The 134,882-nt window shown below is 66.2% G+C and overlaps 5 protein-coding genes and 2 long non-coding RNA genes across 19 annotated transcripts in view; 2 read left to right on the top strand and 5 right to left on the bottom strand.

Moving 5' to 3' along the window:
- The window catches only part of TEDC1 (tubulin epsilon and delta complex 1), a 7,854-nt gene extending 2,232 nt beyond the window's left edge, over positions 1-5,622 (bottom strand). The window contains exons 1-7 of the mRNA XM_072840219.1: positions 5,446-5,622; positions 5,276-5,372; positions 4,718-4,920; positions 4,339-4,494; positions 3,110-3,208; positions 625-711; positions 106-273 (exon numbers count right to left, since the gene is read on the bottom strand). Of these exons, the coding sequence (XP_072696320.1) occupies positions 106-273; positions 625-711; positions 3,110-3,208; positions 4,339-4,494; positions 4,718-4,920; positions 5,276-5,372; positions 5,446-5,589 (954 nt within the window). The 5' untranslated portion in view covers positions 5,590-5,622. The remainder of the gene's footprint in view (positions 1-105; positions 274-624; positions 712-3,109; positions 3,209-4,338; positions 4,495-4,717; positions 4,921-5,275; positions 5,373-5,445) is intronic.
- A 1,627-nt stretch (positions 5,623-7,249) lies between these two features.
- Positions 7,250-8,660, bottom strand: CRIP1 (cysteine rich protein 1). The gene is made up of 5 exons (XM_072840217.1): positions 8,489-8,660; positions 7,754-7,848; positions 7,606-7,663; positions 7,483-7,529; positions 7,250-7,377 (listed from the first exon to the last, which is right to left on the bottom strand). Exons 1-4 carry the CDS (start codon positions 8,526-8,528, stop codon positions 7,489-7,491), a joined length of 234 nt encoding a protein of 77 aa, XP_072696318.1. The 5' UTR covers positions 8,529-8,660; the 3' UTR covers positions 7,250-7,377; positions 7,483-7,488.
- A 745-nt stretch (positions 8,661-9,405) lies between these two features.
- On the top strand, positions 9,406-12,590 carry LOC140640579 (uncharacterized). The gene is made up of 3 exons (XR_012037318.1): positions 9,406-9,788; positions 10,050-10,256; positions 10,640-12,590. It is a non-coding gene; the product is annotated as an uncharacterized lncRNA (long non-coding RNA).
- A 1,730-nt stretch (positions 12,591-14,320) lies between these two features.
- CRIP2 (cysteine rich protein 2) lies at positions 14,321-18,817 on the bottom strand. Its single transcript, XM_072840216.1, has 8 exons — positions 18,682-18,817; positions 16,116-16,210; positions 15,941-15,998; positions 15,566-15,706; positions 15,424-15,492; positions 15,250-15,344; positions 14,958-15,015; positions 14,321-14,872 (listed from the first exon to the last, which is right to left on the bottom strand). Exons 1-8 carry the CDS (start codon positions 18,809-18,811, stop codon positions 14,805-14,807), a joined length of 714 nt encoding a protein of 237 aa, XP_072696317.1. The 5' UTR covers positions 18,812-18,817; the 3' UTR covers positions 14,321-14,804.
- Positions 18,818-21,076: 2,259 nt separating this feature from the next.
- Positions 21,077-50,187, bottom strand: MTA1 (metastasis associated 1). Of its 7 annotated transcripts, XM_072840208.1 has the most exons (22): positions 48,948-49,593; positions 48,305-48,401; positions 38,909-38,976; positions 36,762-36,855; positions 33,971-34,021; positions 33,699-33,825; positions 33,567-33,630; positions 32,438-32,555; positions 29,745-29,847; positions 29,017-29,116; positions 28,569-28,757; positions 27,506-27,580; positions 27,272-27,330; positions 26,851-26,966; positions 26,455-26,606; positions 26,173-26,362; positions 25,961-26,050; positions 24,762-24,914; positions 24,573-24,608; positions 22,046-22,077; positions 21,806-21,957; positions 21,077-21,695 (listed from the first exon to the last, which is right to left on the bottom strand). In XM_072840208.1, the coding sequence occupies exons 1-22, from the start codon at positions 49,518-49,520 to the stop codon at positions 21,545-21,547; spliced, it is 2,790 nt and encodes a 929-aa protein (XP_072696309.1). In that variant the 5' UTR covers positions 49,521-49,593; the 3' UTR covers positions 21,077-21,544. The 7 variants fall into 7 exon arrangements, with proteins under 7 accessions (XP_072696309.1, XP_072696313.1, XP_072696310.1 ...); XM_072840212.1 differs by lacking the exons at positions 48,305-48,401; positions 48,948-49,593 and adding an exon at positions 50,106-50,187; XM_072840209.1 differs by lacking the exon at positions 24,573-24,608.
- A 21,351-nt stretch (positions 50,188-71,538) lies between these two features.
- Positions 71,539-128,992, bottom strand: PACS2 (phosphofurin acidic cluster sorting protein 2). 7 transcript variants are annotated; one of them, XM_072840207.1, is made up of 27 exons: positions 120,375-120,451; positions 119,666-119,780; positions 119,209-119,281; positions 95,716-95,803; positions 93,312-93,401; positions 91,742-91,867; positions 90,246-90,408; positions 89,649-89,722; positions 89,305-89,385; positions 88,199-88,258; positions 85,641-85,798; positions 83,868-83,958; positions 83,533-83,607; positions 82,753-82,895; positions 81,758-81,890; positions 81,411-81,515; positions 81,174-81,280; positions 80,612-80,766; positions 80,168-80,278; positions 79,750-79,858; positions 79,030-79,062; positions 75,845-75,887; positions 74,614-74,656; positions 74,365-74,500; positions 73,427-73,653; positions 73,084-73,197; positions 71,539-72,207 (listed from the first exon to the last, which is right to left on the bottom strand). In XM_072840207.1, exons 4-27 carry the CDS (start codon positions 95,719-95,721, stop codon positions 72,089-72,091), a joined length of 2,502 nt encoding a protein of 833 aa, XP_072696308.1. In that variant the 5' UTR covers positions 95,722-95,803; positions 119,209-119,281; positions 119,666-119,780; positions 120,375-120,451; the 3' UTR covers positions 71,539-72,088. The 7 variants fall into 7 exon arrangements, 5 of the variants coding, with proteins under 5 accessions (XP_072696308.1, XP_072696305.1, XP_072696304.1 ...); XR_012037316.1 differs by lacking the exons at positions 119,209-119,281; positions 119,666-119,780; positions 120,375-120,451 and adding an exon at positions 128,840-128,992 and having other exon boundaries at positions 73,427-73,511; XM_072840204.1 differs by lacking the exons at positions 119,209-119,281; positions 119,666-119,780; positions 120,375-120,451 and adding an exon at positions 128,840-128,992 and having other exon boundaries at positions 89,329-89,385.
- Positions 128,993-130,793: 1,801 nt separating this feature from the next.
- LOC140639585 (uncharacterized) lies at positions 130,794-132,940 on the top strand. Its single transcript, XR_012036246.1, has 3 exons — positions 130,794-131,695; positions 131,888-132,004; positions 132,262-132,940. It is a non-coding gene; the product is annotated as an uncharacterized lncRNA (long non-coding RNA).
- The last annotated feature ends 1,942 nt before the right edge of the window (positions 132,941-134,882 follow it).

Here is a 134,882-nt window from a genome sequence, read left to right as displayed (position 1 = left end):
AAAGGCGAGGCAACTGGGGTGGCTCCCGGGGAGCAGGGCGGGGCTGGGGGGCTGGGAGGGGCTACGTGGGGACAGAGCGCAGTCCCTGCGTCAGCGCCCCCTCACCCTGGCCTCCCAGGCCGCCCGCCGGGGCTCCACGGCTCCCTGCAGCTCCTCGTGCAGGGCCTGCAGCTGCTGAGCCACCATCTCCAACTGGTCAGCCCCCGACTCGGGGATCCTGGGCAGAAACGGGGGCTGTGCAGCCTCCAGGGGGCAGGCCCCCAGGACGGTGTCCTGCAGAGAGAGACCCCACCCTGTAAGAGGCAGGCAGCGAGCCCAGGGCTCCTAACCACAGGCCCAGCCCCTCAGCCCATGGGGCCGGCGCCCACCGCCGTGGGTGGACAGCTACCTGTCACCCCAGCAGGCCAGAGGCCAGGGCAGGCTGGATGCTGAGAAGTTGGGGCTCCCGGGGAGCTGGGCAGCAACGGGGACGGGACAGAGTCCTGGAGAGGGCCCCGGGTCTGAAGCTGGCTTCATGGCCGGGTGTGTATGCGCCCCCCACCCCCGACGCCCCTTCCCGTCTGGGCAGTAGGGAGGTGCCCCCAGGGCTGCTGGCTGCACTCAAGGCTGGGGGGCCCGTCGTACCATCCACTGCCAGAAGACCAGCTCCCGGCGCCGCCACGCCAGGGCAGCCTCCAGGCGCGCGTTCTCACTTTCCAGCCTCCGGAGCAGCTGCAAGGCAAAGCACACAGCGTGGCCAGGTCAGAGCCCCACCTGCCCACCGGGGAGCCCCAGCGCCGATGCCCGTCCCTCTGGCCCGCAAGCCCGTCACCGCCGCCACCGCCGGCCTGGCCATCTCCGGGCAGGCAAGGCAGGGCAGCCCCACCTCCAGACGCGACCGGGCCAACACGCCCACGGTCCCCACGGAGTCAGGAGCGGACATCAAGTCCAAGCACCTTGGACTCAGGACCTCTGCCCCACAACCCTCACTGGGGGCCGCAGTACGAGACGGCGGGCAGGTGAGGGAGCCCAGAACGGGGAGCCTGCCGGGCTCTCGGGGGAGGGAACCCCTCCTGGGCAACCTGGGAACCCCAGCGGCAGGGAGGCCGGGTCGCACACCCCGAACCTGCGCCCCCCACACAAACAGGTGGACCCACAGACGGCCATGGGCCCCAGGGCTGCTGCCGCTCGCAGAGTGCCTGCCCCGGCCTCGGCCTCCAGGAGCTTGGCGGGGGCCAGGAGTCCCACACTGGGGGGCCCACTGGTCACTGGGGAGGCGCAGTCAGGCCTCCTCGAGCCCCGTCCGGGCCCCAGCACGCCCCGCCACCCCCACCAGGAAGCCACAGGCCTGCACCTGCTGTGGCTCCTCTGAACACAGCACACCCGCCGGGCGGCGCCCACGGCTCCTTCTAGAAGGCAGACCTGCCGGGCTTCCTGGGAACCCAGCGGCGCGCTGTGCGGCCAGGACGAGGGGCCAGAGCACAGCAGCCAGCGAAGAGCTCTGCCACGCCGCCGGCGGGAAGGTTCGGGGCACACGCCCTACACACCGGCCCGGGGTGGGGCCCGGGTCTCCCCACCCGGAGGGGCCCCTGCTCTGCCCCCGCTCCGCAGCAGACGGCCAGCAGGCAACCAGGAGTCCACTTCCTACAGCCGGAACCTGGGGCTCCAGGGGCCAGATGGGGACAGCCTCGCCCCCTGCCCCTCCAGCGGGGGGGCCTAGCGGAGCACAGCCCCGGAGGCTGAGAGGAGCGCCCTGCAGACCACGTGCGCGCAGGCGAGCTCAGTTCTGTGGTTTCCGAGAACAGTCCGCGGGGGCTCCCCACCTCCCAGGCTAGGGAAAGGGGGGCAGGCACAACAGGAAGGCGCAATGAGTCCCCGCTGCCCCCCACCTCCGGCCCGGTGCTGGAGTCCCCCCCTCCCCCCGCTGCAGCCCGCTGCTGTGGCCAGGCACAGGGACGCGAGAGGCCTGCAGGCCCAGCCCGGAGCCAAGCACGCGTGCTGCCCAGCTGCTCCGCGGCACGCCTGGCCACCCACAGCAACCACAGATCTCTCCAGAAGCTTCTGGGACCCATCCCAGGAGTGCAGGTCCTTTGGGTACACTGGCCCAGGTTTCTGCCACTCGCCCTCCAGAGACGCTGGGAAGGAAACCGATCGTGACCCCCATCCACCCCACGCCACCTGCGGTCCTGCAGCTGCAACACGCCCCAGCGTCAGACAGGAGGGGGGGCATGCAGGCCGGGGCCCCCAGGGGCAGGAGGCCCGGCCTCGCTGAGTCACCCGTAAAAGGGCACCTCGGGTCGCCGAGATACTACTGCCTCCGCACGGCCAGGGACAAGTGCAGCCCTGCCTGAACGGGGCCAGCCAGGTATTGGCCAGGGATGCGGGCCTGGCAGGCACCCCCAGGTGGCCACCCCAACCCCACTAACGGGATACAGGACCTTCTGGGAGCACGTGACTCCAAGGCTGGGATCTGCTGGGCCTGGAAAGAGCGGCCGCACCAGCCCTGAGCCTCAGCCCTCCTGCCTGGCCAAGTGCCCCCCAGGCTGCATGGTGCCAGCCTCACACTCTGGACGAGCCAGAGTCCAGCCCTCAAGTGACAGCCAGCCCTGGGCCTGGCCCAGGACACCCTGGCCGTGCCAGCCCAAGGGAAGGAAACAATCATGACAGATCGGGGGCCACCGAAACGAAAGTCAGCAAAGTCGGGCCATGCTAGACCAGCCCTCTGCCCACCACCTCCATCGCCAGATGACCCCTGCTCGGGCTCCAGGCACCCCCATCGTGACCTTGACCCTCAAGCAGTCTTCCTTAATTCCAAAGGGCCCCCTCCCCCAGCTGCCAGTCCAGCCTAGACACCTGTGCCCCTGGGGCCCTAACCATGCCCAGCCACAGGCACACACAACAGCCGGTCTGCATCCTGGTCTAGGGTGCCAGGGGAGGCCCTCTGGACGTGCCTGTCCCCCACATCAGCAAGATGGTGAGTTGGGCAATCACTCAGAGATCAAAGCGGGTCGGCTGGGTCCTCCTTCGCAGCCCCCCGCCCACCTCAACCCCACTACCTCTGGTCTCTGCAGTCCTACGGCACCGACACACACCTGGCTCAGACAGGAGGGGGACCCACACCAGCCCTCACCTGCCGGCCTCCCTCCGGGTCCCTGAGCATCTCGGTCTCAGCAACAGACAGGTGGCCGAGGCTTCGGTCACTGTGGCAGCCACGGGTATACGAGTGGATCTGAAACAGGCAGTGCCAACCCCAGGCTGAGCAGGAGGAAGCAAGGAAACGGGCCTCGCCTTGCCAAGGTGGTCCAGGGCAGGCCAGGGTCAGGCTCAGAGAGCAGTCAGCACTGCGGGGGTGCTGGCCCAGGGCCCTCCCAGAGACCCCTGCAGTGGGAGGGGCGCTGGACAGTCCCCCTGTAGCCTCCCTGTCCCACCCAGTTCCCAGGGGCATGGTGGGAATCGAATGGGGCACCCCTGCTTCTCCCTAAGTTCACTGAGTGCCAGGTCTACGTGGGGGGAGAAACAGCCTCTGGACAGGCTACATGGTCCGGTGGAGCCAACAGCAGGGACACAGAGTGACCATTTGGGTCTGGGAGGCAGGGAAGCTTCTCGGCAAGGTGAGGCCTGAAGGCATCACGGAGGTTAATGAGTGGCCATGGCCCACGCAGGAGGAGCAACTGGAGCCCAGGCCAAGCAAGAGACAGGTTCTAAGAAGGGCTGAGGGAGCAAAAGGCTCTCTGCAGGGGTGCAGGGTGCAGGGGCACAGGAGTGCAGGGATATAGGGGTTTAAGGGTGCAGGGGTGCAGGGTGCATGCATACAAAGATGCAGGGATACAGGGGTGTGGGGTGCAAGGGTACAGAGGTGCAGGGATACAGGGGTGCAGGGATGCTGGGTGGCGGGGCCCACAGTGGTGGGAGTGGGAGTCTGAGCATCCCTGCCCAGTGTCCTCTGAGCCTAGCTGCAGTGGGCCTGTAAGGGTGACCTGTGCCCCCATCACGGAGCCTTACCAGCCTCTAGGAACCCTACAGAAGCTGCCCACTGCCCACGAGCACCCAGGATGTGGTAGGAGGGGGTACCTTCCTCCCGGAAAAACACCAAGGCAGCTGCGGCTCCCCCAGGGCCCAGAGATCATTCTGCTCAGAGACGGAGCCTGAGGCCCCTGACGACTTCCAGGAACAGGCTCCCCAACCCATGGCTCCCTGTCCCAGCGATGCCCAGGTCCACCTGCCCTGGACTCCCCTGGACCACCTGGAGCCCGGGGCTCAGGATCCGGGCCACTGCAGGGCACACCCGGGCTCCTGGGTGGACAGGCCTCGGGCAGAGAGAGGCCGCGGGCCCCGGGGACAACCCTCAAGCCCCAATACCTTGCCCAGGAGGGCACACTGCTCCTGCTGACTGGTCATCAGGTTTCGCCACTGCAGCCGCAGCTTTCCCATCAACCACTGCAAGTGGCGTATGTCCACAGGGCCATCTGCACCCCCGCAGGCCGCGGGCGGGCCAGGACTGGCCGGGGCTTCGCCCTGGAGAGGGAACGGGGGTCACGCCCTGCTCCCCCACCCCCTGCGGAGACCCCGAGGGAGAGAGAGAAAAGACGCCCCCCCACCCCGAGTGAAAGCCGTGGGCCCCCGGGGCTGCCCGGAAGGGGGGAGGGCAGGAGGCCGGCGCAGGGGTGGCCCCGCCGACGCCCAGGGCGGCCCCGAGGGCTGGCCCAGGCCGCCCGATGCCCGCTCACCCCACACGCACCTGGCACAGGGCTACCTCGTCGCCCAGCCGCACGCGTGTCCGGCCCAGCAGCCGCTCGAGCAGGGGCCCGCGGGCCAGGAGCCAGGCGAGGGCCAGCAGGAGCTCGCGGCTGCCCCGGGCGCCGTCCTCGGGGAGCTGTGCCAGCGCCCGCCGGGGGTAGCCCTGGGAGCGCAGCGCCCTCTTCACCAGGCGGACTTGGGCCTCTGGGAAGGGGCCCGGCTGCTCAGGGGGCGCCCAGTGGGCACCGCCCCGCCCGGGCCTCCGGGGCCCCGCACGGCCACCAAGCGGAGGCCCGGGTCGCAGGGGTCAGCAGGGCACTGGGGGCGGGGCAGAGGGGCGCCGGGGCTCGGGGGCGGGGCTCACGAGGGGGCGGGGCCTCGCCGAGCGGGGCCGTGGCCGGGTGGGCGGGGCCAGAGCCGCGGGGCGGGGCTTACCGGGGGGCGGGGCCACAGGAGCCGGAGGCCCCCGCGGCGAGTGGGCAGGGCCAGGGCTGCGGGGCGCGGCTTCCTGCGGGGGCGGGGCTCGCGGTGGGCGGGGCTCGCGGTGGGCGGGGCTTACCCAGGGCCGGGGGCGCCGGCGGGGCCCGGGGCGCAGGGGCGCAGTCGCCCGGCAGCGGCGAGAGCGCGAGGAAGAGCATCCGCCAGAGCGGCGGGGCCTGAGCGATCAGAGGGCGGCGGTCAGCGTGGCCGCCGCCGCCCCGCCTCCCCCAGCCCCGCCGCGGGCCTCACCGCCTCCGGACGGTCGAACTTGGCGCGGCGGAAGGTCTCGGGGCTGGGCCCGGCGGGCAGCGTCCGGCTGAGCGCGGCGATGGCGTCCGGCAGGGCCCCGGCCGCGCCCGCCCGCTCCTGCTCCGCCCGGCGCCGCCGCCCCATGTCGCCCTCGCGGTCCCGGCGTCCGAGGCGGGCGGTGCGGCGCGGCCCGGACACGCCCCCAGCGCCCGCGGCCCCCGGCGGACGCGCTTCCTGCGCCGCAGCGGCCAATGCGCGTCGGCGGCTCCGCGGGGCCCGCCCCCTGCAGCCCGGAGGCGGCCACGGCCCCGCCCGCCCCAAGCGGCGCCCGCAGGGCCAGCGCCCGGGAGCGCAGCGCGGCGGGGCCGGGCCCCGAGGCCCCCGAGGCCCCCGCGCACCCCGGCCGCCCTGCTCGCCCGCCCCGCCCCGCCCCGCCCCTGCCCCTGCCCGGGTCCGGCCGTGCGCACCGACGCCGCGGGGCGGGGCGGGGCGGGGGGCAGCCGCGTCTCCGGTGTCTCGGACGGCGCCCGGGCCTGGGGAGCCGGCGGGCTGCCTGCGGTACGCGTGGGCACGGGCGTGACCCCCCGCGCCCCTCCCCGCGCCCGCCCCGCCCGCGCCCCCCTCCGGCTGGCCGCCCTGCCCACGGGCGGGGGTGCAGCGCCCTGCGGCCGTCGGGACAACGAGCACACCCTGGCCCCGCCGCGCGGCTCCGCGGCTCCTCTCTGCGGCTTCCCGTGGGAGGCTCTTCCCCCCCACCCGTGTCCTGCGCTGCTGGGCCGCCCTCCGGCCACAGGCGTGGAGGCTCAGCCCTCATCCTGCATCCGCCCCACCTGGCTGTGAGCCCCTGAACCCGCAGGAGGCGGGAGCCACCGCTGAATCTCCAAGTCCCCCGCCCCGGCCCCTGCCCCGCTGTCCCCTGAGAAACCCTGCCTCGCCTTAGCACCGTCTGTTCCCTCCTACCCCGTCCCCCCAGACGTGCTCTGGCTCCACCGCCTAGGCTCTGTGAGCCACCCTACAGCTGGCCCTTGAAACCTCCCGACACTGTCCAGCTCAGGCCTCCACGGCCACGGGCAAAACCCTAGGGTAGGGCCAAGGCCCAGGAGGGGTGGCCCTCTGCCAGGGCCCGAGTCCGACTGGCTGGGAGGGGGCGGGGAATGGGGAGGCTCCAGTGTGGCCCAGCCTGCAGGTGCCCCCAGAACTGACAGGGGAGTTTCCAGAAATCCCCCAACTACGCACTGCCCAGCCAGTCCTCAAATTCCCCATCTGGTGGCCGGCGGCCGCTTGGGCCTCGGAGTGGAGAGCTGTGGGGGACAGCGGTGGTAGTGTCCAGGCGATACCCCCACGGGTACGTGGCCCGCCTGGCACACGGGGCGGGTGGGTAATGGGGACAGGGTGCGGCAGGAAGCGGGGAGAGCACGCAGGGACTCCCCAGCCCAACTCCCCCAGAGCTTCTCAAAAACCGGAACTGTGTGAGCACAGCAGATGCACCCTGTGGCCACCGCCCACCGGCTGGAGGCCTCATGTTGCCACTGAAGTGTGGGCGCTCCCTCGGCCCCATCCCAGAAGCTCTGCGGGTCCGGGCGCTGGACAGCCGAGCCGCCGTGGGGCCTTCCAGGCACACAGCCGCCTGCCCCGTGGAGGAAGCTTCGGCCTGCGGCGGTCCCCAGCACAGCAGCCACCAGGGCAGGGGGCAGCAAGGCTGGCCGCAGCAGGAAGAGCTAGTGTCCCTGGCAGGGCCTGGGGTCACAGGGGCCAGCTGCAGCCTCCCCCCCACACACACCTCCTCAGCACACACAGGCAGGGCTTCTGAGCGTTCAGCTTTATTGAGGGCACGAGAGTCTACAGGGTAGCCCCGGGTGCCAGGGGATGAGGCCTGCCATCAGCCTGGAAGGGTGTGGCCCGGTGGGCAGCCAGGGATGGCCTTTCCATGACCTGTGCAGAGAGACACGGAGACAGGTGAGAGCGGGCCCAGCGAGCCTCGGAGCTCGCTTAGGAGCGGGGGCCGCATCCGCCAGGCTGGGGGACGTGGGGGTGTACCTGGGTTTACTTGAAAGTGTGACTCTCGGCTCCACCCCGCCCAAAGCCTGCAGAAAAAAAGAGTAGGCAGGTTAGGGGGAGCCAGGGGCTGGGGGGGCAGGTCAGGGGCCCCGAGAAGCGTACCTTTAGGCCCGAACATGGCGGAGTAGCAGGGGTGGTTGCAGTAGGGCTTGCCTTCATGCTGCAAAGAGAAGGGCCATGAGGGGCTGTGGGCCCTCGCCCAGCCCTGAGCCCCTGCCGCCCTGCACGCCCACCTGCGCGCCCCACCTACCTCGGCGTGGCCCCCTGACGTCAGCGTCTTTCCACATTTCTCACACTTCAGGCAAGGCCGATGCCAGTCCTTCCCCAGAGAGGTCACCCGCTCAGCTGCAGAGGCACAGACACCCCCCAGGGTGAGGCCCTGCTACGGGGTCACAGGGCACACCAGCCTCCTCCACCTGCCCTGCTCCCACCCACGGCCGCCCAGGGTCCCAGCTCGCCCTTGTGCCCAGGAGTAGGGAGGGGCACCTCCAGTCCCCAGGGCAAGCTAAGAGGGGGCGCTGGGGGGCCAGGGCTGGGGGCCTGGCTGAGCTGCAGGCCCGAGGGGTGGGGCCTGCGGGGCGCCCTTCTCTGGGGCGGAGGCGGGGAAGACACTTCCCACTTCCTCCCTCCGGGGTGGACCCCGGGGCGCGGGGCGGGGAGGCGGCACCCGGGATCGCGCCCCGAGCGCCGGTTTCCGCGTCTGCTTCTACTTAGCGATGGGAGGGGCGGCTCGAGCGCGGTCCCCACCCAGGGCGCGCCGCGGGGGGACGGCAGGGAACGGGGTGACCAGGGCCAGGGAGGAGCAGCAGGACAGAGGGGGGACACAGCGGGGCGGGGGCAGGGGGGCTCCGACGCCGGGTCCCCCCGCACAGCCCGGCGGCCGGCGGCTCGCTGCCCCAGGGTCCCGGGCGCGCCCGCCCTCCAGGGAGACCCGCCCGCTCGGCCCTGGAGGGGCCCGGGCTGGGAGGGGGCGGGGGGCGCTCACCGAAGTACACCTCCTTGTCGCACTTGGGGCACTTAGGCATAGCGGCTCGGGTCCGGCGCGCACGTCAGGGCAGGAGCGGACGGGAGAGCGGGACTGGGTGGGTGCGGCCGGGTGCGCGCCTTTCAGCGACCCCAAGGCCCCGCCCCTTCGAGACCCGCCCCCTCGCGCCCCGCCCCCGAGTCGAGGACCTGGACCCGAGGGCCTGGTTCCAGGCCAAGCAGCTAGGAAAGGTCATCGGTCCACCCCCGCCTCCGGGCAGCACCCGGGCCAGCCGACGGGGGGCGGGGGGGGCGCCCGGGGGCGCGCGGGGGTCCTTGGGGATGCACCGAGGGGGCGGCTCCTCCGGGGGCTGCAGGGGTCTAGGGAGAGGGCTCCCCAGGTCGGGAAGGCGCTCCCAGCCCGAGCCCCCGGATGCTTGGGAGCCAGGGAGGGGCCGAGTCACCGCTAAAATGCAAATCCCTGCAAACCGGCGTGGGCTCGCTCCTCCGCACCGCACCGACCGTGTCCCGCAGAGGGTCGGGGACAAGCTGCCGGGGCATCTCAGCCTGGTGCCGCCGCTCCAAGACCTCGCCTCCGGCCTCCTCACTCCTGGAGCCTGGACCCCCCCCCCTGCCCCGCCGCTGCCCGCGAGACCACAGGACAGCAGCCCGGGGGACCTGGACGAGGGGGCTCCAAGTCGGGGCGTCCCCTGCGTCGGTGTCACCGCGATCTGTGCGGCCCGGCTTTGTCAGGGAAGGCGCGACCAGCCGTGCCCAGGGCATCTCGTCCAGGGAGGGGCTCCTTATCTCTGTGGGAAGCGCACGAGTGAGCACGGCGGGGGCAGTGCAGGGCCGCCGCCCAGGGAAAGTGGGGGCTGGCGCCGGGTGGAGCCGGCAGCCTCCACGCACCCGGGGTGGGAGCGCCCAGGGGCGCGGGCTCCTGTCCGCCTTGTAGCCCCGGCCTGGGCGGGGGCCTGGCCTGCGGGAATCCCTGCCCTGTCCTCCCTCCGGGTCACTGGCAGCCTCTCCACCTCCCTCTCTAGCTGCTGGGGAGCGGCGCCCTCCCTCGGGGGCTCTGTGGACCCTTCACCTCCGGCCGCAGCAGCACCATCCGGGGCTTCGGGGTCACTCTCTGCCCGGACCCCAGCCAGTCTGCCCCTCCTGCCCTTCCTCCACGGGTCCCTCCCTCTGGCTACCCTGGACACACCCGTCTCTCAAAACAAAACAGGCCCTGGGCCTCTCCAGGCCGCATCTTCATGGAAGGTGCTGGAGACCATCCTCGAACAGGACCCAGGGGCGCCTGCCTCCCCACAGAGCACACGGTGACTGCGGCTTTGCCCACTGACCCATCATAGGCCCCTTGGCTGTCACTGGGGGACGGGAGGGAAACCATGGGCGCCCCCACCCCCGGCCCCCACCCGCCTGGCCTCTGCCCCCCCAAGCCTGGCTTGGGGTGGGGGTGGCAGCTTCTGTGGTTCAAGGGCCACGGAGACCACCTCCAGGGCCAGCCCCCCATGAGGATGGCACCCTAGACCCCACAGCCTCACTTCCTGCTCCTCACTCTGCCCTCTACTCACCCCCAGCTCCGCCCCCCCGCCCCCGACTCCCTTCCTGAAGCCACAGCTGGACTCTGCACGCCTGGCACCACATCCGGGAACCCCTCAGTGGCTGGCTGGCTGTCGCCCTCAGGAGCAGGGGTGCACACCACACACTGGCGGAGCCCCCAGACTCCCACCCACGGACACTGCCCCTGTGGCCGGCGCTGGGGCACCTCGGCACGGTTTCTGCAGGTAAGCCCACCAGCCCGCCCTCCCCCACGGCCCCACCCGTCCCTTGGTGTCTCCCCGGCCTGGCCTGTTGCTGCTGCAGACAGGCAGGGTGACGGGGTGGGGGTGTGGGGGGCTGACTTCCCCGTCTCCCGGCTCCAGGAGCTGGAGAGAGGCCGAGATGGGGAAGAGCAGGACGTGGAGGGCGGGAAGATGGACACTCAGAAACAGACACAGCAGAGGACAGCAGTGTAGACATGGGGGTGCAGCATCGGGGCAGGGGCTGCAGCAGAAGGGCCCTAGGCCCCAGACCACTGCTGACACGGTGTGGGGGGTTCTCTCGTAGTGGATCACGGGGCTCCAGCCACGTGCGTACTCCCACTCATGTCACGTGTACCCCCTTGCAGCTTCCTGAGAAGGCTGCCCTGCACGGGGGTGCTGGCTGCAGGCCTGGGGCTCCAGGGCAGGGCTGCCTCCACCCCGCCCCGATGATGGGCCACGCACAGGGTGTCAGGCTGTGCCCACGTGTGTCCCGGTGCCATGGACACAGCCGTGTATGAGTGCGTCTGTCTGGGTACCCCAGCTGCCTCCCCATGTTTCCACCCAGCCTGCACCCCCAGCCCACCTTAAGGCTCCAGGCGGGGGCGGGGGGAGGCCATGAGCCAGCCTTGTCCGCTTCTCCACCCACCGCGCCCCGGGGTTGCCTCCCCCACTGCGACTCCAACCGCGCCCACCATGGGGGAGGCCCCCCTTTGAAAACGGTTGATGAGGTTCTTGCTAGCTTGCCTTGCTGTTATTCCCCGTTGCCATGGTCACGGGACTGCAGAGTGACGGGAGGATGCCAGAGGGGGCCAAGGGCCGTGCGCCTGGCCCTCCAGTTGGTATACAGCACAGTTTTTCCAGACACTCAGACACACACACACACACACACACACACTCCCTGGAACCCTCGAAAATCATCAGCCACAGACTGGCATGCTCCTCAAGTCCCCGGAGCTTCCCACCTACCTTGCTGGGCCACGGGGCCTGGAACCCCTCAGCAGCTGCGGTCCCCATCACCCCCCAGACTCTATGTCCGGGAGCACCCCCATCTTGGGCTCGGCTGGGTACCAGTCCGGGCCCTGACGGCCTCCCCTGGAGATCTGCCCCCCTCCCCAGGTGCAAGGCCTCCTACTCCCATCAGCTCACCTGGCTCAGGACGCACCTGTGGGGGGTCAGAGCGCTGACCTGGCTCAGGGGACCAGTTCAAGACCCAAATCTGCCCTGCCCAGACACCCACCCCCTGGCCCCGCTCCTTGGAGGGCGCTATGGCATTTGGTGCCTGAACAATGGAGGACACCATGGGCCTCCCCACCTTGCGCCCTGGTGCTACCAGCAGGCACAGGGGCCGTGTCCGAGCGGGAGGCACAAAGCGGCCAGGACGCAGACGCCTGCTGGCCCCAGGCTGCCTCTGTGCCCAGAATGCCCCGCCTTGTTCCAGGACAGCATGGGGGTACCCCAGGACCCCCGAGACCTGGGGGAGGCAGCTGCGGGGTTCTGGTGCACCAAGCAAGACCTCAGTCCGCTTGCCCTTCCCTCCACACACACCCCCGCCCCACCCTTGCCTTGCCCAGGTTGCTCCCTCCTAAGGCTCAAGGGCCAAGTGCCCCGGGGCAGCTGCTGGCTCCCTCCCCAGTGTGCACTCCTCTGCCCTCCCCAGGCCCAGCTGAGTCATGGACGCTCAGACATTCCCAGGGCCTATTTTCAGCAGCTTGTCCCCCGGGACCCCCGGCCTGCTCTGAGGTTCTGCCCCAGAGCGGGTCTGCTGGGCCCTCCGTGGCCGCTCCTTGGCCCTGAGGCAGGAGAAGGGTTGGGGCGCTGCACCTTCGCAGGAGGACTCTGCTCCTGACCACCTGGGCCTCACCCGGGCCACGTGAGAGGGCCGCCCCGCTCCTCCTGTCCTGGAGGCGGGAGTGGCACAGAGGATGGCACCGCCAGCCCTGAGCTCCCTCAGTCAGCCCCGCATGGGCGCCAGTCTGGCCAGTTGGGGTGACCCTCGTCCCCCACGGAAGCTAAGCCTCGTTCCAAGGATCCATGTCCTGGAGACAAAGCCCAAGCAGAACTGCCTCAAATTCTGGCCTCACGAGTCCAGCAGCTGAGCCTTTCGGTGGGCCCGAGCCCGAGCCTCCCACCCCCGGCAGCCGGCCAGGCCCGGGAAGTGTGCTGCCTACACCTGCGGCCCTGGTGCCCTGCCAGTCTTCACCTGGCCCAGCCCCCGGCAGCCCAGAGCCAGGGTCACCGGCGCTTGCTGACTTCTTGACACCGATCCCGGGGACCACGGCTAGGGGCTGTGACCCGGGGTCCTTAGGCAGGTCCTAAAGAAATGTCGGGAGGGGGCCTCAGCTGGGTGGGGTCCTCAGGGAGCCTCGGGCAGGGGAAAGGGGGATGTGATGCTACGGGGGCGGCGGGGGGACCGTGGGGAACCTGGAGGGGGACGTGCCGGGGTCTAGGCCCTCAGGGGGGCGGGGCCGAGGGAGGTGCAGACAGCTGACTGCACAGCAGACTGGGGACAGCAGCCAGGGCCACACGGGCCGGGCCTCCCCAAGCTGCAGAGCCCCGCCGGTTGGCACGGGGAGGCGGCTGTGCGCTGGCCTCTGCGGGCGCCCCGCTGGCTGGCGGCCGTCGGAGGGGCTGCGGCCTCGGGGGGCCCGACTCGCCCGAGCTTCCTGGAGCGGGTGCCACCGAGGCGCCGGCGAGCAGCGCAGGGGCTCGGGCGTCCTCCCGACACGCCTAGCGACGCGCCAGGCCGAGGGTGGCGCCGCCCCGGTCTCCGTGACAACCGCTGGGAAACAAACAGGGCGCGCGTCATCGTCGCCCGCAGGAAGTGGGACGCGCCTTCCCTGCCGGGGCTGGGGCGCGCGGTGTCCCGGGCAGGCCTGGGGCCCGTCTCCCCCGGGGCCGTCCCCGCCGCCCACCCCGTCTGTCCCCGCATAGTTTCCACTGGAGGCTCCCGAGGGAGGCCCGGGCCGTGCCCTCAGCAGCTCCGCTCAGGGAGGGGCAGGCACTTCCCATCCGACCCGGCAGCCAGGGCGGGCGGGCGGGCGGGGCTCAGGACGCCTCCCCCAGCCGGTAGGTGGGGGCCTTCCACGGAGCTCCCCGAGGGCCCTGTGGCCGCCCGAGCCTCCCTGGCTGCCCTGGGGGTACCTGTTCCAGCGTGTCCCCCCCGCCCCCCGCGGGCCACCTGCCCTGCACATTCTGGCTGCACTCCCAGGCTGGCCAGGTGGGAGGAGACACTGCGGCCCACGGTGGGCCCCGGATTGGACAGCCTGGGAGGAGGGCGGCCTGGCATCGCTGGACACCGGATCCCGCCGATCCACCCCCAGGGACACGGCTGGCTGCCCCCAGGACAATGGCCACCGCAGCCAGGCTCAGCTACGTGGAGCCTGGGGCCCGGAGGGTGGGCCAGGGCTGGGACGCGGGGAGCTGGTCCTGGGGTGCAGGACACAGGGGCCCAGCAGGGCTGGCGCCGCCCGCCCGCTTTCGGCTCCAGCCCAGCCCGGTTGCGGAGCCAAGGACAAGCTGCGCCCTCTGCTGGGCACCAGACAGGAGGAGCCGGCGGGCGAGGGGTCCTCAAAGCCGCAGGTGGGACTGCGTGGGGAGCGGGGGTGACTGCAGTTTCCCTGCCGACCCAGACACAGGAACGCTGCTTGGGCAGGAGCACCTGAGCAGGGCACTCAAGGCCCCGGGTCCTAGCCCCACGCTGCCTGCCTTCTGTCCCCCACGAATGACCACCCCCCTTCCCCATCCAGGCCCGCTGTCCCCTCCCCAGCTCCCTCACACCCATGGACGGCCCCTCCTCTGGCCACCTGCCCCCCTTCCTCCGCGTGCCAGGCCCTGGGCTCTTTCCCACGCTAACCCCTCCCGGGCCCGGGGTCCGAGGGAACCAGGCGTCTCCCGGCCCCGGTGCCCACGGCTGGCATTCCCGGGGAGCGGGACCCCAGCGCCAGCAGAAGCCCGCCCGCAGGTGCCGGGAGCACCCGTGGATGGGACACAGAGATGCCGTCCTGGGTTCACGTCCAACCCACAGCCAGACACACAGCACTAGGTCCCCCGATCCTCAAACCTTTTATTGACAGCAAATCTCAGCGGTAAGTGTGAGCCGCGTGTCAGACAAGCGTTTGCAAGGCGGTGCGGGAGGTGGGCGGAGGGCTCCTGACGGACGCCCTCGGTGCCCCCCTGGGAACACCGTGAAGAGCGTGGCTGTGGCCGTCACTGGCAAGGGAAGCAGAAGTAATACTGTGGGGCAGGCCTGGGGCCGCGAGAGGGGGAGTGTGGGGTGGCCACCCCAGGGAGACCCACCGGGGCCACGGGCACACAGGGACACGAGACACACAGAGGAGGGGCACAGACCATGAGGACACAAGAGGGCGAGGGGCGGCCAGAGCAACAGGCGTGGGCAGGCAGGCCGCCACCCGCGGCACCGGGCCCTGGGCCTGCAGGCAGGACGTGCCGGGCCGGGCTGGGCAGCGGCTGCCCCCGGGGCCGAGCAGCGGGCTCCGGAGCAGGCCGGCGGGAGGCGGACGGGCCCTCGCCCTAGGGCTGAGCTTTGCCCTCGGGGTCTCTGTCGTAGATGTAGCTGCCCACGGCTCCAGTGTTCACTCCTGCGGGGAGAGGCGGCAAGGTGGCGGGGAGCCGGGCGGGGCGGGGCACCCCAACCCCAACCCCAACCCTCCTGGCGACACTCACCCTTGGGCCCAAACAGTATTCCGTAGCAGGGCTTGTGGCAGTAGGGCTGGCCGTCGTGCTGCGGGCGGAACGGGGGTGGGCGGCGAGTCCCGCACCTGCCCCCTCCACACACCCCTCGGCCGGCCGCGGCCTTCAAGATCTCAAAGCCGCGACCTGCAGCCCGCTGGGTGGAGGCCCAGGCGCCTCGGGCCTCGGTGGAGGCCCATGCTCTGCAGCGGCATGCCTCCCCTCTGGCCGCCGGGGGGCAGCACCCGCCCGCCGTCCCGCCCCACACCCCTGCCCGGGCCCTCACCTCCGCGTGCCCGCCTGGAGTAAGCGTCTTCCCACAGCGCTCACAGCGCAGGCACGGGCGGTGCCAGTCCTTGCCCAGGGACGTCACCTTCTCGGCTGGGAAGGGGGGAGACGGTGATGCCGGGGACCCTCCTGGGGAGACCCCCACCCCCTGGCGGTAGGCGAGGTCACTCACCAAAGTAGACCCTCTTGTTACAGCGAGGACACATGTTGGGCTCCCCCGTGAACGTGGTAACGCTGGAGGCTGGGGGGGGACGAGCGGTGAGGGCAGGGCAGCCCCCCAGGACCCCCCGCCCCCCACACGGAACCCAGCCCACCTTTGCTGGGCCCCTTGGGCGGACCGCTCGCCTTGCGCTCCTCAGCCCGGACCACAGGCACCTCGATGGGGCCGGTGACCTGCGGCCCCTCAGCAGAGGGCTTGTCATAGATGTAGGAGCCGGCACCCCCGATGTTCACACCTGCGGGCGGCGGGCGCTGTGGGGTGAGTGGCGGGCGGCCTCGCGCACCCCACTGACCCGCTCAGGAAAGGGCCCTCGCGGCCTCGCTGTGGGGTCAGGACTCGGCACCCAGGGGGTGCCGAGGGCCGGGTTAGATTCCTGGGAAGGGCGCGGAGGATGGGGGGGACTGTGGGGAGGGGCCAGGCCTCCCGGAGCCAGAGGCTTCGCAGGCTGAGGAGGGTGACCCAAGCTCACCTTTAGGTCCAAACAGCGTGGCGTAGCAGGGCTTGTGGCAGAACGGCTTTCCGTCGTGCTAGGCAGGGGGGCACCGGGTGAGGGCTGGGACCCCGCAGCCACAGACCCGGCCTGAGGGTGGGGGAGCCCGGGATTCCCCGCCCTGCTCCCCGCAGCCCCAGGGCAGGGGGCTCACCTCCGCATGGCCCCCGGGAGTCAGCGTCTTGTTGCAGCGCTCACACTTGAGACAGAACTTGTGCCAGTCCTTGCCCAGGGAGCTCACCTTCTCCGCTGGGGGCAGGGGGGGCCGGGGGAGGTGTCAGGGCCAGGGCTGCAGCGCCCTCATCCTGCCCCGCCCCCCGCCAGAACCGCCTTCTGCTCCTCGGAGTCCCTGCTCCCCTGCTGGGTCTTGGTCACCCTCGCTGCCCGTGCGGGGTCCCAGCCCTAGCACCTTAGGTTTTGAGATGACCCGGGTTTGAGGTTTTGCCTCAAACACCTGCCTCACACTCACACACCTGCCCCCCCCCCGCAGGTCCCCGAACCCTTCCAGCTGGGCCTTAACTTGCCAGAGGCCCCCTGCCCCGGCCCGCAAGCAGGGGGCATGGAGGGTTACGGAGCCTCTGGTCGCTCCACCCCGGGGGGCAGGATGCCCACCTGTCTAGATGGGGAGAACCCTCGCCCCACTGCGTCCAGCTGCTGGCTGATGTTCAGGGTCAGCCTGGCCACTAAGGGCTCAGTCACCCCCCATCTCCCCACCCCGCCCGCTGGGCCACCTCCCAATGCGCGGAAGCGTGGGGCCCCCCCAGGAGAGCGGGGCAGGAAGGGCGGTGGAGGAGAGGGCAGGAAGAAAGGCCGGAGCCAAGCCGGAATTCCGAAGGGAAGGGGTCTGAGCAGAAACCTCAGGGCGGAGGAGGTGAGGCGGCCTGGGCCCTCCAGCAGGAGGCCGAGGCCCCACAGATGCCTCCTGGGCCCCCCTTGCGCACGCTGCCAGCGGCTTCCCCGAGGGTGGGCAGCGACGGCCTGGCCGGCTCACTCCCTGCTCCCAGATGCCCATGGGTGCTGCTGCTGGCGCCCCAGGCTCGGGGCCCCAGGTGCTAGCTCCCCACGGCCCTGGCAGGACCTGCTGGGCCCAGCCAGGCCAGGGCCAGCCTCGGGGACCCCGTCCGCCCCACCCCTTTCCCCGAGGCCGCTCTGCCCACGGGGTCCTGTGTCCTGGGTCCCTTGCCAGCCCCACTCCCTCTCCCAGGGCTCCTGCTGGCCAGCGATGGCCGTGGCAGCTGCAGCCCAGGGCCGCCAGGGCCAGGCCACACTGGCCAGCTTGAGCACAGGGCCACACGGGGGCAGGGGACGACCCTGAGAGCCACCGGGTGGGTAGGGGGCCGCACAGTAGCAGCCCAGTTGCCAGGATGGAGTGGACTGGGTCCAGTGGCATGGAAGGGACCGGCTCCCCACCGGGCTGCTGCACATTGTTCGGGACACAAAGGCGAGGCATTCGGTCAGTCTGGGTGTCCTGGCCCAGGTTCCACTCAGCATAAGGGTGTTGGTGCTGGGGGGGCGGTGACTGGGGGATGGGCAGGATCCCAGCCCAAAGGCCCCCCTCCCTCTGCCAGCGCCTCCCGCCCAGGACAGAAGCCAGCCGGGTCTAAGCTGCCTTTGTTTCCTGCTGGGAGCCGGCGACCGCCCAAGCAGGCAGAAGCGCTTTCCGGGCTTTCCGGGCTGTCCACACGGCCGTCCTGTCCACACGGCTGTCCGCCAGCCCTGGGGGGCCCCGAGCTGGCCCTGGCCTGGCGGGGGGCAGGCTCGGGGGCAGGCTCGCAGGCAGTGCGGCTGGCAGGAGGACCCTGGGGCCGCCCCCCACCCCGACCCCCAGGGATGAGCCCCCTCGGGGATGGGGATGGGGATGGGGACGGGGACGGGGACGGGGATGGGGACGGAGGGCTGGGCCAGCTCCCGGGGAGGCAGCCGGAAGCCCCTAGGCTCCCAGCCAGGGCAGAAGCACTCGCGGCCAAATCCGGTCCCTCCCCTCTGGGAACAGCAAACAACCCTCCACCTCCTTCTCCCGCCCGGGGGCAGGGAGGCCAAGTGGCTTCCTCCACCTTGTCCAGCCCCCACTGCAGACCCGCTGTCCCCGCAGCGACCAGGGAAGGGTCCCCTGCCTGCCCCCCCCACCGCTAGTCCCTCTGGGGCCGGGTTGGTGGGAGGCTCAGGGGCAGGACTTCGCCGCCCAGGCCACGTCGGGAGGGAGGGAATCAGCCCGGAGAGTGGCTGCGCGGCGGGCCGGGCACCGGGGGTGGGTGGGCGCCAGGTGCCCGGGGCTGCGGGCGGGAGCCGGGCCGCTGTGGCCCCGCGGAGGTGGGGGCGGCTGGGCGGGCGGGGAGCGCGCTGGGACTCGCAGCGCCTGCAGCCGAGGTCGCCCCCGCACGGACGGGCCCCGGCGCAGCGCGTCTGGCCCGGCCCGGGGCGGCGGTCGCGGTCGCGGTCGGGGTCGGGGTCGGGGTCGCGGGCGGGGTCGCGGGCGGGGCGGGGCGGGGCGGGGCGCGGCGGGGCCACGTGTCCGCGCGGAGGCCGAGGAGAGCCGCAGCGCAGGGGCTCCCGGGGCGCCCCCCGCCCCCCGCCCCCCGCCCCCCGCCCCGGCCTGACCCCGCGCGCCCCGGGCCGGGAGCCCCGCGCGCCCCGCCCCGCCCGCCCCCGCCTGGGCGCCCGCGCTCGGGGCCGCGGCTCCGGGCGGGCGGCGAAGGGCTCCGCGGCGGCGCGGGACTCACCGAAGTACACGGTCTTGTCGCACTTGGGGCACTTGGAGGCCATGGTCCCTGCGCCCGCCCGCGCCCGCCGCCCGCGCCCGTCTCCGCGCCGCCGCGCCGCCCCGCCCGCCGCCCGCCGCCCGCGCCCCATTGGCTCCGCGGCCGGGGCGGGGCCTCGGGAGCCCGCGGCGCCGGGCGGGGGGCGGGGGGACGGGGGCGCACCTGCCGCGCCGCGAGGGGCCGCCCCGCCCCGCGCCCCGAGGCCCGCGCGGCGCCGTGTCCATGGCAACGGGCGGGCCCGCGGCCCCCGGCTCCGGGCCCTGCGCGCGGTGGCCTCGGCCCGAGCCCGCCCCGGGACGCGCTCCGGACCCCGCGCGGGACCCGCCCCCCCCGCCCCGCGTCCCTTTGTTGCTCGGTTTCCATAGCGACGCGCGCGGCGGGCGGGAGCGGCGGGAGCCGGATTCCGGGCGGGCGCGGCCGGCGGGTGCGGGTCGGAGGGACCCGGCGGGGACCCGCGGCAGGCGCTGCCCCCAAGCGCTCACCCGCCGCAGACGCGGGAGGACGGGGTGCGCGGGTCTCAGGGCCCCCGCGGGGCTCCGGCCGCCCCGCCGCGCCGACCCCACCCAGCCCGGGCAGCCCAGCCCAGCCCAGCCCAGCCCAGCCCAGCACCCCCGCACTCACGCCCTCTGGCCACTGCCATTCCCGTGAGGACAACAGCCCAGAAACATGTGGTCCCCTCAAGCCTGACTGACCAGCCTGACCAGCCCCCCTTCGCGGCCGCACCCTGACTCCGGCCCGTGCCAGACAAGGCGGGAGATGGGGGTGGGGAGGCCTCAGCGGTCCTCCCGGGGAGGGCGGCCAGCCACGGGCCCCTCCTCGCTGAGGCTGGGCGTCGGGGGGCTCCTGTAGGGAATGTGTGCAACAGGCCCAGGGCCCAGCCCTGCCCGGGGAGCGATGGGGCACAGCTCGGCAGGGACAGCCCTGGGACAGGTGCCCCGCCCCCAGCCGCAGTCCCAGGGCACGACCAGAGCCTCCCTGGTGTGACAGGGCCATTCTGGACCAATGGACACCGAGGGCCGCAGCAAGGGCAGGGCCAGGGCAGACAGGCTCCCAGCGAGCAGGATGGAGGGCAGCGGGTGCAGAGCAGCGGGCAGGGCCCACAGAGACCCCCAGGGTCCCCCCCCTCCCGGGGCCACAGTGGCTCGGCATCCTGGCAACACTGGTGGTAAACAGCACACAGGACCGGCTAGGCTCTGCTGCAGGGACCCCGGGCTGGGCTCGACGGCGGGTGGGGGCTCTGGAGGTTCTGCGGGTCTGTGTGCAGGAGGGGAGAGGGCCCGAGGGATCCCTACCCCATCCTCAGACCCCAGGGGTTTGGAAGAGGTGCCCAGGAAGCTCGTCTTTGTCAGCTCAGCTCCTGGCTGAGCTGTCCCAGGGCAGCTGTCCCAGGGCAGGGTGGGAGTACCCGGGCTACAGACGACCCGGCCAGTGGGCCATCTTCAACATCTTCAACACCCCGGCCTGTCACCTTACAGGGCCCCATCACGGGCTCCAGGGAGGCCAGGGCTCCCTTATCTGTCTCCAGCGGGGGAGCACAAGTAGTTTCTATTTTAATTTCGTGGCTGAGATGTGCACGCATCAGGGGTGGGACTGGGGGAGGAGGAGGCAGAGCTCAGGGAGGAAGGTGGAGGGGGCCCCACCCCAGGAGGGCCCGGCCCAGCCTCCTCCAGGCCAGCTGGCATGGCACAGAGTGAGAGGTGTCCCCCCCAGACCCTTCTCTCCGGTGGCTAGACAGCTTGCCCCTGTCTTGCCGGCCTGCAGGGGTGGGTGCAGAGGTATGGCCAGAGGTAGAATTTCTGAGAACAACGTATTTGCTGAAATCTGAGCAAATTCTCACTTTGGAAACTCCACACCTGCTGGGGGTTGGTTGGCCCTGTGGCTCTGGGCAGAAATCCTCGGACAGCTGGGGCAGGGCTGTGCCAGGAGCAGGGTGGGGGGCCGGCCTGACCCAGCTATGCTGGCCGCCCTGGTGGGAGAGGAGCCACAGGGCCACCGGAGCCAGGCACCTGCCCGCCTGGGTCCCAGGCCAGGTCCAGGCCACCCCCCGACTCCACCAGACACAGGGGGTCTCAGCTCCGCTGTGTGAGGGCCCCGAGCTCTGCACCCTACCTTCACGGGAGACAGGGGGTCACTGGGCCAGGTCCCACAGAGGGCCGGTGTGGGGGGGCAGGGGCCAAGGGGCCAGCAGAAGCCCCAGCCCGGCCTGGAGGCCAGGAGAGCCGCGGGGCACGCGGTGTTCACGTGTGTTCCTGTCTGAGGACCCGATCTCGGCCCCTGCGGTGCTGGGGGTCAGGGACAGCCTGGACGCCCGAGGCAAGGCGGGGGACGAGGGGACACAAGACACGGGAGGGGCTAGTTGGCTTTTTCTTTTTATGAGTTTTTTTTTCTTTGTTTTTTTTAATATGAAAATTACTTGAAAAGACCAGGGGCCAACCCCACCAGGCAGCTCGGCCGGCCGCTGGCCATGCCGATCCTAACATTCCAGATGTAAGTTACAGAGCTTAAGTTCATCTACAAAAAAAGTAATAAAAATAAAATTTAAAATGGCACCTTCAACAGAACACAACAAAACTTCCGGCCGGCCCGCGAGCCCGCAGCGCGGTGCGGGCCCGCAGGGCGGCTCCTCGGCTCCGCTCCGGCCAAAAAGTAAACACAAAGCTAAAAACGACTCCTGGGCGTCCTGGGAATCGGCGCGCCTCTTCCCGACGTCCCGGAGGAGCAGTTTCTGTGCGGTGGGGCGGGAGGGGGACGCTACCAAAACCGGGCGGGCGCGGGCGGGCGGCGGGCGGGGGCGCGGGCTGTGGTCGGCGGCGCGGCGCGGGCGCTAGTCCTCGATGACGATGGGCTCGTCGTTGACGGGCGCCGGCGGGGGCGGCCGCAGCGGCAGGGCCTGGCTCTGGCGCAGGGCGATGGGCTTGTAGGGCCGGCGCGCGGCTCGCTTGGTCTCCGAGGACGATAGCAGCTTGCGGATCTTCCTGCGAACAGAGCGGCGTGGGGTGCCGGGGGTGCCGGGGGAGCCCGAAGAGCCCGGGGAGCCCGGGGAGCTGCCCCCGCCCGCCCCCGCCCGCCCCGGGGAGGCCCCCACCTGGTCTCCTCGGTGGCCATGTAAAACACATCATCGGGGGCGTCGATCCAGTTCATCCTCCGCCGCTTGACGGGGGGCAGGGAGCCCCCCCGAATCAGGCGCACTTTGGTGGGGTAGGACTTCCCGTTGAGCAGGAGGTTCCGGCTTGGTCCCTGCGGCAAGGGGCGGCGTGAGGGGGACGCCCGCACCCCCCCACCCCGGGCTCTGCCGCGCAGCCCCGTGGCCGCCTCGACCTCTTACCATGTGCCTGGTCTGTCCGTGGTTCGCCAGACCTGACAAGAGGGGGAACAGGGCGTGAGGCCTGCAGCTGAGGGCGGGGGCTGCGTCCCCTCAAGCCACGGCCTAGCACACACGCCGGGCGAGCCTGAGGCCGCGGGAGCCCCCCCAGCTCCTGGGGCTCCAGGCAGAAGGCAGGCGTCCCGGTGTGACGGCCCGGTCCCTGGCACGCAGACCGCCTGCCCGGCTGGGCCGCCACAGACGAGGCCGGGTTTACGCGGTAGCCAGGCAACGCCTCGCCCGGCTATCAACACGGTGGTACCAGAACCCCGCGGGGGGCCGCCCCTCCTCGGGCAGCGCTGCGCCTCTTCCCCAGGGACATCAAGCATCCCTGGCTGACCCTGGGGCTGGCTGCCCCGGAGGAGCACATGGAAGCTTCTAGGAGAGGCCAGGGCACAGGCGCGGCCACCCTACCGGCTCGAGAGGGCACCCTCCCAGGCCGTGGTCCACACGCCCCCAGGCCCCGGCCACGGGCACCCGGGCAGAGAAGCCAGGTGACCCCCGATGACCCCACTGCCCCCCGGCTCCGCCTGCGCCAGTGAGCGTGCACGCGAGCACACGGTGCGGCCCGTGGGAGCACGAGAGCCTGGCCTGCCGGCGGCCTTCCAGAACTAGCCCTTCCCGAGCACGCTCCTTGGCGGAGGTCTGTCGCCTGCGTGCAGCTGTCCAGCCCTCCCACCGCACACCTCCTAGCCTGGGGCGCCCCTGGGCAGGGCGGAGGGACGGGCCACCGCTGCCACAGCCCCGCAGCCCCCAGGCCCGGCGCTACTTACCCAGGTAAGTGCCTATCAGAGCGACGGGTGCGGAGGGAAGGAAACACACGGTTAGTGTTAGCCAGGGAGCACGTGCACTGCCACGGGCCGGGGAGGGCGGGTGCGGAGCAGATGCGCCTGGAGGGCTGGGTTAGTGGGTTAAGGCCCCAAGGGTGCCAGGGTCCGGGCCGGCCCAGAGCTCAGCTCCTGCCCGCGGGCTGCCCGGGGGCGCCTCAGGAGGCCAGCTGCCGCTGCTTGCAGGGCTTGTGGGTGGCGCCAGGGCTCCTGGGGGAGGCGCCCAGCAACGGCGCCCTTGGGACCCTCATGCTTGGACCCGAGCAGATGCGCAAACATGTCAATTTGGACAAACCGATAGAAGCAAATTAACTTTATCCACCTCGCTCGTTAATGGCTTTTTGCAAACAAAGCCCCAAAGCACAGCAAAGATACCTGCTAACTAGCACCAGGGCCCGTGGCAGGCCCTGTGGGGGGCTGACCATGGGGGGCTGACCGTGGGGGGCTGGCGGCCAGGAGGCAGGAGCCCCCACGGAGGGGCTCACGAAGAGAGACAGCCGGGCACCGGGGGCCTAGGGCAGGCCAGGGGGCAGGGCCCAGGGCAAGGCGAGGCCAGATGGCCACTGCCTGCTGCCCCTCGCAGGTCCCCATGCCTGGCCCACTCCTTGGCAGCAGCTCCCCAGCCCTGTGTGAGCAGGAACTCTGGGCACGTCTGTGCTCGCTGGCCCGCACCATGACCCCGAGCCTCCGTCAGCAGGGCCTCTGACCTGCTTCCCCTGTCCCTGCCTCCCTTCCACACGGATCCCGCTGCGGGCGGACGCTGGGGGGCCAGAGCCTCCGGGGCCCACAGGCCCCTCGCTGCCACCACGGCCACCCCTCTTAGCACCTCACTGTGGCGCAGTCTCAGAGCCCGTGGATGCCCCTCGCCCAGCTGAGGGGGCAAAGCCAGGCCCTGAGCCACTGGGGCAGTGACTGTGCACTGGCCTGGACGATCAGGAGGCCCGCTCCCGAAGCGCCAACCACCGGGGCACTGGGTGGCGGCAGGGTCCCACGGCCCCTGCTCCCCCCCGCCAGCCTCCCCCCTTCCCCTGGGCGTCCGGCCCCACTCGGAGCGTGCTGCCTCTGCTCTGGGACACCTGGCCCCGCGTGCCTCCCCGTCAGGCCCTGGCCTGGACATTCCCTTGGGCCTTGCGTGCCTCCCCCAGCCCTGCCGGCCAGGCCCACAGCTCGGTCCTATCTGCCCCCACCAGAGAGGCCGGGGTCCCAAAGCCCCCCCCCCCCCACGGCAGGGCGCACAGGAGGGTCGTAGGCACAGCGCGGGCAGCCGCGGGAGCAGAGGCTGACGGCATGCGGGCGGTCACAGCGCGACGGCAGACAGTACAGGCAGGCGGCGGGGGCACCAGGGCTACACGAGCAAGGACAGTCCACTGACCGGGCACTGGGCCGGGAAGGAGGGGACACCCCACGAGCCAGAGGCCCCGGGGAAGGAGACGGCGTTCGGGTGCGTGCGATGGGGGGCCCGTGAGGCCGCACTTGGCTCTCTGCCCAGCGACAGGGGAACCGGGGGAGCGCGGGGAAGCAGGGTGCGGCCCGGCCCGCGTGGACTGGCCCCTGGGCGAGCCCTGAGCCGCCCGCCGTGCACCATGCACGCAAGGGTACAGCACACACAGGCAGCGCACGGGGGCTCGCGCAGCAACCCTGCCAGCGGCCGCCGCAGGCCTTACCCCTACTGGGCATCAAGAGGCGCTTCTTCATGTTGCCTGCCAGCGCCCGACGGCGGGAGAGAGAGGGAGAGAGAACACCATCAGCGGGCGCGGGCGAGGCAGCGACAGGGCCGGCCGGGCACCCCCAGGCCAGCAGGCCGCGCCGGCCCAGAGAGGAGGCCCCGCCTGGCCGCCCCGCCGGAGACTCACCGTCCACCCCGTTGTGCTGCTCATAGCTCCTCTTGCCCAGGATGGTGGGGGAGCCGTTGTTGATGACGGGGGCTGACTTGGCCGGGGTCAGGCCTCCGAGCACACCAGACACGCTCTTCACGGGGTCGGGCTTGGGGGGGCGGGGGTGGGTCTCTGTTGGGAGCAACAGCGGGGGCTCACTGTGGCTAGGGAATGGCTCGAGCAGCCCCCGGGGCCCATCCCGATGGAGGTCGACCACGGGGCCGGCCGGGGGAGCACACCGCCGGCCCTGCCCATCAGGGTGTCCGAGGAGCGGGGAGAGCGAGGCGGGCCTGGGCCCCACAGATCACTGGGCGACTGCCAGCAGCTTCCAGGCTCCAGACACAGGCCCATAAACAAGCAGGCCCATCAGAGGTGTCTAGGTCCAGGCCACCGGAGCTGATGGCAGCGGGCTGGCCGCCGGCCAGGTGATGAATTAACTGCCAGGCTGGCCCAGCCAAGGCCACGCCCCCCCTCAGCGCCGGCCGGCCGCAGGCTCAGGCTCGGACCTGCCAAGCAACCCCCCCGGGCCCCGGTAGCTCTCAAGATGGGGCAAGGCCCAGCCCCCCAACCCAGACCCTAGACATCTGATGACGCCAAACCCACTTGTGTCCACGTGGAACGCGATTAGGTCATGGTTCTGGAATGTCCTTCACAGAAGGTCAGCCACCTCCACGCTGGAGGGACTGACTCACGATCCCGCCCTGAGCCCAGCACAGGGGCCAGCTCCCTCCTGCCCCCAAGCACCCTGGTGAGCCCCCAGGACAAGCCGCCCATGGCTGGCTGAGCAGTGGGCAAAGCCGAGCCCAGGGGTGCCAGCCGAGGACCCCCCCGTGGGCTGCAGACCAGGCATGTGTGCTGCTCACGCGGCAATGGGCCGTCCGCTTGGGCTGGGGGTGAAGAACCATCCTGCAGGTGTCTGCAGTGGATGCCCGAAGCCCGTCCTGAGTCCGTGCGGCCAAACCCTGGACCCCCCCCAGGCCCCCCTGGACCCCCCCAAGCCCCCACGCGCTGCAGCAATACAAAGCAATACAAATACAAATACGTGCCGGGGGCCACGGCAGCTCAGGCCCCAAGGGCCCCTCCAGGCCTGGCTCGGTGGCAGCACGGAGGCCGGCTCCCTCCCTTGCAGGCGCCTGCTGCCAGGCTGCCCACGCGGGGCTGGGGCGGGGCAGGCTTACCTAGGTACCGGAGCACAGCTTCCAGGGGCTTCCGCACGGCCTGCTTCAGCACCAGTGGGCTCTGGGAGGCTTCGGGCAGCCGGGCCGTGCCTGTGGGGGCCCGGCACACAGAAGGGAGCCCGGGGTCAGAACCCCCATACCCGCCAGCCGCCCCGCACGCTGGTGAGCCCCTCCTCCGAGGACCGAGCCCGGGGCTGGGGGGCGGCACTCACACTCCGCCTTGATGGCCGCGCTGTTGATAGGCATGTAGGGGTGCCGGGCAGCGTGCCACGGGCGCAGGATCTCTCGGCACAGGCGCCGGGCGATGCGGGTGAGCTTGGTGGTGTGCAGATAGAAGGCCTGTCTCGTCTTCATGGCAAACTTGGGACTCCCGCTGCTCCGGGCTGGGATGCCGTGGGGGCTCTGCGGAAGGGGGCGCGCCGCCCCGACACAGCGCCATGACCGCGGGCCAGGCGCCCGGCCACGCGTGGGGGCGGGGAGGGGTGCCCACTTACCATGTTACTGCGGTTTGGTCCTGGCCTCTCTCCATCTAACCGGGTTGGCATTTTCAAGCCACCATATTTCTTCCAATATGTCCAGCAAGATGCGCAGAGGCGACACTGCATGTTAGGGGGACCCCAAGAATACCACTGGTAAGACTGGGCGGCTACGGACAACAAAGTTGGAAATAGACGGGTCCTTAAGCAGAACCAGTGACGGCAGAGAGCATTACACAGTGTCGCCCGCCCGCCCGCTGAGCCGCCCCGCCCTGCCGCAGGCCCAGGCCCCCCGCACACCCGTGAGGAGGGTTTCCCGGGAGGGGTGGCCCCCGCCCCCCGGCCAGGACCCCGGGACGGAGCAGGGCGCCCAGCGCTGCGGGTGGGCCCCGATGCCGGGCGGCGGGCACTTACTGTAACAGCTCTCGCAGGCTCGGCCAGCCCCAGGGCTCTGGCCTGGCGCCCCCGCGCCATTCACCACGCCTGCCTTGACGTTATTGACGCTGATCTGGTTCGGGTTGGGCTTGTTACTTAGGGCAAGGGAGAGAGGCAGGACGTCACGGGAGCGCCTCGCGGCCACGCCGGGGGGCGCCGGCTTCCTCCCCGCCAGTCCTGGAAGCGGCTGCGGAGAACTTCGAGCCCCTGTCTACACCCCAGCTCTGGCCGCCAGAGCTGTGCTGGGCTCAGAGTGGAACCCTGGGCCAGGTGGGCTCGAGTCCTGGAGCCTGTGCTACAAGAGCCACTCCCCACCCGCCCGGCGGCCAGAGGTCCGAGGACCCCGGCCCACCCAGCCCACGGTCCCCAGGGGCGGCGAGGACGTGCACGACGCACTTACTAGTTGGGAATATACACTTGCTTTAACTTGCTCTCCGCTTCAGCCGCTTTCAAGCGTTTCTGGAAACGTGGAACTGATGTCAAGGACGGTGGGAAGGGAAGGGCCGCCCCTTGGGGTGCGGGAGGGGGAAGGGCCACCCTGCTGGGCTCAAGAGGGAAATGGCTGTCCACACCTCGGGGCGTGGGAGGGGGAAGGGCCGCCCGTGGGGTGCGGGGTCCCCGTGGGGGCGCTCACCTGTTGCACGTATCTGTCGGTGGTCTTCCACATGTAGTAGTACTCGATGATGCTGGTGAGGGACTTCCAGGGCAGCTGCGCGACAGGGGGCGGCATGTGTACGTGGGGGGCCTCCCCAGCCAAGCACCCCTCCCTCGCATGGCCGTGACTCAGAAACCCGCCTGGTCGTGTCCCAGATTCAGACCCTGCCTACACCTCGAGTGCTCAGCGGTGGCAGAGGGGCCAGCGTGTCTCAGTCGGGGTCCCAGCCCCGTGGCCTCCGCCAGCGTCTGGCTATGCAAGTCGGCCCAAGGGTTCCCAGCAGCCCCATCTTCTGGCTGTCATTTTTTTTTTAAGATTTTATTTATTCATGAGAGAGGCAGAGACACAGGCGGAAGGAGAAGCAGGCTCCCTGCAGGGAGCCCGACGTGGGACTCGATCCCAGAACCCCGGGGTCACGAGCTGGGCTGAAGGTAGACGCTCAACCGCTGAGCCACCGGGCGCCCTTGGCTGTCGTTCTCGGGGAAGCTCTCAGCGAACTAATCCTACATCAGACTCTGAGCGAGTCAGACTCTGCTCTCCGCTCTGCCCCTCGGGGGCCTCAGCAGGCTTCTCTATCCTGAACGGGTCCCTTCCACCTTCCCGAGGCTTATCAAGATTCCCACCTGGGGCGGGGGCCGCTCCTAAGCAGATGCCGGCCGGCCTGCGGCGCCCCCCCCCCCCCACCTGGGACAGACACGCTCGCCTCTTGCGTGAGTGCACGTGTTCAGCTGAGCACAGGGGCTGGGGGGTCCCGGAGGGCACAGGCCCTGCCCGCACTGCGAATCCCAAGGGCTCCCTGGGGGACACTCTCAAGGGACAGGAGACAAGGACGCACAGGGAGAAGCCCTGTGGGTCAACAACCGACAAACTCAAGGCGGCACAGGTGTTGGCGCCAGGAGGACACTGCGGGCCAGCACGGGCCCCCGGCCTGCGGCAGGAGCAGCTCTCAGCCCAGCCCTCCCGGGAGCCGCACACACACTCGGGGGGCGGGGGGTGCACAGCGGTGCTGGGAGGGGCCCGGAGCCCACCCGGGGGCACTCACGAAGTCTTGCTGAATGTCCGTGAAGTCCTTCCCGTACTTCTCCAGAGCCTCCTCGAAAAGGCTGGCCTCGGAGGCCGACCACTCCTCCATCTCGTCCCTGCAGAGCACGGGCCCGCCCTGCGGCACCAGCGCCGAGATGGCCTTGGCGACGTCGTACACGCTCTTGTGCAGTGTGTCCATGGCATGGAACTGGCAGGACACACAGGTGTCACCCAGGCCCACCGCCCGAGAGGAGAGACGACAGTCCCAGGGGCAGCTGCAGGTCCGGGAGTACCGGGGCCTCCGAGGGGCTCGCTCCCAGGACGAGCTGCTGGGCTCTCCTGGAGGGCATGGACGGCTCGCCCAGCCTGCCCTGGCTGGCGTGGAGACCCCAGGGGGAAACGTGGCCCGGACACAGCAGGCCCCAGCAGCACACCTGTGTGCAGATCCCCGCACCCGGCCCACTCACCAAGGTGATGTCCCGGGAGGCGGCCGCGGCGCTCATGTGCAGGCTGGGCTGCCGGACGGAGCTGCTACAGTCCAGGGCTCGCGCAAAGGTGCCGACGGAGCTGGGGGCGGTGGGGGCACAGTGACCACTGGAGCCCGACACAGAGGCGCCCCAGCCAAACCCCCAGCACAGCGATACAGGAAGACGCCGCCGGGAGGCCCCAGGGACAGAGCGGGGACACCCGGGACAGAGGTCTGACTCAGCCGCTGCCCGGGGCTCCCCTTCCACAGGCTCGGGTCCAGCTGAGATCCACGGGCGCCCCCGGGCATGGGGCTCCCGCACCCACACAGGGACTCCCCTCCTGCTGGCCCGGGCTCAGGGCTCCACTGGGGGCCTGCCGGAGGGAACGCCGCTCCTCGGAGCACTGCCTCCCTTGTGGCCCGAAGACCCTGGGTCGTAGGAGCCACGTCCCTTGGCCACCTCCCCACGGTCTGCAGGGCAGCGGCCCGCAGCCCATCCAGAGATGGCAGCATCCCCGTCCAGCCTGCAGCCCTGCCTGTGCCCGGCCTGCTCAGGCCCTGCAGGTGGGGGGCCCCGGGTGATGCAAGTGCACAGGTCCCGCCCCCAAAGCCGGGAGCTGCCCCCGGGACCCTCCAGGAAGGGAGACAAGGGCTGGGCCAGGGGAGCTGCTGAGCCCCAGCGCCCGGGTCCAGGCGGTACCCTGGCTGCCCCCAGTGCCCAGAACTCACCGAGCCACCACCAGGAACTGGTCGATCTGCTTGTCTATGAGCGGGTTGTGCGCCTCCCACACTTTGGTCTCCAGTCTGGACTGGTCTCGGCCGTCCTCCTCACCTATAGGAAACACGACACGGTGACGCCAACGTGACCCCGAGGCCCTCCCCCGCTGCTTACGGCCAGGCCTCTTGGAGCGAGGGCTCTGCAGGCCTCCGGGGTCCTGGGAGTGGGCCCGAGGGCCACTCGCTGCGCTAAGCGGTGAGCCCAGGTGAGGCGGCAGCAGGCGTGCACGCACAGTTCCAGGCATACTCGGCTCGCAGCGGATTTTCACCTCTGCAAACACAGCAGCCCCCTCTTCCCCCCGCCGCCCCGGCCTGCCTGCTGGGGGCTGGCGGAGTCTGATGATAGGCTCAGGGGCCGGGGGAGCCCCGGGACGGCTTGGCCTGCCGTGGGCCCGGGCGGCCAGGTGTGACAACGGGGGTGCCAGAGGCTGGCTCTGGCTTGGATCAGGCTCCTGAGGCAGAGGCAGCCCGGCAGCCCGGCAGCAGCAGTGCGCTCTGCGACCAGGACACGGGACAATGGCTGCATCCGGCGTGGGCATCTGCCCGCCGGGACCCCTCGCAGTGCCAAAGAGACCACAGTTCAGTTTATCCTCTTCCAGGAGGGCCACCACCCCCGGCCGCTCTTCAGCCTGCAGACGCCAGAGTCGGGGCTCGTTTGGGGGGCTGTGTCCTGCACAGCTGGGGGCAGAGCCCCACAATCCGGCAGGCACGACAGCTTCTGATGAAGCAAACTTGCTCCCAGAGGACAGGGCGGCCGGTCAGGGGACACCTGGGGAGAGCCCGCGCCCAGGGCAGCCAGCCAGCGTGTGCAGGACGCCCACGGCCACGCTGGCCAGCCCCCCGCGCCAAGGGCACGTCCTCAGGCAGCCCAGGCCCGCAGGCTGCACACCCGCAGGAGATCCACTCAGCTCCTGTGCTGCGGCGACAGCACGCTCCAGGCCAAGGGCGGGGACCCACACGGCGTGTCCCACTGGTCAGTGCCCAGCAGGCCGGCCAGGGAGCCTGTGCAAGCAGGTGGCTTGAGCGGGGCCGGTCACCAGAGACGCGTGTGCTCCCTCGCCTCGGGGAAGGTCGAGCCTCGCGGGCCCACCTGGGGTCACGGCAGGAGGGCCCCACACCGCAGGGGCGCGACGGTTATCCCTCCCGGTCGCCCCTGGAGCCTGCGGCACAGGCTGACTGCGGGTGGGACGTTCCTGGTCATAGCCGGTGTCCCTCCTGGGGGGCCTCTGCCCTGAGGCCCCTCGCCAGGTGTCCAACCCCTCCCGGCCTCTGGAGTCTGAGGGCCATGGCCAGCACCAGCCACCGCCAGCACGTCTGTCCCGCCAGCCCAAGGGACCCTGCAGGCCCCCACGCTGCACCCACTTCAGTCTCCAGCGTATGAGTGGTGGGGCACAGTCCGTTCCCTGGGAGGGTCCCGGGCTCCAGGGGCCACCCTGTGCCCGCCCTGCTGCAGGTTCGCTCGACCAGGCCCGGGCCCCACACCCCGAGGCAGCCCTCACAGCCTCCTTGGGGCCGCAGCTCAAGGGTCTGAGGCGGCCGCTCGGAGGAGCCGAGGAGCCCTCTCCCTGGCACCAGGTCACTGCCCGGGAAACCGAGGCCCTCTGACGTTCGGGCCACTCTGGGTCCTCCTCTGGCCGTCACCAGACCTGTCACCCTCAGCCACGCAGGGAAGGCAGCCTGGCACCCGCCGCGGACCTGCCACTGTCGGATGGGCCAGCCGAGCCCCGAAGGACGCCTGGTCCCCGGCACCAACCACGCCCACAGCAAGGGGATGGGCCTTGCTTGCTCCTCAGAGGCCGCCAGGGGAGCCGGCGTGAGCAGGCAGGAGGAGCAGGTGCGCTCGGGGACCCCGCGGGAGAAGAGCCAGAAGGGGGACGCAGGGCAGAGGGCCAGCGGGCCAGGAGGGCAGCCTCACCACACACGGGACAGAGGGAACCTGCGTGCCTCTGGCGTGGCTCCTGCCCCGTCCTCATCTCCCACCGGCGGGACCACAGAGAGCCAACAAGCCAGCACGTGAGCCCATTAGCGTGACGGCGCACACGTGCCTGTGCATGTGGTGGTCACGCGGGCGCGGACAGGGCGGGGGGGCGGCACACAAGCCAACACCAGACCGGCCTCAGGGGGATGGAGCATCACGTCCAGGGAGATGCAGAGGCCACAGAAAAGGGAACCTGGGTGCTCAGGAACTGTCCTCGGATTAAAGCCAGGACCACAGACATCGGGAGGGAGGCCGGAGCCCGGGGCCCTGGGCTGGGCTGGCGGCCGGGCAGGCTCCACGGGAGCAGCTCAACGAGCAAAGACCTCAAGATCACCAGGGCCAGCGGGCCTATGTCGGGGTGACGAGGGTGGTCTCAGCAGCGGGGCGGCAGGGGCGGCGCCTGCACGCGCCACGCCCGGGCGCACTGAGCCACGTACAGGCTCCAGCTCCTGGGACCCAGCCCCAGCCCCAGCAGGTGGCTCCCAGCTGGAGGCAGGACGCACGGCTCCTCCGACCACGACCACGACCACGGCCACGGCGGGCTGCGCAGAGTCACCGGCAGCACCGCCCGGCGGCGGAAGTTGGCAGCACGGGCAGAGACTCATTCAACAAGTTTCTTTGGAGAAAAAGCTCAGCAGGGCGCCCGAAGGCCGCGGGGGGCGCCTACCTTCCTTCAGCAGGTCAGTGATGTCCGCCTGGTAGCGGTTTCCCACGCGGATCTCCCCCTTATCGGCCAGCAGGGTCTTCTGCTGGGGGTCGTAGACTAAAGAATAGAAGAAGAAATCCTGAAAGACAGCACACAGGACGGCGTCAGCAGGGCGCCCGCGGCCTCACTGAGCCGCCGCAGGGACCCGGGCCCCGGCCAGCCCGACCGTGGGGGGTGGGGGGAGCGCTCGACAGCGACAAAAACGCTCCAGCGCGGCTCGGAGCGGCTGTCACGGGAGATGCCCACGCGGGGCCACAGAATGTTCCGGGCTCGATGCCCCGGGCTGCAGCGCAGCAGCCGCCCTGCGTTTCTCGCCCGTCCTGGGGGCACACCCGGCCCTCCTGACCCCAGCCCCGCACGGAGCTCTTAGAATCTGTGTTGAGCGGGTTGGGCTGTTCTCCCACGGCTGCAGGTCCAGGTCACGAGCGGAGCGCCCCCCGGAGGTGGGCGACCACACTTCCAGCGCCTCCTCCAAACGCCTGGCATCTCCGTCCGCCCTGCGGGATGGACTGTGGGCTCTGCCCCTCCCGGCGGCTGCTCCAGCTCCCGACCCCATGACAAGCCGTCGCGGGACCGCACCACCGGCTCTCCTCAAAGCCACGCCGCTCGCTTCTGCACGCCGTTCCCGGCCGCAGGCCAGGCTCCGCGCGGTGGGAGGGGCTGTGGCTGACAACGAGGCCGCCCCTCAGGCCTCCAGCCCCTGCAGGCCCCACCTGGCCCCCCAAGGCCCGCGTCCCCGCATCCCGAATGCAGGCTCCGCCCGGGCCATGCAGCTCCCCAGGGACACACGCGCTGTCTGGAGACATTTTCGGCTGTCACAACCGGGGGCGGCATCGGTGGGTCGTGTCCTACAAACGCATGCGGTCCCTGCTCCTGTGTGTGGGATGAAAAGGCTGGCTCCACGGCCCCGAGCCCCTGACAACTCGTGTTTTTGGTTTTAGACTCAGAAACCCTTCCCGCCGCCTGGGCGTCCTGGCTCCGGCCCCATACGGTGAGGGTCCGAGGTGCTGGCCTGCGGCGGGCTGCGAGGCACTGGCCCAGAGGAGGGGCGGGGTGGGGACGGCCCCAGGGACGCCGCGGCTGGCCTCACCTCCCGCTCCAGGTAGGACTTGAGCGACTCCGTCTCGTTGAGCAGGGTGACGCTGCACTTCCCTCTGCAACAGGAGGGCGCAGCGTCAGGGGGGCAGGGCGGACCCCCGGCACCCTCCGGGCCGCTGGGTACCTGATGTGAGTGGCGGGCAGCGACTCCAGCTGCCGGGACAGGAACAGCTCCCGGTGCCGTAGCTGGTGCTTGAGCTTCTCGGGCAGGTCCACCATCTCGGGGTTCTCCATCTCCTCCTCGATCTCCCCTGCAGGGTCCAGGGCTTCCTGTGAGTCGGCTGCGAGGTGCCTGCCCAGCCGCGCCCACTAGCCCCCGGCACTGACAGGGGGGACAGGGGACGGCAGCTCCCGCCAGCCAGCCCGGGAGGGTCCTCCGCAGCAAGTGGCGCTTACCTTCCTCGCCGTTGTCGGCCCCTGGTCCGGTTTTATAGCAGACAGACAGGGCTGAACGATAGACAGACAGAGCCCAGACGGCAGATTAGCGCCGGAGCACCGGCCACCCACCGGCTGCCCGCAGGCTGCGGGGGGGGGGGCAAGGGGGACACAGGGCCCAAGGGCAGGGAGGGGCCCAGGTCAGGTGGGCAGAGCGCTGACCATCCCGAGCGCTGACCAGGGGCCTCGGCCACACCTCCAGGGCTCGGACACTGATGCCCGCAGGGAGCGCCCCAGGCTCCCGCGTGAGCACGCACACCTGTCGGGCACCTACTGGGGGTGCGGTGACCGGGAGGCACAGTGGAGGTCTGGGGGACCTGGGGGGCCTGGGGGCCATGCCAGGCCAGGGCACGCGGAGGCCGGCCACCCCACGAGGCTGCTGCACCTGGGCAGCACCTGGGCAGCACCTGGGGACCCGGGTCTCTATCCCAGGGCCCTCCGCAGCCCTCTGCTGCCCCCCAGTGGTGACAGAGAGGCCAGGGCCCGGGTTGCAGGGGGACGGGGTCCTGTGCCTGCTTCAGGCAGGTGGGCCCGGGGCCTGGGCATCCACACTGCTGGCCTTGCCACCTCCCTGCCCACTCCCGCAGACCCCACCAGCACACTGCGGCCCAGCTGGGGACGTCACCAGCGTCCACACGGCCACCAGCCGGCCCACCTGATGTGCACGCCTGTCATGTGATGGCTCCGGGCCAGGGCAGCGTGGTCAGGAGCGGGGCCGGAGAGTCACCCGGGCCCCTCCCCAGCAAGACACAAGCCCGCGGTGGCTCCGAGATCCCCACCCCTCAGCTGCCACCGGCAGTGGTGAGGAGCCCCGAATGGGCCTTCCAGGCATGTGCACGGCCCAGGAGCCACACTCGCCAGCAGCCCCGGGAGCTTCCCACAGCCCCGCGCCCCCCACCCCAGCCTCCAAGCGTCCTGCAGGCCTGGTGGACCCGAGTGTGTGTGGCGCTCGGGCTGCAGGAAGTCAGCGAGTGGCGGCTGGGGGAGGCAGTCTCTGGCACAGAAAACCCTGCCTCCGGGACGCGTGCGTCCTGGTGCTGGGCCCAGTCTGGGGCTCACCCCCCAAGGCACAGGCGGGATCCATGCTCCCACCACAGCCAGCTCTGACACGTACCCCGGGAGCCCCCGCAGCCTGCTCTGGGGGCGTCCGGGGGGGGGCCTGTCTCCTGCACCCGCCGCTCCCCAGGGCAGGGTCCTGCTCAGGCCGGCTGTGTGTGCACGTGTGTGTGCAGGCCCAGGGCAGTGGGCTGTGGCTTGAGGGGACTGTTCTGGTTCCCTACAAGGGGTCGGGGCTGAGCAGAGCGTGGCTGGAAGACGGCCGGAGGACTTCCCTGCTGTGGGGACACCCACATGGCCTGGGTGCCTCTGGCCCATGCTGGGGGCTGGAGGCCTGGCAGGGGGCTCCCTGGGTCCCCCGCATGCCAGGAGAAGGGGCCCCACAGTTCTTCACACCCACCCCTGACACTGGGCTCGGGCCTGGGCCAAAGGGTGGACCAGGGTCACCCTGGCCACACCCGCCAAGGTGGCCCCATAGAATGAGGTTCCTGCCCCAGAGGGCCACGCCAGCGGCTTTTGTGGACCTTGTCACCCACCTGGCCGCAGTGCCCTGGGGAGGCTCAGGGGCACTGGCCACCCCATCAGCCCCAGCGTGGTCCTTCCGGCCACACGGCCCCCCACCCCCCAGCTCCCCTCACGTGATGTCAGCCAAGCTCCCACCTGGCCCCTCCTGGCCACCAGCTCACCGACCTCCACGGTGCCTGCCAGCGGGAGCCCGGCCCTGGGGCCACCGTGTACCACCGTACGCCAGGGGGGTAAGGACCGCGGTCCCGCTGGGCCAGGCAGGGGACACGGGAGGCGGCCCGTAAGCATCAGCACCCAGGTCAACAGTGACCCCTGTGGGACATCCTGGTTCCCGCTGCGGCTGGGGGGCAGCTTCAGCACCCACGACCAGACACAGCCACGTGCAGCATGAGCGCAGCGGCCGATGCAACCAGAGAGTGGCACAGAACGCGCCACGGCCCAGGCCCCAGCCACCCACCCACCCAGGAGGCCGGACCGGGCCAGCCAAGGACCAGCGGCTGCTGCCCTCCCCTCCCCTGCCCGGTGTAGGGGCCGTCCCGGGGGACCCGCTCAGCCGGGGCCCTAATGCACCTGGCTGCTCCCCTCCCTCATCCCCGAGGCCTGGGGAGACCCAGTCCTGGACCACCCCCAACCCCTCCAGGACCCAGGGAGGAGGCTGGTCTGCCTGGGCGTCCAGCCCCTCACACCACTGTGCTGGGGGCTCCCCCGGGTACCCCAGGAGGCTCACAGGTGGGGCCTGCGCCCACCCAAGGAGGACGCCTGATGACCTGATGAACCCATGAGAACGGCGCGTGTCCCCAGGCTGGACGGCCGTGTGGCAGGCAGCTGGGGGCCCAGGGGCAGCCCCCACGGAGGCCAGAACCTCAGCCCGGGTGCAGGCAGGTCCCACCCAGAGGACGGGGGCTCTGAGCGGCCCGGGCCCCGGAGCACACGCCCCCACCTGCTCCAGGCCAGTCCCCAGGGCGGCGCCGCTGGCCACTGACCAGGAACAACATCCCGGGGCTCGAGCTAAGCCGCCGCGAGTCCCTCCGGCCCCACACTTCCCAGACTCAGGTTCGAACTACAAACAGGGACTTTGCTTCTGAAAACACTACACCCAGCGTCAGGAAACCTTCGGAGCCACAGAGGCCTCGCCCCTGCCCCCCGCCCCCAGGGAAAGGCCAAGACTCACTGGCGTGCTTGTCGGCCAGGGCGATGAGGGTGCTGGAGATGTCGCGCCTCCGGTAGAAGCACACCACCTTGGCCTCCACGTTGCCGTTGGCCGTCTGCAAGAGCAAGGCAGGGTCTGAGCAACGCACGCCCCCGACCGGCCGGCGGCTGCCAGCAGGGGCGGCCCAGAGGGGCCTCGAGTGACCCCAGGGCCGGCAGGTCGCGGGAGAAGCCAAGCCCAGGGAGCGCTGACGCCGAGTGGGCCGGGGCACGTCTGACCAGGGAGGGGCGCTCGGCGGACCTGAGCCCTCCAGCGGTGCACCCTCCTCCCGGCCCGCCAGCCAGGTCCCCCTGTTGACCTGCGTCCCTCCCCCAGGCCTTGCTCGCTCAGGACCAGAACCTGGTGGACGTCCGGACGCTGGAAAGGCCACAGCCCCTGGGCCCCACCTTCCAGCACCCCCGGGGTGGATCAAGGCCTCCGTCGCACCGCTGGGCAGACCTCAGCGCCAGGGGCCTGGTTCCCCATCAGAACTGGAAGCAGCCACGGGGGCACCTGGTCAGGCGGCCGCCTCTCAATTTCAGCCCAGGTCGTGACCTCAGGGTCACGGGGCCGAGCCCCACGGGCTCCCTGCTCAGCGGGGGTCTGCGCGGGGCTCCCCGCTGGCGCCCTCCTTGGAACCACAGGGGCTGGAGCAAGCAGTCGGTGCCCCTGCCCCGCCGGCCCCCGGGGAGGCCGCCAGCGCCCAGACGCCTTCCAGGACCTCCGAAGAGCTCGGCAGACACGAGAGAGGTGGGGGGGGGGAGCGCCGGGTGACCAGCCGGGAGCTCAGGGGCCGCAGCCAGCTGCCGCCCCCGCCCTGCGCCAGAGCTGCGCCCAGACGAGCCCCGACTTCCGGGGACTTGACCCTCGGGGCCGTTTCTCCTGTGCCCGAGGGGCCCTGGGGGCCTGGGGGCTCCGGGCAGGGTGGCCCCAGCAGGGAAGGGCCCACAAAACGAGCTCCCAGCGGCCCCAGCCGGGACTGCCCCGGGTCCCCGGGCAGCAGGGGAGGCGGGCTGCGGGGGCCAGAGGGTCCCTCCCGCCCCACCCCAGTACTGAAGGGGGCTGCAGGCTCACACGCAGACGCCCATCGACCCCACCCCGAGCGCTCCAATGGCGGGCTGTGGCCACTGCCGTGCAGACCCGTCACCTGCAGGCTGCCACAGGTGGCGCCACCTGCCCTCTCCACGTCACAGCCAAAGCGAGGGGCAGGGGCTGTGCTGGCCCCACCCGAGACCCACTGCCCGCGGCCAGCCCAGCAGTGGGCCCCCGGCTCCCCCGCCACGCTCCCCACCGCTCACTGGAGTCGCGGGCCCGACCCCATGTGTTCCCGAGCCGATGCCCACCCCGTGCCCTGCTGGCCCTGCTGCCCGGGCGGGCCGTGGGCAGCTTCCCCCAGCAAGCACCCGCGGGAGATGGCCCCACAGCGTCCTGGTCACTGCCCTCGCCCTGCCGCGTCCAGACCTGGCCCAGCCTCCCAGGAGCTGCCAGGCTGCAAGGACCAGCCCCACACGCTGTGTGCAGCGGAGGCCTGGGGGCACCCCCTCCCCCGGGCAGATGCTGCGCAGGAGTCTCGGGAACGGGGGCACAGGGGTCGGGGCTCGGCTGCCACCAGTCTGCTCCGTGGAGCACCAGCACCCCGACCTCCGCCCCCAGCCCGCCGGTCCCAAGGATGCCCAGCCACGCTGCCGTGCTCGGGGTCCAGGAGAGCAGCCCTTGAGGACTGGCCTCACGGAGCACAGCCAGTCGGGGACAACAGGTGCTCCGGGGCCAGGGACTCCGCGGCCGCAGGGACACTCCTGCCTCTCCCCAGTGCTGCCGGGGGCGCCTCAGAGCGGGAGGCTGGCGGGAGGGGGGGCGGCTGCGAGGGCCCAGAGCGGGGCGGCAGGGGCCTGAGTGAGCCGGGAAGAGGCAGAGGCAGCAGGTGGGCGGGGAGACCCCGGCCAGGGGGACCCCACAGGGCGCCCCTGTCCCACAGAGCACACCCGCCACAGGGACCCCACGGAGAGCTCTCCAAGGAGAAGGACCCAGGTGTAGGCGTGTGGCACGGGAACAAAGCCACCGAAGGGTCTGGGGCCGGCCCTGAAGCCCCGGGCGGCCCCCCCCACCACGCGCCCCCCCCATGCACGTACCTTGTTGAGCTCCTCGATCCTGCGAATCAGGTACGGGTTGCTGGAGGAGTTCTCAAAATAGACGTAGTCTGCAAACAGGAACAGAGTGCGTCACCCCGCAGCACTGAGCCCGGGGACCAGGGGAGCCCCGACCCCCCTCACACCCGCGCCCAGTTCTAGGGGCCAGGGAACAGGAGGGAACGAAGGACACGGTGCCCCTGCCACCTTAGTGCACAGACAGGTACCCAGACATGTTGGTGGGTGCCGGGCACGGGTCCTAGAGGACGGAGGGGGCTGTCCCGGGCAGAGGGTCCACACGCCCCGCCCCCTGCCCCGCGCAGACGCTGTGGGAGCCGGACTGCAGCTTCCCCCAGGACAGCTTCCGAGGGGCTGCCGGGCGCCTGCACCTGCCCCCCCACCCCACGCGCCCCGGGCAGGGAACGGAGGAGGCCGGGGCTCCCTGGGCAGAGGCAGGGCTCTCGGGGGTGCGGACGGGGTCAGGTGCCAGAGGAACGAGGTCCCGCCACCGCCCGCCAGGTCCCCAGCACACCATGTGGGCACCAGCTCGCCTCCGGCTCCAGAGCAGCCTGGGATCGGTCCCCAGGAGGCTGGCAGGCACCCGGGATTTCCCAAGAGGCCCACGGGGGCGGCTGGCCGGCTCCCACGGAGCCCAGGCCAGCCGGGAGGCCACCCAGCTGCCAGCCTGGCCGCCGCCGTGGTATAGCAGGTAGCTCGGGGCAGCTGCGGGTGACTCGGTGCCAGGACGAGGCCAGGCTGCAGTCCCCAGCAGGGGTGCCCCGCGCTGTCCCCCGTGCCCCAGGGAAGGCCTGCAAGAGGCCCGTGTCAGCCGGGACACAGCCAAAGGGCCACTCGGAGCACAGATCTTGCCCCAGGACCCAGGCCAGCTCCGTCCTCTCAAGAGGTCCTACCGCTCCACCGTGTGGAGAGGCCCCAGCAAGCATCTGGCACCTGCTGCTGCTGTGTACCTGCTGCAGGCACCTGAGGGGGCTCACCTGTGCTTGGGGGGGGGCGCTCACCTGTGCTGCAGAGGAGAGCTCACCTATGCTGCAGGGAGATGGGGGCGCTCACCTATGCTGCTGCGGGAGGCTCACCCGTGCTGCAGGAGGGGCTCACTATGCTGGGGGGGCCTCACCTATACTGTAGGAGGGAGCGCACCTGTGCTGCTGGGGGGGCTCACCTGTGCTGCCCGAGGCCACAGCCGGATGGGACGCGGCCATGGGCACCCACAGAGCTCCACGGAACGAAAGAGCAACAGCACTAACAGCCCAGAGGGAACAGGGCTGCCGGGCTCAGAGGGCCACGCTCGCGGGCTGGGGGGGAAGAGAGCTCTACGGGAGGGGGCCATCGACGGGCTCGAGGTCGGCTTGACGGCAGTGGAAACACTCTGAACACAGACCGCGGCCACACCGTACGCCTCGTGAGCGGGTGAATTTTATCACACGTGAATTGTCGCTCAAAAGAGCAGTTTTAATATAAAGCCCTATTGGTCTTAAAGCTTTCATCCAAAGAAACCGAAAAACCAATTAAATCAAAGCTGTCGGGGATCCCTGGGTGGCTCAGCGGTTTAGCGCCGCCTTTGGCCCCGGGCGTGGTCCTGGAGCCCCGGGATCGAGTCCTGCATCGGGCTCCCTGCGTGGAGCCTGCTTCTCCCTCTGTGTCTGTCCCTCTCTGTGTCTCTCATGAATAAATAAGTAAAAAATCTATTTTAAAAAAAAATAAGTAAATAAACCAAAGCTGTTATTCACATGCAGTCTACACTGGACACGACCCAGGAGGAGCCCCACCGGCCCTGCATGCGGCTCTGAGGATCCCTGCTCAGGCAGGGGGCTGGGGGGCACGGGGCTGTGTCCCAGCCGCCAGTTGCACCCCTGCATGTGCTCCCCACAATTCAGACCTGCACGCCTGAGACGGGTGGGTTAAGCTTTGGTAGATGGGAAAACACGCAAAGCAAAAAGATGGTAGATGATGAGCAAAAACCAGCATAATGAGGAAAAATGAACTCGTGTAAACAGCCAGTAAGGGGATCAACCTCAGGCCAGGGTGACAAAGGAAAGACCCGGAGGGTGAGTGAGCGAGAGCTGGGTAGGAGGGGGCTCCCGGCGCCGCTGCCTGACGGCTCAGGTGACACGGGGCCCGCGCTGGGCGGACGCAGACCCCCGAGCTCCCTGCAGACAAACAGGCAACCCTGTGCCCTAAAGAAATCAGGCTCGGGCAGCCCGGGGGGCTCAGCGGCTTAGCTCCACCTTCAGCCCAGGGCGTGATCCTGGGGACCTGGAATCGAGTCCCACGTCGGGCTCCCTGCGTGGAGCCTGCTTCTCCCTCTGCCTGGGTCTCTGCCTCTCTCTGTGTCTCTCATGAATAAATTAAATAAAATCTTAAAAAAAAAAAAAATCAGGCTCAGGGGCACCGTGGTGGGCTGAGAGTCTGCCTTTGGCTCAGGTCACGATCCTGGGGCCCCGGGGTCAAGCCCCACGTCGGGGTCCACGCTCAGCCTGGAGCCTGCTTCTGCTTCTCTCTCCCTTTCCCTCTCCCTGTGTTCTCTCTCTCTTTATTTTTATTTCTTTTTAATTTTTTATTTATTTATTTATGATAATCACAGAGAGAGAGAGAGGCAGAGACACAGGCAGAGGGAGAAGCAGGCTCCATGCACCGGGAGCCCGACGTGGGACTCGATCCCGGGTCTCCAGGATCGCGCCCTGGGCCAAAGGCAGGCGCCAAACCGCTGCGCCACCCAGGGATCCCTCTCTCTCTCTTTAAAGTAAATAAAATTCAAAAAAAAAAAAAAAAGAAAGAAAGAAAAAGAAAAGTAAACCCTTTCAACTGCAAGCAAGAAAATAAAAATCAACAAAGGAAAGAAAGGCAGCCCTCCAGACCCAGACGGGCCCTGCTGAACCCAGCCAACACCCAAGGGGGACCTGACGCCAGCCCACGCCGTTCACCCTGAGAGCGGACGTGGAGACCACGCGGGAACCCCACAGACGCGAGGGAAGCCGCTGGGACCCGAGGACACAAGGTCGGCTCGACGGGGAGGATCGCAGCGGCGGAGTGAAGGCAGGCCAGGCCGCGCGGCCGTCGGAGCAGAAGCAGGAGGGCCACGCCGTCCCGACAGTCTCCGGCAAGCCGGGAGCACGGTCCGCCCCGCAGCAGGCGCTCGTGGAACCCGCCAACGGCAGGAGGAAAACCGGCGCTCCCGGCCCACCGGCAGGACAACGGGGCGCTCTCCCCGCCGCGCTCACGGCCGGGGCCCACCAGGGAGATCATCAGCACACGCGGGGCCCAGCCTGTGCGCCCAGGAGATGCCAGAGTCGACGGGGAAGTGACGAGCGAGCGAGCGTCACACAAGCGCCGCGGGCAGGAGCTCCGAGGACCGTCACGTACTCAAGGTCCCTTTAGTAAAAGACCTACAGACGCTTAAAGCTGCAAAGTCCCGTGCGGGAGCCGAGGGCAGAGCTGCACACGCGGGTCGGGACGCGGGTCGGGACCCAGGAGCCTCCTCCCAGGGCACCACGCGGCCCGAGCGGACGTCCCCGCCTGTCGATGGCTCAACTGGCCGAGGAGCACGGGACGCCAGCTCCGCCAGCTCCACCGCGACCGTCTGCCCAGGAGCACTGATCGGCTTCCGGGCAAGACCTCTGGCTCCGCCGGGGTCCACGGTCAGGGCCGCGCCGTCCAGAGCGACCACGACGCCCGTCTGCAGGGACTGTGGGGCGGCCTGCGCGTCTCGTCCTGTCCGACGGGGAACCACAAGGTGCGTGGAGGGCATCACGACCGCGTGGCGGCCTCGGGCGAGCAGCCTCGGGTCCACGTGGTGGCCGGAGAATCCGTGGTCCCCGGGAGAGGCCGCGAGCCTGGGCGCCGCCCGGGTGCCCTCGACGTCACTGCCCTGGCTGCAACGCTCTTGTGACCAGCCACGAGGGCGTGAGGGCCTCGCGCGTCCTGGGCCCGCAGTGCAGGGGGGCCGGGAGCCCAGGGCCCCCCAGCCCTCGATGGGGCCCACGTCCTGCCAACACGGCCAGGGCCGAGCTCTGCCTCCCGCTGTCGCCGTGACGCTCGGACACCACACGGGGCCGTCTGAGCCGCCAACCACCTCCGCTGTCCCCAACACGGCTTCCCCAGGTGGGAGAGTCGCCAGGGGCAGGGCTGCAGCTTGCCGCGGCCTCAGAAGCACCGTTACCGGGGATGCGGCGCCACGTGTCTCCACAGGCACGCGGGGAAGCAGCAGGCGGCCGTGGGCCTTCTGCCCCAGCGTCCGCCTCTGCCCGGAATGTAAGAAACCGCAGTAACGTTTAACCCCTGCGGCGCCGCGGGGCTGCTGCACGGCGGGGAGAGGGCAGCAAGGACGCTCGGCCTCCACCGTGGACAGTGGCGTCCCTGGGGTCAGGGAAGGTCGTGCTGACCCGCGGCTGCACCAGGCGACAGAGACTCAAACATCCTGCACGAAGGCACCGGCCAGCAGGACAGCGGCCCCGAGCACTCGCGCTCCGTCCCCTCCGTCGCCGTCCCACGTGCCGCCTGCGCCAGCCGGGCCCCCAGGTGCCCCCTCTGCCCAAGGACGAGGGTCTCCGGCCACGGCCCAGGAACACGGTCCAAGCAGACTGGCCGCCCCGAGCCGCAGGCCCCACGTCCGCCTGCACTGGGCCGTCTCCTGCCGACTCGTCCCAAACCACGCTGGGTTGCAGGCGTCCCCGCTCACCCCTCGGAGCCCACGCCCAGGGGACGCCGCCCTGCCCCGGAGGCCAGCTGCCCCCTGCAAACACCGTTGGGGCGCGTCACCATCAGTCGGCGGCCTCCCGATGGCTGACGGACGAGGCGCCGGGACGCGTGGACAGCGGCACCTCACTCGGCTCCGTGGACACGCTCAGCTGTGACAAGATGCTCCGGTTCACGTCTTCCACCTTTTGTGACCGTGAGCTGCTCACGAGCTGTGAGACGGGGTGATGCCCACACGCCCTGTGCTGCCCTAGCGGCCGCGCCACCCGAGCCAAGGACGCAGGGACGCCCACGCCGCTGGGTTCACAGTACACATTTTCCTGCGATGCAATGTCACAGCAGGGACGCCGCGGGGTGCTTGAGCACGGCCGAGATGGGACAGTGTCCGCGGGAGCAGCAAGGGGACCCCCGCCACGGCGCTCAGGCCACCGCTGCGGCTCACGAGTCGCCGGAGGAGACGTGGGAATGCACCCGTGGGGCTGCGTCTGGGGAGAATTTGCTGCGGTGCTGAGGCGGGAGCCTCCCGCAATTTTGGCGTCCGGGACACGACGGCAGGTGCAGGTGTCTCCCCCGCACGGACCTTCCTGCCAGCCTGACACCCCCCAGCGGGGCCCCGCCGCTCCTCTTCTGCGGACCAGCCGAGCTCCGTGTCACCTGGGTCCAGGCCGTGGCCGCAGGCCAGACAGGGGGGCACAGCACCCGCCCAACAGCCTGCGCCCCGACCTCAGGGCTTCCTGGGAGGCGTGGACGCCGCGCCCGAGCACCGGGGACAGGAATCCGACCCGTGGCAAGACGTGACGGAGGGGCCGGCACGACCGGTGAGCGAGGACGGTGTGACTGCAGCCAGTGGTAACGGAGCCGGAGGAGGTTTGTGAACAGACGCACGCGGGTGAGAGCCCAGGGCCGGGGGCGCAGCGGTTTAGCCGCCTTCTGCCCAGGGTGTGAGCCCGGGTCCCGGATCGAGTCCCACCTGGGGCTCCCTGCAGGGAGCCTGCTTCCCCCTCTGCCTGGGTCTCTGCCTCTCTCTCTCATGAATAAATACAATCTTTAGAGGAAAAAAAAAACAAAAAGCAAAACCGAGAGCCTCCGAGTGCACCCCACACGAGGGGGAACCCAACAGCAAACCCCTGGGGCGCCCAGGTGGGCCGGTCGGATCTCAGCTCCGGTTCCGGTCGTGACCCCGGGCCTGGGACCCAGGGCGCCCGGTCCATCGCACCGTGTCCATCGGGTTAGGGCCGCACCCACGGGAGCCTGCCCCACCCCCGCCCACGCATGCGCTCTCCCCCCCAAATAATCTATAAAAAAAAAAAAGTAAAGCCCCGAAACTACAAAAATTCCACAAGAAAACAGAAAGAAATCTTTGTGAGCTTAGATGAAGCAGGTTTCGTAAGCACGGAAGAGCTGCGGAGCCCGTGCGTGAAGGCCGGGAAGACACGCGCTCCCACAGCCCGGCGGGGGGACGGCGACCCTGCGGGTGGGGGCCTGGGCTGTGCCAACCTCACCGCCAGCCTCACCCGAGAAGGAAGGCCCTGCCCAGGGTTCAGCGCCGCCGTCCGCCGTCCACCCCGGCTCCACGCGCAACTCCGCGCCGACCCAGGTCACGGCCCAGGACACGCATGAGCGGTGGCACCGGCGGGCGGGGGGCGAGGCCACTGCGCAAGGCGTCTCCACACTCCCTGCGCGCGACACGTGGCGCCTGCAGCCCCTGGTCCCCACTGACAGCCCGCTGGCCCCTGCAGCCTGGCCTGGGGTCCGCCGGCCGGTGGACGCCTGACCCGGTGCCACCCCACCCAGGGTGCTCGGGTGTGCGCCAGCCTCCCTCACCCACAGTCCGCACCCCACGCAGCTGGTAGAGGGCCGAGCGCGAGCGTTGGTTCCGGCCGTGGTCCCCGCCGGGATCCAGCCCCGCATCGGGCGCCCTGCTCCGCCCGCGCCCTCGGCCCGTCCCCCTGCTTGTGCTCGCGCACAGGCTCGCTCTCCAGTAAGTAAATAAAATCTTCAAAAAAGGAATAAAATAAACAGAAGTTGAAAGACAAAAATGTGGAAAACGCATCACGGGACGGGCCCGGGGAGGACCCCCGCCCCCGCCCACGGGGTGGAATGAAACCAGGAGGCAGGGCGTGGCCTCCGTGGGCCCGGGCTGGGGGCCTGCTCCTGGGGGACGCGGTCTCAGGGCTCTCGGGCTCTGGGCAGCGGCCACAGCACGACCCGCGTCACAGGTCAGGTGGGCGCAGGGGTGTGGGACCTGCGGGAGCACCGGGATGGTGCCCGGGGATGGTGCCGGCGAGGAGACCCGCCCACAGGAGGTGCCACAAGAACCTGGGAGCTGGGCCGCCCGGCACACCGCGGGCGGCCCTGGCACCCACCGCCCACCCCGCGTGTCAGAACCCACCCACCAGCTCTGCGGGGGCAGGAACCCCCCAGCCCCAGGCTCCCTCCTGGCTCCTGCACCGCGGGGACACCTGCAAGCCCAGCATTCTTCTTTTCAAATTTGGGGACGGGGATCCCTGGGTGGCGCAGCGGTTTAGCGCCTGACTTTGGCCCAGGGCGCGATCCTGGAGACCCGGGATCGAATCCCACGTCGGGCTCCCGGTGCATGGAGCCTGCTTCTCCCTCTGCCTGTGTCTCTGCCTCTCTCTCTCTCTCTGTGACTATCATAAATAAATAAAAAATTTAAAAAAGTTAAAAAAAAAAAAAAACAAATTTGGGGACGGAATCAAGAGAAACCCAAGCAGTGGCCAGGACCTCAGGCTGACCAAGGGCAGAGCCAGGGCTGGGCACACAGCCCTTGAGCGCGGGACACGGAGAGAAACCTGACTCATGCCTCTGCAGGACTATCCCCCAAATACCGCACGGGGTCCCCATGCCTCTACCACCCAGACCGGGGCAGTCCTGTGAGCGGAGGGCCTCGGCACCCACACACCCCACGGGGCTGGGCCACAGGGGACCCCAGAGGGCCCCTGAGAACACAGCGACGGCCCTAAGGACAGCCAGCAGCGTGGGGCCATGTCACCGTCCCCACAGAAGTCTGGGGACCAGAGGCTGACGTCTACTTCGGGCAGGTGCTCCGAGGGTCAAGGGCTCCAGACACTGGGCCTGAGTGGGGCCGGGTCTCCCATGCTCTCGGGGACACATGCTGGGGCAAGGTCTCAAGTGTCGCCACCTCCTCTGCCGCCCGAGGGAAGGGTGAGTGGAGGCAGAGGCAGGGCCGCAGAGGGTGGGGGCCCAGCAGGGGGGCCTGTGGCCGGGGCGACGGGGACGGTGGCTGCGCGGGGGACCCCCGCTCCTCGGAAGCTGCTAAGCAGTCTTAAGCGGCGAGAGAGAAGCTTAGCAGGATCATCTCCTAAGGCAGGTCCCAGACCTAGAGCGGGGGCCAGACTGGGGGCCACCAGACAGCTGAGGGCCGGGGAGGGGCCGTGGGGCCCCAAGGACCTGCACCCTGGGTGGGGGGCACCCTCACAGCCTGGCGCAGGCCTCCGGGGCTAGCTGTGCAGAGACCTCGGGAGCCACGGGAAAGCTGCACCCCAAGTCTGTTGCCAGGCGGGTGGAGGGACAGAGAGAGAAGCCGCAGCCCCGGGCAACCCACACATCAAATTCTGGGGAGCCCGCGGGCGGGGGCAGAAGCCGCGGCCGAGCCAAGGGCAGCCCCGCATCCTCGTCCCCGCCGCCGAGGTCCTGCTGCGAGCCAGCAGCCACCCCGTGGGCTCCCGGAGGGACGCGTCCGCCTCTTAGGACCGTCTACTCCATCCTCGGGTTGTTTCTCATTAATCCAGCAGTTAATGACCGAATTCTTCTCTCGAAAGGGACGAGGGGAGCCAAAGCCACGTGGGCAGGCCGCTGCGGGCCCCCCCGAGGGACAGGACGAGGGCCGCAGACGCAGCCGGGGGCCCCTGGGCGCCCCACCCCTGCCCCCGGCACCGGCCTCGACAAGTTTGGGATTTTCACGTGCGTGACCTTGTCACCTGGTCAAAAGTTTAAATGACACAAAAGGCAACAGGATGGTGTGGCAGCAAGACAGGGCGTGGGAGCACAGAAGCAGCGCGCGGCCCAGGTGGACCCCGGGCAGCGGCCAGGAGGCTTGGGGTGCTCCCGTCACCTTTCTAAAGCACGTTTTCGAGAAGCAAACTACCACCCCAAAGAACGGGTGTTAACTTATAGCAAGGAAAGGAGAAAGGGGGAACCACGGCGGCTGGTTACAGGCTGTCGGTTAAAAAGAGACACCCCAGTCGGTGGCCGTGCTGTCAGGGGGCTCGCGGGCTCCGGAGCCCTCAACGGCCCCGCAGGACACGTGCAGAGGGAAGAGCCACCCCGCGGCGCCCGCCGGGCCCAGAAGCCGGCCCAGGCCTCGGGGAGACGGACCCCAGAGGGGCAGAGTCACGAACCCCGACCCCGCACCCGCAGCCGGGCCCCGCCTTGCCACGCTCGGAGCCGCCAACAGAAGGCCTCTGTCGGCAGCCAGGTCACTTCCCTGGGAAGAACCGGGCCGTGTCCCCTCCCAGGCTGACCCACTCCACCCAGCTGGTCAGCTGGCACAAAGCCGCCTCCGGCCTCCGCCCCGCCCAGACATCCTGGCAGCGCCCCGGAGCAGCCTGCCAGGTAAAATGCAGGACACCCAGATAACTCCGGGTCCCTGCTAAGGATTTTCTCGCGTGAGTACGTCCTCTGCAGTATCGGGGACATGGTTACGCTCAGAAACTGCTTCTGTGACGTTCACGTCCAGCCGGCGTCCTCCACTTTCCTCGCTGAACCTGCCACCTTTGCAAAAGGCTCTTTTCTGAGGGTCCTGAGCGGAGATGAGAAGGTGGGGGGGGTCCCCTTCTCAGAATGGCCCTGCTGCCCTGCCCAGGCGGGGCCCCACCCGGGCCACCATGGGCTCAGAGAGGGCACCCATGTGCGAGGCGCCCCTTCCCTAAGCAAGTACTGAGGGACAGGGTGCCAGCAGCCCGGCCAGGACCCAGGGGCGGCACCACAGGGTCCCCATCCACAAAGCATGAGCCAACCCTGCTTCGTCTACAGGGACCCTGTGGTCACACCTGCGGAGCTCAGAGGGGAGCAACAGATGCAGGGCGGCCAGGCCTGTCCTGGAGGACGAGCCGTAACAGAGCCCCGCAGAGCTGGTCCACTGTGTGCAGCTGAGGCCAGGAAGGTGGGGGGTGGGGGGTCCTGCTAAAGCCCACGAGCCCTCGGAGCAGCTGCTGGTGGAGGGCCGCCGGCCGGGGTCGATGCGCCCAGGGCCCACGGCCTCCCTGCCACCCGCCTCGCCCCCTGTCTCCATGCAGGAGCCGGGTGCCCCGCTTCTCGCCATCACGCCTTCGTTTGTTCAACGAACCTTCTGGCCCAGACAGCACGTGGGAGCCACGGGGGCCTCACACCCGGAAGGGGGTGTCTGTGCTGCAGAACGGTGGTCCCCGGCGGGCAGGTGGTGGGGGTGGGGCGGGCAAGCCAGGGAGATGGGGGGAGCCCTGGGCCGCAGCCGGGGGGCACAGCTGACCAAGGGGCTGGGGACGGGGCCAGGTGGAGATGCACAGGGCCCGGTGGCACCTGCGTCCGCCAGAAGCCTGCGGCCAGGTGGGCTGTGGCCTCCACCGGGCCGGCCCCTGCGCCAGAGCGGGTGGGGGGCCTGGGGCCAGGCGGGGCGAAGGGGCCGCACACGGAGGAGGCCGAGCCCAAGGTCACAGGCTGGCCTGGCCGGCTGGAGCCCGGGTCCCAGGCCCTCGGGGGGCAGCCGGGGACACCCCGACACCGTGGGCGGGGGAGGCCGGGGGAGGCCGTCGGCGCGAGGAGGGAGCGCGGGGCCGGGCGAGGACCGGGCGGACACAGCCTCTGCCGGGCTCGCGGCTCGCGGTCCCCACGGCCAGGCCGGCCCAGCTCCCCGCGGGGGCAGCCGGCGGCCCCGGGCCATGTGCTCGGCGGCGGGGGCGGGGGCGGGGGCGGCGGCGGCGGCGGCGGCGGCGCTCAGGCCCGGCCCAGGGATGCTCCCCGGTGCCGCGGCCCCAACAGGTGGGCGCCCCCCGCGGGCCGGGCCCAGGGGCCGTCGGGGCTGCGGCCGCGCGCAGGGCCGGGGCGGCGGCGGCGGCGGCGGCGGCGGCGGCGGAGGAAGAGGAGGAGGAGGAGGAGGAGGAGGAGGAGGAGGAGCAGGAGGAGCAGGAGCAGGAGCAGGAGGAGGCCGCTCGGCGGGGATGGAGGGCGGCGGGCGGGGGCGGGGGCGGGGGGCGGCGGGGAGGGTCGCGCCGGGCGGGCCTGCGGGGGAGGGGGGAGGGGAGGGGAGGGGGGGGAGGGGTGCAGAGGAGGAGCGGGGAGCCGGGCCGCGGGGGAGGGGAGGGTGGGGGAGGGGCGCACGGCGCGGCCCGGGGCGGCGGGCGGGGGCGGGGGCGGGGGCCGGGGCCGGGGCGGGGGCGGGGGCGGGGGGGGCGGCCCGGGCGCATAAAGGCGGCGGCGGCGGCGGCGGCGGGAGCGGGAGCGGGAGCGGGCGGGCGGGCGGCCTTACCTCCGACCCTGTACATGTTGGCGGCCATGTCCGGGCGGGCGCGGGGCCGGCGCGGGGCGCGGGGCGCGGGGCGCGGGCGGAGGCGGGGGCGCGGGCGCGGGGCGCGGGGCGCGGGCGGGGGGCGGGCGGTTTAAAGGGGCCGCCGCCGCCGCCGCCGCCGAGGCCGCCGAGGCCGCGCAGGGACCGAGGGCCGCGGCGCGGGCGGGAGAGGAAGAGGAGGAGCGGCCGCGGGCAGGGGAGGGGCCTCGGGCGCCGCCGCCCACCGCGCGGCCGTTACCCGCCGCCCTCCCCGCGCCGCCGCGCGCCCCTGCCGGGATGGGGGCCTCGCGCGCCCCGTGCGCCCCCCGCGCGCCCCCCCTGCGCCCCCCCGTGCGCCCCTCCCCGCGCGCCCCCCCTGCGCCCCCCCCGTGCGCCCCTCCCCGCCCCCCCCGCGGCTGCCCCCCCAGGCCCCGCACCTCCCTGCAGACCCAGCGCGTCCGCCTGCCCCTCCCCGGGCCCCTGCCCCGGGCCCCTGCCCTCGCCGCCCAGCCCCGCCGTCCACGCTGCCGCCCGCCCGCGGCCCTGCCCAAGGACCCAGAGGACGGGAGGTGGCCTCGCAGCCGACGCTCTGTAGGCCGCGTCTGACACCCATGAGGTTGGGGAGGACGCAGGTGACCTACCCCAGAAGCAGGGGAGCTGGCAGGGCTACCTGTGGGGCGCAGCACCCGCCTGTCCTCCCCAGGGCGGTCAGGGCCCACGACCATGTGCACCCGCTCGAGGTCCCCGCTCGTGGACAATCCGGTGACCGCGTGGCGCACACAAGACTGCAGGCCCCAGGCAGGAAGAGCAGGAGGGGCCCAGAAGCAGGTGTCCCAGCCAAAGTTTGCAGCCAGCATGGACGTCGGTGCTGGGGAGCAATATAAAGGGAGCGTCCCGGCTCCCAGGTGGCTGGTCCGAGCAGTGCAGTGGGTTCCTGCCCGTCACTACGAGGGGACAGGCCTGTGGCTGGAGGGGGTGATGTCTAGTTGAGGAGCATCCCTGTGGGGCCTGGAGGGACGCTCCAGAGAGGCCCCCGGCTGAGCATAGGATCCAGGGTGGTGGGGGAGGGACAGAGCACACATGAACCCCCCCACAGGCCCCCACAGGGGACAAGGCAGGTGGCGGGAGCCCCAGGCAGGTGCTGGGGTAGAAGGCAGGCAGAGTTCCAAGAAGGGCCGTGGGCTGCACACCACAGGCTGTCCAGCAGCCCAGAAATCCCAAAAAGGAAATGCCCGTAGCAGACACCATCTCTGAAGAGGGGCAGCCGCGGGCCGGGGGATTGGTGGTAACTCAAAGGGGAGGTGGTGGAGGAGCCTGGGCACAGGACGAGGGGCAGACACGTCCAGGAGGTTCCCCAGAGGGCAATGGGGAGGCAGTGATGCACCCACATCTCTCCCGCCCCATAGGCCCCTTTGCTAATGCCCTGGCTTGAGCCTCCTCATCTGGGCAGTGAAGCTGCATCATGAAATTTTCCAATACTGAACAAATTGACCAAAGAGTTACAGCTACCAAGAAGGGACAGCTGGGTGGCTCATTGGTTGAGCATCTGCCTTTGGCTCGGGGCGTGATCCTGGAGTCCCGGGATCTTGTCCCAGGTCAGGCTCCCTGCATGGAGCCTGCTTCTCCCTCTGCCTCTATCTCTGCGCCTCTCATGAATAAATAAACTCTTGAAAAAAAAAAAAAAAACTACCAAGAAATGCCCAGGCGGCTGTTGGGCCTGGAGCGAGCCCAAACCTCCGTGCCTTGTGAGGTGCCTCATCTGCCTCCATCCCAGGAGCGGGGTGGGCTTCATCCCGAGAAGTGCGGCACCGGCCCAGCCGGGGAGGGACGCCGACCGCGAGGGGAGGGGAGGCTGACTTCCTCCCTGCGGTGTGGACACAGGACGAGCACCCCCGCCGGCGGGCCGGTGCGTGGGCAGCAAGGGCGTGGGCCCCAGCGTCTCAGTGGAGACATCCAGACCCCGAGCTTCCCCTCGAAGGGCAAAGGATGCGCCCGTCACAAAGCAAAGTGACATTTAAGGAGCCGTGGGTCACCGCAGGGCCCTGTGGCTCGGGCTGGCTCCCCCCACCCCCCCGCTTTCTCTCCTTCCCAACCAACAAGAGAGGGGACGGTGCCTGCGGTGCCCCTGTCCTGCTCCGAGCCAGTCAACAGATCTGGGGGGGGAGTTGCTGAGTAGCCGTAGGAGTCCGTCCATTAGGCGGCGGTGCAGGTGCATGTTCAGGAGATGCTCCTCGGCTGGCACCCAACGTCTGAGAAACTGGGGGGGTGGGGCACCGGGGGAAGCCCTAAGGGAACACTCGGGAGGCCAGGAAGCCGAGCCCTCAGGAGCACCTCGGGGCGTGAGGAGAAGGGGGGCGGATGAGGGGACAGCACCCCCCCCCCCCGCCTTTGCTGGTTGCCAGCATCAGCGAGGAGCCGCAAGGGGTCATTTGGGGGCGAGACAAAACAATTAAAGCGATCATTTATTCATTCAGTTATGACTTAAGCACCTAATTCACGCCGCTGTTTAGACGGGGTGGCGGGGGGCGGTGGTGAGGAGACCAGGTCCCTGCCCCCCGGAGAGGCCGGCTGGTGGGGAGGAGGGCGCAGGTAAGGAATCCTCTACGGTGATGGCACAGGACGAGGGTAAGGGGACGGAGGGGTCACACCGAGGGCCACGGCTGACCCTGGTGAAGGAGGGAGCACGGCCCCGTACAGCTGCGGCGCCCCGTGGGGCTGTGGCTCTGCCGCTGGAGGGCCCCGAGCCACCGCCGATTCGGGGAGCCCCTCGGCAGCCGAGGAGCCGCGGTGAGGCCCGGGGCGCCAGAGGCCGAGCGCTAGAGCTTTCAGAGATCCGCTTGCAGGAAAGTCGGGGTGACGGCCCCCCGGGTGGCGGCCGGGCGTCTGGAGCCCAGAAGAGCCCAGAAGGAACCCAAGTTCCTCAACCGCGGAGGAGCCGACCTTCCGCACCAGCGAGGCCGGAATCACAACAAAGGCTGAGCGGCCACGTGGGGGTGGCGAGGGGGCCACGCGGGCGGGGCGGGGGTGTCGCCTGAGCGCGGTGCCAGCGCCGCCGGGAAGGACGGAGGGACGGTGGCGGGGGTGGGCGGGGGCCCAGCGCCAGCTCCTCAGCGGCTGAGGCCGGACGTCAGCCAACGCTGTCTGGGGGGAGCGCGCTGCCAGAGCCACGTGACACCGTCTCTTGATTTTTGCAATTTCTAAAAATAATCTTGGAGGCTTTGAAACTTGGGGTGAAGACGCATTCATCTAATCCAGCGATCGTGTTTGCCCTTAAATTTTTGGAAATTTGCAGAGGGGAGCTCCGTGCTTTCATTCTGCGTCTCCACGCGCTCTGCCCCGGCCTCGGCTCTGGACGCACCCGGGTGACCCTCACCGGAGGTCGACAGCCTCATGTCGGTGAACTTGTGGGCGAGATTGTTAAGACTTCATCGTTGGATTGCTGGACAGCGAGCGCGTTCCTGCAAAGCCGACGAGGCTGGGTTTTTCCAGCTGGGGCAGTGCTGGCCCTGGGAGGACACGAAGGACACGTCCCTTGCTACTTGGGGTGTCTCAGCAGCGTCGCTCCCTGCTCCCAGCCGGCCTGGCTCGGAGCTCGAGGGACGGTGTGCGGCCAGCCCCGGCGAGCCTGCCTGTGAGGCACCGTCCCCCCAAATGGCCCACCATCCCCACCGGGGAGGCCTCTGTGAGTCCTGGGGAGGCCCCCCCAGGGAGCTTGGAGAGACACCCCCACCGGGCTGAAAGGAAGGGAACGGCAGTTAGGAGTGGACGCTGGGGGCAGCCCGGGTGGCGCAGCGGTTTAGCGCCGCCTTCAGCCCAGGGCCTGATCCTGGGGTCCCGGGATCGAGTCCTGTGTCGGTCTCCCTGCGTGGAGCCTGCTTCTGCCTCTGCCTCTCTCTCTCGTCTCTCATAAATAAATAAATAAAATATTAAAAAAAAAAAGTGGACACTGGGGTTAAGCATCTGACTCTTGATTTCGGCTCAGGTTGTGGGGTCGGGCTCTGGGCTCAGCAGGGAGTCTGCTTGGAACTCTCTCCCCCTCCGCCCTGGCCCCTGCTAGTGCACATAGGGTGGGGGCACCGCAGTGGCCGCGGTCATGGGTGGCCCCAGGTGACGTCCTCACCAGGCAGGTGCTGCCCCATGACTCTCCCTGCTTGTCCTACCGATGCCCGCTCTGCTGGGCGGACCCTGTTCTCTCCCAGGGACTCCCAGCCGGGGTGCTGTTCACATCTGGGGCCCGATCACCCTCGGCTGTTAGGGGCAGTCCTGTGTTCTGTGGGATGCGAAGCAGCACCCCCAGTTCTACCCGTTCCACGCCAGGAGCCCCTGTGGAAGGCACAGTGCCCCCCCCAAAGATGTCCATGCCTTCAGAGCAAACCCGCACATGTGCAGGTCCGCACAGCGGGGCCTAGCAGCAGCCCGCGCCACCCGGGGGCCCACGGAAGAGGCAGGCGGATGCCACGTGCTGGCTTTGGAGGCCGAGGAAGGGGCCTCGCGCCAAGGGGTGCCGACCGCTTCTAGAGGCTGCAGCAGCCGGGAACACACTCTCCCCAAGAGCCTCCAGGAGGGAGGGAGCCCACCCACACCCTGATCTTGGCCTCGTGAGACCCGTCTTGGACTCCTCAGTGAAGTGCTTGGGGACGTGAGGTCTGGGGCGGCGAGCTCTTGGGGCAGCAGATCCGTCTCCAGGTGGTGGGTGAGTGACCTCTCCTGGCTCCACGCTCGACTGGAGAAGGCCACGGGCTCTGTGCTGTCCCCAACCCGCCCACGTGGGGCCGGCCCTGCAGCCTCCCTAACCATGGTGACCGTGAAGTGGCACAGGGTGCTGCCCCGCTGGAGGCCCCTCCGCTCTGCCCACTGTGGTGGGTGCTGGGGGCTGGTCCACCTGGCAGCCGGCTCCCAGCCCGGGAGAGACCCTGAGACCCCGTGAAAGGCAGAGGGCTGGTCATGAGTGTCCCGGACTCCCCGCCGTCTGACTGCAGCCTCTCGACACGCCCCCGGTGACACCAGAACCGGTAGGGGCAGCCCACTGGACCCCCAGATCTCTAGGACACCATGCAGTCCTGTAAGCCATTCGGTGACAAAGACCTCCAAGGCACTTGTCCCCGCTGCCCTGTTGACGCTGTAGCTCCCACCCGGCCCGTGAGCGCCCACAGCAGGTTCTGGCCCCGCATCCTCAGAGGAGGGGGAGGCGCCGTGAGGGCCGCAGGCCCTGCTCCAACCTCACCCCCCACCAGGACACCTCCCCTCCCCTCGCCCCACCCACAGCCCCACCTGCTGAGGGGAGGGTGGAGGGGGGCAGGAGCCCGCGGGTGCCTGGGTGCCGCACAGGCCTGGGGCCGACCGCCTCACCCTGCCCCAAGTCCCGTCCCCCCAGCTGCCCCCCCACAGCCCCCGTCAGCCCCCTCCGCCGCCTTCCCACTTGTGGGCCTCTCCACCGTGATCTCCCCCGATGCAGCCCTGCCCCGTGACCCGGCTCAGAACCCTTCCGCCTACCCCTCAACCTCCAAAGGCGGACACCGCGGGGGGCCGGGGCCAGCCCCTCATAGCCCCCCTCCCTGCCCTGCCACCCCAGGACTACGTGTGCCCTCGGGGCCTCCCGCAGGCAGGGCCCACCAGGAGACCTGGGCCCCCACGCTGGGTGGACCTGGGTGCCCAGCAGGTCCTGGAGCCCACCCTCCACCCTGACCCCTCCAGCCGTCAGGCGGGGCACCCGCTGGAGCCCGGGAAGGTGCCGCGGCCTCTCTAGGCAGCAGAGGGCGATCCTGGAAGGTCCCGCCGCCCTGCCCCCCAGCACCCCCCAGCGCCCCCAGGGCACCCCAGCGCCCACGGCCTCCCAGAGGCTGGGCTGGGCCAGGGCCCCCTCCCTCCCCAAGGTGCCCTCCAGGGCCCGGGGCTGGTGAGGAACGCGCAGCTCCCCCTGGACCTGGGACCTGTTTCCTCGTCCCTGGGCTCCCAGGCCCCGCGGGAGGTCAGGAGGCCTCAGCCGCCGACCCCAGGACCCCCAGGAAAGCGCTGGAAGCCGGACACAGGCTTACTGGCTCTTAGGAGGGCGGGGACCTCGAGACCTGTGCGGCCCAGGTCACCCTCTGCCAGAAAGGTGCGCTCCGGGCCAGGAAGGCGTGGAAGGTGAGGGCGGCCTCAGAGGACCTCAGCGGGTGGGGGAGGAGCACGTCCCTGTCCACGTCCTCGGACACCAGCCGGGCCACGAGCTGCCTGATGTCCTGAGGGCGACCGCGGGGTCAGGGCCGGGCCAGGAGGGGGGGTGGGTGCTGGGAAGGGGGGTCTCCACCCGCGTCCGCCCTGCGCCCCAGGTGCACCCTGCGGGGGGGGGGCCTCTCCGCCGCGCCTCCCCTGGCCCTCCGCCCCCCACCCCTGCCGCCCTCCCCCGCAGTATCCCTCCCCCCCCCCCGTCTGTGGGTCTGTGGGTGGGGGTCCCCGCGGTGCCCGCCCTTCCCCCCGGCTGCCCCTATCCCTCCCCCCCCCCACCGCACACCCGTCTATGGATAGGGGTCCCCGTGGTGCCGGGCTCCTCCCAGCCGCCCTGCACGGCCAGCTGCCGTCGCTCCTCGATGCTGAGGCTCCAGTGGCGGGTCGGGCGCTTGCTCTCCGGAGGCTCGCACACCTGCGGGGACAGGGAGGCTCGGCCGTGGCCACCTGCGTGCCTGCCTCCCGCGCCCACCGACCCTCTGTGCCCTGCACACGAGGGGAGGCGCGGGGGCTTTCTGAGGTGTCCTCCACTCGCTCCTCCCCAGATCCAGCTCGCCCCCGGGCCTTTGCACGGCTCTGCGCCGGATGCTGCGGCCCCACCACCTGCCCGCTTTCCTGCGCCGAGTGGGCCCTTGATGGGGGAGTCCTGGCAGCGGTGGCCCTGCCCTTCCCACCCGGGGTCGGGGTCGGGGTCGGGAGGTGGCCTGCGAGAGCCTCAGAAGGCGGGGACGCAGAGGTGGGCCACCGCCCCCCAGGGCTCTTTACGGACCTAAGGAGGCGTGAAGGGGAAAGAAGCCGCAGGAACCGGGAGGACATGAAGAGGTGGCAAGGGGCCCGTGGGGGAGGGTGGCCAGCACGGGCAGGAGGCTGCAGGGAGGCCACCGTGGGAGAGGCCGGAAGCAGCCGCCGTCCCACCAGCTCCCGTGGGCTCCCGGCCCCCAGATGGAACCTCCCAGGGGGCTGCGTGGGAAAGACCCTCAGAGCGCACCCAGGCCCCCTGCTACCGCCTGGGGGTACGGCAGCCAGTCACTGTCCCCGCGCCACAGGGGGCGTGTTCAAAATACACGGTGAAGACAAATGCAGATTAACCTCCGCAGATTCCTCCAGAAATTAAAAATAGAAGTCCCGCCGGGCTAGCAGTCCCACTTCTGGGGCTTTACGCAGGGAACTGAAAGCATCAAAGGGATGCCGCACGCCCGGGTCATGGCAGCGTGACTCGCAACACACTCGAGAGGCGGAAACACCCGACCGGCCATCGCTGGGTGACTACATAAGCCCAGGGGGAGGATCCCCTCCGTGGAATATTATTCAGCCCTAAGAAGGAACAAACCCCGATGGACCTTGAGGACACGGTGCCAAGTGACATAAGCCCGTCACCAAAGGACAGACCGTGGGTGCTTCCACTCACAGGAGGTCCCTGGGAGAGTCAGGTTCACGGGGACAGGAAGCCGACGGGCCACGGGCCGGGCGGGTGAGCGTTTAATGACGACGGCGTCAGGTTTGCAAAACATAAAAGTTCCGGAGATCCATCGCCCAAAGACGTATCGGGGCATCTGGGGGGCTCAGCGGTTGAGCCTCTTGGGCTCAGGGTGAGATTCCACGGTCCTGGGATCGAGTCCATCATCGGGCTCCCTGCAGGGAGCCTCTCTGTGTGTCTCTCGGGAATAAATAAATAAAATCTTAAAAAAAAAAAAAAAAAGACGTGAATATCCTTAACGCTGCTGGACCATCTGAGTGAAGGTAACGAGCAACAGCAGGACCGGAGACGCACACAGAAGGACGGGGTGTGAGGGGCACGGAGGGAACGGGGCCGTCTACAAGCCAGGGAGGAAGGGGACACATCCTGGCCACGCGGCCTGGAAAAGGAAGCGGCCCCGTGACACTCGGATTTTGAGCTTCCAGCCTCGACTCTGAGCAGCACGTTTCTGTGGCGTAAGCCCCCCGCCCCCCACAGAGAAGTCCCCAGCCCCTCTGCTCACTCTGCCGCTCTGCACAAGAGCCGTGGGGCTGGCTGCGCTCCCCCTCCTCCCAGGGGGAAGGGGTCCTTTCTGGGGGAAGCGACCAGCCCGACCCCCTAGGGTGGGGCACCCAGCGCAGAGCCACCAGCAACCTGCCCCCGCCCGCGCCTGCAGCGAGCATCTGAGCGCTGGCACTGCGGCACCGCGCAACTCTTTTTTTTAATTTTTATTTATCCATTAATGAGAGAGAGAGGGAGAGGCAGGCTCCATGCAAGGAGGCCGACGTGGGACTCGATCCTGGGACCCTGGGGTCACGCCCTGAGCCGAAGGCCGTGCTAAACTGCTGAGCCACCTGGGCTGTCCCCCGCACCCGCACCCACTCTTCAGCACCGACCAAGAGCCGGTGCGGGAACCCGATCCCCGTGTCCTAGGCACGTGCGCCCCTGACCGGGAAGAGGGCGGTGCGGGAAGGGCCAGTCCAGCCACAAGCCGGAGCTCTTGAGACGCGCGGTGGCGTCAGCATGGAAGGCTGGGTGCTGGCGGTCCCTCGGTTGGGGTTCCCCGTCAGCAGCGGGCTCCCAGAGCACCCACTCTAGCAGGCCCGTGTGCCCCACGCCCGCCTCTCAGGTCTCCCCGCTCGCCGTGGGTGCGGCGTCCCCAGAGGGACCTCTGCAGAGGACACGCAGATCCTGCTGACCCCAGGCCCCTGAGCAGAGCGCGCGGTTGTGCATCAAGGAAATCGCTAGAGCATCGTTACAGCGAATGCTCACTGACAGTGCAAGGACTGGCGAAGCACCGACGACGAGGATACGGTGAACGGGTAACAATTCATGAGAAAACTGGAAAATCAGGGACGCCTGGGTGGCTGAGCCGTTGGGTGTCTGCCTTCAGCCCAGGGCGTGATCCTGGGGCCTCGGGATCGAGTCCTGCGTCGGGCTCCCTGCACGGAGCCTGCTTCTCCCTCTGCCTGTGTCTCTGCCTCTCTCTCTGGGTCTCATGAATAAATAAATAAAATCTTTAAAACAACCAAACCAAGATCCTTTCATAGTAAGGAAAATCTCCAAGTAAATTTTCCAAAAAAGTCTTTATTCCTTCAAACAACATCCTTACGATGCAGGCACACAGGCCCGCTTTTGAACCCTGGATAAAGGAAGCCGCTACACACACGTTGTGCCGCTGGCTTCTTGCACCCACGCGCACGTCCACCGGGTCGCCTGCTGCAGCGTGGAGGGGCACCCACGTGCTCCAACTCCAGACCCAAAGCGTGGCAGGAACGGCGGGGAGGCTGTTCGTGGGAGGTCTCCGTCCCACGCGTTGGGCCAGTCCCATGTTCGCCCCATGCACACGCGCATATCGACGATGGACTGGGTGGGTTTGAACCCGCGCTGCCGGGGGGTGCGTCGTAAGCGGGGTGCCGGGTCTGTGCATCTGCTGACGCGACTGCCATCGGGGTCACGCCTGCTGTGGGATCTTGGGCTTCGTCTTGCTGGGTCCACACCTCTTTCTTGGACCCGTCCTCTCTTCTGCTCCGCTTCCCCTCCACTTGTTCAAGGTGCCTCTCTCTCCCCGGTCTCCTGGCGTAATCACCGCGTGAGCCAACGACTCACCAAAGTCTGTTAACAACTGTGCTCGGGATCTGCGGGTGGCGCAGCGGTTTGGCGCCTGCCTTTGGCCCGGGGCGCGATCCTGGAGACCCGGGATCGAGTCCCACGTCGGGCTCCCTGCATGGAGCCTGCTTCTCCCTCCGCCTGTGTCTCTGCCTCTCTCTCTCTCTCTCTCTCTCTGTGACTATCATAAAAAAAACAAAAAACAAAAAACTGTGCCCACTGCCTTCGTGCCACCGGAGGGGATGGTGAACACTTAGCTCCACGTCCAGAGCCCGTCCCGACAGTCGCGCCCACGTGGGTGTGCGTGTTGGTCCACGCGCATTCGTTTCCGTTTGCCCACACTCTCCCTGCTGCGGCCCCTCCTGTCTGCGAGCACCTTCCGGGGTGAGCTCCGTCTTCGTGATGAGGGGGAGGTCCTGCTGGGGCAAAGCTTCGTTCTGTTTTGTTGTGGTGCATCGTTTTCTTGACTTTTCCCTCTTCTTTTGGAAGATTATTTATTTATTTGAGAGGCCGAGCACGAGCGGTCGGGGGCAAGGGGGGCAGAGGGAGAGGGAGATGCAGCCTCCGTCCCAGGACCCCAGGATCACGCCCTGAGCCCGAGGCCGAGGCCTCACCGACGGAGCCACCCCACCGGGCGCCCCTATATTTCCGTCTCCTTAAAAGATCGTTTTTGCTGGGCGTGGAAGTCCAGGTGGACGGTTGTGCCCGCCGCATGGGGGTCCTGTCGTAGTCAGGCTCTCTGCCGCTCCTCTCAGGCCTCTGTCTTCCCTCTTTGCCTCTGCTGCCCTGCAGCGTCACTGGGATGGTTCTGGGGACACGTTCCTCCCGCTGCTCCGGCTCTGGGCCTGCCGGACCTGCGGCTGCGGGGACATCCAGGGACTTGTGTCTCCTGGTGCCCTCCCCTCCCACGTCACGCGGCGCTGACCTTCGGAACCAACGGGGTGGTGCGGTAACGAGGGAGCGGGAGTCCAAGGCTGTCCTCGGACACTGCGGCCCCCTCCTGCCGCGTCCCCAAGCGCTGGCTCGGGGGGAAGTCAGCGGCAGGACCGGAGGACTCCTGCAGCCCCGAGGGAGGAGCGAGGCCCCTGCCCACGCCCGGCACCCACCGACTTGCCAGGCATGCGAGTGCGCCGCGGGGGACGCGGGTTCTCCGGCCCCGTTGGCCTCGCCGAGGACTGCAGCTCTGACGTCGTGACTGTAACCCCGCAGACCCTGAGCCACAGCCACGCAGCTAAGCAGCTCCCACATTCCGGACCTACAGACGCCGGGACAAGCATATTCACCATTGTTTTAAGCTGCTAAGTCTCGGGGACATGTGTCATGTGGCGACAGATATGCCAGTGGAGACATTATGCACATTTAGGATAAAATTTTCAACGTTAATGAAAAATTTAAAATAAATTGGTGTTGCACTGATTAAGATACTTGGGGGAAAAATCTGGCAGATTTAGAACATTAAATCTTCCCATCAAATATGATGGTATCGCTTTGGGCGCCCGGGGGGCTCAGAAGGTGAAGCGTCTGCCTTCGGCTCAGGTCGTGACCCAGGGCCCTGGGATCGAGCCCCACGTGGGCTCCCTGCTCCGCGGGGCGTCTGCTTCTCCTCCCTCTGCCCCTCCCCGCCGTGCGCGCTCTCTCTCAAATAAATAAATGCAACTTAAAAAAAAAAAAGAAAGATGGTGTAGCTTTCCATTAGGTGTCGTCTGTGGTCCTCGGTCGCATGTCACAGTGCTCTTCACAGGGACACACTCATTCTTAAGGACTTTGCAGCTTCCGGTGTCAAAGGGAATAGATCACAAAAAGGAAAGAAAAAATAAAAATAAAGGAAACCAGACCCTTTCCTCCCACTACGTTTTCCGATTGGTTTCCAGTGTATGGAGAAACTATTTAGTTTTGTTTTATTTCATTTTATTTTACTTTTTGTTTTGTTTTTATTCAGAGAGAGAGAGAGAGGCAGTGTTTTATTTCATTTTATTTTTTTTTAATTATTTTTGTTTTGTTTTGTTTTTATTGAGAGAGAGAGAGAGAGAGAGAGAGAGAGAGGCAGAGGCACAGGCAGAGGGAGAAGCAGGCTCCATGCAGGGAGCCCGACGTGGGACTCCATCCCGGGTCTCCAGAATCACACCCCAGGCTGCAGGCGGCGCTAAACCACTGCGCCACCAGGGCTGCCCTTTTTTCATGGTTTTGTTTGTTTGTTTTTTGTTTTTATTCAGAGAGACAGAGAGAGAGAGAGAGAGGCAGTGTTTTATTTCATTTTAAAGATTTTCTTTATTCATTCAGGAGACGCACAGAGAGAGGCAGAGATGAGGGCAGAGGGAGAAGCAGGCTCGACACAGGACTCGATCCCAGGACCCGGGGTCACACCCTGAGCAGAAGGCAGGTGCTCAATCGCTGAGCCGCCCGGGCGCCCCCTGACTATTAGTGTTAAAGGGAGGTCATCAGCCGCAGCCTTCCTCTGTGCCAGCGGTCCTGTTCCTCACCTGGCCCGCGTGGGGTTTCCAGGCAGACAATGGGTTAGCTGCAAATAGTGACGTTTCAGGCCTTCTTTGCAGGTATTTATAGCTCATTTCATCCTCCCCGACGACCGCAGGGCCTCGGGTGTCCGGTGCTCATCGTCATGGCGACGTGCGACCTGCCAGCAGCTCCCGCGGAGGCCCTGTGCGGCTCTGGGTCCTCCCTTGACCGGGTCACAGAAACGCCCATCACTCCCCGCCTTACTCAGAATCAACGGGTTTCCACTGGGTTAATTCTGCTTCAAGTAAAAACAAAAAAAGGAAAAAGAATCGATAGGCTTTTGTGTTTAAGGAAGGACACCAGAATTTATTAACGGTATTTTTCAACATCTATGGAGATAATCACGTGGTCTTCCTCCTTTGTTAACGCAGAGAATTTTATTAAATGGATTTCTTTTTAATTTTTTATATATTTTTGGATTTCTAAATTCCTTTGTCCTCGGGGTACGGTTTTCCTCACATTCACGCACTTCCTCAACCCCGTATCTTCACTGCGCCCCTGATGTGCCAGGCACCGCCGTCGACCCTGGGAGCGGAGCTGAGGAGGGCCGAGTCCCTGCCCTCCGGGGGTCCCGGGGACAGTCTAGCTGTACACGCTGCTCACGCCCTCGGGAACCCGCAGTCTGTGCCACACTTGGCCTGGCACCGCGCTTCCCCCTCCTCCTGTCCCGGCACCGCTGTCAGGGCGAACGGGAGGACTTGAGTCCTCATCGCTGGGCAGGGCCCGCCCCAAGCTCTTCACTTAGGGGTTTCTGGGACCACTGTAGAGAAGTTTCCGTCCTTGTCATCCGTGTCTTGAGGTGTTTAAGTTAATGGGGGTGGGCGCCTGCTGGCTCAGTCAGGTGGCCCTCTGACCCTTGTCGTGACCTCACGGTCATGAGCCTGAACCCTGGTCGGCTCGGGGTCGGGTGTGGCGCCTGCTTGGGGTGCTCTCTCCCTCGCCTTCTGCCCCTTCCCCGGTCTCTTTCTCCCTCTCTCTACAATAAAATTAATGAAATCTTCTTTACTTATTTTTAAAACATTTTATTTATTTATTCATGGAAGACACACAGAGAGAGGCAGAGACCCAGGCAGAGGGAGAAGCAGGCTCCATGCAGGGTGCCCGACGCAGGACTCGATCCCGGGACCCCAGGATCGCGCCCTGGGCCGAAGGCGGCACTCAACCGCTGAGCCCCCCAGGGATCCCCACGAAATCTTCTTTAAAAAAATAATTCTAGTGATACAGGTTCAGACGGTCGCCTTTCACCCGCTTAGTGAGCCCGTGACATCTCACGGCTGTCGCTGCCCGGCCGCGCGTGGTCTCTCCGCACAGCTCCTGTTTCTCGTCTTTTCTCCCACTTCCCCGCCTTTCTCTTCCATTTCTCCGGCGGTTCCCGCAGCTGCAGACTCGAGCCCTCCGACCGGGCGTCGCGATCCTGCTCCGTCCGTGAACAGCTCTTCATGATTTTCTGAACGTTTCTGTGTACAAACCAGAATCCTTCCCAAGTTACGGGGAGGCACGTGTTCCCCCATTTCCTGGGGTTTCCCCGTGATGCTCTGGAGGCCTCCTGCTCCCCGCGCCCCGCCCTCCGAGTCCCTGCTCCGTTCGGCGGGTGCCAGCCGTTCCGCGGGGTGCCAGCTCCGCGGGGTGCCAGCTGTTGCTCTAGCTCCCGGGCGGGGCAGGCCTGCTGGAGGCGGTGTCAGCGGAGGGGCGGCTGCGACCGTCACCACCGGCCCCCTGCTGTCCCCCACTTTCCTCCTGGGTTGCTCCCGCCTCTCTGGGGCTCGGTCCCAGAGCGTCTGCGTCTCAGATCCTCTTGCCAAGTTCCGGGGCTTCCGGAGCGACAATGGAAAGAAAAAGCGACTCTCCGCTCGCTGCGCTCAATGTTCGGGGACCCTGTAAGTCAGACGTGTTAACTGTGCTCCTCAAACCCGCTATTTTTCTTCTTCATTTTGTCACTTGGTTGTTTTCTTCTGAGAAAAGCGCGTAAACGCTCCGGGATCGGGAGTCTGGTTCTCATGGCATCACGGTGACTTTGCGCCTCAGGTATCTGCATCCTCGCCGCGGCCCCGGGCCTCCGGGAACCACGTCCGGGGGTGTCCCTGCAGCCCGTGCTGTGGGGCTGCCAGTGGCAGGAGGGCCCCCCAGGCTTCCGGCTGCGCTGGGGTGCGGCGGTCCTGCACTTGCTTCTCACGCGCACGCTTCCCAGCGGGTCCAGGTGCTCCCAGCAGGGGTCACGCTGTCGCTGTCCTGCCACCAGCAGCCACCGCCGGGGGTGCCGGCCAAGCTTCATTTCACGGACACCGCGGGCACCAAAGTCTTTACTCTGCGCGGCCAGCTGAGCTCCCCGACGACCGTGGCTTCGCCGGTGTGTCCCCGCACGACCCCCGCGGCTCTCTGCCCCCATCGCTGGCGCCTGTCAGGTGCTGGGTGTCAGGGCAGGGAGGGGCTGGCTGGGGACAGCTCACGGTGCCCTCCGTTGTCAGTGCGACCAGCTGGCCTGCGCGCCCCAGGGGGTCCACTTCAGACTGGCCCGAGCCCGGCGGGTCCGCTGCTGGGGCTCCGGGGCCTGCGGCCGCCTGGCTCAGTCTCCCTCCCAAGCTTCCAGCGCTTGTAGGAGGCACGTGTCCCCCTCTGTGCCCTGTGCTTGGTGTTCACGCCCGCCTGCTCCGTACGGACATCCCGGAGCTGTGTCCCCAGCTGATCCCTTGCGACACGACAGCATCTGCCAGCACCTGCCTTCCGGGACGGGCAGCAGCTCCGCCCCGTTTCCCACAGGGACGTCCCCAAGTGACGTCTCCCCTTCTTTTCTCTTCTCTTTTTTACACTTTCACATGTACCAAACTGCACATAAATCTCACCATCTTAAGGCGTACGGTTCAGTGTCGTTAAGCACACTGGGCAGCTGCCGGCACCGTCCGTCTCCAGAACGCCGTCTTCCCAAATGGAAACGCTGTCCTCGTTAAACACCAAGTCCCCACCCCCTCCTCAGCCCCTGCCCCTGTTGTATGTTCTGCCCACGGGAGTCTGAGCACCCTGGGGACCTCGCGTGGGGCGCCTTACAGTGTGCGTCCTTCTGCGACCCGCTGACCTCACCGAGCGTCACGCCCCGAAGGTCCACCCGCGTCGTAACCTGTCGGAACTTCCTTTTCTCGGCCTAAGCCCGGCTCCGATGGGGCACACACCACACTCATCCCTCGCGGGGCCCCGGCTGCTTGCACTGCGGGCATTGTGCACAATGCTGCTGCTCACACGGGCGTGCGCCCACCCGCTTGAGCCCCTGCACGAGAGGAGAGCTCGCACGAGCCCAGACGTGGAATCGCCGACCGCCCGGTGATTCCAGGGTAGTGTTTTCGGCAACTCCGTGCCGTTCCCCACAATCACTGCCCTACGTTGCACGGCCGCCAGCGCTGCACGGGGTTCCGATCTCTCCACATCCCTGCCAGTCCTTTTTTTCTTTTTTTTATCAGTAGCTACCCCAACGGGAGTGAAGCGGTTTCCGCTGTGGTTTTGATCACCGTTGCCCTAGGACCGGTGAGGCGGGGCATCTTCTCATACACCTGCCGGCCACTGATACACCTGGAGAAGAGTCTGTTCAAGCCCTCTGCCCGTTTTTTCTCAGGTGGTGGTTGTTTTGTTTTAGTCCCCTCTGCATTCTGGACAGTAATCCCTTACCAGGTACGTGATGTGCAAACGTTGTCTGTCATTCCGCAGGTTGGCTTTTCACTCTGGGGACTTGACGAACCCTAATTTACCTATTTTCACTTTTGCCGCTGGGGCTGTTGGGTATCATCCACGAAATCACTGCGAATCCAGTGTCACGAAGCTTTCCCCTGGGTTTTCTTGTAGGAATTTTACAGTCTTTTTTTTTTAATTTTTATTTATTCATTCATGAGAGACACAGATCCAGAGAGAGAGAGAGAGAGAGAGAGAGAGGGGCAGGGACACAGGCAGAGGGAGAAGCAGGCTCCATGCAGGGAGCTGGATGCGGGACTCGATCCCGGGTCTCCAGGATCACGCCCTGGGCTGAAGGCAGCGCTAAACCGCTGCGCCACCCGGGCTGCCCGTTTTGTAGCCTCCTGTCTTTGATCCACTTTGAGTTAACTTATGTATGTGGCACTAGGAGTTCAACTTCATCCTTTTGCACGTGCAAACCCCGTGTTCCCAGCAAGCGCAGACAGGATGGCCCCCCACCCTCCCGGAGCGTCTCGGTGCGCTGGTCAGCTCTAACTCTGCGAGTGGTGTGTATTTTGCCTCCCTAAAAGTTTTGTTGGTTTTCCACACGTGGTTGCACGTAACCGTCTCTTCTTTCATGGCTTCTGGACTGAGGCTAGGTCAGAAAGGCTGCCCCAGGCATCTGGAGTTCGTCCTGGTGTTCAATGACGGCTTCTAGATAGCTACACCGCCGCCCAGCACGGTTTACCATAAACTCCACCTTCCCCACTGATCTGAGATGCCAGCTGCATCCTACACCCGGTGTCTGTCGGCATTTGGGTCAACTTCCAGACTCGCTCTTCAGTCCCGGTATCCACGCATCACACGCCAGGGCTCTGTCGCTTTGCTCACTGGAGCTCTGTGCCATGAATTCACACCTGTTAGGACTGGACCTATATTTATTTTTGTTTTGCCAGTTCAGCTTGCTGACAAAGAGAAAGACATTTACCATCTTTTAAAGCTTATCAAATATTTAGCATTTTTATTGTTGATGACACTGAATCGTCAAACACTTAAGGAGGACCCTCTGGGCCGGTGTCTCTTCCTGTTGTCAACTAATATTGTCAAAGTTTCTCTCAAATAGGTTGCTTGTCTCCTGTTAAGCTTACTCCCGTTTCCAAGTTGGTCTTTCTCGTTTCTCTCCTGGAGTCTGTTTACAGTCACGCGGGCCACTGCCTTGCACGCAGTTGTGTGCAGCGTCTTCACTAAAACCCTCCGCTGTGGATGCCTCCTAGAGCCTTCTCCTGCAACGGAGCAGGAGCAATTGCATGTCACCCGTGGTGCTGCTGTCACCGTGTGCACATCCCTGTCGTTTGGCTGCTTGCGACAATTCTTCCAAGATGGCACAGGTCCCGTGAGGATGGTGACACACCCGCAGCTCCGTCTTGTTCTGCCTGGGACTGCTGTGGTTCTGATTCCTTTTGCTTTCCTTGCTGTTTTGCTCTCCTTCATGATAGAAGTTTTCTTCTTCTTTCTTCTTTCTTCTGCTGTGGTTTTGATCGCCGTTGCCCTAGGACCGGTGAGGCAGGGCATCTTCTCATACACCTGCCGGCCACTGATACACCTGGAGAAGAGTCTGTTCAAGCCTTCTGCCCGTTTTTTCTCAGGTGGTGGTTGTTTTATTTTAGTCCTCTCTGCATTCTGGACAGTAATCCCTTATGAAGTACGGGATGTGCAAACGTTGTCTTCATGATAGAGGTTTTCTTCAAAGGTGCGGCACCCTTGGCTGTTGGCTAGGGTGCAGCGGGGCACCAAAACCATTGGCAACACGTGCGGCCTGGGGCTCAGGGGCTCGGGGGCTCGGGGGCAGCCCGCTCCTGCTGCCTCCCACACGCAACTAAGAGCGGCCTGGCTCCGCCCAGGGGGATCACCCAGTAGAACTCCCGCTGGCCAGCCCTCCCACCCTCTTCCGCTCCGTGGGTCCTGGCCTTCTTCTGAGCCTTCCGTGGTCATTGCGGCGAGAGGCCCACAAGGCAGACGTGCACACGCTTGCCCAGCCGTTGGCCGGAGGCTGCATGTCTGCAGATGCCCCCCGGGGGAGGTCTCCTTGCACCCGGCCTCAGCCTGAGGTCGCTACCCTTGGGCGAGCACCTGTCCTCACTACGTGCGGTGACGGCCGAGCTGAACGCTGCACGGGAACGGAGCTCTTGCGGGCTTGGGACGCGGGGCTGGGGGACAGACGGGCGGTGCGGCTCCCTCGGGCAGGCTGGAGCTTCCCTGGGAGGCGAAGCCCGCGGGAGCAGCCGCGCACCCTAAGGAGCGGAGGGAGGAAGGACACCGGGCAAGACGGACGGAGCGAGGGCCAGGGGGCAGCAGGGAGTGGCGGCCCCAAACCCGGGGCGGGCCGTCCGCACACAGGGGTCAGCACTTTCCTCCCGGGCCCCCCAAATCCCTCCCCGCGGCCCCCCCGCGAGCTGGGGCTCCCCGGTCCCCGGGGCCCTCGGTGGGCAGCGCGCGCCTGCTCCCGTCCCGCCCCCGCCCCCGCCCCCGCCCCCGGGTCGCGCCGTCCGGCCCAGCGGCCCTGCACGCACGTGTCTGGCGCCCGCGGGACAGGCCCCCGCGCCACGCTGGCCCCGGCGCTCGCACCCGCCCGGCTCTGGGCCTTCCCCGCGGGGCGCCGCGCCCGGTCCTGGGCTCCGGCCTCCTGGCTCCCGGGGCGCCCCCGGGCTGTCCGCGCCCTCGTCCGCGGGCCCGCGCGGCGGGGGGGGTGCTCCGGGGCCGCCCAGCCTGAGGCGCCCCGCCCCGCCCCGCCCCCGCTTACCCAGTCCTGAGTCTGCGGCCGCCGCCCCGCGCTCCGGGCCCGGGACCCCGCGGGGCTCCGACGGCGGCGCTGCCCGGGCTCCCGCCGCGGCGCCGGCTCCTCCCCCGGGGCGCGTCCGGCCACGGCTCCCGGCCGCCCCTGTCCTCCCGGGCCCCCGGGGCAGCGGGACCCGCCGGCAGCCGGCGCCCCGCCCCCGCCCCCTCCGCGGCCCCGGCCCCGGCCCCCCGCCCCCTCCGCGGCCCCCTCCGCGGCCCCCAGCCCGGCTGCAGCCCCGCCGCGCGCCCCCGCCCAGGGCCGCCGCAGAGCCAAGGCCCCGGGCCCCCCTGTGACCTCAGCCGCGCCGCGCGGACCACGCCCCACGGGCCCCGCCGCCGCCCCCGGCCCTCGCGGGTCCGCTCGCAGGGATCCCGGCACCGGGCGGAAGGCGGGCGGGGGCCGCGGGGGCGGGGCGGGGCGGGGCGGGGCGGGGCGGGGCCCACAGCGCTGCGGGAGCCCCCAGGGGGCGGGCCCCAGCCCGGCGGAAGTTCCGCCGCGGCCGTCCCCGCCCCGCCCCGCCCCGCCCCGCCGCTTCCGCTTCCGGCCCGCTCTGCGCCTGCGCCGCGCGCGGCCCCTCCCCCCGCCGCCCGGGGCGTGGCCTGCGTCCCAGGCCCGCGGGGATTGTGACCCGGCGCCGCCCCCGGGGCTGCCCTCGCGGGGCCTCGGCCGGGCCCGGACGCTCGTCCTGCGGGCCCCGCCCCCCGCCCCCGGTACCCCGGCCCGACGCTGACCCCGGGAGGCGGCGGGGGCGCGGGGCGGCGCCCGGAGGAACGACGCGGCGGGACGGGGAGGGCCCGGGCGCCCCAGGTTTCCGGGTGTCGCTCAGCACCTCGGCAGCCCCCGTGGTCCCGCGCGTGACGGGTCCGTCTGCGCCCCAAGAGGCCGCGTACACCGACCAGGGCCCCGGGCGAGGACAGAGCGGAGCCGAGCCGAGCCCTAGCGGGGAATCCGCTCCGGGACAGCGCGGACCCAGGGAGCCCGGTCGTCCCGTCCGCGGGTCGCGCGGCGCTCACGGCCGACCTCGGCCACCCCCGGAGCTGCGGCGAGGCCCGGACTCGCACTGGCCGCACAGCCGCAGGAGGCCCGGCCCCGGGGACCGCATGGGGGGCGCGGCCTGCGAGCCCCGGTTCCCCCGGTGGCCCAGGGCGGGAACCCTTGACCCCCAGCCCCGCACGTGCTGGCGGCGGCGGCGGCGGCACCGGCTCAGCACCCCCGGCTCTCACGTCTCTCGCCTGCGCCGCCTTCCCCGGAGGGACAGGTGCTTCCACGTGGGTCCTCTGCAGCCCGGAGGTGGGCAGGAGGACGTGCCGCCTGCTCAGCCTTGGGGAAGCCGAGGCCCGGGCCAGCGCAGCCCAGGTCTCCGAGGCTGTGCGCACGAGCTCCTGGGCCTCGGACAGTGCGGCGGGGGGGCCCCGGGGCACTTGGGAACAGACAGACCGCGGCTGGGCTCCGGCGCCCCGGGCCGGCGCAGGTGCTGTGCGTCCCCCGCGGGCAGGAGGCCGTAGCCAGGGAAGTGGACGGAGGTGGGGGCGGGGCAGGTGGACGCGGCTGCTGCCCCCTTGGTCCCTTCCGTAGTCAGTCCTGCGGCTGGAAAGCGGAGTCAGGAGCCTCCCCTGCCCCTCCTCCCTGCTGAGTAGGACTCTTTGGGAAGAAACCCTGAGGAGCAGCGGGGACGGGGCCGGGAGGCTCGGGGTCCCAGGGCCTGCTTCTGGGGGGCGGCTGCGGGTGGACACCACACGGGCTCCTGCGGCGTGAGGCTCAGCCGCCTTGTCCCCACCCCGTCCTTCCAAGCCGGTTCTGGCCCAGCTGCTGTCAGGGGAGGAGTCCAGACCCTCACGGGGAAGGGCCTCTGCCCACAGGCATCCCTGAGGCAGGGCCATACACGAGGTCAGGCCCGGGTCCTCCTGTTCCCCGACCAGCCCAGGGCCACCGGCCAGGACCCTCCGACCCTGAACAGCCTTGGGGACAGAAGTACACAGGTGGGTCACAGGTGGGTCACAGGTGAGAAAGCGGGCCGTCTCTCACCGCCCCGGGGTCAGACCTGTCCTCTGGAAGAATGGGAGCGGCCGCAGCCTGCCCTGCACTGGGCGCGGTGCTCTGAGCACAGCCTGGATGGCCCCCTGGGTGGGCTTCGGGTCCCGGGGCCACACCTGCCAAAGGATGGGAACTGGTGGGCTCTTTCTGTGCAGAGTGGGGGCACGTGCTTGTGGGGGGAGCAGCGGGACTGGGCCAGACTGTCTCCTGCTGCAAGGCGGGGGTGACGCTGCCACCCAGGGTGGGATCCACACCCAAAACCTCGCTCTAGGGAGCTTGGCCCCAAGAGGTGAGAGCTCCCTGCCTCTTCAGGATCCCTCTGCGCCTGGCGCCTGCGGTCGGGCTGCCCAGGCAGCAGGTGGACGGCGGAGGCCGAGTGCGCTGGGCCGGCCGCGGGCCGCTGTGCTTGCTAAGTCTGGGGCGGGGACAACTGGCGGAGGAAGCGAAGTGCGGGCGGCACGGGGTGAGGGGGGTGGAGGGCCGGGTCGCGGGGGCAGCGCTGGCTGGCTCTCCCCAGCCCCGGGGGGCCGCTGGGACGTCAGAAGAGCAGTGTCTGTTTGGCAGCTACATTTTAACGTGTATTTAAAAGCATTAAAAATATCTGCTACTATAAAACCTCCGCTGCCCCGCGAGGCTGGAGTTTATTGGGAACCACGAGTGGGCGGTGCTGGGGCATCTCCCGGCTGGTGGGCGGCTGGGCCCAGCCTGGCTGCCGGCCTCCCTGGTCTGCTCGGGACGCCCCCAACAGGAGGCCGGCCCCCAGCCTCCGGCAGCCCGTGGATCTGTGCGGACCCCACCTGACCCCAGCTCCCTGAGGACGCAGAGTCCTGGCTTTCAGGAAGGACAGGACGCGAAGGTGAGGACCCTTCTTGCTGGGGGGCTCGGGAGGTCCTGAGGCCAAAACACACCTTTCATGATCCTCAGAGCTCAGCACCGTCCGCCTGACCTCCCACCCCGCCGGCACGTCTGGTTAATGAGCAGAGCAGTTAGCGGGCTCCGAGGGCGGGAGCCTCCCCAGGAGTTTCCAGGTCGCGAGCACATTCATACTTAAGACTGTTTCTCTTTGTTTGTAAGGGTCTCTGTGGTAAACTGAAATGTTAACAGAAAAGCAGCTGGGCCCTCCTGGCGCTCGCCGTCCAGGGCTTCGGGGCAGGGCTAGCAGGTGGACTTGGAGTGTCCGAAGATGCAGATGGGGAAGTGCTTGACGTGGGAGGACCACTGGGCCGCCAGCTGGAAGAACTTGACGTCGTTCCACTCCACGCCGTCGATGAGGACTGTGAGGACAAGACCGCCTGACCCGCCTGCCCACCAGGCCCCAGGACGGGGCTGGAGGAGCCCAGCACCCCCCCGGGGCCCCGGGCTCCTGGGGGACACCCGGTGGCAGTCCACCGGTGCCGGCTGGCTTCTCCCGGCCCCGGGGACCTGCTCGTCCACAGCCCCTCCACCCCAGCAGGGGCCTGGCGACTGCGTTCAGACACCCTCCACTTAAACCAGAAAAGCAACAGAGGAAGGTGGAGCGGTTCTTGACTGCAGTGGTCATCAGGCTCAAACTCACGAAGAAGACAAGTGTTTGGGGCTCCATGTTCTGAATTAATTGGTTGTAAAATATCTTGTATAAAAAATCTGAGACACACAAATCAATCTTAAAAGAACAGAAAAGAGGGACGCCTGGGTGGCTCAGCGGTTGAACGCCTGCCTTTGGCTCGGTGTGATCCTGGGGTCCCGGGTTCGAGTCCCCAAATCAGGGTCCCTGCAGGGAGCCTGCTTCTCCCTCTGCCTGTGTCTCTGCCTCTCTCCCCTTGTGTCTCCCATGAATAAATAAATAAAATCTTAAAAAAAAAAAAAAAAAAGAATGAGAAAGACTCAGAAATCATTTCTCAAAAATTAAAAAGCTGTCCCTCTGGTATGAGCGCTTTATCCACACAGGTTCGGAGCTTCGACTACGTATGTGCATTTTGTAGCAGAGCAAAAGTGTTCCCAGACGGGAATTCTGAAAAGCACTCCAGCTTCCTCTGGTTTCCTTTTGTACTTTAGACAGAAGCACCGGGGACTGGGGTCAGGGACCCAGCTCCCCACGGCCCCCCGCTGAAGGAAGCACATCTAGACAGGTGACCTCCCAGGAGTCCCGGGAGCCCCCCCGAGGTGCTCACCCCTCAGCATGTTCTGCTGGTGCTTGGCTGTGCAGATGAGGCGGCTGATGCCCTCGATGCACTGGCTCTTGGACTCCACGTCCTTGTCCTTGGTTTTCTTGGGCAGAAACATCACTGGGAAGGAAAGGGCTGCAGGGCTCAGCCACGGCCCTCGCAGCCCTGCCGTCCTGAGCCCCCCCCCCCCACCGTGACCACGGCCGCCAGCCCTCCCGCCGACCCAGGCGGCCTCTGCTCACTGCCCGTGGCCACGGTCAGGAGCGGCGCCCTGACCCGTGGTGACCTCGGGGCCTGTGTGGCCGCCCTTCCCGTTACCCCGACAGCCAGCCCACCGCCCCCACCTCACCCTTCTTGTTCTTCTCCTTCGTGACCACGGTCATGGACATGGTGGGCGTGGCCGCGGCCTCGCCACTGCTGGGCAGCCTGCTGACCTGGAGAGACCGGAAGGTGCACTTGAGCGTGTTTTTGGTGGCAGGCAGGTCCTTCTTCTCCACCTCTCTCTTCCTGTCTGCAGGCGGCGCTGCCGTCCAGTAATCCACCTGCAGCCCCATCAGCTCAGCGCCGACGCCCTGGCTGCGAAAGCAGAGGGGGCCTCACTCCTCTGTCCTCGCTCGGGGGCTGGCACGGCGGGAGAAGGTGCCAGCTGGCGCCCGTGCTGCTCAACGCCGGGGAACCGCCTGCGGCAGCTGACCAGCACACGGGAGCCCCGGCCTCCGGGGACAGCCCAGTCTGTGCCTGTGGGTGGGCACGGTCGCGATGCTGAGATCCCCCAGGAGCGCCCGGGACTGCCCCCCGCCTGCTCCCTCAAGCCACCCCTTGGAGCCTGGCGGGCCAAGGTCAACCAGCCCCGTCTGAGGTGTGGTCCCCACGGGACTCGGGGGCAGCCCCATGAGCCCGCGCCCTGCCGACCACCCCACCTCCGGCTCCTGCCGCTTCCCCCTACACCCCATCTGCGTGCAGAGCACCCCCCAGCTTTACTCCTGTGTGGTTTCGTCCCTAGTGCCACCAGGGCCGGGGGGCCGAGGGGGCCACACCAGGCCAGGACCTGGCCCTCTCCCAAGTCTCCCAAGCCAGCAGGGCCCATGCCACCCCCACCCAGGGGGCACCTCGTCCCAGCAAGCCCGTGTCTTCCCCAAGGCCGTTCTGAGCCCCCTCCGGCCAGGCTCTGGGCTTGCTGGTGTCGGGGAGGTGCGGCCGGCGGCCGTGAACTCTCCGCGTCCTCTAACCCGGTGCCCTGCTGCGTCAGGAGGGGGTGGGCCGCCTGCCTTGCGCGGCCACCTTTACCTGGGGGAGGACAGGCCCCCGCTCACTGACGGGGAGGAAGGCGGGGTGGGTGAGGCCTCCTTGGCCGCGGGAGACGTGGACGGTGGGGTGGACGAGAGCATGCTGGAGCCCGAGGGGGCCGCGTCGTCAGAGTCACCTTTGGGAGGGAGTTGAGCAGGGCTGAGCTCCGCAGGCCTCTGTCCGCAGAGCAGCCCGGGGGGCTGGGGAGGCGTTGCCAGGGCCCCCCAAGGGCAGGGAGAACCGGGTTACCTGACGTGGCTGAGGACGGTTCCACTATTCCAACCTTCACCACCTGGAAGGCAACGGGACGCTGGCTGGCAGTGTGGCCCTGGCCAGCGCTGCCCCCGAGTGCTGGGGCCCCACAGGCCGGGCGCGGTCCTCCCGCCGTGGGCCACCTGGCTCGCCCCACCCTCCCAGGGAGCTCGGGATGCTGCAGCACCGTCCCAGTTCTTCCTGTCGTCGGAGCGGAGCTGAACCCCCAACCGTGGGGGTCCGTGCCACAGGACCTTCCCGCTGCCGTGGCCGTGCGGGTGACCCTGTGGAGCTGCGGCACCCTCCCTGGTCATCCTGCACACCCGGGCCGGGGTGCAAGGCCCACACTCCAGCCCTCAACAAACCATGAGCCCGTGGCTGGCCTGGCCCAGATGTCGGTGGGGTCAGGGCACTGGTGTGAGGGACCCCTGCCCAGTGAGGTGCCTGCTGCTCCAGACCCCACGGGGGCTGACCTGCATGGGGACTAGGTGAAACTAAGGCTAATTAAGTGATTGTCAGCCTCAGTCACGTGACAGGGTTTGGGGCCTCTGCATCCAATGGGGCAGGACCCTCCTGTCGTTACAGAAGATTCCCCAAGACGGGCTGCCCCGGGCTACCTGGTTCCCAGGAGGGCCACTAGCTGCCCTGACGCCTGGCCAGGGTAAACGGCCGCATGGACGTCCTGCTCTGCCAGCTGGCCCCCTCTGCCAGACTGCCCATGGCTCCGCAGCAGGTGCCGCGGCTGGAGGCCCCGCAGGGAGGGACCCGGCTGTGAACCCCTGCGGCCGTGGAGCCGCTGCTGATCCCGGCAGTGGGAGACACGCAAACCTCCCGAATTACAAAGCCCACTCCCTGCTGAGCAGGCTGGCGGGGTGGAGGGGGTGCGGAGCTCCTCGGGACAGAAGCAGCCCTCTGTGACCTGTCCTGGGACCCTGCTGGCCCAGGTGCCCGCCCACAGCCGAGTGCCCACAGTCTGACTCGGGCCGTGTGCCCAGGATGAGCTGAGCATGGAGCACCGAGCCCTCGCCTGCAGGGGAGCAGAGCTGGGGGCAGTGACGTCCTCGGGCCCAGCCCTCAACGCGGGAAGGAAACAACGAGCTTTCAGATGGGGGAGATTTAAGGAGTCTTCAGCTCACACTGGTGAAGGAGCTTCTAGAACACATCAAGTTGATGCAAAACCAGGCAGTATGAGACAGTTTGGCAGGAGCCCCACCCAGGAAGTACTCACCCCTACGAACGGGATGAACTTTTGAGAGGATTCTTCGTCAGGGCTGAGAACAAGAGACACACAGTTACCTCTCCCCGCCCGAGGCAGGCAGCACCAGGGCCCGCTCCGCCCCTGCCAGGCCCACGACCGTCCCTGCAGTGCCTGGCCCAGGCCTCTGACCCCCTCGGTCAGCTCTCAGCCCTGCAGGAGCCCAGCTTCTTGGGGGGATCTGCTTCTCCATCCCAGGCGCCTGATGTCTGGGCCCGACTGCCCTTCTGCTAACTCTGCAAGCCCATGCTTCTGCTCAGCCCCAAGACGACAGCTTGCCGCGTGTGCTCCAGGACCCCCCAGGGGACAGTCTGGCCTTCCTCCACCAACTGGGAGCGGCCAAAAGCCAGGGTGTAGAGGCTTTCTCCCAGTCTAGGTAAAGTCCGTGCAACTAGACAGGGTGGGCAATTCCCGGGGCTCTGGCCTCAGGGATGGGGTGCACACTCCGCGTTCAGACACAGTGCCCTCCCAGAGCAGCCTGGAGCGGAGACCCAGGCTTTGGGACCATGCCTCTGTAGGAGGCTGGGCTGCAGTGCAGGTTCTGTCTGGACTTGGCGCCGCACATCTTCGGGCAGGGCCCCGGCCTCCCCGGGGCCACTGGTCACCACCCATCCTCGGGCAGAGGGCCGTCAGGGAGCGGGGGACGTGGCAGCAGCAGTCCAGGCCAGGGCCAGTCCTGCAGCTCACCTCTGCAGCTGGCTGTACAATGACTGGTCTCTACCTCGGGGCCCAGGCTGTGGCCTGTGTGGCTCCCCCGGGGTGGGGTGGGCCTGGGCACCACAGTGTCTCCGGGCCCTGGGAAAATCCCCAGGGCAGGGCCAGTCCTGGGCCTCCTGTGACCTCAGAGTATGGAGGAGGCACCTCCATCCTCCCAGCTCTGCTTCTTCTGTCTCACGCCCCCAAACATCAGAGCTCAGCGTCGGAGAGCAAATCTTCCGCAGGTGGCTATGCACCGGCTGTGCTGTGCCCACGTGCTGGCTGGAACGGTCCCCCGGGCACAGGCCCTTCGGGGAGAAGCCTCAGCAGCACCCCCGGCCCTGCCCTTGTGGGCACGGAGGCTGGCACCTGGCCAGCGCCGCCCATGAAGTGTGTGCAGAGGCCAGCCCGGAACGCACACCCAGCCCAAGGCTGGTCCCAGCGGGAGGTGCTGCCCTTGCCCCGCGGCACCACCCATGGCCTCTCCTCGGCACCGCCCATCACACCTCCAAAGACCTGGAGAGCGTCTTTGGATAAAAAAACCTACAGATCTGGGCTGTCCCACTGAACGGGGCCACATCCCCAGGCTCTGACCTGAGGGGAACAGAGTTTATCCACAGATAGCACAGAATTCGAACCCTGTGCCCGGGCCGGCTTTCGCATGCAAGGTCCTCATGGGGTCCCCAGCCCAGCGCACGGGAGGCTCCAAGCCCGGGGGTCCCGGGACCCTCCCACGAGCAGCACGCAGAGAGACAGACGAAGGCCTGGAGGGCCGCCAGGACGCGCCATCACACAGGGACGTTGCTGGACTCTGAGAAGCCAAGCTGAGCCTCTGAGCCATGCAGACAGCATTCAGCACTCGACACGCGCCCAGCGTGACAGGGGTGACACCGGCTCGCCACTGAGACCCCCCCACCTGCCCCCGGGACGCAGAGGGAACACGCGTGTTCTGGGCGAGACAGAGGCCGGCACTCCTAGGCTCCAATGCGTGGCTCCGAGGGGGCCCTGGGTCTGGCTCAGGAGACCACGTGGGGGCAGGGACACTGGGAGCGTGGAGCTGAGCGGCACCGGGGGCGTCGTGCCCCGAGGCTGCTGTTGGGTTGTACACAGCAGGTGGGTCTGAGGTCCCGCCGGGAGCTGGGTGCTCCACGGGGGCAGGAGGCCGTGGGGCCCCGAGGGCCATGTCCACTGCCCACCCTGTCCCGGGTCTCCTGACCCCTCTGTTTTCTGTCACATCAAAGGCTACCCGCTGACCTCCTGGTCCTGGGCTCTAGGGTGGCCAGCACGCTGGGCGTCCATGGGGCTCCACCCAGCGTGTCCGGAGCCCCCACTGCAGGTGCCGGTGTCACCACTGTGACGCAGAGGCAGGGCCAGGGCCCCCTGAAGCCCGGGCCTGAGGCCGAGGAGCCAGCCATGGGAGAGACGAGAGGCCGTGGCCAGGCAGCGAAGCAGGCTGCGGGCTTCTGCAGGTCCCGGGCAGCTCGAGCAGTGGGCGGGCACACCTCGGCTGGTCTTTCTCTAGCTCACAGAGGCTTGTTTAGCAGGACAACAGAGAACTCAGACCCTCCCGCCCGCCCTGTCTGTCCCAGGGTCCAGCAAGAAGGCTGCCCGGGGCCCAGGGACCCTGCCCTGGATGCACTCCCCTGGACGGAGAAGCCCAAGAGCCAGGGTGCCCAGTGGGCAGGACCCAGGACGGGAAAGGGGACCCCGACTGAAGGGGCAGCTCTGGGGGCGCCCCGGACTGTGGCTCCCAACACCCAGGCTTTCAGGGGTAAAGCTGCCCTGGGGGTGAAAAGCCCTTCACTGCACGTGGGGGTCTTAGCGGTCTGGCCGGGCGTCCAGTTGAGCCGCAAAGCCGGGAAACCCTCTGTGCCGCTCTGTCCTCTCCGCAGCCCTGGGCGCGAGGCCCGGAGCCAGGCTGTGAGTGTGTGCCATCCGGCGGGCTCCCCACCCTTCTGCCTACACACCCCCACACGTAGGACCAGCACCCACGCTGTCCTTCTAGGGCGCTTAGCCCGTGAATCGGTCAGCAAATACCACGAGCCGAGACAAAGGCCCACACGCGGCCAGGGTGGCATCGGTGGTCAGAGGCGCGTGGGGGGACCCCAAGCGCCTGCTTCTGCTGTAAGAGGTGGTGGTGCCCAGGGCTTTGGAAACACAGGCACTCACGGAGAGGCTAACGTGGGCACCTGTTCACCTCAACCTCTGGACTGGCACGGACGGAGGACCGCCTGCCCGCTCTGACGTCCAGGCCACGGCGCTTTGCGCTCCTTCCACCTGGGTCGGGGGCGGGGAGCAAAGTCCTGGCTGGGGGGGGGGGGGACCTGCCTGACGGGCGCCGCCCCTGCTGAGCCCATGAGAGGCAGGCGGCCGGGAGAGTGATGCACCCCACCTGCCCGCACTGCTAAACAGCCCTAAAGACCAGCCTGGGGACAGGGGCGCAGACCCACGGACAGCGGTACCTGAGGGTAAAGTCAAAATGAAAGTTCTTTTTCCTTTTCAGAAAGCCACCAAAAGAGAAAACACAGACATGTTACTAAGCGCTGAGGAGCAGGACGCAGCTCCAGGCGTGGGATCGGCCGCCACAGCCCTCGCTCCGGACAGCCTGGCGCGGGGAGCTGGGGCTTCAACCGCACTCCGTCTCCCACCCCGGGACAGCCTCGGAGCGTGCCGCGGGCGGGGACCGAGACGCGTGGCCTTGTCTGACCTGCTGCAGAGCTGGCCTGTCCCCCCTCGGCCACCCGCCCCCCTGCACCGGCCTGGCAGCCAGACCTCTGCCCGGCCTTGGCTGTCCTGCCCGCGGCGGGGCGCGAGCTTGTCCCCGGGCCGGGAAGCCCAGGTGTTGAAGGAGCCGGGGCCTGCGCTTGCGTGAGCAGGTCACCGCGAGGACGGGGCCGTGTGACAGCTGTTCTTTTGACCTTTATTACGGGGAATCCCGACATACGAGATAGAGGAAACCTGACCAGCTCCTTCTAATTCCTCTTCTGCTAATTCACGAGCACCTGGGGCTGCCGGGCCTGCTCAGGGCGTTCCCCCAGCCCAGCTTGGGCTCCGTCCCCCGGCCAGCCAGGTCTGTCCCTGATGCCGTCCTGAGCCGCTGCCGTGTTGCCTGTGTCTGTGCCACGGAGCTGGGGCCCCCTCCCTCCCCCACGCCCTGCCCTGCCCAGCGCCCGGGAAGGTACCTCTTCTGCTTGTAGGTCAGCATGGCCTCTGCGATGGGCAGCTGGTGGGCACAGTTGGCGCCTGCGATGTACTGTGTGATCCTCGACACGATGTCCGGCGTGTCCTGCACTGCAGGAGAAGGCCGGGCAGGGTCCGTGGGGTGCACACGCTGCCCCCAGGCCACCCAGTACCCAGCCCGGGAGCAGCGGCAGTGCTGGGGGCCCCATGCCCTCTATCCTCAGGGGGTCCCGGGCACAAGCAGCAAGGCTTCTCCAAATCCCTGGGAGCCCTCGCCTGGGCCCACTGGCCAGCCGGCTCCGAGGCCCATGGTGGCCCGAGGGGAGCACCCGGCTGAGGCCCTGCTTCTCCTCGGGGAGGCGTGGCGGCACGGATGCCAGGGTAGCCCCACCCGGCCGGCCGGCCGTCCTCAGGCCTCACCGGCACTCTGGGCCTCCAGCTTGTTGAACAGGTCTCTCCAGGCCAGGTCTTGGAAAAAGTTGTTGTAGCGGTAGTCCACGGAGCCCAGGTACCTGGCCACGGGGTGGGAGCCTGCGAGCCGAGGGAGGCGCGTCAGGCGGCAGGCTCGCCCTGCGCCCCCTCCAAGCCCCTCCCCGCTCCTGGTGGACGGGGGCGCCTCGGGGCCCAGGTGCGTCCTGCAGGCCACAGTCGGTGCCTGGGGGCCGGTGAGCCCCCTGGGACTCCGCACTTCCGAGAGATGGCCGTTTACCAATTTCATAATAGAACCAATCGCGTAAGCCAACGAACGAAGGGTCGTGTCCCACGGGGCTGGGGAACACACAGCCACCCCGCTGTTCCCGACAGCGGCATCGAGGCAGCCTGACAACGGAGCGCAGGCTGGCGTGTCCTGTCCGAGCCCCTCACCCAGCGGGATGATGAGGAAGCGCATGTAGCCCAGCCAGTCGGGGGTCTTGTGGGACAGCTGTTCCACGAAGAGCCGCAGGACGGCGCTGAGGTAATGCTGAGCTCCCGCCACGGCGATCTTCACGGGGGTCGGGGGCTGGGAGTTGCAGTTGCAGCTGTCCAAGGGCGGACAGAGAGGGACAGGTGCGTCAGGGAGCCGTCCTTGCTGCCAGGACCCCCCGCCGGCCCGAGCAGGCCCTGCGGCCATGGGCACTGTGCTGGGACGAGGCGAGCGCTGTGCCCCCAGCGCCACACTCGGGCAGCAGCTGCTGCAGCCGCTCACGACCCCAAGAGGGCCGTCAACGCCCGGGTCCTCCACCCCAGACAGCGGGAGCCCTGGGAGGGCGCCGGGCCTCACCCAGCAAGGCCCCCTCGCTGCAGAAGTCCCACCACCGCCCAGATCTGGACAGAAGACCTGGCTGTGGGGAGCCTGTGGGTGGGCACATCGGGGCCCCCGGGACAGAGCCGCAGGCAAGGCCGGGGTGTAGGGGCCCTGACAGATGCCATGGGCCGCTGGACTCACTATCTCTGTATCCTCGAGACGATGGTGCTGAAGGCCGCCTGGACGTCAGCTGCGGAGCACGTGCACACCACGGGGAGCGTGTGCCTCTGCAGAACTTCCGACAGGAACTGCGAGCGAGGGCGCAGCAGCCTCAGGGCTCCACCCAGCCCCGCGGCCCGGCGCTCCCTGCTCTCCCCAGCCAGTGCGGAGGATGCCCGCCACCTCCCCGCTGCGGGGGGACACCTGGCCCCTGCCCACCTGCCCCTGCCAGTCGGAGGTGTTGACGAGAATGATGTTTTCAGGGAGCTGGTCATCAGAGATGAGGATGTGGTTCAGCTGGTCGTACACGGTCTTCCTGGGGATCTGCAGACACAGGGCCCATCCACCCTGGAGGGGGGCCTGCCGCAGCCCCTCACCCGCCCCGCCGACCCCCCGCACCCCAGCGGCCGCCCGGGAGTGCTGGCTCGGGAACTCGGCTTTGCGTCAGGCAGAGGTCACTGGGCTGAAGGCCGAGGGGCCGTCCCAGCCACGAGGCGCCGGGCCCAGCACCGGGCTGGTCCTGGGCCACCGCGGCCTCCGCCCACACGCTCTCCGGGGGCGCGCACCTGCAGCTGGCTCCTCGTGTCCGGGCAGCGCTCATTGTCCAGACTGTTGGCCCGCTCGTTCTGCGGCCGCGCCGGCTGCCGCTCCTTCAGGGACGTGCTCCGGCCGCGGCGGCCAGCCTGCTTCCCCTCGGACCTGTGAGGCGCAGGACAGGCTGGGACAGCCCCTCGGGCTCCCTGCTCCCCACACGCGGTGGTGGGGCAGGTGGCAGGCAGCGTGGGCACCTCTGGGGGGCCGAGGGCTGAGCTGGGTGATGCCCACCCTCGGCGCACGCGCATATGGCACGCACGTGTGGCACGTGACGGCCGGCTGCTGGAACCACAGCCCCAGAGGGAGGGCGCGCAGCCGCAGCAGCTCCACTGTCCCTCCGGGGCCCGGGTCCCCTGCAGAAGCCTGACAGGGCTTGGGCAGGAACGGACGTCCTGGCTGCAGTGGCAGCACGTGGCCCACTGTGGCAGGGAGGGGTGGCCCGCATGGCGGCACAAGGCTGCCTGGGAGTGCGGCCAGGTGCCCAAAGGAGGTGAAGAAGAGCTGGCCAGGGAGCACATCCCGGGAGGGGCTCAGGTGACCCCAGACAGAGCGAGACGCAGTGGGGCGGGACAGAGACCCTGCGGATGTCCTCCCTGGGAGGCTGCCTGGGTCACTGCAACTCAGACCCCCACCTCTTGGATGAGCGCATGGGGGGCAGGGGCCTGACCCCACAGAGCCCGTGTCGGACCCAGCGCCACCGCCTGGGCCCTGCTGCGCTCGACCACACTGGTCCCCGGAGCCACCCCGTGGGCTCAGCGAACGCCGTCAGGTCCAGGAACGTGTGGGATGACAGCAGGGGCCACACCTCGGCCCTAGAAGGCCTGCTGGCGTCTGGCTACAAACAGGGGTGGGGGTCCCGGGGGACCTCCGGGGTGAGCCCAGAAATCTTCGAGCTTCTAGGTGTTTCTGCTCAGATGGGGCCATGGCCCCCACACTGGCCGACAGCCTCCCCAGGGCATCCTGTCACCTGGTGGATGGGATGACAAGGGACTCCGTCTTGGTGATCCGCCCACTGGGCGGCAGCTTCTCGGTGAACACGTCCAGAGCGGAGGTCTCCACCTCGGGGCTCTCCTCGGGCTGTGCGGGCTGCTCCCCGGGGGCAGGCGTGCTCTGAGAGGCAGAGAAGGGGACCCGCTGGGGGTGCGCGGCCCTCAGGTCCCTCCCCAGGCCACAGCCCCTGCCCGAGGAGCCCTGGTTTGGGGGTGTTCAGGTGCTGTGGTGCAGTTCAGGTGCAGTTCTGCCACCCGCAGAGCTGTCGGCACCGAGCGGACTCCACCTCCTACCACAGGGCTGCAGGCCTTGCTGCCATGGGAGCCCAGCACCAAACTGCCCCGAATCTCCCCAAAACCTGCCCTGTGGTCCCCACGAGGGCAACAGGAGCCAATCAGTGTTCATAGGGCCAGACAGCAAAGCAGGGGGATGCCCACCATCCTCCCAGAGCTCGGGTGAGCCCAGGGGGGGCCCTGACCTTCCCTCAGGGTGGGAGTGAGCCCAGGGAGGCCCTGACCATCCCCCGGGGTGGGGGTGAGCCCAGGGAGGCCCTGACTGTCCCCCGGGGTGAGGGTGAGCCTAGGGGGGCCCTGACTGTCCCCTCGGGGTCAGGGTGAACCTTGGTGGGGCCCTCATTGTGGTTCTTGCTCAGATCCTGGGATGTGTGAGCTAAGGACCCACACGTCAAGGCCTGTCCCCCAAGGCACGTGTAAGTGTGCTCTGTGCTTGAACAAATAAAGGTGTCCCTCGTGCTCACGTGGGTCACTGTGTCAGAGACGCTGTCGCTTGGCTGCCTGCCTCCCAGGGCCCGAGTCTTCTCAGGCACGTCGGCCTGTGTGGACAAGGCGGGAATCAGGAGGTGTTCGGTGGTGGGCGGCTGGCTCACCTGGGGCAGGGGATCTGGGCTTGGGGGCAGCCTGGGAAGATGGGTCGGGCTTTCTCAGACCGCGGGCTCAGGGTCAGCCTGTGACAGCTTTGGGCCCGGGTCACGGAGCGTGTGCTCAGCAGCACCTGAGCGACCCAGAGAGACGGGCAGACCTCCCCTTGCCTGAGGTCCCAGGGGAGGGCGGCTGCGGGGTCTGGTCTGCTCACCGGACTCGGAGGCTCCTTGTGGCTCCGGACGCTGTGGATGCTCCCGATCTCCGTCTGCGAGCTGGAGTGTGACAGCCCCTCGAAGTAGGGCCTGGGTTGGGGACGGAGAGATGTCACTCTCCGGAGCCTCGCCGCACCGAAGGCAGGGCCACAGTGCTCGTGGGAGCCGGCGGCCACGCGGAGCTGGGGGGAGGCAGCCCCGGGGGGCCGCGAGCACCGAGCAAAAAGCAGCCCTTCTCAGCTCTCAGCTCCAGCCCACTGGAGAGGACCCGCATCCTGAAAGCCACCTGCTCCTGGCCCTCGCCCTGCACAGGGCAGCGGCAGCACAGGGTGGCAGCTCCACCCAGAGGTCCTGCAGGAGGACATGTGGTCGGGGACCCTCGGGACCCAAGGCCAGCTCCGGGAACACGGGAGCACACTCAACAGGGCAACAGGGGCACATCGGCCGGACACAGTGAACCCAGGCCAGCCTGGCCGGATGCCCCGTCCCCAGTAGACAATGGGCAGAGGTGGAGGGACGGAGCCTCACAGAGAGGGTGGGCAGGGCTCGTGCGGTCTGACAAGGCCACTCAGGGACGTGCGAGGGCAGAAGGACCACGGCCTGAGACGGCCACGCTCACCCGCAGGGCTGTGGGCACCAGCTGGCCAGGAGCCTGCTCTGCAGGTGCGGCCAGCAGCAAGGGCCACACGTGGGAGGTGGCCTGCGACAGCCGTTCGGGGGAAGGCGGCTGGACGGCCTCGCTGGCCCTGCCGGTGGCCAACAGCTAGAGCACAGCCCCCGGACACCACCCACTGTCCACCACGGCGGCGGCCCCAACCACCGGTGCGGGTCAGGCTGGAGGCTCAGCAACCACAGAAAGCCCACCTCCCGCGTGTGCGTCCGTCTCGCTGACTTATGTCAAAAAGTTAAAGGGCGCCTGGGTCGCCCAGTGGGTGAAGAATCTGCCTGCAGCTCAGGTCACGATCCCGGGGTCCTGGGATGGAGCCCCATGGGCATCTCGCTCCGCGGGGAGTCGGCTTCTTCCCCTCGCTCTGCCCCTCCCCCTACTTGTGAGTGCACGCTCTCTCTCTCTCTCTAATAAATAACATCTTTTAAAAAAACACATAAAAAACAGAACTAGAACACCAAGGATCTTCTGGACTCCAAATGGCCCCCACTTGGAAACCATAGGTGGGCCAAGCGTCCCCCCACCCCACAGGGGCTCCCCCAAAACTGGGGCCTCCCGCTCGTCCTGGGCTGGGGTCACATGCGCTCCTGCGCTCTCCTGCCGCGGCCAGGCTGACACCCTGCTCCTCAGGGACGGGTGCCAGCACTGCACGCACGCTCCTCCCTGTGTGCGACAGGGATGCCCTGCGGTTCCCAGCACCCCGTCTTCCCGGGAAGACCCGGACCACCGTCCCTGGCCGGAGCTGTCGCCCCTCCATCTCGGACAGCACGGCCTCTTGCAGGGACGACCCCGATGCCTCCTAACTGGTCTCCTGTCATCATGCTCCCAGTGGATTCCAGAGACATCTTTCCAGAATGCAGGTGTGACCCTGTCACTTTGCTACATCTCTCCCTCTACAAACACCGCGGACCCGGGCAGCCTGCTAGGATGCGTGCCTCCCTGCCCTCCCTGAGCCAGAGCCCATGTCCCCACAGCAGGCTCCGCTGTGACCCCATGTCCCCAAGTGCACACTCCGCTGTGGCCCCCTGCAATGCGTCAAATGGCCAAGGGCTTGCCTGCTGGGGCCTGGGGCCGGGTGGCAGACGGAGGCGGCAGGTGTGCTCACCTGAGCTTTGGCTTGGGGGTGCTGAGGACACTGTCATCGTCCTCCAAGTCAGGGCCACTGTCGCTGGGGTTCTCCATGTCCAGCGTGTCATACAAAAGGTCCAGATCCTCCTCTGCCTCCGGGACATGCTCTGCAGGGTCCTGCTCTGAATCCAGGACCTACAGTGAGGTCAGACGTGTGAGGACTGCCCTGGTGGGGTCCCCCTGGCAGGACAGATGGGAGGGGCACATGGAGCCCCCAAGCACCCTCTGTCCAGCACGTGCCACCAGCCCAGTTCTGCTAGACGCTGGGGTGACCTTGGGGACCTCTGGTCACCGGGCACTGGGCACGGCACGGCCATCCTTCCCCTCATGACTTGTGCTTCAACAGAGAAACGCACAGTAGCAGTGCAGGGCAGTGAGCGCCACCTGGGACAGGCCACCACTGCCACCACGACTCGAAATGCCTCCCTCTGCAGGGCGTCCCCAGCCCTCTCGCTGTCCCCTCCCAACCACTGCACCGCCTTCCGCCCCCCTGCGCTGGCCGCCTCCAGAACATCACAGAAAGGGAGTCACACAGCGGGCGGCCCTCTGTGAAGGGCTCCTCCCACCGCGACGTGCGGTCTGCCCCAGCACCATCCTCGCACAGCCCGCCCGGCTGCCCTGAACGTGGCCCAGGCCTTGCCCCTGCCTGGACGGGGGATTTGGGCCGTGGACGAAGCTCCTGTGCCCGTTTGTCCCTGAGTCTTGGAGCGACACCTTGGACCTTGCCCAGGACTGCTGTAACTGCTGGGCGGGCGCAGTTCACGCTGCGAGGAGCGGCCAGGCCGGCCTCCAAGTTTTCTCCGGCCAGCAGCACGAGCTCTGACCGGCCCCCCCATCGGCGCCCTCCTGCCCTGTGGGGTCACGACTACCCTTCTGGGTCTCGTGAGCTTGCCCGTATCTTCTCAGGGTCTTGGGGCCATCCAGGCTTTTTCAGAGAAAATGTCTAGTGAGAGCCTTTGACCAACCGCTGAGCGGGACGACTGATTTCTCATCGGGGTCGTCTCTCTACGGGGTTGGGAGCGTGCCTCCCGCCGTGTGGGCGCTGGTCCCTCACCAGGAGCCACAAGCGCAAACACCTTCTGCCCGACGGTCACTTCCTCTTCCCGGCCAGGGTTCAGAGCACGGAAGTTTCTACGTTTTCATGTTCCCGGCTCACCGGTTCTCGCTTGGGCCACCTGTGCTTCCGGTGTCTGATTGAAGCCACACGGCGGGCCGCATCACCCTCCTGAGACTCCATAAGGTAAGCGCTTACGCTGGGGCTTCGATCCACTTGGAGCTGATTCTGGTACATGGGGCGAGGCAGGGGCCCGCCTGCACCCTGTGGCGTGTGAGGTCTGGCTGTGCCGTCACCGTTCGCCGGAGAGCCTCCCCTCCCCCGGTGGACGGTGCTGACGTCCCTGCCGGTGACTGGCCACGTAGAGGGGTTTCGTCCTGCCCTACGGTCTTACTAACTGGACGTCCTCGAGAGTGCTTGAACTGGGGAGCGGCGGTCTTTCTACTTCGTTCTTTTTCAAGACTGTTGTGTTTCCTGCGGGTCCCCTGCTTTTCTATGCGAGCTTGAGGACTGGCTGGTGTGCAGGAGGCAGCTGGGGATCTGCCGGGCCCACGGAACAACCTGCAGACCGAGCTGGGGAAACCGAGGCTCAGATGGGCCTGACGGTGGCGCGGGCGTCTGAGGAGGGCAGCCCACCTGCTGCTGCTCCCGAGAGACAGCCCCGTGCCCGAGGGCATCAGCGTGAGGACGAGTGGCCGCCACAACCGCATGCGGCGGGGACACTCGGACGTTTACACGCCGCCTCTCCCGGGGGGGGCAGAACCCGCACAGTATTCTCCTCTGCCCGTGTTCGAAGGAAACCAAGGCATTTTTCTTCAGGTTATAAAAGGTCTGCAGGGCAGCCCGGGTGGCTCGGGGTTTAGCGCCGCCTTCAGCCAGGGCGTCATCCTGGGGACTCGGGATCGAGTCCTGCGTCGGGCTCCCTGCAGGGAGCCTGCTTCTCCCTCTGCCTGTGTCTCTGCCTCTCTCTCTCTATCTCTCTGTCTCTCATGAATAAATAAGTAAAATCTTAAAATAAATAAATAAATAAAAAATAAAATAAAAGGTCTACAGACCCATCAAAGCAAATCGGGAGGGGAGACAACAGCTCAGGGCAGGAGCCCCCGACACAGGTGCCGACGGCGGAGGCCGTGCGTGGGGCGATGGGCACGCAGAGGCGCCTGTCTGCCAGGAGCCAAACGCGGCCCTACGGTGCCATCGACCGAGAACCCACATGAAACACAGAACTTGTGGTCACACCGCCGAACGACATCCAGCCTCCCTCCCGGTCTCTTGGCGGGGTCGTGATTTGAGAGACACGCAGGTGGCTCCGCTCGGCCCACGGGGCACCTGGGGACGGCCACCACCCGCCTGCTCTGGCAGACAAGGACAATGGGGCCCGGGGCCGCGGCGGAGCGGCAGAGCCAGGACGCCGCCCAGATGCCGCCACACCCCGGGCTCAAGGTCGCCGCGGGCCTGGGGGTCCAGGCGGGGTCACTCACCTCGTCGGACACTTTGAACCTCCGCAGCAACGCCACGACCTTCTGCTTGAAGTTTTGTTGCTGGAGACAAGCAGGACAGAATCAGAACCCCAGGGGGGCGGCTTCCCCAGGAGGTCGCGGTGGCGGGCGGGGGGGCAGGCACGGCGTCGGGGCGCACGTGAGCCCAGCTCTCGGCAGCCGGCAGCGCTGACCTCAACCGGTGCTGGGCTTGGGGACAGGCCCAGGGCGGAGCACAGTCCCAGAGCCAGCCAAGGGGACCCGGGGGGCGGCTGGCCCTTCCCGAGGCACCCCTCACCCCAGCGGGACTCCGGGTGGGCAGGGGGTGGGCGGGGGCGGCAAGGGCTCCGCAGAGGGCCCGAGCTCCGTCCACGCCCCGTGCTGCCTGGGCCTCCGAGGCTGAGCTCTGACCCCTGAGGGAGGCAGCTGCCCTCAGCCACCCTCAGCAGGGTGTGTGTGTCCATGAGACCCCACGGGAGTCCTACGCTCCCCCCCACAGGTGTCGGGTCCTGGAACCGAGGCTGCCGCAGGCGCTGCCACGTTCCACCTGCTGTATCGGGACCAGGCCTCGGCCTCCCAGCTCTGCCAGGGGTTCCTGGGGCTGGGCTTGTGCCCCACGCCCCCAACCCCACGGCGCAAGCCAGGAGCCCAGTGGTGGGCGTCCTGTGACGGGCTAAGGCCTCTGCCTGGGGCTCTCCTGGAGGAGAAACCCGATAGCCCCGCCAAACCTGGGGGGCCCGTGCCCGGTGAGCCAGATGCTGACCGGACAGGAGGGCCTGGCCTCGCACAGGGCTCGTCTGGCACAGGCAGGAGTGGGACAGTCTGCCCAGCTCTGCGCATGGAGCTGCCCTCGGGGACGAGCACAGGGACCCCCCAGGGAAGCTCCCACTGACCGTGGCCAGTGCCTCGCAGCCCGCCTGCCTCCGCGCCCCATCTAAGAGGCGGGGCCTCAGGGAAGCCAGCAGAGCCGGGCCCTGGGGGCCCTGGGACGGCCGCCCCATTCCCGACACCTAGTCTTGGGACACCCAGTGCCCGCCCGCCCCGGCCCAGGGCCCCAGGCCCCCCACCTCCACCCTTCCCCAGTGTTAGTAAAACCAGTTTCCACCGACCCTGGTCATGGACGCCGTTCTTACTATCGATCGCCGCTGCTTCTTAGGCTTCCCCACATCGAAATCCTCCTCGTCCAAGTCCTGGGGAGACAAGCCACAGAAGTCAGCGGACGGCACCCCCAGAGCACCTAAGGCGCACAGCAGGGCCCCGGGGCCGGGAGGAGTCGCCCACACGCGTTCAGGGGCCGAGCTCCCAGCCCCCACCTCCCCGACCGGGTGCCCCGCTCCTGCCGGCAGCTCAGGAGGGTCCCCGCCGTCTGCTGGGGGCTGCGCAGCTGCCGGGAGCCCCGAGGGCGGCATCTCCCACCTGGCCGCGCGGTCCCGCGCGCCAGACCCCAGGTTACCTGCCCTTGTACGGCATCATCACTGGCCTCCTGCTCAGAGGAGAAGCTCTCGTACTCCTCCTCGGAGTAGTTATCTATGGAATGAGCAAACGGAAGGGGGAGTACCGCGAGGTTCCGACTGGTGTTCTAGCAACGAGGCGGTGGCCAGAGGACGGGCCCCCGGGCACGCAGGGAGCTGTGCGCAGCCCCGGCAGGCCGACTTCAGGGCGGAGGCAGGGCTGCGCTTCTGCACTCCCACGGTGCCCGATGGACCCCAGAAGCTTCTGCCTGGATCTCGCGCCCAACTGGGTCCCCTGCGTGCCCTCCCACACTCCAGGGGGACAGGGGCCCCCCACGTGACGGTGGCAACAGTCATGCCAGGACCTGTGCCCAGACCTTGGAAGGCACTGCAACCAACCCATGACCTGCTGCCTACGGCTGAGCTCGCACACCCCAGCCCAGGCTCCCAGAGCACGCACGAGGCTGCCTGTGAGCTTGGATCCCAGAGGGAAACCCGTGAGCCCTCTCAGCCGCTCGCCAGCTCCTCAAACCCAGCAGGATGGGGGCCAGGAGGTAGCGAGAGGCAGCTAAGCAGAGGCCACGAGCAGCGGCACCCACCTGTGGACTTGGCCTTGGGCCCCGCCTGCATGGCGCTGTCCTCGTGGTCTATGGGCTGGCTGGAGAGGGAGAAGATCCAGATCTCGGCCACCTTGACCGAGGCCTCCTTGATGCTGCTGCAGAGGCTCAGCACCTGGCCGCCCTCAGAGGGGTGCTGCATCACCTGTGGGCAGGCCTCAGCTCTAGAAGGTGCCCTGGCACAGGGCCGGCCCCCAGCAGGGGCACATGGCGGGCGGGAGACCTGACCGTGGGGCAGGAGGATGACAGGGGGACACGACTCTGGGGGTCGGCGCCAGGCTCAGCCACGAGGGACTGAAGGCTGTCAAAGACGGGAGGGTCCGAGCCCACCTGTCCAGAGCCTGCGGCAGGAGCACGGTGTGTGAGGCTGTGCCTATGGGCCACCAACCCCTGGGATCCGCGTCCAGGGACCTCTGTCCGTGGGGCACCAAGGAGGACCGGCCACCAGCACGGGCTGGGCGTCTCGTGTGGCAGAGCCAACACCCACCCGGCCGGCCCCCCAGGCGGGGAGTCCTTGGAGCCGTTCCAGTCGTGAGAGATTCAGGCAGGCCAGGGACCGCGGCCCGTGCCCCTGAGCACCCCCACGCACCGACGATGCCCCTGCAGGCTGGAGCCTCTGGGCTCATGTGAGCAAGTACAGATGTTGGGATTTCATGGACCAGATTGTTTTTAATTTCAGGTGCCAACTCTTCAGTGGAGCGCGAAAATAAAATTTTTGAGAAAGCTAGTGACACCCGCTAAGATGGTAATCCCCTCTTAGAAGCCAGACAGGGAAGGTGAGCCAGCGTCCAGATGCACCCCTGGGCCCGTGCATGTGTGGAGGTGGAGGCACGGGGACGCTGCCACGGTCTCCGTCCCCGCACCCTGCACACCTGTGCCACCTTCCTGAGGGGATGCTGGTCCAGGGGCAGTTAGGGTCTGAGGGGAAACAGGAGGCCTGCAGGCTGGGGCAGGTGCTGTGGGCCTGGGGGTCCCGGGAGCAGGGCTGAGAGGCGCGGGGGGCACCCTGGCTCCATATCCCCTGCCCTGCGCCCAGTGAGCACCAGCGTGGCTCCGCGTCCCTGGACCGCCCTGAACCCAGCCCCATGACGGTGAAGCCCCTGAAGCACAAAGCACACCGATGGCCTTGGCCGCCCTTCCGCCCAGGCTCACCCTACACTCCCAAAGGCCCTGTCAGGGCTCCTCCTCCCCAGCCCCACGCCACCCACATGTCAGGATGCCAGGTCCTCGGTGGTTCCGTCTTCATGAGCTGTCCCCGTCTCCTCACCAGGGAGCGTCCACACCACCCCCGACCCACAGCAAGCATGTGCTGCCCACCCAGGCCGCCCCCTGGCCAGGGTCAGCGCCCACGGAGGGACCAGCCGGGGGCGGAGGCACCTGTGGGGACACCCTCCAGACCCACGCCGGGCCAGGGGGCACCATCGCAGAGCCCGGCCACACCGGCCATCGGGTCAGGGTGTGATGAGGGGCCTGCTCACCTCGGCCATGTTGATGGAGCCCGCCGCCAGCGTTTTGTAGCCCAAGATCGTTCGGTTTTTGTACCGTTTCCTCCGCTGCAGCATGATCTGGAGCTTGTTGCCTTCTCTTTTCAAGAAGTGAGGGTACTGCAGAGAAGGGGAGTGACGGCTGCCACCCGTGCCAGTAGCTTCGCCAGCCCAGCCCCAACGAGCCCCAGACGCTCACTCCTCGCTGCGTCACTGTGTGCCTCAGTCTGGGCAGACGTGAGCAGCTGGCCAAGGCCTCCGGGTCATCGGTGGGGGCCGTGGTCAGCCAGCACATCTGCCCACAAGGCGGACTGCAGAGGGTGCGACCCTACGAGTGGCGCTGGTCCACGTGGCCCGCGCAGAGCACGACAGGGGCTCCTGCGAGAGCAGGGCTCGTGTGCACGAAGTGGAGGCTCGCTAATTTACTTCTCGAAGTTCACACACTACACCCCTGTGCATGGCTGTCGAGCCCCCCCCGAGCCCCGCACTTACAGAGGGAGCTGCACGTTTTGCAAACGACACTCTGATAAAACTGATCCCTCGGAAGAAGACTTCCAAACCCAGCAGCTCCCGTGGTGGCACCAGAGCTGGAGTCGTGTGCCCCCTGCTCCGGGCACAGCCAGGCCGGGACAGGGAGAGGCGGTGCGGGAGGAGATGGGAGCTGGCAAAGCTGTCGCAGAGCTCACTAAACCACAGCCCCGCCTCACACACTCACAAGGAGAGACAGTTTTGAACAGGTCCGAGGTGGGCTGACACAAGTAGTGTTCGTGGGACGCCCGGGTGGCTCAGCGGCTGAGCGTCTGCCTCGGGCTCAGGGTGTGATCCCGGGATTCGGGATCGAGTCCCCCATCGGGCTCCTGCGTGGAGCCTGCCTCTCCCTCTGCCTGCATCTCTGCCTCTCTCTGTGTTTCCCATGAATAAATACATAGAATATTAAAAAAAAAAAAAAGAGTTCAGTATTCATCTCTACAGCAAGTGCGTCACACAGACGCAAGCACGCCTGCCGAGTCTAAGCAGCACCCTCCTTAAAACAACCGTGCCAAAAGGAGCAGGATGCGTGCCACGCGGGTCAGCGGGGGCTGGTCTGCCCCCACCCACCCACACTCCTGGGCTCAGAGGGCCGGGGAGGAAGTCCTGGCCCACGCTGGGAGGGGGGTGCCCAGGGCACTGAGCCCCTGTTCATCGCCAGCATGCCCGGTGTACTTCCAAGGGGTCTGAACTAAAAACTGAGGTCCCATATATTTCCCCCCATCTTCTAAACACTGGAATAAAATGGCCTTTTTTTTTTTAAGTTTATTTAGATTATTTGTTTATTTAAGTCATCTCTACACCCAACGTGGGGCTCGAAGTCATGACCCTGGGATCGCGTGTCACATGCTCTGAGCCAGCCAGGTGCCCCCAAATGGTCTCTGGAGAGTGAGTTTGGGGCTCACCACACCCTTCAGCGCGGGACGGTTGGGAAATCTGGAGCTCACAAGGCTGCCCCGTCTCTAGCCCTCAGGAGTAAAGCAGGACCCAGGGGGACACCCGAGCCCGCTGCCCCCGCCCCGCGTGCCAGACCCACCTGCAGCGAGAAGGTCAGCGCCAGGTCGGTCTCCACTTGTCCACTGGGGGGCAGCACAATCTCATGCGACCGCAGGATCCGCTTGGAGCCCTGGGACAGAACAAGACCTTCGGTTCTCAGGGGGGCATCGTGCGGGGAAACCCGCTCCCCTACAACTCACAGGTGCAGCCGCACATCAGGGGGTGGGAGGCAGAAGCTCACGGATCCCCAAAGGCACCGCTGGGGAGATATGTCAAGAGCCTGAAAATGTCCTCGTCCCGTGACCCTCCAAGTCCTTCCCCTGGATGATCAAGACTGGTCACTGCTACATTTAATGTAACCACCAAATATGCAGCAGTGGGGTGGAGGTCACGGGACAGGGCTGGGGTGGGGGAGCCGTAATGCCTGGAAGAACCGGCGTGCGAGACGCCAAGCGTGTCTGAGAACGTGGACGGGTGAAGGCAGCTGCCTCCCCGGGGAGCAAAGGTGGCCAGAGGTGTGATGATGACAGGGTGGCTGCTGTGTCGCGGGCCGGAGACGAGGCCCTAGAAACGCGCCTGAGGACACTCAGATGCGTATATGACACACATGCTGTGGCACGACGAGCCTGCAGGTGCCCAGGAGGGGCGACGCCCTGAGCAGCCCGGGTGCGTGGGTGGCCACTCGGGATAAACGTGCAGCTCCCCACCTCCAATCCTCCACCAAAATAACCGTCAACGGGTCGAAGACGCTCCCCATGGGACTGTTTCACAGACGCTGTCCATGTGCCCGGACAGCACATGGCCCCTCGCGTGGGGGGCACCAACCTCCATCAGATTCAGAGCAGCTACCAGGGTATGGGTGGGGGGCTCCTGCGGGCCTGACCCACATGAGGGAGCAGAGCTGCGGGGCCGGAGCGGGGTGCGGGGCCGAGGGTTGCAGACCCATGCCAACGGCCGGCAGGGTCCCGGGCACAGGGATGGGGCGCCTCCCCTGGGCCTCACGCTGTGGGCTGCTCCCAGCCCGTGTGGCACCGTGCAGCACCCCGCGTGGGGTCCTGGGCTCTCCCAGGTCCTCTGGCCACGTCCCCCCGACCTCGTCCGCACTAGGTCCCGTCGTGGAGTGCTTGCCTCGGAGGACCCGCGGGCAGGCGGCAAAGGTGAGGTGGGTCCCCGAGCCTGCGTCCCAGAGATGGTGGGGTCGGGGGCCGCCGAGGATGGGGCCCGAGTGCGGGTGGGCCGCTCGTGTGCGAGGTCAGGGGCGGCCGAGCTGCACCTGCCCCAGAGCCCGGGGAGGCCCGGGCCTCTCCCTGCCAGGAGGCCCAGAGCCGGTGCGAGCTACAGGTGGCCTCGGGCACGCTGGGTCCCCGTGGGGCGGGTCCCCGTGGCCCCGGCACGCAGCCTGCACACCTGGCTTTGATGAGAACTTACGACAGATTCTTCCGTGAGGAAAAGGATCTTTGGGTCTTTACATGAAAGACGCTGGCGACCGACGGGATCACTAACGGCGGGGCTCACGCCTCCCTGAGCTCTCCTGGGGGGGAGCCCAGGCCGGCGCAGAGGTCAGGCTGCTCCTGGAGGCCCGCCACAGGCCCTGTGACCCTGCACTCGGGGCCCCGGGCAGCCCCGCAGTCTGGGAACGTGGGCTCCAGAGCCTGGGACTGAGGGCGAGGCAGGACGTCTGTCCTGTGGGGCGGACGGTCTGGGGACCTGAGGCCCGGCCCCTCCTGTGGCTCAGCTGTGGGGGCAACACCAGGGGCAGCCAGCGCCCATGACACGGCACTGGGGGAGGGGCCTGCCGACTGGACCCCAAACCTGTGGGGGGGCCCTTGAGCACAGGGCCACAGGCGACACCCCAGGAGCGGCCAAGGGCTGGGAGCCACCTCCTGATGGTGGAGCAGACCTGGATCTGGTGGCCCTGAGAAGGTCGAGGAAGCACACGGCCAGCAGGAGCCCTCCCCACGGTGGCGGGGTGCTGGGCAAAGGCCGTGCAGGGGGCCGGGGCGGCTGTGAGTCAGGTCCCCCCGGACACACTGCTATTTGTGCCGAGGCAGGAACCTGTGAGGACCAGGGAGGGGAGCGGAGCGGGGCTGGGCCGGGCCTGGGTCAGAGGCTGGTGGCAAAGGGCCAGCGTCCAGTCCACTGCATGCACCGGGGGTGGCCGGGCAGGCCCTGCGCCTCAGTTCTGCGCCAGGAAGGCCCGTCTGCAGGCGACCTACACACACTCCGTTCCCTCCACGCTCCTGAACACGGGGCTGCCTGCCCTTGACGGGGGCAGGACCGCGCCCTGGGTCTGGGCCAGTCCAGCCCCACCAGAGCACAGCAGAGGCGGGCGCCCTGGCTCCTTGCACGGTAAGGCTGGTGGCGCAGCTGTGCCCACTCCCACTCCGAGGCAGCACGGGTGCCCGGCATGTCAGCCCCTGGGACGGTGGCAGGGGGACCCTCACCTGCATCTTGACGGCAATCACCACCGAGATGAGCTCCTTCTCCAGCTCCTTGAAGACCACCAGCTTCTTCAGGGTCAGGCTGCACAACCTGCAGAGGGCAAAGGCCTGCTTAGCAGGGACGGCTCCCTCCCACACCTGGAGCCCTAGGAAGGCCCCGCCCTCGGGAGCTCCTGCCTCAGATGTGGCCATCACATCTCCCAGGGACCCCTGGCAAGGACTAGGGCCACCCTGCAGGAGGCGGGTCTCCCGCCGGTGAGGGCAGCTCTACACAGGCCTATGGGCAACAAGAGAAGGGCACACAGACTAGGCGCCCCCAGGGACCAGGCACCCTCGGGACCAAACATCCCGAAGGACCAGGTGCCCCCTGAGAGGAGGAGCCCCCAGGGACCAGGAGCACCCAGAAACCAGGAGCATCCAGGAACCAGGACCACCCAGGGACCAGGAGCACCCAGGGACCAGGACCACCCAAGGACCAAGAGCACCCAGGGACCAGGAGCACCCAGGGACCAGGAGCACCCAGAGACCAGGACCCCACAGGGACCAGGAGTACTCAGGGACCAAGAGCACCCAGGGACCAGGAGCACCCAAGGACCAAGAACACCCAGGGACCAGGAGCACCCAGGGACCAGGAGCCCCCAGGGACCAGGAGCACCCAGAGATCAGGATCCCACAGGGACCAAGAGCACCGGGACCAGGAGCACCCAGGGACCAGGAGCACCCAGAGACCAGGACCCCACAGGGACCAGGAGTACTCAGGGACCAAGAGCACCCAGGGACCAGAAGCACCCAAGGACCAAGAACACCCAGGGACCAGGAGCACCCAGGGACCAGGAGCCCCCAGGGACCAGGAGCACCCAGAGACCAGGATCCCACAGGGACCAAGAGCACCGGGACCAGGAGCACCCAGGGACCAGGAGCACCCAGAGACCAGGACCCCACAGGGACCAGGAGCACTCAGGGACCAAAAGCACCCAGGGACCAGGAGCACCCAAGGACCAAGAGCACCCAGGGACCAGGAGCACCCAGAGACCAGGACCCCACAGGGACCAGGAGCACTCAGGGACCAAAAGCACCCAGGGACCAGGAGTACTCAGGGACCAAGAGCACCCAGGGACCAGGAGCACCCAGAGACCAGGACCCCACAGGGACCAGGAGTACTCAGGGACCAAGAGCACCCAAGGACCAGGAGCACCCAGGGACCAGGACCCCACAGGGACCAGGAGTACTCAGGGACCAAGAGCACCCAGGGATCAGGAGCACCCAAGGACCAAGAACACCCAGGGACCAGGAGCACCCAGGGACCAGGAGCACCCAGAGACCAGGACCCCACAGGGACCAGGAGTACTCAGGGACCAAGAGCACCCAGGGACCAGGAGTACCCAAGGACCAAGAACACCCAGGGACCAGGAGCACCCAGGGACCAGGAGCACCCAGAGACCAGGATCCCACAGGGACCAAGAGCACTGGGACCAGGAGCACCCAGGGACCAGGAGCACCCAGGGACCAGGATCCCACAGGGACCAAGAGCACCGGGACCAGGAGCACCCAGGGACCAGGAGCACCCAGAGACCAGGACCCCACAGGGACCAGGAGTACTCAGGGACCAGGAGCACCCAGGGACCAGGAGCACCCAGGGACCAGGAGCACCCAGAGACCAGGATCCCACAGGGACCAAGAGCACTGGGACCAGTAGCACCCAGGGACTAGGAGCACCCAGGGACCAGGAGCACCCAGGGACCAGGATCCCACAGGGACCAAGAGCACCGGGACCAGGAGCACCCAGGGACCAGGAGCACCCAGAGACCAGGACCCCACAGGGACCAGGAGTACTCAGGGACCAAGAGCACCCAGGGACCAGGAGCACCCAAGGACCAAGAACACTCAGGGACCAGGAGCACCCAGGGACCAGGAGCCCCCAGGGACCAGGAGCACCCAGAGACCAGGATCCCACAGGGACCAAGAGCACTGGGACCAGTAGCACCCAGGGACTAGGAGCACCCAGGGACCAGGATCCCACAGGGACCAAGAGCACCGGGACCAGGAGCACCCATGGACCAGGAGCACCCAGAGACCAGGACCCCACAGGGACCAGGAGTACTCAGGGACCAAGAGCACCCAGGGACCAGGAGCACCCAAGGACCAAGAACACCCAGGGACCAGGAGCACCCAAGGACCAAGAACACCCAGGGACCAGGAGCACCCAGGGACCAGGAGCACCCAGAGACCAGGACCCCACAGGGACCAGGAGTACTCAGGGACCAGGAGCACCCAGGGACCAGGAGCACCCAGGGACCAGGAGCACCCAGAGACCAGGATCCCACAGGGACCAAGAGCACTGGGACCAGTAGCACCCAGGGACTAGGAGCACCCAGGGACCAGGAGCACCCAGGGACCAGGATCCCACAGGGACCAAGAGCACCGGGACCAGGAGCACCCAGGGACCAGGAGCACCCAGAGACCAGGACCCCACAGGGACCAGGAGCACCCAGAGACCAGGACCCCACAGGGACCAGGAGTACTCAGGGACCAAGAGCACCCAGGGACCAGGAGCACCCAAGGACCAAGAACACTCAGGGACCAGGAGCACCCAGGGACCAGGAGCCCCCAGGGACCAGGAGCACCCAGAGACCAGGATCCCACAGGGACCAAGAGCACTGGGACCAGTAGCACCCAGGGACTAGGAGCACCCAGGGACCAGGATCCCACAGGGACCAAGAGCACCGGGACCAGGAGCACCCAGGGACCAGGAGCACCCAGAGACCAGGACCCCACAGGGACCAGGAGTACTCAGGGACCAAGAGCACCCAGGGACCAGGAGCACCCAAGGACCAAGAACACCCAGGGACCAGGAGCACCCAAGGACCAAGAACACCCAGGGACCAGGAGCACCCAGGGACCAGGAGCACCCAGAGACCAGGACCCCACAGGGACCAGGAGTACTCAGGGACCAGGAGCACCCAGGGACCAGGAGCACCCAGGGACCAGGAGCACCCAGAGACCAGGATCCCACAGGGACCAAGAGCACTGGGACCAGTAGCACCCAGGGACTAGGAGCACCCAGGGACCAGGAGCACCCAGGGACCAGGATCCCACAGGGACCAAGAGCACCGGGACCAGGAGCACCCAGGGACCAGGAGCACCCAGAGACCAGGACCCCACAGGGACCAGGAGTACTCAGGGACCAAGAGCACCCAGGGACCAGGAGCACCCAAGGACCAAGAACACTCAGGGACCAGGAGCACCCAGGGACCAGGAGCCCCCAGGGACCAGGAGCACCCAGAGACCAGGATCCCACAGGGACCAAGAGCACTGGGACCAGTAGCACCCAGGGACTAGGAGCACCCAGGGACCAGGATCCCACAGGGACCAAGAGCACCGGGACCAGGAGCACCCAGGGACCAGGAGCACCCAGAGACCAGGACCCCACAGGGACCAGGAGTACTCAGGGACCAAGAGCACCCAGGGACCAGGAGCACCCAAGGACCAAGAACACCCAGGGACCAGGAGCACCCAAGGACCAAGAACACCCAGGGACCAGGAGCACCCAGGGACCAGGAGCACCCAGAGACCAGGACCCCACAGGGACCAGGAGTACTCAGGGACCAGGAGCACCCAGGGACCAGGAGCACCCAGGGACCAGGAGCACCCAGAGACCAGGATCCCACAGGGACCAAGAGCACTGGGACCAGTAGCACCCAGGGACTAGGAGCACCCAGGGACCAGGAGCACCCAGGGACCAGGATCCCACAGGGACCAAGAGCACCGGGACCAGGAGCACCCAGGGACCAGGAGCACCCAGAGACCAGGACCCCACAGGGACCAGGAGTACTCAGGGACCAAGAGCACCCAGGGACCAGGAGCACCCAAGGACCAAGAACACCCAGGGACCAGGAGCACCCAGGGACCAGGAGCCCCCAGGGACCAGGAGCACCCAGAGACCAGGATCCCACAGGGACCAAGAGCACCGGGACCAGTAGCACCCAGGGACTAGGAGCACCCAGGGACCAGGAGCACCCAGGGACCAGGATCCCACAGGGACCAAGAGCACCAGGACCAGGAGCACCCAGGGACCAGGAGCACGCAAGGACCAGGAGCACCCAGGGACCAGGACCCCACAGGGACCAGGAGCCACCAGGGACCAGGAGCCCCCAGGGACCAGCAGCACCCAGAGACTAAATGCCCTGAGGGACCAGGTGCCAGCCTCGGAGCCCCACCTCAGCTTCCAGAGCACAGGCCTCTGCCAGCCCCGCCCCAGGCCCGACCCACTCACCTCCACCCTGTCCCCACACAGGTGCCTGGGTCTCAGGTCCATGGCCCCCACCTGCCCTGCCCCCCCGCAGGGCCCCTGGAGACACCACCACCACTTCCCTCAGCCCCTGTGCACACCCCTGCCCCCAGCACCCGAGTTCCCACCCCAGGGAGCTTCCCCTGGGCCCTCACACTGCCGGGTCACCACTCTGAGTGGAGGGTGGAGGCGGGGCGTGTGGGCCCTGCCGGGGGAAGGCCTGGGGACATGCCCACACTGTGTCCCCCGAGCTCCGTGGAGCACCTTCCCCTTCGCTGTGGCTGCAGCGCCTGCCTTGCAAACGCAGCACACAGGACCTCAGCTGCACGAAGGCTCCTTCCTGGGGGCAGCAGAGCCGTGGCAGCCCCCAGAGGAGCCCAGGCGGGGCAGCTCGGGGCGTGTGGGGTGCAACACGGCCCCTGGAAGCCCGGCTCGCTTTCCCACTCCGGTGCCAGCCTGCTGCTCACAGGGCCGGGGCCACGCACCACCCACACGTGCACTGACGCCCGCACAGCTTCAAGTCGCCATTCACCTGTCCTGTCTGGGCAACCCAGACTCTCCATGCCCACCTGGGCTGTCACTCAGTCCCCAAAGTATGCATCTGAACCCCAAGCAGCAGGACAGATGCTGACATGGCCAGGACGGGGGTGGCCCATCCACTGACATCAGGGACTCCCCACTCTGTCTGCCTCAGAGGAGGCATGGGGTCACGTGCACCAGAAGGAAGGCCCGGGCCTATCAGCTCACATGTCTGCATCCAGGCGGCAGGGAGTGACGGGGTGAGGCCAGGGAGCTCAGGTCTCGATGTGTCTGGTCAACCGTATGGCCTTGGAACGTTTCACGGGCTCCCTGAGCACTTGCCAGCCACCCATGGAGCAGAGACACCCGGCACCATCCTACGCTTTCTATGGAGACCCCACCACCATCCTGGGCACAGCACAGAGACCCCACTGCCATTCGGGGCATGACGATGAATGTGTTTTATTAGATTCTGTATTTGTCTATTTGACCTCCATTATTTATAGGGCCAACCGGCAGCCAGGACTGTTTACATCTCCCCTGGATCCAGAGCCCATAGTCTGAAACCCTCATTATCCAACCCTCAACACCAACCTAATATCCCCCTGCCCTACACACCCAGGCCCAGGTAGCAGACAAGTAGGGACAGCCCTTGGGACCTCAAGGTCCACCGGAATGATCCCAACCAGCCAACCCTAAGCTGTTTGCCCTATGCTGTGCCTTGCCCGTGGAAACCCCAGGACAGACTCGGGTTGGGACTCTCCCTGGTGCCTCCCCATGGCCTTATGGACAGGGGACGGTGAACAACTCTCTGCACCGTCACTCAGTCACCTTTATAAACGAAGACCGGCACAAACCACCCACTCCCATCCTGGGCCCGCGGCCAGCCGGTCACAATGCAGCACTCAGGGCCACTCGGAGGATGATGGTGACAGCAAGTGCGCTGGACTGAGCCCAGGGGAGCCAGGAGATGGACACGAGGGCTTCCCCAGGCAGCGGGGCACCTGACTCGGGACGTGTCCCTGACAGCCCCTGACACGTGGGCACTGAGGGGAGGCCCAGCTCGCTCTGCCCATCAGGCCACCCCGACTTGGCAGGAAACAAATTGCAAAGGAAAGAGCAGGGAGAAGGAGGTGGGGCATGGGGGCGAGCGTCCGTCAGTGCGGGCCGCGTCTCAGCCCCAGAGGAGCACCAGCTTCGAACAACTGCAATCATGGACTCGACCAGAAATCAATACTGGAGGGCACCTGGTGGCTCGGCGGTAAAGCAGGTGACTCCTGATCTCGGGGTCATGAGTTCAAGCCCCACGCTGGGTGTGGAGCCCATTGAAAACAAACAAAAAGGAATCAATAGTAGACAGATGGCCGGAATGCCAACCACTCGGACAGTGAGTGGCACACGGGCCCAGGAGGAAGGCTCAAAGGATCCAGAAATACCTTGTGCCAATCAAGCAGATATGAATTGAGCCCGGGGGAGGCAGCCAAAGCTGTTACTGTGCAAGCTCACGCCAGAAAGTAGGAAAGGCCTCAAGTGCACAGCCCGAGCTTTACCTCGAGACGTCAGGAGCACAGCAAACCGAACCCAGGGTCAGTGGAGCGAGGGAGTCACCAAGACAAAAGCAGAAACCATGAAACTGAAGACAGAAAAACAACAAAGAAATAAAAAACGGGCAGCCCAGGTGGCTCAGCGGTTTAGCGTCGCCTTCAGCCCAGGGCGTGATCCTGGAGACCCGGGATTGAGTCCCGCGTCAGGCTCCCTGCGTGGAGCCTGCTTCTCCCTCTGCCTGTGTCTCTGCCTCTCTCTCTGTGTCTCTCATGAATAAATAAATAAAATCTTTTTAAAAAAAGAAATAAAATATAAAGTATTAAAAAACTCGTTCTTTGGGATGAGCAATAAAAGTGATAAGAGCTCTAGTCCAACAGAGAAAAAAAGGAGAGAGAACAAAATCACGAGCATCAGGAAGGGAAGGAGGAAGATCATACAGGTCTCCCGGGGCGAGGCTACAGACAGGTGCAGGGCTTGGACACACCGCAACCATATGTACTGACATGTCACAGTGCCCTGAGGCCACAACCTGCCAGGCTCTCCAGGATAAACAGATCATCTCAACAGCCTAATCTACCGAAATAATTGAATTAGTAGTTTAAAACCTGAAAAAGACGGACTCCTGGGTGGCTCAGTGGTTGAGCGTCTGCCTTTGGCTCAGGTCATGATCCGGGGTCCCAGGATTGAGTCCCGCATCGGGCTCCCTCCAGGGAGCCTTCTCCCTCTGCCTGTGTCTCTGCCTCTCTCTGTGTGTCTCTCATGAATAAATAAAATCTTAAAAAAAAAAAAAACCTGAAAGAGAAAACTCCAGGTGGATTTAACCAGATATTAAAGGATGAAACAACAGCAATTCAACACAGTATCTTCCAGAAAAACAGAAAAGGGAGGAATATTTCTCAACTCATTTTCATGAGGTCAGGAATTACCCTGATACAAAAAAAAAAAAAAAAAAAAAAATCCTGATACCAACACCAGACAAAAACATACAAAAACAAAAACTACAAACCGATATCCTTCTATGAACATAGACATAAAGACCTTCAACAAAATAACAGCAAACCGAATTTATCATACATAAAAAGGAATGAGTGATACACTATGACCAAGTGAGGTCTGTTCCAGGAATGGAAAGCTGGTCAACATTTGAAACCAATCGGTGTAATTCATCCCAGCAACAGACTAAATTTAAAAAATCATGAAATCTCCTCAGATGATTAAAACTGGACAAAATTCAATTCCATTTGTGATTAAAACTCTTGGTGAACCAGGGCCAGAAGGGAACGTCGTGAATGGCCAACATCACGCTGGCGGCAGGATGGAACACCCCCCGCGCCCGGGAGGCAAAGCCACACCCTCACACCCCTTTGCTGGGGCACAGAGCTGAAGGCCTGCCCTGTGCAATAAAGCAAGAAAAGGAAATAAAAGGCACAAAGATCGAAAAGGAAAAACCAGAGCTCTTCTTTGCAGAGAAAACAACAGTTTAGGCAGACAACCCCAACTAATGTGGAAAAATGTGAAAGCAAATCCCCAGAACTAAGGAATTTATTATTAGCAAGACCATGCGATACAAATTTAACACGTAAAAAGTAGTCCCGTTCCTACATACGAGCAACAAAAGATTAGAAGTCAGGTTTTTTTAAACACTGCCATTTATAGGAACTCCAAAACGGAAAGAAAATACCTAAATCTAACAAGACCAGCGCAGGATCTGCAAGCTAATGAAAGGAGCCAGCAAAAGGCTGAGCAGGGGGAGAGGCAAGCCGCTGCATGGGCATCGGTGCTCCCAGACCAGATCGACAGGTTTCACTCCCATGAAATCCCAGCACGACTCTTTTGTAGAGATCAACAAGCTGGTTTTTAAGTTTATATGGGATGGCAAAGGAACTAGGATAATCAAAAGGACTTTGAAAAGGAGAACCAAGGATGGCGGGGGCCGTCCAGACTTGTGTGGACACGCAGTACTCAGGGCGGTGCTCATGGGGTGAAGGCAGGAGGCAAGGAACAGAAACAGGAAGTCTGCAAACTGGACTTCATTAAAATTTTGTGAAAGAAGGCAGAGAAGCTAAGGCTGGGAGAAACTACTGGCCAACTGAGTATCTGACCAAGGGCTTGATCCAGAATATATAAAGAGCCCTCAAAACTCAACAATAGGAAAAGAGGGGATCACTGGGTGGCTCAGTGGTTTAGCGCCACCTTCAGCCCGGGGTATGACCCCAGAGTCCTGGGATCAAGATCCCGGTCATGATCTGGGGTCCTGGGATCCAATCCCATGTCGGGCTCCCTGCGGGGAGCCTGCTTCTCCCTCTGCCTGTGTCTCTGCCTCTCTATTTCTCTCTCTCATGAATAAATAAATAAAATCTTAAAAAAAAAAAAAGGAAAACAGAGAACCCAATTTTTTAAAAGGCAAAATATTTGCAGAAGCTTCACTAAAAAAGACAAATGGACAGTAAATTAGCACATGAAAATATGCAACTGAAAAGCACAAGGAGTCAGGAATCACCACCTCATGCAGATGGGCGTGGCTGAAACAAAATCAAAAACCAAAAGCCTGACACCCTGTGCTGGCAAGGGGGCGGGTGACAGGGGCACTAGATGTGGTCACACGTATGCCACCAACAGCACTGCTCGGGGCATGCGTCCACCCAGAGACTCCACATGGACACTCACGGTGGCTGCGTGCACACCTGCCCACGCCTGGAGACACACTTCAAGCAAAGGTGAAGGAACCGGCCTGGCCCAGTGCACCAAGAGGCCCACAGCATCGGCACAGACGTGCACGCACACACACAGGTGTGCACACGGGCACACACCTCCCACACGTACATGCACACACAGAGGCCCACACTGGCCCCGGGTGGGAAGAGAAGCCAAAGGCAAGAGGCTGGGCCCTGCGCATGGGGTCGCCTCTGTGGCGTTCTGGAAAGCCCATGGGGACAGCCATGGCAGTGTGAGGACGCTGGTCCTAGGTGGAACCACCCAGTGTCCTGAGCCTGGTTGAGGGGGTAACGGGGATGTCTGGGTGGTAGACAAACATGGGGGCAGGTTGATTTTTACTCTGAGTTTTAAAAAGTAATTTTTCGGGAATCCCTGGGTTGCTCAGTGGTTTAGCGCCTGCCTTCGGCCCAGGGCGTGATCCTGGAGACCCGGGATTGAGTCCCACGTCGGGCTCCCTGCGTGGAGCCTGCTTCTCCCTCTGCCTGTGTCTCTGCCTCTCCTTCTGTGTCTTTCATGAATAAATAAAATCTTTAGAAAGTAATTTTTCAAAAGTTAAAAAAAGCCACAAGACCTAAGAGATGTATCAGCTAATTGCAAACAGGAGGCCTGTCTGGAACCCGCTTCGAATCAACTAATTACGAGGAATACCTGCACAGCCCTTCCTCGGGATGGTGTCTCTTGCTTCTCAGGCTGCTTCTAGACAAGTCGTTCGGCTGGGCAGGGGCCACTGACCCGCTTACTTCTCCGGAGTCACGTCCCCACATGGCGGGAGAAATACCTACAAGCCATTTGGATTCTCTTCTTTCTTTCTTTTTTTTTTTTTCTTTTTTAATTCTAAGACCTATTCAAGCTGATGCTACTTGTGCAAACAACATTAAAAGCATAAAAAGAATCATTTGCATACAGAAATGGAGCCAAACAGAACTCACATTATTTGTTTTTATACAAGACTGGTTCTGAGAGAAAGGCCTGAGGGCTGGAGTATAGATTATAGCCAAGGACGGGATTTATTGCATAATACTTGGCCCTAAAGGAAATCATGAGCAAATACACTAAAAACACCGCACAAACGATGATTCATCACGAAGCCGGGCTGTTACTGTGTAAGACGCCCTGCAATTGTCCTGGACTCAGCAGTAACAAAAAAGGAAGCCAAGCGTATCTTAGACACACTGTCAGGATAAAACAATCCCCCCGATGGGCAAAAAACCCAATATCCTGTCCAAGGGGCACGGGCCCCACGCTGCGTGCTCTCCTTCCTCTCGGATGATGGTGCTCAAAGGACTGGAAAGCCAACTTCCATACCTCACCCTGGAGAAGCACACGTTCTGGTTTTCTGAGAGAGAAGTATGGGGCCTACAGAAAAGTCTCCGAGACTCACGCCCCCAAACCCACGAATCCGACAACCAGAAGTAACAAATGCTCTCTGTACGGGCTTCAGATCTTTTTAAAGAAATGGGGACCAGGGACACTTGGATGGCTCAGCAGTTGAGCACCTGCCTTCGGCCCAGGGCGTGATCCCGGGGTCCAGGATCGAGTTCCGCATCGGGCTCCCTGCATGGAGCCTGCCACCCCTCCCCCCCCGCGTGTGTCTCATAAATAAATAAATAAAATCTTAAAAAAAAAAAAAAGAAATTGGGACCAGAACGGCATTCACCATGCGCCCTCCCCGCCCCCCTTCCCTCCGCAGGAGCCACCGTCTGGAGGGGTCGCCTTCCAGGAGACCGCCCGCTGTCCCCAAACTCAGGCCTCCCCCGTGTCACAGGGGGTCTGTTTCCCTGTCAGAGGCCACAGGCTTGCCTGGGCGAGGTTCCCGAGTGGAGGTGATGTGCGGCTCGCCCCCCGCTGGCTCCCTGCTCCAGGCTGGTGGCAGGGCCCGGCAGCCACCTGGGGCCTGCATGGCCACCAGGCACTGGCCCCGGCCCACAAACACCTGCGCGGTCCCCCAGCCCGGGTGGCTTGGGTCCGGGCTCGCTTAGGGCACACACGGCCTGTGCCACACGCGGCCGCACACGCTGGCTTCAGGGGGGTGCATGGCTCAGGTCGCCTGCCTGTGCATCCAAGACGTGTCCCTTCCGTACGAGGTGGGCACGGCCCTGCCAGCCGGTCCTCTGCCAGCCGGTCTCCCGCCAGCCGGTCCTCTTCCACCCTGTGCGGGCGGCCGTTCAGGCTGCTGCCAGCCGTCAGACGCCACGGGACGCTCTGGGCCGCACCTGCCGCGTGGTGGGAGCCGCGTGGAGGGGTGGGGGCCCCCAGGGCAGGGGTGCGGGTTTCAGGCTCTGTGCGCTCCGAGCCCGCTCTGGGCAGGGTCCTGCTGTGCACCCCACTGGCCCAGAGGAGTGCTGACTCCCACGCAGTCCCGGCGGCTCCTGGGGCCGCTCGCTGCCAGAGGGGGCTGTGCCCCCGCCCTCGCTCTTCAGGGGCCTTCCCTCTGCGCACCCCGGCTGCTTCCTGTTCCTACTAGGACACGAGTCATACTGCATCAGGACCCACTCTACGGCCTCATTCCTCTAAATCTCCTGGCGAATGTCTCATCATTTCAACTTGATGGCCTCTGAAAGCCTCCAGGCCCCAAACACACCTTCTGAGGCGCCTCTGGGGTTAGGAATTCACGTGAACCCGAGGGGGACACAGTGAGCCCAGAACAGTCACCGACACCCCTTTGGGTCTGGGGCATCTGGCGTGGTGAGGCTCGCCGCGCCTTCCCTTCGCACCTGCTGCCGGGGGCTGCGTGGGGTGGGGGCGGCCCGTCTTCCTCCTGGACTCAGGCCGGCTGTCCAGGACTCCTCAGCGCCGGAGATGTACAAGGCAGGTGCCACCCCTTGGCTGTCACAAGGAGGCGCTTCTAAGGTGTTCACAGGACACCGTCTTCCGTGATTATGCCTCGGGGTCCTCTATCCTTTAAGCCCCGCCCCTCCTCCCAGGGCGCCACCTGTGCTTCTCACAGCACCCGGGGCGCCCTGCGTGTGGAGACGCCCACGTGACGACTGCTCCCTCTGTGGGGGGCCCAGCATCCCCAACCCCTTCCTCCAGCGCGCACCTGTCCTCTCAAGGACGCCGCGGTCAGGTGTGCCCATTTCATATGGCTTTAGTTGGTGTGGCTTAAACAAACAGCTAGGGACGCCTGGGTGGCCCAGGGCGTGATCCTGGAGACCTGGGATCGAGTCCCACGTCGGGCTCCCTGCATGGAGCCTGCTTCTCCCTCTGCCTGTGTCTCTGCCTCTCTTTCATGAATAAAAAAAATAAATAAAATCTTTTTTAAAAAACCCAGTTATCTGCTAAGGAAGGTTACCCCCTTCAACATAGACATGCGTCACTTTTCTTTAAAGCCACTTGCCTGTTCCACATAAACTGCAGCGTCCACTCGCCAGGTCCCTTCCCCGCCTGTGGCCTCGTGCACCTGACCTGGGTTTAGCGGGAGCGGGGTCTCTGCACCCCTCACTCAGCGTTCCGTGTCCCGGAACAAGTGCTAGACACCTCCTCGTGGCGTCTCTGATGTCCTGGGTTCACCGGGTCCTCGATGGCCAGGAGCTGCTTTTAGGAAGAGCACTGTTTTATTTTCAGATTGGTTACTGCAGGCGACCCTGCAGCAGTCAACGTCGCACGACTCACTCCTCCTGTTCTCACGACCCTACTGCCCTGATAAAGCGCACACTTTCACCCCTACTCTTAGCCTCTCTCCAATCTCTGCAGCACTTCATATGATACAGGGCTTATTCCTCAAAGATTTGGTAACATTCAGCAATTAAAACCATCTGAGGCTGTTTGGGGAAGAGGAGGTTTTAATGTAACGTAATTGTAGTGTAATTCGCGTCTTCTCTTGCACGAAGTCAGTGATTCATAATCTCACAAAATTATCCTATCAAGTCTCATAGCAACCGACGACGCTGTGTATCGGGATCTTCGACTTCCCCACGACCGTCATCCCTGCAATGTTAGCCTGTGCGTTCTCTCTTCCTCTTCGCCACCGTCCCCAGTGGCTGCCCCTGTCACCCTTCCCCAGCAGGGACGTCGGGCTGTTAACGGTCAACACTGTTTCTATTTCATTACGTTTCGCTCTATATTATCTGTTTCTCTCTCTCTTTTTACACCGTCCTTTGTCGGACCTGCGCTGGATGACGTGCCCGTGACGGAGCACTCACTCGGTCGCCGATACCTGCGTGGACAATGAGGTGTGTCGGTGCTCAGGACGGACGCCGGCCTGGACTCGACGTGCTGGCCCACCTCCTCGCCACCTCGGGGCCGGCCAGCCCTGGGCCCCTCTTCATGCAAGTGGGACCAAGATCTCCCCTGCATTTGTCCAAGCGAGGGTGTGCACCGTCCTGGGGACTGTGTCTGACGGCCTTCCCAAGGCAGCTGGCCTGGCTCTGCAAGGCCACACGGCAGCACCACCTCCCCAGCACCTGATGAAGCTGTCTCGTCACATGTCATCCTTGGTGTCGGGGGGGGCAGATCACAGGAGACGCCTCTGTCCTGGGAAGGCAGTGCCTGGATCTCCGGGTGCGAGGGGCCTTCGATGCCTGAGCACACACGTCGATCGTCAACGTCTCTGGTTCCCGCTGTGCAGGAAGAGCCGGCCTACACGACCGCCACAGACATCAAGGGACGCACAGGGACGGCCACCTGTCCCCAAGACCCTACAGAGCAGGGGCCAAGGAGTGCCTGATGGGCAGCAGGGGCGCCCACGGCCCAGGACAATGGGACGCCCGGGTCGGGCTGTCGTTGGGCTGAGGAGGGGGCCAAGCCCCTGCCCCTGGTCTCTGTCTGTCCCATACCAGCTCTGGGTGCTGTGGCTTCTGTGCGTTCTCTGGTCAGTGGTCCTCAGGGAGAACAGGATGCCAACAAGATCGAGCTCCTGGCCTGGTGCCCTGGGCTGCCGCAGAGAGCCACCCACCCAGGCCACGGACAGAGGCTGGATGACTGGGTGGAGAGGGCCAGCATCTGGAGGGTCGGAGGGGACAGCACCGACTGGGGGCAAGGGTGGAAGGAAGGACAGGAAGGAGCTGGCACCATGGGAGCGGGGAGCCAAATGTGGGACTGGGGCGAGGGGTGGGTATGAACCAAGCCCTAGGACCCTGGGACAGCAGGCCAGGGGGGAGGTCGGCGGAGGGGGGCTCCCTGAGAAAGGGAGAGTGGGCCACAGGGGCCGGGACACACGGCTGCAGCGCAGGGCAGGCGTCCTGGGGAGCCCAGTGGGGAGAAGGCAGCAAGAAGCCATGCGGCTCCCCCAGGGCAGTGACACAAGGGCCGTCGGGAGCAACAGTATCCTGAAGCCCCCCCAGTGTTTGTGGTTGCAGAGTAAGTGACGTTTCAGAAAGCTCACAGAAACCTGGTTTTGCACAAATGTCTGCACACAAGGGCTACAAGGTATTTCCATTTCCACCACGGTGTCTTGTGGGTAAAGAAAGCCCTGTAGGGGCTGCGGGGAGGACATCCACCCACCCCTCCCCGCGGCCCGACCTGGGCACCCACAGGCAGGCCCTGCGGCAGGTCCCCCACGGCCCAGTCCTGCCTCCAGAGACCCGGCCAGCACCCATGCCGTGTCCCAAAACAAAGACCTCGGCCCACCCACCCCTGAAACCTGCATTCCATGCTTGGGGAGCAGAACCCCCGAAGGGGAGACAAAGCTGGAAGCAGCACAGGAGAGACTGACCCCCCACATCCCCTCGTACAACACCAACCAGAGATGGGTACGCACGTGGCAGCCAAGGAAGCATCTGGGTGTCACAGCAGAGCGGGGGTGGGCACCTCCTTTAAGCCACCAAACCCCCTAGAGTCTGGACAGCAGTGGGTGCTCACATGTGGGGGGGGGAGGTGGGTCCTGCGAGGGTGGGTCTGGTTGGGGCACTACCGGGGTCCCTCAGGCTCCAGGAGGTCGAGGGACAGAAGTCCAGCCCCATCGGGAGGCCCTTAGAGACCATTCCTCACACCGCAGGAGCCCAGCAGACGGCGAGGCTCAGCGCTGCTGAACACCACGGCTCCTGGTTTTAACTCCCCTTGCCTCCCCACGAGTGTTCATCTCCATCGTCTTATTTTGGGGGACAGTTTGGCCATGCCCAGCTGTTTTTATTGTGGTAAAATATACACAATATAAAATTCACCATTTTTATTTTTTATTAATTTAGTTTTTAAAAGATTTTAGTTATATATTCACGAGAACAGAGAGAGAGAGAGAGAGAAAGAGAGGCGGAGACACAGGCAGAGGGAGAAGCAGGCTCCATGCAGGGAGCCCCATGCGGGATTCGATCCCGGGTCTCCAGGATCAGGCCCTGGGCCAAAGGCAGGCCCTGAACCGCTGGGCCACCCGGGCTGCCCAAATTCACCATTTTAAAACACACAGCTCAGGGGCACTGAGCACATGGACGGTGTTGCATGCCCTTCGCCACCATCCACCTCTAGAACCTTCTCACCGCGTCAAGCTGAAACCCCGGCCCCATCCACACTCACTCCCCAGCCCGTCTGCTGCATGGATGAGGCTCCTCAGGTGAGCGCACCACGCACGCTCTGTCCTTCTGTGATGGGCTGAGGTCACCCAGGGCCCGGTCCTCACAGCTCGCCCCTGGGAGCAGGGGTCAGGCCTGCTCTTTTACAGTGGGATGATGCTCCCCTTTACAGACAGACTTCTGTTTGGCCACGTGCCCTCTGACGGACCCTGGGGCTGCCTCCACGGCCCCTGGGACTCGTGCTGCCACGAGGTAGGAGTGGATGTCAAGACCCCACTGCCAGGCCCTCTGGGACACACACCCAGGAGTGGGGGGGCTCCGCTTGGCACCCCCAGGCTCCCCACAGCGTTGTCACGCACCCACCAACGGAGCACAGGGCTGTGCCTTCAACCTTCGATCCAAGCCCTTTGCCAGGAGGAGCTGTCCCACAGCCCCAAGAGGAGGGAGGACCGTCTCCCCACCTGCGCCCCAGGCCCTGCACGGGGACTCCTCTGCTCATTCCTTCAGAGAACTCTGGGCAGAAGGGTGTGGAGAACGCGCTGCTCCCCTGGAACGGAGGAATGGCCACGTCAGTCAGGAGGCGCCTGGGATCCCGCCTTCGGCGCAGGCGGCGTCTGTTACCGGGGTGCGGGGGCTCCTGCAGGGGCCCCCGACTCTTATCTCTTCTGTCCGTTTCCTCTCTGTTGCTGCTCCATTCTCCCCTTCTCGGCTGTGTCTGGCCCCATGCAGAGCTTTCCGTCTGCCATCAAGTTCTGGTGCTCACGAAGGAATGTTCTGGAATGTTCTTTCACTAGCACCTCCAGTTCCCATTTCACAGATGCAGGGCTGTGCCACTGTTCAGCTCTGCCCCCTGCTCATCTGCTCCCCCTTGCTCTGCTGGCTCTGGATCCAGGTGGCTGTGGAGCCCAGAGTGGGGACACGGAGGCCACCGGGCTCCACCCTCTGCCACGGGCACCTGTGTCTCGGCTCCTCTCCCTGCTGCCGGCCCAACCCAGGGCCCTGGTCGTCCTCCCGGGGGTCCTCCCGGCTCCAGCCCTTTCTGGCTCAGCCAGGCTTCTGGAGGAGGCACAGGGGCCCGTGCGTGCGCACCACCGCCCGTGCCCACCACCGCCCGTGCCCACTCCGGTCTTCTGCACGTTCCGCCGTAAGGTGAGAAGTTCCCACGGTGCAGCTTCCCTCTGCTGTGTGGTCAGTGTCTTCGTGGCCACCCCGGGGGGAGCCCCAGGCCCCCCGCCCCGACTCTCTCCATCTCCTAGAAGCCATCTGTTCTCTCCTGCTGCCCACCGGGCCCTGCATCACCTGCCCTGTGGCTCCTGCGGGCCTGTGCGTGCCGGCGGCTGTCGCGATGCCTCTGTCCAGCCTTGGGCAGGCCCGACGCACAGCGCCACCCGAGAGCTCCTGCACCACGGGCCCAGGACCCGAGCCGGCCCCCCACCCTCCTCGAGATCCCCCCCCCGCTGCAATGTCCCCGCCTCCATCCCTCTGGGCCCAGGGCAGGGCCCGCCACCCGGACGGGCCCGGAGCCGGGAGCCCAGAGCGCCGCCTGGCACAGACAGGCAGGTTCTGGCTGAGGAAGGGGGCCAGGTACACCAAGCCGCAGGGAGAAGGCACGAGGCCCCGGCTCAAGAGACCGACTCCTCCTGCGACGGGAAACGCGGACGTTACCGCGAGCAAGTCGGGGACGGACAACAGATGCAGGAAAATAGCGGCTGGCAGACAAAGGACTAATGTCCCGAGCACAAAGCCTCTTACAGAAGCACAACAAAAAGACAAATAATCCAAAGAACGTGGGCGACAACCACGAAGAGGCGGCTCACAGAAGTGCAGACCCACAACCCCCCTGACCTCAGGCTCCAGAACCTTCCAGGGCTGCTGCTCCCCTGCCGCCTGGAGCCCCAAGGCTGGAGCAGGCCTCGCCCCCTGCACGGCCCTCCCTTCTCACTCTGAAAACCTCTAGGCTACAGAAAAGTCACAGGGGTTCAGGGAGCTCCCCCCTCTGTGCACCTGGGATTTCTGGCCAAACATCCAGGAGTGAGTCAGGGCGCCAAGCCCCGGAGCCCCCGGCGACCACCCCCGGGAGGGCAGAGCGGTCTGCGGGACGTGCACGGGCCTGCCCGCCTGCCGCACGCGGCACCGAGCCGCGGGGGTGCATCCCCTGCATCGCTCCAGCTCACCTGCCTGCTGGCCTCCTCGACCTAGAACCAGCCTCGCCCCTTTCGTAAGAGTGTTTTTTGTTTTGGCGAAGTACATATAACGTAAGACTGACCACTTTCAAGTGAGTTCACTTAATACGCTCAGCGTCAGGCAACTACCGCGTCTGATTCCAGAACGCTCTCGTCAGCCCCCGGCCTCCCGCGGCCGCTGGCAGCCACCGGTGTGGCCTCCCTCTGTGGCTTCTCCCCTCCAGGCGCTTCATAAAAGGGAACCGCACAGCACGTGGCCTTCCGTGCCCCGCTTCTTCACGGAGCTCGTTTTCTCCGATCCGTCCATGTCGCAGACCTCACTCCTTTTTAAGGCTGAGTAATAACCCATTCTCCGGACTTTTTGCTCACGCACTCATCCCCGGATTGGACGTGTGGCTTGTTTACACCTTCTGGCAATCGTGCGTGGCGCCACCGTGAACATGCGTGAGGGAGCCTCCCCTCATCTGGGGCCCCCGGTGGACGTCCGAAGCCTCGGGTCGTCCCGACCCCCACGTGTACTGTTTCCCTACACGTCGGCGCCTACGGCAAGATTAATCCAGGGTCACCGTAACGGCTGACGACCAGAGGGCGCGCGAGGACGCACACCGCGTGGGCGGCTCCAGGAGCGGCTCTGAGTACGCACCCTACCTGGGCTGACGCGAGATCAGAACCCAGGAGGCGAGGTGAGCGAGGTGAGCGGGGCGAGCGACGAGCGTGAGGCTGCACTGCCCTGCGACTGCCATCAGGACGGGGGCCGGCCGCCTCCAGACCCCGCTGGTGCCGGCAAGTTTCTGCTAGAGACCGAGCCTCCACTCTTTGAAAGAGTGATCGGCTGGGCCACATGGTGACTCTGCCCGACCTCCTGAGGGCTGCACACTGTTGCAGGGCGGCTGGCACAGGGCACCCGCGTGGCCAAGGAGGGGCCCCGCCAGGCCCAGCCCCGCAGACGGCACACGGGGCCTACAGGGCCGGAGGAGAACACTTTATGGGTTTCTGCAAAACTGACCAGCACCCGGGCTGGCCCTCAGCAAAACGCTGACTTCTACAGTTTTCCTCTAGGCACGGAGAACAGTGAGCACCGCAGCCACGCGTGGGGCATACCTCTGTGGTCCCAAACACGCTGACTGTGTTTGATAGGAGGGAAAACTAAGGGGCCTTTTGTTTTCAGAGGCCGACCCGTCCGTGCGGTCGCGTGTCTGCCCTGGTGGGAGCCGGGCTCCGTGGTGGCTGCTGGCCAGGAGGCCCCCACGCAGTCCCCACCTCTCAGGATCAGCGAGCCCGAGAGCAGGCCAGGGTGGAGGCAGAGGGCCGCCCTGCCCCGCTCAGGCTCCGTGGGCCGGACGTCCCGGGGCCGGGCTGGGTCGGGGAAGGCCTGGGGACTAGCGTCTGGCCCAACATGCTTCCTGCAAACACAGCCCAGCCATGGCGAGCCGTGGCCAGACAGCTCACAAGCCCAAGTTCTGCAGAAGGCCGCGGGCTCCAGCTGCACCCTCACCCCGAGCGCCGGTCACCTGTCTGCGGCAGCCTGGGGCTCAGCTTCCTAGGCTCGGCTCAGCTCAGCTTTCTCTGGTGTCCGAGCCTTATCTGGACACAGCTGCTTCCTGCTAATCAGGGGCAAGGTCAGAGGTGTCTTCTCAGTGTCTCTCTGGCCAGCACGGCCTCCGTCACGGAGGCTGGAAGCCCCTGGAAGTGGGGGGAGGAGGAGGAGCGGCCAGGTCACCGGGGGGCCCACCTTCCGGCCCCGGTCCAGCCCGTCTGCCCGTGGTGGGGCCAGCGTGCCAGAGGAGGCAGAGGGGGAGCCCGTCCCCGAGGTGTGGGTGTCAGAGGACAACATGAGCACAGGAGGGAGGAGTCAGGTGCCTGCAGTGACTGCGTGTATGTCAGGGGATGCTCCGGGGACACCTGGGACCCCAGAAGCTCCCGCCGGCCAGCGATGACAACGCTCAGCAAGAGTGCTGGCTGTTGGCCACAGCCTGGTCCAGGACCAAGCGTCAGGGGACCTCCTCCTGGGGCTGCAGCCTCCACCTGGTGACCCAAACGCCCCAGCATCAGTTCAGGCATGCAGGTGTACCCCAGCAACCACTGCAGGGGAGCCCACATTGTCTCGGGCAGGTGAGACCCTGGAGGAGGTGTGGGCCTCACTTTAGCAGAGGACGGCGAGGCTGGGCCTGGTGCCCTCCAGAGCGCGCCGCAGGCTGGACTTGAGGGATGCAGTGCCAGGGCTGGGCGGCCCTGCTCCAGGCAGGACACGGATTCAGGTGACGCTCAGCTGGCTGCCAGCCCTAGGGCCTGCCTGGACAGGGTCAAGGGATGGCCCTCGCCTGGCCAAAACTACCCACTTCCTGCCTCTGACAAGAGGGGTGAGGGCACACTGGGGTGGACTGCAAGGGGGGGCCCGGGCCCCCCTTCCAGCTGCTTCAGCACCAGCTCTCAAGGGCTCAGAGAGCCTGCCACGTCCTCACCGCAGCCCAGCTCACCAGGCATGGCCCCAGGCTACCCGGAAGGAGCCAGAACCTTCTCCGGGGGACAGCAGGCTCCCCACTGCGGGCGGGACGCACACCAGGTAGCCCTTCCAAGCAGCCAGCAAGGACCCATGCGCCCCACGGAAGGCCCGGAGGGACCGAGCGCTGGCCTGTGGCACACGCGCCTCCGAAGTGCCGCAGAGGCCAGAACCGTGGCCGGGGTCCGCGAGCAGGTCCCCACGCGGCCGGCAGCGGATACGCACACCAGAAAACAGACGTCCTGGAGGAAGCCCTAAGGGAAAGCCGACCACGCCCGATGGGCTTCTGAGGAAGCGTGACCAAAATGACCAAAACCAGCAAAGGAAAAGCGCATCAGACAGAAGGTGCCGGGGATGGGTGCGGCCGGGCGGGCTGCTGACCCCAGGGCTGCACGGGCCGCCCCGGACACAGCAAGGGGCCCGACCCCTGAAGGGGTGCCACGGCCAATGCCGGCCGCCTCCAGATCGCCGACGAGCGGGTCGAGCTGGGCAGGGGCACGACCCCGGCGGTGACCTGGGAAGTACCGGCCCCACCCCCAGGGCCAGGGTCCACGGGGAGACGCCGCTCGCCAGCCGTGGGGGCACGTGCCCGGGGCCTGCGGGAAAGCGCCACAGCACGGCGGGCCCCACGGACGTGGCCTCGGCCGGGAAAGGCCCCGAGAGAGCCCAGGGAGCCCTGTCCCTCTCTCTCTCACAGACACAGCGGGAGCTTGCTGGCACATCTGCTCCCTGCTGAGACCACCCAGGGGGCACTTCCACGACGCCTGGGCCAGGTCCTGCCCCAGGAGCCACCACACGGCCCCCTGCCCGGCGCCCCCTTCCCCCCACTGGTTCCTCTCGCTTCCCCAGCAGCCCCGCACCTGAGATGCTGGACACAGCCACAAACAGGGCCTGGCAGCAATGCCTACCCGGGCCCTCAGCAAGGACATCCGGGCGCCCAGCCTGCCCGGGTCTCTGCAGCACTGTCGGGGCCACCGCCTTACCCCCACCCCCACCCCCTGCCCCGACACTTACTCTTCTGAGAAACAGCTGATCCACCCAAAGACCTGCTTCTCCCGCCAGGACGTACACGGCCACCTGTTCCTCCTGGCATGCACCCCTCGCCCCCTCCCTTCCCATCACAGACACTGCCTGCGAGCCCCCTCCCCTCCAGCTACCACTGTGACCCTGCTGTCCCCGACAGCGCCCACCCCCTCCAGTTCTCTCGTGCCCACACCCCCGCAGGCTCAGCCACAACCGGAGAAACTCCTGTGTGGTCCCAACAAGGGGTTCGGGCGCACACACCTCCTCCCAGTAGCAGCCTCCTGGAAACGCTCGGGCTCAGGCCCCTGGTGTCCAGGGGTGTGGTCACCCTTCCCACCCCCCGGTGCCGTGGACACCAGAGCGCAGCTCTGGGCCCCTCCGGAAGGGACCACGCTCAGGTAAGCCAAGGCGGTCACCGAGTGAGAGGCAGGACCACACCGAGGCCAGGACAACGGTCAGCTGCATGGGCCTGCAGCCTCGGCCACTTCCCAGCACCCTCCGTGGGCACAGCAATCATCACTCAGGATCGTGTCCACAGCGTGAAAGAGCCCGGAAGGTGCCAGCACAGTGGGTCAGGCACACCTGTTCGGGTGGGCCCTGCCTCACAGCCCTCCTCTCTGCAGGCTCTGTGAGAGCCCGAGAGGTGAGGGGCAGAGCTGGGGGCCGGGCGGAGGCAGCACTCGGCGGCTGTGGTGCAGGTGGGCACTCGCCTCTCCTCCGCCCACTTGCGTCTCCGGTGTGCCGCTGCCCGGCCGCGGAGGTCTCATTCTGTCTGTGACGTGCCTGTTGGGCTCTGCAGCAAAGCGAACCCGCAGTGGAGCCGCCAGTCACCCAGAGCCTCAGGTCTGCGGAGGGTACCGCGGGCGTGCCCCACCCCTCAGCCATGGGAGAGGCCCTCCGGGGGCTTACAGCACAGCAATCCCCCCAGAGGGTACCACACTACAGACACGGAACGTGGGAGCCACGCACGCGAGGCTCTCCCAGAGCTCCCAGAGAACCCCGCGTCGTCTCCACAGCCACCAGCCAGTCCGGTGCCCAGGGTGGTGCTGAGGCTGGGGCAGCAGGCCGCGCCTGGTTCTGGGGCTGCCCGTCCAGGCAGGAAAGGCAACAGCTGCCAGGGAGCAAATCTCAGATGACGATGGGAATGCCAAGCTGGGCGCCCAGCGCAGGAGGGCGGGAGGAGGGGGTTGGGACAGCACGGGGGGTGCTGGCGGGCAGCCACAAGCACCCCTCTGGGGGGCCCACCCTGGCTCCACCTCGCCCTACCGTGGGGGTCAGCCTGCACAGGGGGCACGTGGCGAGATCCCCTTCTGTGACTCTGGGTCCCGGGGAGGCTGCCTGCCTCCCTCCTGGGCCAACAGCCACAAAAACAGGGTGCCCGGCCGCACTGCTCAGGAGCAGGGATCTCATCGTCCCCTCCTCTCAGGATAACTGGAAAAATGCCGCCGTGGAGGAACTTCACCAGGCACTCTTCTAAGCAGGCTACGCAGACACGTTTCTGCTCGTTCCAAACACAAACAGCTAAATCGGAAATTCTCCGAACCTTGTCCGGTGCGCTCCTAGAAGGCAAGGCGGTGCCTGGGGGCCTGCCCCGAGCTGGGTGTGGCAGTGCTTTCTCACCCCAGTCCTAAGACCAAGAGGCAGCCCGGGCTATTTCAGGTACAGAGCGCGTGCGGGACATCCCAGCTCTCCAGGGAGCCTGAGGCCAGCACAGTTTCCTGTGTCCCCTGACCGTGGGGCTGGTGACACAGCTGTCCCCTCCCCGGGGGCCTCGGTGTCCTGCTGGCACAGGATGGAATGTCTGCCTGTCCAAACTGCTGAGCCAGAGCAGCCTGCTCTCCTGCCAGCCACACGCCCTGGGGTGGGGGGTGGAGGTATCATCACCATTTCTTGAGGAAACTATTCTCCAAGAAACAAAACAGGCGAGCGGAGAGCAGGTGTGGTCATCCTGTGCTCGGCTCAGAAGGCGGAGGCCAGGACCCTGCAGGTCAGAGGGCACGGGCTGCACCCCCATCCACACCAGCTCCTCCCAGACCTCTGCCACGGCCCCCACAGCCTCTAAGACCTGGGATGGCCATGGGACGCCTGGTGGCTCAGTGGTTTAGCGCCACCTTTGGCCCAGGGCACGATCCTGGGGTCCCGGGATCGAGTCCCACGTCAGGCTCCTGCGTGGAGCCTGCTTCTCCCTCTGCCTGTGTCTCTCCCTCTCTCTGTGTCTCTCAAGAATAAATAAACAAGATCTTTAAATAATAATAAAATAAAATATTAAAAAGAACCCACCCGGGAGGTCCTAACTGGCTGTGACACAATCGAAGAGGTAACGTGATAGGATGCGAGCTCAGCAGTGGTCACCCTGGAAAGCAAGCATCAGATTAAATGAAAGATGCAGGTGCCTCAGCTGTCCCCAGTCTGAGGCTCTGATTCACACAGAATCACCCCAGAGGTCACCTGAGGGGCTGCCTAGGGGGGCGCCACCACTGTCCCAATGCGGATGTGTGCCCTACAAATTGAGCACTCGGGGGCAGAAGGGCCCAGTGCCACATGGAGGCTGGAGACTGCGGTCCGCGTGGGCAGAGCCAGCTGTGCTCAGGGCACAACCACACCGGGGCAGAAGGAAGTGCTTCCAAGGGCCTGGGGTAGGGGGCGAGACAGGGGCCAACCCCCTGCCAACTGGGCTCCTCCTTCAGCGAGGACAGAGGGTGACATGTGGACAGACCCCTGGGCCCACATCACTCACCTGGGACTGCGCGACGTGTGCGGGGGACGCGTGCTAGAGCGTGGAATTACCACATGGAAAGAGGACACGGATCCAGCTGACAACCAGCAGTGACACCTCCGAGGCACCTCCCTTTCTGCCGAGGGCAAAACCCAGCACAGAGGAGTACAAGGCTGGGCCTCGCTCCTCCAACACCCACCCAGCCCACCTGACGACGGGAGCAGAGCCCCACCGTGGATCGACCTGACCTCCTAAGGCCACTGCGTGTCCCCTGCCATTCTCTCCCACCATCAGGACACAGGTGCCCTCGGGGCAGGGCCACCATAGGGTCTCTCCTTGTGCCTCGGGGTCTGGGCACCATGGCAGGGTGCTGCCTGTGGCCCGGCCAGGGGGCAGTGGGGACAGAACAGCCAGTGCAAGCCCGGCCACAAGGAGGGCAAGGGTGCCCGCTCCCCGGTGCCTCCCACCGCCATCTCTGGCCCCTTGGGGTGCAGACGACAGCACTCAGCAGGCGCTCCCACACAGGTCCCGCCCTGGGCGAATCACAGCAGACCCAGGGCTGCAGCCTCGCCTCCGCGGGGTGCGAAGTGCCAGGCCGGCAGCGGCCAGGCTCTGCCTGCAGACGGCTGTTGACGGTGGCACCGTGGGGCGTCTGCGTCGCCACCAGGTGTCCAGCACAGAACACCGCCTCCCCAGGGGGACGGAGCCAGTGCAGGCCGGAGACACTTACCGCAGAGGCTGCGCACACAGCGAGGCGGTCACAGCGCACCGCGGCTCTCGCACAGGCCGCCCGGACTGAGGGCCTCCAGACAACCTGCCTCCAGGGCGGAAGGGAACTGTAAATACGCACCCACGCTATTTTCAGGGCTGACTCTGCGTCCCCTGCCGCTGCCTAGCAATCCACGGGAGCTGACAAGGCGCAGGCCAGGACACGGCCAGCAGCTCCACGCGCTTGCCGGGCTCGGTGCCAAGTCCGAACTCTGCCCAGCACGGCCGCGGGGACACAGAGATGTGCCAGTTCCCAAACAGCAGCAGCAGCCGGGGGCCGGCTACAAGGCTGGATGAGGCTGGGTTGTGCCTGTGGGGACGATGTGCTCGACTCGTGGGGCCTGGGTGCGCGGTGGCATGCTGCTCCCCCTCCTGCCCGCCTGCACCTGAGCACCCAGCTCTGTATGGATCACTCTGGCCAGGCCCTGTGACACCCGGGCTCCTGGAGAACTCGAGATGTGACCCATCATGAGCCCCAAAACACCCATCATTGGCGCCTGGGCGGCTGAGCGGTTGAGCATCTGCCTTCAGCCCAGGGCGTGATCCTGGAATCCTAGGATCGAGTCCCGCGTCGGGCTCCCTGCATGGAGCCTGCTTCTCCCTCTGCCTGGGTCTCTGCCTCTCTCTTTCTTTCTGTTTCTCTCAGGAATAAATAAATAAAATCTTTTAAAAAGAAAAAAAAGAGGGGATCCCTGGGTAGCTCAGCGGTTTGGTGCCTGCCTTCATCCCAGGGCATGATCCTGGAGTCCCCAGATCGAGTCCCACATTGGGCTCCCTGCGTTGAGTCTGCCTGTGTCTCTGCCTCTCTCTCTCTCTGTGCCTCATAAATGAATAAATAAAATCTTCTAATAAAAAATAATAAAAAGAAAAGAAAAAGAAAGAAAAGAAAAGCAAAAGAAAAAGAAAAAAAGACCCATCATTTTTCCTGATTGCAGAGCCACTCTCTGGAACAACCTTCCTAGCCCCACTGGGGTGGTGGCATGTTGGGCAGAAGCAGGGGGAAAGCTGCTTTTGGAGCCCAGATCCCAAGAAGGGACCAGTGCACAGCAGGGCAACCCAGTGGTTCCCACCCAGCTCACAGGCCCTTGAGCGTCAGATGAGACCACACATCTGTCCTGGCAAAGCACCCGTCTGGGCCCTTCAAGGCAGCTGCTTCCTTCCTCAACAAAGCCCATCCACACGTACGTGTGGGCTGACGTGAGCTGCAGCAGGGGACACTGGCTGCCCGAGTCCGTCCCACAGACGCCAACCCACAGGCCTCCTCACTCCCTGCCTCGTAGCAGACTTGGTCCTTCAGACCCTGCAAACACCGGGTCCACTCACCGTGCACACAGCCGATAACCCCAACCGCCAGCCAAGTCCACAGCTGGCTGCCCTGCTCGCCCCTACCCCCAGGCCCGCGCTGTCCCGGCACACACCCTCCAGTGAGAGGCGGAACCCACGTTCCTGAGCAGAGCACCGCCGCTGGGCTCCGGGAGCGTTCACCCAGCAGCCACTGCAGGGCCACGCCAAGCGGGGGCAGGAGGGAGACGGCGAGTCCCCTCGTGCAGGCCGCAGGGCAACGGGAGCGGACGGAGGCAGAGGGACGGCTGACAGCGGCCACCATCGCAGCGACATGCAAAACCTGCCCAGCCCACGCCCTCCACAATCACCCGGTAGGAAGAGCTCCTGCACCCCCAGATGTTGCCCCGAGGGGAGGACGCAGCTCATGCCACAGAGCCAGCAACTGCACCCGTGGGGCTGACACTTCCCAGAACTGGGAAACACCGCCGTCCCGCGACGTTGGAAGTCCCAGCCCTGACAGGGCGGCGTCAGGAGGAAACCACACCTGGACACCACAGGGCAAGGCAAAGCCACCAGGGAGGAGGACCGGCCTTCAAAGGAGTCTTGCTTCACTCACAGCCCACTTCTCAAGAGCAAAACTGAGAGCAAAGTCAGGGAAGGTGCATCCTCCATGGGCGGAGGGGAGACGGCGCCATAGCCCCACACCTCGTCACCCCCAACACCTGCACGTGTGGAGGGGAGATGCCACCTGCACCCCCACACCCCCCATCACCTGCACGTGCAGTGGGAAGACGCCGCCTGCACCTTGACACCTCGTCACCCCCAACACCTGCACGTGCAGAGGGGAGATGCCACCTGCACCCACACACACCCCAACACCTGCATGTGCAGAGGGGAGACACCGCCTGCACCCCCACACCCCACCCCACCGAGAACACCTGCACGTGAGGAGGGGAGGCACCACCTGCACCCTCACACTCCACACCCCCCCCAACACCTGCACCTGCGGAGGGGAGATGCCGCCCGCACCCCCCCACCCCCACCCTGTGGAACACCCTGCAGAAACCAGGGTAAACGTTTTCAGAACACAGAAAGAGCAGTTAGTTATCAACACACCCTCAGCCAAAGAAAATCCTAAAGGTGCATTTTCAGACCTACAGGAGAGGAAAACAATTTCAGGTTCCGAGTTGCCGGAAGAATGAAGAAAAGCAAGTGGTGAGTTTCCAGGTGAATCAAGTAAGTGCAACCGGAATAAAGGAATAACAACCTCTTGTGGCCTTAGTGAGAAGAGACAATTAAAATATGACGAACAGGACCCTATAAGCCTGAAAGAGTTATGTCAAAATAAGTGTTGGAAGATCTATCCTCATGTCTGTCACGAACAGATAAAGATAAATTAATTTTAAAATATAGCCAGTATGGGGGCGCCTGGGCAGCTATGTTGTTTGAGGTCTGACTCTTGGTGTCAGCTCAGGTCACAATCTCAGGGTGCTGAGACTGAGCCCCCCATCAGCTCCGGGCCGGGCGCACTGGGCCGGGAGCCTGCTTAAGGCTCCCTCTCTCCCTGTGCCTCTCCCCCCATGGGAAAACCACTGCCAGTATGCACATTACTACCTCCACAGTAACCACTAAAGATGCAGAAATAGCGCTAAGTTTCAAACTAACATATGAAGTGGAAACAGAATAAGGAAAGATATCAGGGCGAAATTAAGGTAAGACAAATGAGAAAAATAGACGTAAAAAACCAGGAAAATAATAAGCACGAAAAACAAAATGGTAGCTACAAACCCAAACATCAATAATCTTGATAAGGGACAACAGACGGGATGGATGTTCTAGTTAAAAAAACAAGGATTGTCAGATTGAATGAATATAGATTCTAGATCCATGCCGGAAAACCAAAGACACATGTCACATGTAAGGATACAGAAAAGTCTAAAGAAAAGAGACGAAACTACCCTGGGCTATCCTGTCACCAAAGTGCAATTCAGATGCAGAGGATCACCAGATAGAGTTGTGTAGCCTCAAAGTTCAAGACACTTGGAAGGTATTCTAGTCCAAGTACATATGGCTCGTGATGTAGTCTCAAAGTAACAGAGATCCAAGAGAAATAGATAGATCCACCATCAGGCGAGAAAGGCTTTTTTTAAAAAGAGACTTTATTTTTTTGAATGAAAGAGAGTGAGAGAGCATGAACAGGAGCGGGGGTGGGGAGCTGCAGAGGGAGAGGGAGAAGCAGGACTCCCCCAAGCAGGGAGCCCGACTCAGGGGCCCCGGGATCACGACGCTTCACCGACTGAGCCACCCAGGCACCCCAAGGTTAGAAGGTCTTAACACATTTCTGCAGCAGACAAAAAGGGGAACAGATCTGAGGACGGCAGGGATGGACAGACATCAAGCACCGCCGGCTGCCAGACACACATTCCTTTTCAGTACACAGACTGTGAAAACTGACCTCACAGTGAGCCATAAGGCAAGCCCCCAAAAATGTTAAGGACCTGGTGTCATACTGCCCACTTTCTCTGGCCACAACATGACTAGTTAGAAAAGAACCATGGGAAGAAGAGACATGAACTGGATCATGGGAAAAGAACTAGGAAAAAACCCCAAATGTTTGCATATTAAGAAACTTTGAAATATCCTGGGAGGTTAAAAAAAGAACAATGGGAAATATAAAGAATACTTTTAGTGGGATGATTCTGTATAAAAGCTTGTGAGGTGCAGCCAAGGCAGCCCTTGTTCGGTAGATACAGATGCTGTAGGACAGGACACAAGGAGGAAAACAAGGAGCCACCCAGGGGTCTTGAGAAATAAGAACAAGAACAGCGAAATAAACCCGAGGAGCATACGTGGCAGGAAATAAACAACCAGTGTTCATTTTTAAACACCGATGAGGGACGCCTGGGTGGCTCAGAGTGGGATCCGGGGATCCGGGATCGAGTCCCGCAGCAGGCTCCCTGTGGGGGGAGCCTGCTTCTCCCTCTGTCTGTGTCTCTGCCCCCCTCTCTCTCTGTGTCTCTCACGAATAAATAAATAAATCTTAAAAAATAATAATAATAAAATAAACACCGATGAGCCTCTGGTGAGACAGATCGGAGTGTGCCTGCCTACCCGCAGAGTCAATGGGAGGAACTGAAGGGAACAGCTCTACAGACGCTGCAGCCATTGAAAAAAGAATATCATGAGCAGCTTTGTGCCAATAGACCTGAAAATCTGGATGAAATGGACAAATTCTCAGAAATACATATTAAAAGAAAAAAAAAAGAGCTCAGAGGAGGAGAAAGTGTCCTAAACCGCTAAAGACACCGAATCTTGGTTGTGCTACCTACAAAGCAACCCCAAGCTATAGTTACTTTATGGGTGACTTTTCCCAAACATTCAGAGGATGCACAATTCCAGTCTCGCATCAACACCACCACAGGACAGCAAAAGAGGGCACACTCCGAAGCACATCCCACGAGATATCTTGGTGCCAAAATCTGGTGAGGCCGCAGACTCTACGTATGCATGCTAAAGTCCTAAACAAAATCGTAATCATAAACCCACCAACGAACAAGGAGGGTAATGCTGCATGACAAGGCTGGAATTTTTCTAAGGTTGGAAGGTTAGTTTAATACCAGAAAATCCATTTACGTAGAGTAATGTTACGTAACATGACAGCAAATCAAGGAAAATCACATGATGCTCTTGATTTAAAAAAAAAAACCTATTTGGTTATATTCAACATCCACTCACATTAAGCACATAATAAACTCTCAGGAGAAGCCGTCACCCAGCTGTCAGAATGGCTGAAAGTCACAAGACGGTGGCATGGAATGTAACACAATGGCCGGTGGCAGCTGCAGATGGTGCCACCACTTCCGAAAACCGGGAGTTCTTCCTGAGACTGGCACGTGCCCCCCCCACCCGTGGCCAGTTATTACTCAGGAGAAGTGAAAGCATATGACTTTCAAAGTCCTGCACCCAAAGGGTTGTAGCAGCTTTGAACCCAAGAGCCTTAGAGTGGAAACAACCCACCCACTTACCAGAAGGATCAAGTTGACACAAAGCGCGCTTTATTCCTGCAGTGGGGACACTGTACACCAAATGGAAGGAGCTGAGGACTCAGACTCGGCGTGGGTGAGCCCAAGAGCCACATGCTGCCCATGACAGCGCCGAGAAGCCGGACAACAAGGGGACTTGCACTTGCCTGCAGGTGCAGAGCAGCGCCCTCGTCCTGCTGGGGTGTGGCTGACGGGCACACCGCTGCCAGAACTTGCACTGCCAGCTGGACATCCCTCCACCGTGTAAACTAAACCACAATGAGGTCCCTCAAGTGGGCCAAGGATGCAAACAAGGAGTTTGTAGAAGACAGACGTGAGTGAACAATAAGCATGGGGAAGGATGACCAGTCTTGTAAAATTTAAAAATTGATTAATAACCCCCAATAGGAACGAAAAATAAATAGGAAGCTCAATGGTGTAAAGTGACCCAGAACCGGGGCCGGGGGCGGGAGGGGGCGAGGGGGGGGGGACGGACCAGCAGCTGCTCTGGGAACCCAGCAGGGGGCACGCCCGGGAGGCTCCCGGGGAGGGTCAGCGGGGAAGACTGCCACCAGGTGCAGTGACCCCGAGGTAACCCATGACACCTGGCAGGAGCCCCGGGGAAGAGCAGAGAGCTTGCTGCTGCGACCAGAGGGGAAGAGCAGGAAACAAGAGCAGCCGCCTGGTGCCAAAGCGGGTGCGCAGGCCTTGCAGATGGCCAAGACATTCACGGGGATGGAAGAAGATGGTCTCAACACCTCTAGCCGGGGAAGGATTCCTGTCCTCTCAAGACAGTGCCGAGACTCAAGGCGGGGTGGGCAATGAAAATAAGGAGAGAGAATCCTTGGCAGAGGAAGTGACCTGCAATTCTGCTGACAAGGAAGCACCAACAGCCTGCATTAGTAATCAGAGAAATTCAAATTAAAACCACAAAACCATTTCACACCCACCAGATTGGCAAAAATTAAAAGTCAGGCAAAGTGCTGGCAAGAATGCAGAGTACTGGGGACGCTCATCCTCGCCGCTGGGGGCTGGAGTTGGCACAACCGCACTCCATGAAGCCGCTCAGTAGCAATACTGAGCACACACCCCCAAACCCTACTACGGCACGTGCTTCCGACGGGCCCGTGCAGAGGACAGGCCCTCAAATCCTGACACCAGCACGTAGGAAACTGGCCAAAGGTCCCCTGAAGAGCAGAGACCCACACTGTCATTCTGCAGGGACCGCCTTGCAGCCCTGACCGCCGCTGGCGCAACGTCACTCCAAAACTTAAAGACTGGGCAAGAGCAAGACATGCAGGGGAGCAGAGAGAGCTTGACCCCTTTTACATGAAGTCCCAAGAGCAAATGGGAACAGCCTGCGCAAGGACTCTCCGGTGCAGAGGGTACAAGCAAGGGACCAGCACCACCTCTCAGTGAGGGGCCACGCTCACCAGGACAAGTGGGGGGGTGTCTGCTAAACCTGATGTTCTCTACATTCCAGCCATAAACCGTGCCTGCCTATCCTGATGACTCTGTGGCTTCAGGACACAACCTGCCATTGTGTCCCCTCACCTGCCATGTCCCACCCATGCTGAGCCACGGAGCCCCCAGCACCTGGTGCTGCCCAGCCCTCTCATCCCACCCTCCCTGGAGTGGCCTTCCCAGACCAACTCCAGGAGGGGCTGACAGGGCCTCTAAATGCAGCTCCACCCTCCTGGCATCTCCTGCAACCTCTCCCACCACCCCCAGTCTAGCTGCAGGGGTCTTTCGGGGAGCCCCAGGAAGCTGCTGAAGACCTGCAGCACTGAGAGGCTGCAGTCCGCACGCACCCTGCCCGGGGGCACTGACAGAGACTTCCCAGACAGAGAAGAGGCAAGCAGGTGGATAAGGAGTCCTTGGCCCCAAACCCTGGCTGGCGCTGACCCCGAGGTCACACAGGGACACTGCATCCTCCAGGAGGCCCCATGAGAATCTGGCAGATGTGCTGAGGCCCATCCTTTCCAGGTGGCACAGCCAGTGCTCCGACCTCCGGCCCTGCACTCCTGGAGGGCGAACCCCACCGACCAGAAGCGCCCACACCATGCTCCACGGCTCCTGGAAAATGAGCTGTGGCGGAGTGTGCGGCCCCCTCGGCAGGAGGCCGCCCTTCCGGGACTGGATGGCAGCCCTGAGGTCCTCCCCAGGAGGCCTCCCCCCAGGCGTGGTGTCCACTCCAGAAGGGACCCTGGTGCCAGTCTCCCGCCCAGCCTGAGCGCTTCACCGCTAGCGACCAGCGCGACGGGAAGACACCGAGAGAGCTCCGAGGGGGCAAGAAACAGGGAGGCTGCGGGTCCGAGTGGAGTTGACGCGCCTGCAGCGGTGGGCTGTGGGGCAGACCTCGGCCAGTCGTTCCCGCGGGGACCCACGCGCTTCCCCACGCAGCGAGAGGCGGTCTTTTGCCCTCGCAAACCTGGCAGCCTGATGCAGAGAGCCCGCTTGTGCACACTGCGCACCGGTGACGGGCACCAGGCCCCAGCACCGCGGTAAGGAGGCGTGAGCTGCACGAGCGCGGGCCTCGGGTCACTCCCGGGCGGCGTGGCGGGCCGCAGAAGGGACTGACAGCGGCGGGGCCCGGAGGCGCCCGATCCACGCGGCCAGCACCGCGGCGGCGGACAGGTGCAGGCTGCCGCCGGGGGCCGAACCAGGTGAGCGCCCGCAGCCTGCAGCAGCCTCGCGGCACCGCGCCACTCCCTCCCGGCGCCCCCGGGGCTCGGGGCCCTGCCGCCTCAGGGCTTGCGCCCGCAGAATGCGCAGACCGGCGGGGGGCGCCGCCGCGCGGCAGGGCCCGGGGGTGGGGGGGGTCCCGGGTGCGAGGTCCCGGGTGCGGGTCCCGAGGGGGGGGTCCCGGGTGCGGCCCCGCGCGCAGGTCCCCCGGGGCTGCCCCGCTGCACCGCCCCGGCTGCCCGCGCCCCTCCCGAGCAGGAGGTCCCGAGCAGGAGGTCCCGGGCGGGGTCCCGGATGCACGGAGCGGGGCGGGGGCCTCGGGCGCCTGCGGGCGGCGGTCCCGGGCGGGGCGGGGCGGGGCGGGGGCGGCGGTGCGGGCGCAGGTCCCGGGCGCCGGCAGGTGCGCGCGCGAACAAAGCGGCGGGCGGCGGCGTACCTGGGCACGCAGCTGGGGCTGGAGCCGTCCACCTCCCAGGTGGCGAACAGGTTCATGGGCACCGGCGTGTTGAGCGCGGCGGGCGGGCCGGCCAGGCCCAGGCGGCCCCGCTCGGCCATGGCGCCGGCCCCGCCGCTCCCTCGGCGGCCTGGGCTGCGGCCGGGCCGCGGACGCGCGGCGGGCGGGCTGGCGGGCGGCCGGGCGCGCGGAGGGCGGCGGCGCGGTCACATGGCTGCCGGCGGCGGGGACGGCCGGGCGGGCGGCGGACAGGCCCGCGGGCGGCAACCAGGCTGCGGCCGCCCCGCCCCGCCCCGCGCCGCGCCGCGCCGCGCCGCGCGCCCCGCCCCGCCCCGCGCGCCCGCGCCGCGCGCCCCGCCCCCGCCGGCCGCCGCCGCCGATTGGTTGGACGCGCGCGCGCTCGCCGCCCGGCGCCCAATCGCAGCCCGCGGCCCGCTCGCCGGAAGTGCGGGGACGCGCGCGCTCCCGGCCGCCGCCTCGCCGGGCGGCCCCGCCCTCCGCCCGCGGGAGCGCGCGCCCGCGCCTGCGCACAGGCCCCGCCCCGCCCGCCCCGCCCCGCCCCGCCCCCGGGCGCCGCCGAGCGGGGGCTCCACACCCCCCTCCCCTCCCCCGCCCGGCACCCCCGTCCCGCGCCCGCGGCGCCCCCACGGCGCCCTGCGTGCCCCGTGTCCCCGCGCACGGCCGCTGCCCCCGGCGTCCCGGTGCCCCCGCCCTGCCCCCAGGGGCGCTCCCGCCCCGCGACTGCCCGTGCGCCCCCTCGGGTGCCCCGGCCCCGGCGACGCCCCCGCCCCGCCCGGGGCCCTGGTGCACCCCAGGCCGGGCGTGCGAGCCGGGGCGCTGGGCCGCCTCGCCGCGGGGGTCCTGCCTGCAGGGGGGTCCTGCTCTGGGGGGTCCTGCCCGCTGGGGGGGTCCTGCTCTGGGGGGTCCTGCCTGCAGGGGGGGTCCTGCTCTGGGGGGTCCTGCCCGCTTGGGGGGTCCTGCTCTGGGGGGTCCTGCCTGCAGCAGGGTCCTGCTCTGGGGGGTCCTGCCTGCAGAGGGGGTCCTGCTCTGGGGGGTCCTGCCCGCTTGGGGGGTCCTGCTCTGGGGGGTCCTGCCTGCAGCAGGGTCCTGCTCTGGGGGGTCCTGCCTGCAGAGGGGGTCCTCCTCTGGGGGGTCCTGCCCGCTGGGGGGGTCCTGCTCTGGGGGGTCCTGCCTGCAGGGGGGTCCTGCTCTGGGGGGTCCTGCCCGCTGGGGGGGTCCTGCTCTGGGGGGTCCTGCCTGCAGCAGGGTCCTGTCTGGGGGGTCCTGCCTGCAGAGGGGGTCCTCCTCTGGGGGGTCCTGCCCGCTTGGGGTGTTCTCTCTAGGGGGTCCTGCCTGCAGGGTGGTCCTGCTCTGGGGGGTCCTGCCTGCAGGGGGATCCTGCTCTGGGGGGTCCTGCCCGCTGGGGGGGTCCTGCTCTGGGGGGTCCTGCCTGCAGCGGGGGTCCTGTTCTGGGGGGTCCTGACCGTTGGGGGGGTCCTGCCCGCCGACGAGCGGGGGTCCTGCCTGCAGGGGGGGGTCCTGCTCTGGGGGATCCTGCCTGCTTGGGGGGTCCTGCTCTGGGGGGTCCTGCCCACTGGGGGGGTCCTGCTCTGGGGGGTTCTGCCCGCTGGGGGGGTCCTGCTCTAGGGGGTCCTGCCTGCAGGGAGTCCAGCCCTGGGGGGTCCTGCGTACTGGGGGGGGTCCTGCCTGCAGGGGGGGTCCTGCTCTGGAGGGTCCTGCCCACTTGGGAGGTCCTGCTCTAAGGGGTCCTGCCTGCAGGGAGTCCTGCTCTGGGGGGTTCTGCCCGCTGGGGGGGGTCCTGCTCTGGGGGATCCTGCCCGCTAGGGGTGTCCTGCTCTGGGGGGTCCTGCCCGCTGGGGGGGTCCTGCCTTCAGAGGGGGTCCTGCCTGCAGGGAGTCCTGCTCTGGGGGGTCCTGCCCACTGGGGGGTCCTGCTCTGGGGGGTCCTGCCTGCTGGAGGTCCTGCCTGCCGTGGGGGCACTGGCTCTGGGGTGGAGCTGATGCTCCCCCGCCCCCGCACGGTGCTCTCCCGCCGGAGCCCCTTACCTCTTACTGCCCAGCCGAGCCCCGGGTGCTCTTTCCCCGAAACCAGGGAGAACGAATGTGGGTGGGGGGCAGGGGGCTCATGGCCCCGGGGTCAGTGCCCTGGTGGACCCAGGCAGGAGGAGACCGAGACCAGGGTGACCCGCTGGGCCCGTGGGCAGGGCAGATGGGGAAAGGCCATCTAGATTTGGGGGCCCAAGGAGGGGTTCCCTCCCCCATCCTCCAGCGATAGCTCTGGGGGGTCACCAGATGCTGCACTGGGATGTAGGAAAAGCTTTTCTGGCATCTCTTCTGTTTTTTTGTATCTTTTCTTTCCATTCCTTTTTTTTTAAGATTTTATTATTTATTTATTCATGAGAGACACACAGAAAAAGAGAGAGACAGAGACACAGGCAGAGGGAGAAGCAGGCTCCCCGCAGGGAGCCCATCAGGACCCCAGGATCACGTCCTGGGCTGAAGGCGGCGCTAAACCGCTGAGCCACCCGGCTGCCCTGTGTTTTGTCTACAAGTAGTTTTATAGAAACAGGTGCCGTCCAAGAACCTCTCTCTTCCCCAGCCCTCCGGCTTTGCCACCGTGGGCCGCTGTCCCCTGCTGAGGGCCCCGCCATCGGCAGCTACAACGGCCAGGCCACACTTGGGAGTCAACAAGACAAGCTGGGCTTCCCACATGCGCCTGCCCCTGGGGTGGCACCACCCAAAGCCTGAGGGCCTGTGTGTCCTCCGGCAGCCGACTGGCCATTGTCAGAGAGAGCTGGTCCCGCCAGGCAGAGCACCTGTGGGTCTTCTACCTACGGGGTGGGGGGAGGGGGAGGGGGATGTGGCCGTGTCCAGGGAGCACGCAGCAGTCCCCCGTGGGGCCAGGCTGCCATTGACCTCAGCATTTGGCACGCTGCGCTGCGGGACAGTGTGGGGTACGGTCGCCGTCAGCTGGATGGGCTGCCTGACGCTTCACATCTGTGTGTGCAAGGAGTACGACGGGGGGCCAAGTGAGGAAATGTGGGGTGACCACGCCGTGCACACGGAGGCTTGACACCGACTGCCTGTTACAGCAGAGCTCTGCGCTTCCTGTGTGCCAGCCGGCATGGTGAGCCCTTGGCGGACGTGACAGTCCTGTCTGTGTTCCCACTCGACCACTGAGGAAACTGAGGCACAGAGGTTATGCAGCTGCTAAGGGGAGGTGCCCAAGTGTGTGCCCCACAATCTGGCCCAGAGCCACCCCAAGTGGCCACCATGGTGGAAATTCTTAAATACTTCAAGTCTGGGAGGCAGAGATGGAACACAGCTCCCTGTGCACTATACCTGAGACACTGTTCTGGTTTTTTTTTTTTTTCTTTTTTTAAGATTTTACTTATTTATTCATGAGAGACACAGAGGGAGAGGCAGAGACACAGGCAGAGGGAGAAGCAGGCTCCAAGCGGGAAGCCCGACGTGGGACTCGATCCTAGGACCCCGGATCACGCGTTGAGCCAAAGGCAGGCGCTCCACCACCGAGCCACCCAGCTGCCCCTGTTTGTTCTGTTTTTTTAAAGTGGTTCTGTAGGAACACCAAGGGGTCAGTCGGGGTGAGACTGTGGCCTTTTGTGTTTTCCAAATTTTCTACAATAGACAGACAACATGACGGTAGTCAGAGTTACTATTTTGGCCAGAACCTGTTATTTGCATTGTTATTCTCTGTATTTGAAAATGAGTCTGTGTCTATCTTCCACTTGTGGAACATCCCAGGGTAAGTGCCTTGAGAGCTGGGAGGACGCTCCTCCAAGTGAGCTTGGTGTTACACACACACGCACGCACACACACACCAGATGTTGGGAGCGCATCTGCTTTCTGGTGGCGGTTTCTTTAAGACGGGAACTTGGTTCAAGAGGAACTTGTCTGGACAACTGGGGTGTCTGGGTGTGATGGGGGAGGAGTCCCTGAGCTCCGTGGGCCCGTGGGCTCCGTGACGACCCCTCCTGAGGACTTGGTGGTGTGCCTCTGGCCTGCCCCTGTTTTTTTTTTTTTTTTAATTTTTATTTATGATAGTCACACACACACAGAGAGAGAGAGAGAGAGAGAGAGAGAGAGGCAGAGACACAGGCAGAGGGAGAAGCAGGCCCCATGCACCGGGAGCCTGACGTGGGATTCGATCCCGGGTCTCCAGGATCGCGCCCTGGGCCAAAGGCAGGCGCCAAACCGCTGCGCCACCCAGGGATCCCCCTGCCCCTGTTTTGTAGATGGATTAAAGCCTCCGATTTCCAGCTGGTGCAGTGAACTCCCGCTGTGTTGCAAAGGGGAGGGGGGTCAGGCTCAAAGCCCCTTTTATGGGGCCCCACTCACAGTCACTGAGAACCCCCGCTGCCTGCAGGTTGGGCTCTGGCGTTCTCGGTGGGTGGTAGGGACCTCCAGCTTATTGGGAACGCATTCATCTACTCAGCCTGACTTAAGCTGATACAGTCCAGGTGTGGGGACGCGATGAGGCGCCAGCAGGTGTGGTTCCCCTCCGGGTGCGGGGGTGGGAGGTGCTGGGCTCCCCTCGGTCCAGGAGCTGAGCATGCATCGTCCCAGCAGCACAGCCCCAGGCTCAGGGGGCAGAGCTGGCGACAGAGGGCACGCCGGTGCCGAAGCTCCGCTATGCTCACACGGGCGGGCCACGTTCCCGTGCACCGTGTGGGGCGGCTCAGCCTGACGGGGGGCACGGTCCGGGTGGCCTCCTCCGCTCCAGCCTGCAGCTCCGCCGGCCTTCTCTGCCAGGAACCCGTTGGAGCGGGTCCTCGTCTAGCGTGTGCTCCTGGCAGGATAGGCTCGGAAAGCCGTGCCTGTGGCCCGGGTCGCGCCCACTGCCCTGCGTGTAACAGCCGTGTGCCCGACCCCACCGCCGAGGTAGGGACAGAAAGCCTGCACAGAAGGCACAGCAGGTGTCCGGGCGCGGCCAGGGGGCAGGCCCCCTGCAGGGAGAGGAACAGGGTCACCAGGGACCTGGGCGGCGTCCCCACGCAGAGCAGGTGCCCGGGGGGGGGGGGGGCGGTGAGTAGGAAGGCTGGCCGCTGGCCCCTGAGGGTAGAACAGGTGTGTGGGCCCTTGGTAGCCAGCCGCATAGGGCGTGTGGACTCACCTAAGGACGCCACCAACGATCGGTTGACGTCCAACCTCATTAACCGCTGCCGCTGCCTTACCTCTATGGAAGCCACCGGTTCCCTCAGAGCCGCCCGGCCAGCACCTCCCGGGTGACCCTCACGGGGGTTGAGTCCAAAGGTTCGGGTATTGGCTCCTCCGTTGGCTTAATAAATTATGATCAGGGCAGTTTCGAACCCTGAGAACACGGGAGGGACAACGCAGGACACGGTTCCCGCCGTCGTGGAGCTGCTCCAGAGGGAGCACGAAGGGTCGGCATCCACACGGACGCGCGGTGCGTGCGGATAGCGGGGTCTCACCAGCGTACCGTGGGCCGGGAAAGCGGGGTGGGGGGGGGCACGGTAGCGGATTAGAGGCTGCTGAAGGCCGAGTCGGTGACACGGAAGACAAACTGGGAGAATCCCCAGATCGCAGCACTAACGGAGAGTACGGACGAGAGGTAAAGCATGTGGACGCAGGTGTGAAGACGCCCGATATGGTCTCCCAGAGTCGTGGAACACGAGGAAAGGGACCGGGGACCCCTGGGTGGTCAGTGGTTCAGCGTCTGCCTTCTGCCCAGCACATGCTCCCGGAGTCCCGGGATCGAGCCTGCATCTGGCTCCCTGCGTCGTGGACCCTGCTTCTCCCTCTGCCTGTGTCTCTGCCTCTCTCTCTGAGTCTCTTGTGAATAAATAAATAAAATCTAAAAAAAAAAAGGAAAGGGACAACAGGCTAGATGAGGGAGTTGAGGATGTGAGGTGCAGATGCAGATAGTAGCCACCATGTTGCTGTGGCAGGGGGTGGCTGGGGGGACACGGGGGAGGGGACCGTACCCAGTAGGCCAGCGATGACCCTCTTCATGGGCCTGTTAG

Source organism: Canis lupus, chromosome 9 (genome assembly GCF_048164855.1).
Source record: "Canis lupus baileyi chromosome 9, mCanLup2.hap1, whole genome shotgun sequence".
Classification (NCBI taxonomy): Eukaryota; Metazoa; Chordata; class Mammalia; order Carnivora; family Canidae; genus Canis; species Canis lupus.
This window is presented reverse-complemented; position numbering and strand designations above follow the sequence as displayed.

Coding starts and splice junctions, on each gene's coding strand:
- CRIP1 (XM_072840217.1), bottom strand. CDS start 8,528: ATGCCTAAGTGCCCCAAGTGCGACAAGGAGGTGTACTTCG. Junction 7,664..7,753: donor CGTCAGGGGGCCACGCCGAG/GTAGGTGGGGCG, acceptor TTCTCTTTGCAG/CATGAAGGCAAGCCCTACTG. Junction 7,530..7,605: donor CGCCATGTTCGGGCCTAAAG/GTACGCTTCTCG, acceptor TTTTTTCTGCAG/GCTTTGGGCGGGGTGGAGCC.
- CRIP2 (XM_072840216.1), bottom strand. CDS start 18,811: ATGGGGCGCGGGCGGCGGGCGGCGGGCGGGGCGGCGCGGCGGCGCGGA. Junction 15,707..15,940: donor CACGCTGTTTGGACCTAAAG/GTGAGCTTGGGT, acceptor CGCCGCCCGCAG/GTGTGAACATCGGGGGTGCC. Junction 15,493..15,565: donor GCCCAAGGGGCCCAGCAAAG/GTGGGCTGGGTT, acceptor GTCCCCCCCCAG/CCTCCAGCGTTACCACGTTC.
- PACS2 (XM_072840203.1), bottom strand. CDS start 128,958: ATGGCCGAGCGGGGCCGCCTGGGCCTGGCCGGCCCGCCCGCCGCGCTC. Junction 83,608..83,867: donor ACAAGGAGCCTCCGAGTCCG/GTGAGCAGACCA, acceptor TTGTCCACACAG/GCCGACGTGCCTGAGAAGAC. Junction 73,198..73,426: donor GAAGGAGAAGAACAAGAAGG/GTGAGGTGGGGG, acceptor TTTCCTTCCCAG/TGATGTTTCTGCCCAAGAAA.
- MTA1 (XM_072840208.1), bottom strand. CDS start 49,520: ATGGCCCGGGGCCGCCGGCTGCCCCCGCGGGGAGCTGGGCCGGCCTGG. Junction 48,402..48,947: donor CGTGCTGTCTGGGCCAGAAG/GTTCGTTGAACA, acceptor ATCTCCGCTCAG/GACCCTCAGAAAAGAGCCTT. Junction 26,051..26,172: donor CGCGGCCATCAAGGCGGAGT/GTGAGTGCCGCC, acceptor GGGCCCCCACAG/GCACGGCCCGGCTGCCCGAA.